Genomic DNA, 144,179 nt, shown 5'->3' on the forward strand with positions numbered 1-144,179 from the left:
ATGCAGGAGACTTGGATAAGAGGAGATCTACATCAGGCTATGTCTTTACATTGGCTGGAGGTGCCATATCATGGTGATCTCAATTACAAGATTGTATTACACAGTCTACTACAGAAGCTGAGTATGTTGCAACAAATGAGGCATGCAAAGAATCTATTTGGCTTGGTAGATTGGTAGCAGACTTGGGAATCAAAGTAGATATGCCAGAGTTATATTGTGATAGTCAAAGTGCTATACAATTGGCAAAGAATCCAGTGTTCCATTCGAAGACTAAGCATATTGATGTGAAATATCACTTCATTAGGGAAGTACTTAAAGACAAGCAGATACAACTACTGAAGATCCACACCAAGGACAATCCTGCTGATCTACTCACAAAGGGACTTCTAGGAGAGGGCTTTGTGCATAGTCGTGAGTTATTGGGCATTGGATAGATGGCAGCCATGTAAATCTTTGTACATTTATGTTCATAGATTTACAGTTACTTAAAGTGCCACATTGGACTTTAAGTGGGAGGTTGTTGGGATTAAAGCCCAAGTGGCCTCTTATACAGATATGGCCAGCCGTCCGCCTAACTCACTTATCACTAACTCTTTGTATATACTCACTTATACTTGTGTGAACAATAAGATTTGGGAGATAACACTTCAACGAATTCTCTGCATACTAGCTCTCTATCTGTGTATCTGTGTGTGTGTGTGTGTGTGTGTGTGTGTGTGTGTGTGTGTGTGTGTGCGCGTGTGTGTGTGAGTCGATCTAAGCTCCGCTCTGCGACTTCACTTTCAGAATAACGGAATTAGGGGAATTAAAGAGAGCATTTTTGTGAGACTACTTTGAGAACATAGAGGGTGAACTTAATTGATGGTAGCAACATAATCCTAGTACTTGATTAAATTGGCATGAACAATACTTTTGCAAGAGAGAAAGTTTAGAGAACTTGACAACAATTGAGGACCGGATTTATGTGGAACCGGTCCCCCCTCCAATAGGCTTTTGTATTATAGATTCTCCCATCAAGAGAGACTTGCAATGAAGATGGAAAGCTTCATGCATCATGAGCATAACATAGACTTTGTGAAAAGCATTAACTATCCCCAAACTCATTCCCAAGGCCTTGAACACCTTCAAGGTGGAGAGAGCTAACGGGGAATGAGGGTAGGGAAGAGGAAGAAGAAACATTCATAGGAGAAAGAAATAGTTCCTCAGTTATCATCACTCTTCTTGCTAGCATACATAATAGCATAGCAATGAAGATGGATAAGATGGAAAGCTTAAATATTGAAGCATGGCTCTTGGTTGGATTTGCATTCCATAGCCAAGAGTGTTGGTGTAGGCTCTCAACTTCCCTACTAGCTTGGAGTGATAGGTATATGAAGAGCTATGATGGATGGATTTGAAGACCCATGTACTGCAGTAGCGTGTACAGGAAAGATGGAGGAAGAGAGAGCAGGTCGACACAACAAGAAAAGAAAAAAAATATGTTATGATATTGATTACTTATGTGAAGCTTTACATATATAGAAGGCTTGAGATAGCCATGCTGTGCGCTCCTTGCCGCACTGTCGAAGCAAGGGACTTGCCAATACACCGTGTGCGAGCCACAAAAGGCTCCAAGCACACAACAAGCCTAAACTAGCAAGCTCAAGAGAGCAAAGGGTGTGTCACTCACCGCTCTACGCTCGCCTTCGTGGTGGATTCCTCGCCGCGATGAAGAAGAAGCTGCAGTCGTGCCGCGCTCAACCGCCTCGCCGCCGTCGTGCCTTCGTAATGCTCGATCGCACACACACTCTCCCTCTCTCTCTCTCTCTCACACACACACACACACACACAAGGAGGTGAAGAAGAAGAAGATGGAGATGGAGATATAGCAAGAGCACTCTTCTATTGCACAAATGAGAGAATGAGTAAAAATTAGGTTTAGTTGGCTTTTATAAGAGCTCACCCCATTCACACTTGGGCGCCCATGCTTAGCCAACTAATCCCTTGAATGTCCCAGTTAGAGTGCGCCTCTCATCGGCGATCACTCTACCTTTCCCTATTGGTCCGACAAGCCCGGTACCTGGCTCTAAATAATACAATGTTTATAGATCATAGGGTGTCCGTGTGCCGTGAGGGTTAACATGCCCCCCTTCCTGATGTAGATTCCGTCCTTGGAAGCTATTGAGTTGAAGCTTGGTATGTCCATGTTGTAGAGCATCTAGATTTGAATCTGCAAGGCAAAGTCACTGTTTTAGCAAGCGGAATTATATTGCCATAAATCATGAGGGGAATGTAAAGTACATGTGGAAATGAGTAATTGCAAGACTTATGAAATGTTAGACTGCCATTAAGGACAAATAAATTGCACTTTGAGTAGATTAATTAATCAAGAGTTTTGAGCTTCTGGGTGAGTCTATCAATTAGTTAGCTATGACTAAGGTTAAAACAACTACTCTAGTACTAGCTAAGCTAAGAAGATTATCTAAATGCAAGATTCCCTAATTATGCTTTTCAGCTTTGATTAGCCAACTCGCTCTCACAACTGCAAACAAAAGCTTGAAATGTTAACTGTAAGCTCAATGGAAGTCTTTTAATTTTTCTTTATCTTTTTTTAATACTTTTTTACTTTGGGTCACAATCATGTGACGTGTGTGCTTATTTTGTATGTTCGGGGTTTTTTGCTTCTCAAGGAAAAGCGCCCACACTGGGAACCTCTAGGGCTCTAGTACCATAGACAATACATGTGAGTGAAGTACCAATTCAAGCCAGGATTTCTCTTCCAGCATAAGATTTTTCATTTGTGGCACTTATGTTTTTTTTTTTTTTACTTCCATTTCCTTGGTATTCGCACTAGTGTTTTTTGTTGTTTGAGTGAGCAAGCCTTTCTCTGCCTAAAACATTCCTAAGGTCTCAAATACTCGGATAATTTTATTAGCTAGGCCTAGTGGTCAAGTAAATGAGTTAACCTAAAGTCACGGTCTCCTAATCTCCAGGCTCATCCATAAGATTAAACTGGAGTTCAATCAACTTAAGCAAAGACAAATTTATACATCTATAATGGCAGATAACAATCATAACTATTGCACTCAAACAAAGAATGAAAAATCATTATTAGCAATTACACATATCCACCAACATGAATCGTGGAAAGTAGTACACCTGGAGGTATGGAGTGGCTCATTTCGTTGAAGTAGATGTCCTCAACCATGTGGATGGAGATCCATATAAGTCCTACCTAACACATCCAAAAACAGGCACTATACCTCTAGGAGGCATGTCAGTGTGAAAAATTAAAACTCCTAAAAAACAAACTCAAAACACAATCTAGACCCCTAACCTACCTATCTGTCACCCCTTTTAGAATCAAGGAAAGAGGATATTATATAAACCGGGTGGCCACCCTAAGGCTAGGCCTCTATCCTCATCATCTAGATAAATAAAATCGTTGTCCGTGAGGCCATAGTCTTCCTCGGTCTCTATTAGTTCCTCTTCATCATCCTCTTGTGCAAGCATGCTAATCAAGAACCTCGTGATGCGTGGATACTCATCTTGTGCAAAAGAATAAGCATGTGCCATTGGAGACACATTCGCTACTGGGTAGGGATCACTAGTTAGCCATAGACATATCAGCCATTCTAACTCCTCAAAATTTCTCTCACATGCAAGGCTCTCTATCAAATCCCATTTGCAAGAAAGTATAGGGTAGCATACGTAGAACACTTGAGGAAAAGACAAAGGGTACCTTTCATCAAAAATAGAAGTGCATGCCTCTGGTGAAGTAGCCATTTCTGACAAGACAGATAGGTTTGGTTAGGCCTTTAAAACATAAGAGTTGTTTTTGTGTGTTGCTTGAATTGACACGGTGAATTTGGACTTATATGTAAGATCTGATAGGGTGCTCTATCATTGCTAGGCGCTCTTGCTCTTTACTATTTTTGTTTTTTTGTGAGTATAAGGCTATATATATACATTCCCTAAGATTGGAATTGAGAGGTCAGGGAAAAAGGTTGAGAGGGAAACAAGTGAATGATGGATGTCCACAAACACTCCCCACTTCCTTGGGTAGATCATACCGTTTGAAATGAGCTTGTCACCCTTTGAAACCAATTGTTCCAGTTGGTAATAGGTGAGGATTTTTGCCAGTAGTTTTCTATTACCCTAGGTGCCTCGTCAAGTTGCAAGGGTGGTAAGGTACTCTCCCAGGATCGAACTTGAAGTGGTTCATCAGGTGATTCTTGAACACTGGGAGGTGTGGATTCTTTTGTAGCTTCATGGAGGTCCACTACTATAGATGGAGGCTGTGTAGAAGCTTTTACCTCTATGGATGTATTACATGAGGAGCTAGAATCTTCATGGGACTCCCCCCTTCCTGAGCTAGGTGGAACAAATCGTTCTTTCTTTGGTACCCAAACTAGCTCGAGAGCGGGTGTGTAGCATTCTGTGATTTTTTCCTTTCCACGATCATTGATTCCTTTTGGAGCTACGGGATTGGGCTCACTTGGGTCAGGTGATAGGTAAGAGCACAATCTACGTTTTGGCACCCAAATTTGATCATTTCCTTGATAGTAGCCTTGGGCTTCCAATAGTCGTTTAGGGATCCATCGCAACATTTTCTTACTTTTCTTGGAGCGAGTGGTACGTTTCTTACAAGGCTTCTGTTTTTTAGCACTAGCTATGGTCGCTAAGGAAGCTTTAGGGACCCACTTGTATGTTTTCTCTGTTATATTAGGATGGTTCTTGTGTGTCTCAAGCTTTCTTTCAACTACATCAGTTGAAGCTCTAGAGAGTTGGGCTATGGGGACGTATGGTTCAACCTCCTGGACATGCAATGTCTTGGGTTTTATTTCCTTGGGCAATATCTCAGGGACTATGGCTTGAGTGGTAGGGCTAAGAGTTGGTTTTTGCGTTGTAACACCCCCAGTCCCCCAATCAATAGTGCATTTGGTGGCTATCATCCACGTGCGGCCTAGGTTTATATTACCCTCCATAGTTCCAGTAAGCATGACCAAAAAGTCTTGAGCTACAACCCCATTGTCATAACTGACAAAAGTGTGCCAGATTCCAAAAACCGTAGTTTTTTTCTTGTTGACACCCTTGACTTGGATAATACTCTCAGATAGAGGTGGCTTCCCTAACTGACACCACACCCCATAGGATAGCAGATTATATTTAGCACCCGTGTCCAATAAGGCGTTATATAGCACTTTCCATAGGCACTATTTAACTCAATGGGGTATCGTAGAGGTGTGTCTGAGTCCAATCCATCCTCTTCGATTTCCACGTGGAATGCATTTGTGACCCCAAGGTTAGCCTCTCGTTTTTGTCTTATACATTGTTGTCTCTCCTTAGCCTCAGCTTGAGCTTGTATCTTGTTTAACTCGGTTTGTGCTTTGGCGGCCTTCTTTTGATGAATGGCCCGTAGTTCTTCTTGGCTTAAAGGATCATAATATCTTTTGAATTTACTCCCATTGAGGAATCCAATGGTTTCAACTCCATCAAGAGTTTCCACACGAAGGGTACCTTGTGGGGTAATTTCACATACTCTGTATGGTCCTTTACCAGCATATTTCAACTTTTTCTTCTCTTTACGTACTCCATACATAAGGACTTTATCACCAACTTTGATGTCCTTGTCCTTCACATGGCGATCAAACCACTTCTTTCTCCTATCCTTTTCCACAAGAGCATTTTGCACAGCCAACTGTCTCTCTTCGTCTAGTTTTTCTAAGATAAACAAATGCTCGGTTAAGGGGTTACCATTCCATCCTTCTTGCGAAGCTACCCTAAGACTAGGAATGACAAACTCCCAAGGCATAACCGCTTCTTGGCCGTATACCATTTTGAATGGCGTACAATTAATAGCCACTTTATAAGCAATACGATAAGCCCATAGAGCAGATGTCAACTTCAAATCCCAATCAGTGCGATGAGCTTCTACCGTCTTGGTTAAAATAGAGATTAGAGTCTTGTTGGTGCTCTCGGCTTGTCCATTAGCTTGCGGGTAATAAGGTGTAGACTTATGGTGGGATATCATAAAGGTCGTGGTAAGCTCTCTTATTACCTCATTCATAAAATGGGTACCATTATCACTAACAATTTCAAAAGGGCAACCAAATCTTGTGATAATGTTCTCAAAAAGAAACTTAGCTGTTGTCCTCGCGTCAGCTTTTTGTGAAGCCTTAGCTTCAGCCCACTTTGTTACATAGTCCGTAGCAACTAGAATATATCGAGATTGAGTGTTGCGAGCTGCGGGACTAATTGGACCTACAAAGTCTAAGCCCCATTTTTCAAATGGTTGGGTTACTTTAATAGGATGTAAAGGCATTCTGTCCTTGCGCTGTGTGGTCTTGTAACGTTGGCACTCATCACACCCTTTTGTAAAAAGTGATGCATCCTTAAATAAAGTTGGCCACCAATAGCCTGATTGCAGCACCTTTCTAGCAGTCAGGTCTCCTGAAAAATGTCCTCCTGCTATGCCCATATGTGCTTCTTGCAAGATATACAAATATTCATCCTCGCAGGCACAACGCCTAAGAATATCGTCCTTGCCTAATCTATACAGAGTTCCGGCAATCAAACAATAGGGTTCACATTCTTTTACTAGCCTTCGAGCGATATCCTTACGAAGTTCCTTGGGTGGAAAACCATTAACTAAAAAGTTAACAATGTTCTCACTCCATTCAGGCATAGTCTCAACTATGAATAGGGAAGTATCGGGTAATTCATCATCAACTCATGTAGGGGCTTCACCATTGGGTATGCAAGACAAATGATCAGCCATGACGTGCCTTTTACCGGGTCTCACTACAATCGTGAAATCAAACTCCAGAAGAATTAACAACCATCGTGTGATTCTTCCTGTGGAGCATGGCTTGTTTACCAGATACAACAACGCTTGATGATCCACATAAAATACAAACTTGTTTGCCAGAAGGTAGTAGCGAAATTTCTTTACTGCATAAACCATTGCCAAACCTTCTCGCTCTGTGGTGGTGTAGTTCCTTTCAGCATCGTTCAATTGACGGCTTGCAAAGCTAATGGGATAGTCCAATTTATGTTCTCCTGGTTGAGTGAGAACACACCCAATAGCAAAGTTTGATGCATCAATATGCACATGGAAAATGACATCCCAGTTAGGTGTCCTTAAAATCGGAGCACTTGCTAGTGTTTTCTTCAATTGTTCATAGGCCTGGTCACACTCTTCAGTCCATTTAAATTCAATGAGAAGCTTGTACAAAGGACGTGCTATCTCAACGAAAAATAAAATAAACCGTCGATAATAACCCACGTGTCCCATGAACCTTTGAACTCCCTTGTAATTGGTTGGTGGTGGTAACTCTAGAATCACTTTAATTTTGCTCTCATCGGTTGAGATACCATTCTTGGATACTATATGCCCTAAAATAACTCCATGCTTGACCCAAAATTGGCATTTGAACGGGTTCAATGAGATACGATATAACCTACATTTTTCAAACACCTTCCGCAAACATGATAGATGTTCTTTCCAAGAAGAGTAAACACAAAGGTCGTCTAAGAAAGCTTCACAAAAATCTCTCAAATATTCTTTAAAAGTAGTGTTTATTAATCGTTGGAATGTAGCAGGGGCATTTGTTAAGCCAAAAGCCATCACACGAAATGCAAACACGCCAAATTCTGTGATGAAGGCAGTTTTAGCTTGGTCCTATAGCGCTATCGTGATTTGGTTGTAGCCTGAGTACCCATCTAGAAAGCTATAAGCTTCCTTGCCTGCAACTCTTTCGAGTACATGTTCGGAATATGGTAGGGGGTAATGGTCTCTTCTAGTAGCTGCATTAACTTTTTTGAGGTCCACGCACACCCTGAGTTTCCCATTCTTTTTTGGCACGATAACTATTGGCGACACCCATTCAGAGTGTTCAATAGGATATATGAACCCACATTTGATAAGCTTTTCTAGTTCTTCTCGAATGATCTTTGCGTACTTAGGATTCATCGGGTAGGGTCTTTATTGTACGGGCTTCGCAGTGCTAATCATAGGGATTGTATGTTGGACCACAGAAGGCGGAACACCTTTCATATCATGGTATGTCCAAGCGAATACGTCCTCGAATTCCTTGAGAAGCTCTTTGAGGACCGCCTCTTCAACTTCTGTGAGGTCTTGGGCAATAAAAACAGGTTTTGATTCTTTACCGGGGTCAGCTAATTCTATTTCTTTAACTATTGCCGGACCATCATAGATTCCATTATTCCCATCGATAGGTATTCTTTGGGCTTTTGTGTACACAACCTTTGCTTCCCCTGTGGTGTAAGATTTGAAATGTTCTGGTTCAGGATGCAAGTCTGTGGATTCTGGTTGTGCTTTGGTTTGTGCTTCCATTTCTGCTTTCTTGTGTTGTCGAGCTAACTCTTGGTTTTGACGCCTCCTTGCAGTGCGGCTCAACTTTGGCTTGTCTATGATCTCTAATTGGGCTATGTCATGGGGTCGTGGTCTACACCACATAACATTTTGGAGATATTCACCCCAATTTTCTACCAATTTTCGATGAGCATCACATGCTCCTATATAACTGAGCCATTCTGCTGAGGATCTCTTCTTGTTTATCATAGCACGTACATTGGCTCGATAGCGATGCCTCTTAAGGTTTTTCTTTTTCTTATTTGAGACATGCTTTTGATTTGCATTTAGATCTGGCTCACTAAAGGAGTCCTCGTTGGTGTCCTCTTCACTCTCAGAGGAGCTATCATCGGTTGATGTGCTCGGTCCTTCCGAATGTTTTGACTCTGAACTTGCTCCACTCTCTAATTCATGAGATTCAGAATCCGTTTCACTATGGGAGTCAGTGTCCAAGTCGTGTTGGTCAAAGTCTTCTATTGAGCTATCGGTGTCACTGTCAGATTGGTCCACAATTGCCTTGCCCTTAGAAGATGCATGTATGGCACTTATCATGTTCAGAGGTGCAATTTGTGGTACCTCTTCCCCCTCTGGTGTGACCCAAGTGGTTCCTCTATTTCCCCAGGTATCTATGGTTGCAGCTAGGTGTACCCAGTCTACGTTGTCTGATTCCGTCATACCCGGTAACACATCCATGTAAGGAGAATCTTGGCCAATGTCTGTATCCTTCTTACAAGTGTAACAATATTGTAGTGGAGCCGAGTGAACTGTGGTGTCAGAGCGATGATCAATAATGGTTTTACTCCCTAAGGGGTGTACCTTACCAGTCACCAAATCCACTCTAAGGACAGAGTCTTGGAATTGCAAATAGACATGATTTTTAGACCAATCATGAACCATTTGTGCTTCCCTCATGAATGGTCGTCCTAAAATCATTTCATATGACATAAGGTGTTTAGAGAAATCCATTACAATGAACGTATGTCGTACCTTGTGTCCTAGAACTTTGATCTTAAGATCCTTGAGCATCCCCATAGGTTTGGCTATGGTACCATTTGCCATCTTTACCACAATGTTAGTAACACTGAGGCGGGGTTTTCCCATGGATTCCCAACAATCTTTTGTAACGATGCTAACTCCTGCACCACCATCAAGAATTCCCTTTATAGTTAATCCCTTGGTAGTGATGGGTAGGGTCGCATTAGACTCGTCGCCTTCAAAATACTGCCCTAATTCGTTAATGGGTACCTCAATCACAGACTTGTGTCCATCTAAGTCAAGTGATTGCACATGATTTTCCTCATCAATCATAATCGAGTCAGGCCTATTTGGTTGCGCAAACTGCGGTAATCCCGTTCGTAGCTCTCCGTTAAGGAATGCTCGAAGTGCAAGGAATAACTCAGGATCTCTATACAGCTTTGCTATGATCGTGGTTCGGACCTCAGAAGACATGAAGTCCACTAGTTTGGCAACATTCATTGGCGTTTTTAAGGGTGTAGGTCCTTGACTAAGAACTGGTGAGGATGGAATCTCATATTCCTCAATGGGATCAGGTATTCCTTCGTTAAACATCCTTTCCAACAAGAAAGGTGTATGCTCACTTTCTGATGTCCCGTCCTCACTCCCTTCTTGGATGATACTAGATATGGCTAACGGTCTATGGTTCATGTGGGGTGGATGAACTTGCGTGGGAAACACTGTGTCATGAATTTTGACATGCATGGGTTCTGGTTCTAGTTTCCTTTGAGTCTCCTCCACTAAACCTCTTAGATGTTTCACCTGCTTAATCTCGTCTACTGGGTTTGGGTACGTCCCAATCTTCTTTTTACGATTTTTCCCTTTTTGCCCCTGCGGTTTATCTTGGGGGTCTTGGATTGGATTTGGAAACACTTGTGGTGTTTTCAGAGGCTCTTTATGGTTTTCTCTTATTCGGTTTTCATTTGGTTCCATGTTACGGTTTTCTTTGTTGGTCTTTCCCTTTGTGGTATTGGTTCTAGTCTCCATTGTCTCGACTGAATCTGAATCATCCTCGAGGTCATTCATATACACGGGGTCATCTCCTGTTCCTATGTTTGTTTTGGAACTTGGCTTTGAATTTCCCGTATTCTGCGACTTCTTCCTTCGTGTCTTCTTTTTCTTTGCTTGGATAACTGAAATGGTATCCCTCTCTTCGAGGATATGGCCTGGCCCTTGAAGCATGGACCGTGTAATCGCATAAGCGGGTGCGACGGGTGGTATTGGCGATGTCACACTAGCAATTTCCACCAAATTTAGGGGTGTGATTTTAGGCGCATTTGGGTTATAGGGGCATTGGGCAATCAAGTGATCTATGCCACAACGATTACATGTGAGTATTGGCATTGCAGACGTGCTCCCTTGATTCATTTGCATCTGTGCAGCATTCTTTTGCAGCCTAATAGGGCACTCCGCTGCTCGATGTGGTCCACCACACTCGTAGCATTGAAGAGGTGGCCTCCTAGCCTGGGTGTTGATATTTTGACCTCTGGATGCGAGAGCAGCAGCTTGATAAACCGGCTTGACTTGCCCCCAACAATCTTCCATGTAGTATATAGGACACTCTTCCAATGTATCAAGTCCGTAGGCAATACTAGTGTCTATTTCCTCCTCACAGCCATCTGGATAAGCATTTGATGGCTCGCAACCCACTTGGTTCATAGGGGCGACTCTTGGATGCGGGGGCTGCGGTCCTAGCATAGGAGGTGGTAGCGGTGTAGCTTGTACAACATTTTGAGGTCTAGGGACCATGTGTTGCGGTAGTTTCTCAACAGGTGGAGCAGGCATCAATACAGGAGCTCGAGGTGCATCCGTCCAGGCTACAGGTGGTCTATTTGCCATCATACGTTTGATCATTAAACAATCCTTAGCTTGGTGACCATACCTACCACATGCGTTGCAAGTTCCATTAAATTTTACTCTAAACATAGGGCACTCACTAGTGCTATGTGGACCTAAGCAAATGGAACACCATTGTTGCTCCCTTCTTGGATACATGTGACTATTTTGAGGGGGTCGATTATCCTTAAGAGACTCTTGGATTGCCTTGGTGAGGTCTGTCAAGAATGTCTCAAATACCTTTGGCTCATTGGCAATGGGCTTTGCAGTCATGGGTTCATACTCAATGGCTTGTGAGCTAGTGGATCTCGTGTCAGTAGACACCCTCATGCCTGCTATCATCAAGTTGTCCTCTAATTGGATTGCATTGGCAGTGACATCTTCCCAGGTTGTGATACCTCTAATCACTAGTCCATTATAGATTCCTTCATTCCTCAACCCTCGAATGAATCGATCAAGCAGTTGGTTATTGTTGAAGCGCTCATTTACAAGGTAGCGAGAGTTTAAGTGCTTTAGACGACTAATGAAGTCCCTTACTGACTCTCCTTCCTTACGTTCGGCCTTCTGTAGCTGAGATGCTACACCCCAAAGCACACCTTCTCGTATGTACTCCTTTAGAAACAACCTTCGAAGGGTAGGGTAGATTGTTTTCTCGTCCACCCTTAGGGTTCTATACCAATCTCCAGCCTTCCCACTTAATGTCAAGCTTAAGGCATTGCACTTATGTAGTTCGTTGCGTTCCCTTAAGGAATCACATACTTGTTCAAATACTTCAATGTGTTTCCTAGCATCTTCATCCCCATTGAATTTTTGCGTGAGTTTGGCAATTTGTACTGCCTTACTTCTAGGCTCTCTATCAGATGCGTGACGCATATTTTCCGCGATAGATCGACCTATGGTTTGAGCAAACGCTGCCAAGTCACCTATGTGAGGAGGTAGGTCCGGTGGAGGTACTGTTGGAATCATATGTGGGAGAGGGACGGGCACCGGTCTTGGCATATGTGTGGATGATGCAGGATATGGAACATAACCGGGCATAGGTCCACTCGGATAAGAGCTAGGGAGCGGCACTCGAGGAGCATAAGCAAGTGGTACAATTGGAGGTGTGGGGGCCATGTGTGCATAAGGGGCTAGAGGCACATACGGTCGAGGCCCCATATTAGGTACTACGACACTAGGTAGTGGCACTGCACTAACCGTAGATGTCATCGGTACATTCTCTGTCAGGCTTATCCCTGGAGTGAGCACTGGGTTTTCCTTAATAGAGGGTTGAGCCAAGTTAGGGAAGCTAAAGTTTTCGCTCGGAGGCTCAGATTGCATAGAGACCCCAGGTGAAATGACGTAAGATTGGTCCATGGGACTCATTAGAGGAGTCTCCATTTGTGATAGAGTAGGCTGTTGAGCCTTACTCGTATCCAGAAATCTCATGGGGCCAGTTGAGAGTATATCTACCCCTCGGTTTTGCCTTTCTGATTGAATAATGCCATGGATAACATTACAGATCATTTTCTGTTGATCTTCGATGCTCGTGGCACTAGAGGTGGATTGTACAATCTCTATCCATCCTACATGGTAGGCGTGGCCAGAGTGTAGATCCGTCAACACCTCAGTGTGGAGGTCGTATGTCCAATGATCATTAATGAACAATCCTTCTAGAGTCGACGTGTTAAGGGTTTCTTGTGAGGTAGAAGCAATGTTGCTCCCCGTGGTTTTACTTGCCACCAACGGTACTCTAGAGGGAACTTTTGAAGGAGGCAGCTCAACAGGGCCTTCTTGGTAAGAAGTTGGTAGGATATCCACATGGACACTCTTTGGGGGTGTGGGGTCCACGTGCGATGTGAAAGGAGATTCCACTTCCCCACCCCCTTCGCGTGCTTCATCTGCATCAGGTTCCGAGCGAGTAGCTCTACCTAATGTTTCCATGAAACGGCTAAACATACTAGTACTAGGCTGTGGAGCTTCGGGAGGTGCATGGCCTTCTCTCTCAGTGTTTTGGGTAGGGTATGCTTCCATGATTTCTGAGTCGGAGGAGGAATCACTAGCGGCTATTTTAGGGTCTTGGGTGGTGCTACCTTGTGTCCCCGCTGAGGGTCTAGAGCTTATCGTGGATGGGTAATGGGTGTCCGTATGAACAGAGGCACTTTCAATATGCTCGTGTTCTAGCACCCGCCCAGAGCGTAAGTGCATGTGCTTTTGATACCCTAAGGTGTCAAAAAGCTGCTCTAGGAGGCCTTGTGACTAGTTTTTAGCGTGTTTTTTGTTTGTTTTTTTGCTAGATTTTTTAGAGCGTGTCGTGGAATGGGCCGTGTGATAGCTCGAAACGAGCGTATCGCTAGGAGGGACGCGCCGTGCTTTACAGCCCTCCGTTTGGTCACTCTTTGCCCTTGGAATTCCTAAAACTGTCAATTTCCAGTAGGGAACTAGGCCCAAACTAGAAAGTCTAAGGGTGCAAGTGGGAAGAGAAAGGAGGAGAGTGGAGGACTTGTCCCACATGCTCTCATTCTCTCTTGAGGGAGTAGGGTATATATATAAGAGTGAGTCTAGTATATATCATAAAACTGAGGACTGAGGCCTGGGCCTGGGCTTGGGCTTGGGCTTGGGCTTGGGCTTGGGCAAATGATCCCGATCTATCTTTTATACAAACCAGCCCGTCCGTTTTAAGAGTCACGTTTTTTATTTTATTTAAGAGTCACCGCCCGCTCACTCGCGTTTTTATTTTTCGATGCAAAAACGCAGAAATTGCAGAAAATTGAAAACGCACAGAAATTGCAGAAATTGAAATGCAGAAAACGCAGAAATTGCAGAAATTGAAATGCAAGAAATGCAGAAAATTGAAAACGCACAAAAATTGCAGAAATTGAAAAAACGCAAGAAATGCAGAAAATTGAAAAAACACAGAAAATGCAGAAATTGGAACTTGACAGAAAATGCAAAAAATGCAAAAACGCAAGAAATGCTAACTGTGCAGTGCAAACCAGAAAACGTAGAAAACGCAAAAAACAGAAATCTCCACACAACTACACACCCTCATTCCCTGCCTTTCCTATGATAGAGATTGCACCACAAAAAAGCGTAAAGTGCTAACCGAGCTTAGTGTAGGGCATATCCCCGGCAGCGGCGCCAAAAATGTGCGCTCCTTGCCGCACTGTCGAAGCAAGGGACTTGCCAATACACCGTGTGCGAGCCACAAAAGGCTCCAAGCACACAACAAGCCTAAACTAGCAAGCTCAAGAGAGCAAAGGGTGTGTCACTCACCGCTCTACGCTCGCCTTCGTGGTGGATTCCTCGCCGCGATGAAGAAGAAGCTGCAGTCATGCCGCGCTCAACCGCCTCACCGTCGTCGTGCCTTCGTAATGCTCGATCGCACACACACTCTCCCTCTCTCTCTCTCTCTCTCACACACACACACACAAGGAGGTGAAGAAGAAGAAGATGGAGATGGAGATGGAGATAGAGCAAGAGCACTCTTCTATTGCACAAATGAGAGAATGAGTAAAAATTAGGTTTAGTTGGCTTTTATAGGAGCTCACCCCATTCACACTTGGGCGCCCATGCTTAGCCAACTAATCCCTTGAATGTCCCAGTTAGAGTGCGCCTCTCATCGGCGATCACTCTACCTTTCCCTATTGGTCCGACAAGCCCGGTACCTGACTCTAAATAATACAACGTTTATAGATCATAGGGTGTCCGTGTGCCGTGAGGGTTAACACATGCAAAACAAAACACTCAACTTCTAACTAAACTTTCCCTTGCATGCTATAATAGTGTTTCCATGGGCTTGCAAAACCTCCCTCAAGCCTGAACTAGACAAACAACTCATGATACCTCGAGTTTTGGGTGTACTCGTCAACCGTGAGTTTTAGGTTCTCTCACAACCAAGGATTTCTGGTGTATCCATAACCTGGTGCTATGTCAGGAACCCCCCCTTGAACAGATAGGGTGTAGGCCAAATATTTAGCTACCAAAAAATGGAGTTTTTGGTTCACTGCCAAACCTTGGGTTTAAGGTGTACCCAATAACTTCACGAGAAGTGCAACAAAATAGGACTTGAGAACAAAAAGTGATAATTTGGGAGGTCTTAACACTCATGTGTGATAGATGATTTGTTTTACCACAATGAACACAAGGATTCTTCTTGAAACAATCTTTTGTCTGATGATTTTTACGCCCACAAATGGCAAAAGATCTGGGTCCATTGAATGGTCTAGATGAAGCTGAGGTAGCAACACAATTTGTGACTGCATAGGCACTGGAAGTATCAGAAGAATTAATGGGGGATACTGCATTGGAGACTGTATATGCACTGGGAAAAATAGTAGAATTGGCATTAGGTACCCTGCGTTCTTCTTCCTGCAATGAATTGATGATACCATCCAAGGAGGGCAGCGGATCTTTCTCCTTTAACACAGTAACAATCTAATGAAATTTGTCAGGCAAACTTTTTAACAAAACGGCTATGAGATCTTCTTCTGGTACTGGGGCTTCGACATAAACAAGTTGAGTTTTAATACTCTTTAGCCGGTTAACTGTAGATATAATGTTTTCATCAGCAGGCATAGCAAGAGAGTACAATTCCATCTTTAGATTCATCATTGAATACTTGGCTTTAGCACCAAAAACCTTCTCTAACTGTATCCAGGCAGCGTTGGCAGATTGCATGTCATCCAGATAATGAATAAAATCATCTTTGAGAGATGTCAGAATTATACCTAATGCTTGCTCATCCTTGTATTGTTGCTCGGCAGATAATGCTCTGGGAAGCGGATGTGCCAGATTCGTCGGTTGATAGCGGCTTGACGACGTTGCACAAATTTTTCCACATCAGATATCCCTTCACTTTAATTTTCCATGTATGAAAGCTGCATCCGTTGAACTTGTCGACTTTTGATGCCATATTTGATATGCAAAGGATAGCTTGGTCCTGTTTGCTATGCTTGCAAATAATGATCGTCGACCTTGGTTAATAGAACTTTCAAATTGCTTTTTAACACGACAGTGGATCCCGTAGCATATAAAACCGAGGAAATCGTGTTGTGACAATGTTGGTAGATACACAATTGCTAGCCACTATGGGAGATGATGCCCCAAAAAAATTGTCAATAGCTCATGCATCGGCTTCACAATTTTGGCCGATGGTGTGAGAATGTTCTTGGTTGAAATCTCAAGATCAAAATGGAGGAACCTTTGCTTAATTAAGTATGAAAAAAAGGCCAAATAAATAAATAAATAATAATAACCTGTATGCAATAAGAAATCTGCACGCTGTCTGTTGTGCTTAAACGCTACAGATGAAGGCGAGATTCCTTTAATGGTGGTGCCTCTTCTAGCACTATCTTGCATATGATTGGACCTCCTTAAGCTTGGCCAATCACAGGCTTAGTGCATATCAAGCAACAAGGGTAGTCTTGGGACAAGTGTCCCCTTTTCCCCTTTGAGAGAGAGGACTTGATAAATGGAAAAACAATTAATTAAATCAACTAAATTATCATTGGACCCCATGTAATGGAATCGATATTTTATTGTTTAGTGTAGCTGACAGGTGGAAAAGGCTAAGGGTTATGCGAAAGGATCTCAAAAGGGTATTATATTTTATGGAGTTTATTATTCAAGTGCTCTTTTATGAGCTTTAGCCATTTATGACCGGTCCGCCAGTTTGTACTCACATTGACCATTCAAGAAATCTATAAATCAAATACGTGCAAGAGGGAAATGGTCACTCTTGCACGGGGGGAGATTGCACCCAGTGCTTGTGTTGTTCTTCTCTCCTCTCCTCTCTTCTCTCTCGACGTAGCACTCTGCTCTAGGAGGTGCGCATGCACGTGGTATCTCGCTCTCTCACGCTCTCTATCTCTCTCTGTTTGTGTATGATTGGATGATATGCTCACAGGATTTGTCAGGTATGCATATTCGTGGTGTTTTATTTTTTCTATCAAGCTATTTGAGGTATTTTGCAGGGACGCCACACCTTTTATTTGTAGCACTGGTATCAGAGCATAGGCTACGCTCCAAGATTAAGGATTTCGACAAGCAGCAGCTAAGTATTTTCTTCTTTTATGCTTGTAAGTGTTGTTAGTTGCTTCAGCTTGCAGTAATTAGTGTTGATTGCATGATATAGTCAGTGTTGATAGTGCTATTAAGTATCTACTTATAGTGAGCTAGATTGTAGTATATGAGACATGTTTCATTTGAACAATTGCACAAGGGTGAAGATGAATTGGAGGATTTTTCATATGAGAGGAAGGGTAATACGAGAGATGCTTTTCATTGAAAATTATAAATTAGGTAGTGTAACATGCATAGTGGAGATCGGCAAGAGAAGTAGTGAAATTCTCATTGATGGCGGGAAACAACAAAACATCAACATAGAGGTCGTTTTGCATTGAATCGTTGAACCCAATATACTGCAAAATGTCGTCATCGCCAAGATCATCATCAACATTGCCAATATCTCTCCCACCCCCACTCGCAACCTCTATTCAACAACACACCACACCAACGGCACCATCTTTGGCAAGACAGTAGCCCGTTGACCGTTTACTTAGCTCTAGGGGGTCCGAAACTCCTTGACTGCCTGGCATCGCCTAACACCGTCACATAGTTTCTTATCAGCAGATGAACTGTCAGGTTGTATAGTGCATGCTTTGAGAAGAAATGCATGACGATGGCAAGGAGCTGTAGTAAGTAAAAAGATAAAAGATGACAAGGAATAGGCGACGAGTTCTGTTGATTACACTAGTCTCTGGGGGCAGCTCATTTTACACCAATAGAAGACTCATAACCATGTAAGTTAAAACGTTATCTATGGTGTTACAACATTGGCACCAACGGATGATGACAACTAATGATGTTTGTGAAAGCAGTAGCACAGACGATAGCTATCCATGAAGATAACTCAATGAACATGACTCTTCCTACTGATAGTTTGCACCCAACAGAAGCACCTGTAGACTCATGGAGCCTCCATGCATCCAACTCGCCAACCTGATAGGGCCTACACAATCTTATTCTTTGATTTTAATTTCCTTTTTTGCCAACATGCACCAGTCATCGCATTGATAATCACCCAGATCATGTGATGCAAACCACAACCGCGTTTTTTTTTTCTCTCTTTCTTTTTCACCTATCATGCATGCAAACCAGTGTAGCCGCATGCTGAAATTATCTTCGAGCCTCGTTTCTTTTGCGACTGCCACCCAATCCCATGGAGTGGATTTCTTACTCCCACTATAGCCACCCGCTTCTCTTGCTCTCCTTCTCATGCAACCTCGTACTCTCGATCGACTCTATGTCACCAACTACAGTCATCTTTTGATGTTGTTTACAGCCTCTCAAGCTCAGTGGCTCTCTGATCTCTCATCAAAGGTATTCGTTGCAAGAGATTATCGTCATCTCTCTCTTGGCTGGCAACCACACAAACAGGCTCTTGGAGTCAACCTCAGTCATCCCACCCTTCCTCTATCTCTTGCATGGTGGTGCCAAGGGCATCCTTTGGCTTTCTCGCGCTCGCCCTCGTCGCGACTGCATCTGCCTGCACCACAACTATGGCGCTCCCCCAAAATACCTGCAGACATGGACAATACTCACTCTGTGTGTGTGTGTGTGTGTGTGTGTGTGTGGAAATAGGGTGTAGCTTAGTAGATAATTGAGTAGATTACTTAATGGAGAAAAATAATTTTTACACACAAGGGATTATAGAGTAGAGAGGGAGAGAGAGAGTAAACACGATATACGTGGTTCACCCAATGTGGGCCACATCCATGGGAAAGCAGCCACTCAATGGCTTTAGTAGTTCAAAACAAGAAGTAGGTTACAAAGGGATTATACCCTTTTGGAGCTCTCGCCTTGCTTCACTCTCACCACCTCACATCAACTTCACAATGCACCACAATGCTTCAAAATTCCATTTTTGTGCGTAAAAGAGGCCTCCTTTTATAGGAAGGGCTGCCCTCTCTCATGATAGGCAGCCATGTGTAGCAACCCTTGTGTAGATAAGTCCAAATCGGACCCTCCAATCCGCCCATGTGTGGTTTCCCTTGAGAAGACAAGTCCGCTTTTGAATTCGGCCACCGGCCACTGGCCATTGACTACCGGCCACCGGCCAACCAACCGATTGTTTTTCGACCATTTTCCGGCCGCCATCCGGCCATAATATTCTAGCGAAAATGAATATTCCGGCAAAATTTTGGTTTTCGGCGAGTGTTTTTTCTTCACGCACGATGGCTTCTCCTCATAATGCGGGCCTTACAAATGCGCGTTTACCATAGAAAATTACAAGGGGTAAATCAGGCTCCATACTTAACAATCTCCCACTTGGAGATTGATCTCCAAACCAAACCTGTGATTGCTTTCCATCCTGGCTTCTTATCCTTGAATGCCGATTGAAGATGAACAAAAGCTCAACTTCTCCTTGTTGACCACCTTTGTAAACATGTCTGCAAGATTTTCGCTTGTATGCACCTTCCCTAGCTTTAGTTGTCCCTCTTCCAAAAGAGTGCGTATGAAGTGATATCTCACCTCAATGTGCTTTGTACTTGAATGAAATGCTGAGTTCTTTGCAAGATGGATAACGCTTTGGCTATCACTATACAAGACAAATTGTCTTGTTTGAATTCAAGCTCTTCTAAGAATATTTGAAGCCATATAATTTCTTTGCTTGCCTCTGTCATTGCTACATACTCTGCTTCCGTGGTAGAAAGTAAGACCACTATCTGCAGCTTTGAAGCCCAGACTCACTTCTACATCTCTGATGACAAGACACATGACACTTTGTTTGTGCAACACTAGTTTCTTTTGCACAACGAATGGCTGAAAAAACATGGCTATAGTGTCAAGCAACATTGGGTGTGGTCGGATGGTGCTGCATCACAATTTAAAGAAAGTTGGCTTTTCTATTTTGTTGCACGATTCTTCAATATGACAGGTGTCAAAATGACGCACAATTTCTTTGCTTTAGTCCATGGACAGGGTGAACACGACGGGGCTGGTTTAGTGGTCAAAAGAGCCCTCACACATGAGCAATTGAAATTTGATGGGTGGGTGTTGCATGACGCTTCAAGCGTTGTTGCATTCCTCAATGCAACTCTCAGAAATCAATGCCCACATACAGGCAAGAAAGTCGATTGTACTTTCTGGGAGGTCAAGCTTAGTGATGTGGATAGAGTTATAGCGTGGGATTGCAAGCGCATGACAGGGTCTCGATTTTGGCACTGTGTCAATGGCTATAGTCAGATGGATATGCATGGACTAAGGCACATACTTCTCTCTTGCTTTTGCAGTGTGTGCATCAAAGGTCAATAGAGAAGATGTACCAACAAATATCATGTGCAGAGGTGGGTATACTTGCAAATACAACCCACAGTTATGGATGAAAGCGATGGAGAAGCGTCGAGCGGGGATGAGGATGAAAACACCCCCATGTATGCTGGCCACCACGATGACCTGAGCGATGCCTTGATGGTTGGCCAGAACTTTGCAGCGACTGTAGAGGAGATAGGTACAGACGTCTACATCCTGAAATGCACCAACACAAAGAACTGGCCAAAGTTCATGTGTAATGGTGGGTATACTTGCAAATACAACCCACAGTTATGGATGAAAGAGATGGAGAAGCGTCGAGCAAGGATGAGGATGAAAACACCCCCATGTATGCTGGCCACCACGATGACTTGATGGTTGGCCAGAACTTTGTAGCAACTGTAGAGGAGGCAGGTACAGGCGTCTACATCCTGAAATGCACCAACACAAAGCACTGACCAAAACAGAGGAAAAGGATCAATGGCACAACATCATTAAGAAAAAATTGTATTTGGTTGAGGGCCTATTCTACGACAAGGTAAATGGCCGAGATGATACTTATGTCCTTTTGGACAACAAGCCCACTGCTCTAATCTACTCCCATATGGTGCGATGCATCAGGTTTTCCATGTCCCCGAGGGAAGGTGAGCATAATGTATATGATATGTCAAATGACATATTCGAGAAAATCTATAACACCATGCCTCCAAAGGAGAACTTGTAAGATTTATCTCTATAAATTTGACTTGAGGACTTGGCCAACACTTTTATCAATAGCTAGCACTTTTTTTTTAATGATAAAAAGGAGGCAATGAACTATATTAAAGAGAGTCAGGAAGGATTACATCAAAGTTGGGGGAGGGGGGGGGGGTCACCGACTACTTTCCTTTAAAATTACAGCTAATCACCCCTACTGAATAGCTAGCACTTTTCACAGTAGAGTGATAAAAGTCGTCTTTTAAAACACTTGAAAGCACTTCGGAGCAATTGACCAATTGACCAGCACTTTACTAGCCCCCTGAACCACTTTACCAGTCCTTGAAACACTTAAAAGCACTTCTGAGCATTTTACCAGCCCCTTGAATCACTTGACAGCTCTTTGGACCACTTAGGACCACCTGACCAACACTTTGGACCACCTATACATCACTTTTAAGAACTTTATACTACTTGACAAGCACTATGAGCCACTTGACCACCCCCTGAACCACTTGGCCAGCACTTTATACCACTTGACAAGCACTTTGAACCAGCTAACTAGCACTTTGAACCACTTGACCAACCCCTTGAACCACTTGGACAACACTTTGTTCCACTTGACCACCATTTACCAGCCCCCTGAACCACTTGACCAGCTCTTTGGACCACTTAGGACCACCTGACCAACACTTTTAAGCACTTTATACCACTTGACAAGCCCCTTGAACCACTTGACCACCCCCCTGAACCACTTGGCCAACACTTTATATCACTTGAAAAGCACTCTGAACCACCTGACCAGCACTTTGAACCACTTGACCAACCCCCTAAACCACTTGGACAACACTTTGTACTACTTGACCACCACTTAACAACCACCTGAACCACTTGACCAACTCTTTGGGCCACTTTCGACCACATGACTGGCACTTTTAAGCACTTTGTACCACTTGGATAGCACTTTGAACCACTTGACCACTTAACCAACACGTAACACCCAATCCAGTTGACAGCAACAAAAACAGTTGACTTGCAAAATTCTTCATAGTATATTCAGGTTTAGATACAAGAACAGTTAGCTTTACAGGGAGTTAGCTTTTCCAAGGAGTAAAGTCAATTAGTTAGAAGACTGCTCTGGCCACTCTTGCCGAGGTGGCCGCTTATACTTGGTTGTTGTTGGAGGTGGCAGTCTCGATGCAAGAATTTTCTGTTGTGTTTGTACGTATCTATGTGCCAGATCCCAATCCTATTGTGCAAGTTCATCCATCCTGGCATCAAATGGACATTCCTAACACTCTTGGCTATGTCAGGAGTCTTAACCCACTGTATTATAAATGAGGCAATATCCTCCTTGAGAAAATTTTCCCATTGCCTCTCATTTTTCTTTTCTATCCTAGGCAAAATGACAAAGTTACTGGGATCATTGAAGTACATCTTATAGAGGGAATCATCCACTAGTAAAGTTCTGTTGTATAAAATGACCAACCTACCTTTAAGCTCCTCATAAGAATTCCCAAGTGCCCAAGATCTTGCTATATGGGGTATCTCCCATTTACAGTCTAGAACAACACACTTGGGACTAGTCGCGCTGACCACTGAAAAGCAGAACAAATGGTAAAAGATGTTGAACAAGTTGTGGAAGCATCTGTCTCTGTAGTTGATAGTCATCCAAAGGTTGAATGCATTGACATTCTAGTTCCAATGAATCTAGAATTTCAACTATCTCGAGGAGCATATGCATTGGAGTGCATGTCTAGAAACAAAGCAATGTTTTCTCCAGGATGGAAGTTTGCAGAATGAAATCCAAATATCACAGCAGATCAACTTCAAAGCTCCATCATTGCCACACTACAATGAAAAAAGGTGAAAGCTTCACGACCACCATCCACAAACAAGCAAGCAAAAGTGCAAAAACTAGCAGATAAGTGAACTAGTTCCATTTTGGATGTAGACAAGGCATCTTTGGCATCCCCATCAACAGAGGGTTCAATGCCAAAGATGAGAATTGTGGATCCAGATGTTTTAGAAGCTGAGGCCATGAAAGGACAAGAAAAAGATACAGGTGGAATGAATAAGTACATAAACTATTTTCCTTTCCAATATAGGGAATTTGATATCCCTATTCAAAATTGTTGGCTTGCTCTTGATCACTATAATGCACGTATTATGGATTAAAAACACGCTAAAAGTGTGTTATTTGGATTTTCACAGAGTACGACCAAGCCTACAGCATGTGCATATTTGATGCCTGTTCGAAATGCAAAGTCAAAGAAGGGGACTCCTTTGGCAGTAGAAGAGGTAGAAGAGCAAAAAATTAAAGATTATCATTATTAGATTCTTGATGGGCAGCATTCAATCTATGCTACAAAAGTTTTGCTTCACAATGAACAAAACAACAAAGAGATATTTGAAAGACCGATTGGAGTGTATAAATTTAGAAAGGTTTGCATTGTTGTGAATGCTCCTCTATTTGTTGCAACTGCTATATCTACCATTGCAAATGAGGAGGCTCAGGCATTGTTTGTCAAGCAACCTTACAACCAAATATTGAGACATTTACGGAGTCAATGGATCTTCTCAGAACGACCACCAAAGGCAGCAAGTGAAATTGCAGAGGGACATGCATCTTGTGCCGGATGGGATGTAAGTTATTTTCTTTGTCTTTTTGATAGTGTTTAATTAATAAATCTTGCTCAATAGTTTAATTATTTCTCTATTTCTTTTTAGGCTTTTCTTCGATTGGCAAGAATGAATGCAGCAGCAAGTTGGATTGCTAAACAGGCACACATGGTCACGTACTCTGATCCAATTTATGATTGCTGGATAGAAATCATTGAAAGGCTAGAAGAGGAGAATAAGAAACCCCTAACAACTGTATTTAGATACCTTTGTGGCCTTGAGGAATCAGAGGTAAAGACTATTCAAGAAGAGATTACAGATGAGAAGATTTTACTGTCAAAGAGTGCAAAGGATGGTGATGCAACTGACATGTATGATCGAATCAAGCAGTTGAAGCAAGGCAAATTGATTCAAGATGCACTTCTTGAAGGCTTCAACAATTCGAATGAGTCTTCACCATGTAAAGACTGGGAGGAGGTGGTCAAAATGATGTTGTTTATAAAACACTTGTAATGCTATGCAAGGAATGGTTGAGATCTAGTTTGAAGCGTGGAACAAAGAAAATGGCTTTTCCAGATGGAGCAATAAAATACATGCAATGGGCAATTCACCTTCAAAAGGAGAAAATTGAGCCTAGAGATTTTCCATGGTCAATCTATGTGGTGAGCCTACAAATGGAAGGCAATCTCTACTTGATGCGCCACTTTAATAATAAAGTGCCTATTGGCTTATGTGTTTTAGATATGACAAAACACATTGGAGGCAGTTTGAAGTGGAGTGAGGAGACATTTAACAATTCTTTGGATGGGATCTTGGCTATTGTTGGAGGGTGAAAAGATCTTGGATTTGTCTTTCTTGCATTTGTGGATTTCACTAACTTCACAAAATTGCAATGTGCCTTTCACGCCATGGGAGATAATCTGAGCTACCATTGTTGTGGTGCATTGCATCACTTTCCATCAGCTCCTTGCAAAGGAGCAATTCAATTCCTAACGGTTATTGCCTTATTGGGACAAGGCAATGCCTTTGAAGACTTGAGAAGAATATAAGAGGAACATCCCATGCCAATTGATTGCTCTCTTCTTCAAGTAGCAGATAAAGATATGTCAAATTTGCAATATTTGGAGGCCAAAAAAAGAGCTTTGGTCAAGCACTACATTCGTACATATTTTTTTGAAGACCGCAAGCTTGTTGATGTTTTTGGTAATGGATCCTTGGTTGCACAAGAAGGAATGCAACAGAAAAAAGAAGTTATATGATTAGTTGACAGTGTGGAGGAGGCAAAAAACGTGGAGACCAGGCTGCTAGACTTTGTTAAGTCTCATGAAGATATAGAAAAATGGGTTGGACTTCAGCAATCCACTTTGCAATCAGATGACACTGTGCCTATTACAAAGGAGTGCTCTCCACGAAGAGAAGAAGAAGAAGAAGAACAACATCCTCTGTCAATGGAGGACTTTTTGGAAATGGAGACACGTATGTTTTGAGCTTCTTGTGCATGTTAGTGTTTCTAATTGTTGCTGATTTGATACTCTTAATGTTAAATTTTGCTTTACATAATATTGATTGAGTTTGTATTTTTTATCTCAAGCATTCAAGGTTTGAATGTAAATAGTAAATTACTTGAGTTTTTGAATGGTGGATCTTTAGACTAAAACTATAACATTTATTACTCACGAAGACTTAATTACTTAAGAGCTTGAACTCAATAAGTTTGGACCTTTTATCAATACCCCCTTGATATGCTACATTAGATCTTAGCATGGTTAAATGATGATGCTTCATAAATTGAACCTAGCTTAGACAGGTGTTGGAGCCTAAATTTAAACTAACCTTGCTAGAAGGGAGCTTATGTTTGGACTTTGAGAACTAGCATAAGTAATCAATTAGAGCATAGATTAGACATGTGGTGGTGGCCTTAGAGACCAAAATCTTAATGAGCTTGGAAAGGTATTTAAGTACTACAATTTACTTAGTTTTAGTACTCACTAAAGGCATAGCTTGACAAAAGGTGAACCTTACATGGATCCTAATTTCAAGAGGTGTGGTAGACCTTCAAACCAAGCTCATATAGCTTGGACATGTGGTGGACCTTGCATGGAGATTAGTTTAGACAAGTGTGGTATACCTTGTAACCAACACCCATTTGTTACATTAGCTTGGACAAGTGGTGGACCTTGCTTTTATGTTTCAATAGAGCATATTTTGGACAGGTGGTAGACCTTGTTTCTCTCCATGCTTCAATGGAGAGAAACATTAGCTTGGACAAGTGGTGGACCTTGCTTTTATGTTTCAAAGGAGCATATTTTGGACAAGTGGTAGACATTGTTTCTCTCCATGCTTCAATGGAACCCACCTTAGACAAGTGAAGTACCTTGAAACCAAACCCCCATAATACAACATATTAAATAGGTTGGAAAATTGGTGGGATATGAAACCATCCATGATAGAGCATAGTATAGGTGAAAACTTAGTGGTCCTTATATCAATTACCCATGCATAGCTTGGACAAGTGGTGGACCTTGATTCTCTCTATGTTTCAATGGATCCTATCTTGGACTAGAGATAAATCTTACTTATTTCCATGCTTCAATGGATTCTAGCTTGGATAAGGAGTGGACCTTCAAACAAAACTCCACAACATAGCATATATTAACAATTCATGGGTTTTATAGAGATTTTCTTGCCTATTTTGGAGAGTTGGTAGACCTTTCTTCTCCATGCTTCAATGGATCTGAGGTTGGACAAGCGGAGCTGGAGAAGTGATCAACCTTAAAATGAAACCTCCCATGCTACAACCCATCACACATCGTATATGTAGTGGACCTTGAAACTCTTTTATGTCCCTAGCTTAGAGAAGCATTGCAACCTTGATTATCTCCATACATGAAGGCAAGGTTGGACAAGTTGTGGACCTTCAAACCAAAATCTCTATGCAATAATAGACAAGTGGTGGAGCTTGTTTTCTCCATGTTCCAATGGAGCCTAGCTTAGACAAACAATGGAGCTTGCTTCTCTCCATGTTTCAATGGATCCTAGATTAGAAAAGTGGTGGAGCTTTGCTTCTCTCCATGTTCCAATGGACCATAGCTTAGACAAGTGGTGGACTTTGAAAAACACCCCCCGTATACAACATATTATGGGGTTTTCATGTTTCAATGTCACCTAGCTTGGATAAATGGTAGAGCTTGCTTCTCTTCATGTTTCAATGGATCCTATCTTAGCCAAGTGGTGGACCTTGAAACAAGAACACCCCCCCCCCCCCCCCCCCCCGCCCCCCCCATGTACAACATATCATGGGTTTTGAAAGCACTGGGAGAAAATAATAGCTTTGATAAGTGGTGGAGCTTGCTTCTCTCCATGCTTCAATGGAGCCGAGGTTGGACACATGTTGGAGAGAATATGGTTGCCCATGAAATAAGACCATGCATGCTATAATCAACCATATGTTGTACACATGGTGGACCTTGCAATTGTTTTATATGCCTAACTTGGACAAGTGGAGGACCCTTGATTACCTCCAGATATCAACAGCAAGCCAAGTTTGGACAAGTGAAGTACCACCAAACCAGAATCTCTATGCTACAATAGAGTATAGGTAGGACACGTGGTGAACCTTGATATCAAACCATCCATGCTACTAGAGATGATAGGTTTCACATGTGGTGGAACCTTGTATCAATGTTCTATGTGTAGTTTTTGACTAGTGATAGACCTTGAAACTAATCCCTCTAGGCTACAAGAAAAAAGAGATGGATGAGGAGGCTAGACTACTTTTGTTGCATCAACGCATCCCATGTTACCACATATACTATAGGGTTCTTGGATAAGTGTTGGACCTTGTGTCAATGCTCCATGTCTAGCGTGGACAAGTGGTGGACCTTGGTTCTCTCTATGCTTCAAATGGGCAATAGATTGGAGACACGGTGCCCTTTTTTTTAAATGATTTTATGTTTTGGAAACCTTGGAGGCACCATGTAAGAGGCACTCTAAGTCTTCCATACAATGGACCTATTGGACTATAAAATAATGATATCTTTCTTTGATCTTGTCATTATTTTATGCATAATATTTTCTTCTCTTTGCAAACACAAAGGAGTTAAGTGATATAAAACTAGATGTATTTCACACTATGATTGGCATGAAGATCCTTTTGGGACACCAACTTTTCCTATTCCCAAAGATGTAATTTTCCATATTAACGCTGTGGATTTTGAAGTGCGACTTTCATGTATTCAAGGAGCTGGTTATGGGCTATTTGTACATACTACCCTGGAAAGTGGTGTGACTATTCTAAACTATGGAGGGCATAAGTATAGATTTCAAGACTGAAAAAAGATATGCAAAATATTTCCAAGAGCTTCTAAATATTCTCTTCTAGAGGATCCAAACATAGAAGAAGAGGAAGATCAATCATACATTATTGGTTGTGTAGAAGAAGAAAACATGTCGGGCTATATAAATAGTTCTCACAGTACAAATGTCTGTCCCAACGTACGCTATACATTTGATCCAAATTTTCCACCTTGGCATAAATGCACCTCTGCACACATCAAGTCAGAAGAATATGGCCATGTATGCATTGAGACTATTTGTCAAGTTGAAGCAGGAGAAGAGTTGTTTGCCGACTATGACTTTACTTGACATTGTAAAGTATTGTACATGGATGGAAATCTCAAGTCCATGCATCATTTGCATTTTTCATGGATGAAATATCAAGTGAATGTAACATTTGATTATTGTTTAGTTTATGCTCAACGAGAATCTAGAGTGCTCTTATGCTTTGTGTGTTGTCTAATTTATTTGATTACCTTGAACATAGAATCTTGATTCTACTCTAGATTTGTGATAAATCTTACCAAAATTTAATCAATGTTTAGGTTGGACAAGTGGTGGAGCTTCAAACATTACTGTCTTAAACAAGTGGAGTTATCTTACTTGAATAAGTGGTGGCCTTTGAATCCAAATCTAAGCCAAATCTCTAATTGTTTGCTTGTAGTTTAGGTTGGACATTTGGTGGACCTTGTATCCATGTTTCCTCAACAAGTTGTGGCTTTTAGTTTTCACTTTAAGTACTCATCTTTAATAAAGTGTAGGATGGAAAATGTTGAGTTAGTAGATTGTATTTTAGACAAGTGGTGTTTTGTGTACGAATGATGAAAATGGTTGCAAGGATTCTAACAACGATTTTACCTTAAATAAATTTATTACTAGGAGTTCTACATGTAGATATGGTGAATAAAATTCTAGTGGTTTTGAGATACCATTTGTGTGTGTGTTTTTTTAGATTCACAAACTGGGATGGAAAATGCTCCTATGGTTCATTCAACAACTATAGAATCCATAGATTCTATGGTTTCTGAAGTGCCCAAGATGGATGATATTTATATACTAGAGTTTAGTGTTGTGCAACTTGAGCAAGCTTGCAATAATGAGAACCAAGAAATCGATGCTTCAAAAATGCAACATACATCAAAAGAGACTGAAAAGTCCACTCATGAGCTATTGCCAATTGCTACTAGTTCATGTAGTGTAGATGTTGAGAAATCCATGCTTACAATTATATTGGATTTAAATGGTCTATTGTTGAACGTTACCCTCAACCATCCGCACACCACAACTCAGTGCAAATGGATTAAAAAAGATATATTATACTTAGGCCATGTTGCATCCAATTCTTGAAGACTATTTTACAAAGGTTTAATGTTGCAATTTGGTCGATAGCTACTAGGAATAATGTGTATCAAATCCTTGGAGCACTAAACAACTTAGCTGAGGATACATTGCCTTTCTTTGCAATTTGGTCGCAAGATGTTTGCTACACCGCTCAAACTCAAAAATTGTTTAGACCCGGCAATCCAAACGTTGAGGCAATGTTCAAGCCTCTAGCCAAAATTGCCATGGGGTTTGAATGTGATCCACAAAGAACAGTGCTTATTGATGACTCTCCTTACAAGGGATGTATTTCACCAGCAAAACAATTGCATTTTTCTACCACAATTTGATGCTGAGAAGATAGTTGACAATATGCTCTTGGAGGAGCTACTGCCATACTTGTTTCAGCTTGATGAGAGAAGGGATGTGCGTGATTTAATTGCTTCTAATAGTTGTGGACAGCCTATAGTTACAAATGATAGTGAATACAAACAAATCATGGAGTATTGGAAGCAGAAAAATGATGTTTGGTCAGCTAAGGTGTTCTTTACAAGAAGAATACCACCTGCAAAAGGTGACAGAGATGAAACTATCATTGAAGACACAAGTGACACAAGCCACCGCAATGAAATGAGAAGAGCCCAAATACAAGAGATCTTGGCAAAGGAGCGTACACTCATTGAAAGCATGAAGGCATCACAATTGACCACTTTAGCTAGGCAATTGGGTTGTAACACAAAAGCAGTTTTGAAGGCAGCCACGGCAAAGGCTTATATAAATAAGATGAAAGCTGAGAACAATCTTCTAAGGCTAGATAGAAACCAACCCTAAGGTACTAGTGACATGTCATATATTCTTGATACACATGCTTGAACACTCATGTGCATGGTATCTAACAAATCTTTCTTTTTATTCCTTCTTGCAGGATCTTACAAAGGATATTACTAGATGGAGCTCAATCAATGAGATTTTGATATTTTTGCTCAAAATAATGAAGCAGTCACCTACATTTTTTGTTTATCAATTTCTTGAGAGATTTTCTTTTAATTTGTAATCATCAAATGAAATGAAAAGTATCCTTCTTATTAAGATTGCTGATCTTTTTCTTGTTCAAAACTTTCAATTGTGATTTATAGTTTTGTTAGCATTAGATTGTACTTTTTTAGTTTGAAAAAAACTGTCAAAGATCCAAGTCTTTTTGGCTTAAGTTATTAATTGTGAAATATCCAAGTCTTTTTGCTTTACTTAAGTTATTGATTGTCTGTGTAATAGTCCTTAAAACAATATTGGATGGCTTTTTTGCTCCCATGTCTCACATTGGTCTTTAGGTAAGACAAGTGGTGACCTTGAAAGTATGGTCTCATATCTCGATCAAGTGAAGAGACATGAAGCTTAAATATCACTACTATGTATCTAGTGTTAAACTCCATTGAGACAAAGATACTAGAGTGCCAAATTGCAGTGTAGTTTAAGTGAAAATCCATTTGAGCTAAGGTAAAACTTATAGTGCCTCATTTCTCTAGCATTTTACCCCATCAAGGAAGTTAGAATCTAGCACAAACCAATTAAGACTCTTTTGAAGCTTAGATAGGACAATTCGTGGAACTTAAGAAACTTATTATTAAGTTAGAGTCTAGTTCAGATAAGCAAAAGATCTGCAAATCAGCACTTGACTTTCTTACTATTCAATATTCAAAGTCCCTTGAGGCTAACAAATTACATACCTACTTGTAACCTAACTAATGAGTAAGTATATAGATCTAAGCAAGTATATATAATGATTCTTCAAACTAATAACCCAAGGGAAGAGAGTAGCAAGGTCCACTACTTGTCCAAGCTCAACTCTAGACAACATAGAAAGATGCTAGTTCTACTAATTGTCTAATGATAGGCATGGAGAAATGATAGAAAGTTGACCACTTGTCCAACCTATCATCTCTAGTAAGATGGGAGGTTTGGCCTTAAGATTCACCATGTAACCAACCTATACATCATTGTATTATGAAGAGTAGAAAAGCAAAGTTCCACCACTTGTCCAAGCTAGCTCTAAAATCCACATGGAGATAAGCAAGCTCCACCATTTGTCCAAGCTCTCTTCCATTAAAACATGCAAAAACTCAGCTACGTTGTACAGGGGGGACTTTTTTCCAAGTTCCACCACTTGTCCAAGCTAGGATCTATTAAAACATGGAAATAAACAAAGCTCCACCACTCGTCCAACCTTTAGAGTTGCAAAGTGTATGGGTTGTCTAAACTAGGTATGGGAAAGTAATTGAAGGTCCACCACTTGAAACATGGAGAGAAGCAAGCTCCACCATGTTTCCAATATGCTAGACTCCATTGAAACACCCTAAATCCATGATATTTTGTACATAGGAGATGTACATTCAAGGTCCACCACTTGTCCAACCTACTATCCCTAGTAGCTTGATAGGTTTGGTCTCAAGATTCACCACTTGTCCACTCTATGTCATTGTATTAAAAAGGATTGGGTGTTAAGGTCCACCACTTGTCTAACCTATAAGGTTATATTTTAGTATTTTTTCTCACAACTTGAACTACCCATGATATGTTTTACATGGGGGCTTTGTTTCAATGTCCACCACTTGTCCAAGCTAACTCTATTGAAACATAGAGAGAACCAAAGGTCCACCACTTGTCCAAGCTAAGCTATATTGAAACATGGAGAGAAGGATGCTCCACCATTTCTCCAAGATAGGCTTCATTGAAACATGGAGAGAAGCAAGCTCCACCATGTCTCCAAGCTAGGATCCATTTAAATACCCTAAACCCATTATATTTTGTACATGGGGGGTTTTATTTCAAGGCCCACCACTTGTCTAACCTATTATCCCTAGTAGCACGAGTGGTTTGGTCTCAAGATTCACCACTTATACACTCTATGTCATTATATTAAGAAGAACTATGTGTTAAGGTCCACCACTTGTCCAACCTATAAGGTTATATCTTAAATGGTATCCTTTCTCACCACTAGAAATGCCCATGATATGTTTTACATGGGGGTTTCATTCCAAGGTCCACCACTTGTCCAAGCCAGCTCTATTCAAACATAGAGAGAAGCAAAGGTCCACCACTTATCCAAGCTAACTCTATTCAAACATAGAGAGAAGCAAAAGTTCACCACTTGTCAAAGCTAGTCTCCGTTGAAACATGGAGAGAAGTAACCTCCATCATTTTTCTAAGATAGGTGCCATTCAAACATGGAGAGAATCAAGATCTACCATGTCTCCAAGATGCTAGGCTCCATTGAAACACCCTAAAACCATGATATTTTGTACATGGGGTGTTAAACACATTCAAGGTCCACCACTTGTCTAACCTATTATACCTAGTAGCATAAGTGGTTTGGTCTTAAGATTCACCACTTATCCACTCTATGTCATTATATTAAGAAGAACTGGGTGTTAAGGTCCACCACTTGTCCAACCTATAAGGTTATATCTTAAATGGTATCCTTCACCACTTGTCAAGGTCCATCACCACTTTTCCAACCTATAAGGTTATATCTTGAATGATATTTTTTCTCATCACTTGTAATGCCCATGCTATGTTTTACAAAGGGGTTTTGTTCCAAGATCCACCACTTGTCCAAGCTAACTCTATTGAAACATAGAGAGAAGCAAAGGTCCACTACTTGTCCAAGATAGGCTCCATTGAAACATGGAGACAAGGATGCTCCACCATTTCTCCAAGATAGGTTCCATTGAAACATTGAGATAAGCAATGTCCACCATGTCTCCAAGCTAGGCTCCATTGAAATACCCTAAACCCATAATATTTTGTACATGAGGGGTTTACACTCAAGGTCCACTACTTGTCCAACCTATTATCCCTAGTAGCACGAGTGGTTTGGTCTCAGGATTCACCACTTGTACACTCTATGTCATTATATTAAGAAGAACTATGTGTTAAGTTCCACCACTTGTCCAGCCTATAAGGTTATATCTTAAATGGTATCCTTTCTCACCACTTGAAATGCCCATGATATGTTTTACATGGGGGTTTCATTCCAAGGTCCACCACTTGTCCAAGCTAGGCTCATTGAAACATGGAGAGAAGGAACCTCCACCGTTTCTCCTAGATAGGCTCCATTAAAACATGGAGAGAAATAAGCTCCACCCAATACCCATTGAAATACCCAATACCCATGATATTTTGTACATGAGGGGTTTACATTCAAGGTCCACCACTTGTCCAACCTATTATCCCTTGTAGGTTTGGTCTCATGATTCACCACTTGTCCACTCTATGTCATTATATTAAGAGGAATTGGGTGTTAAGGTCTACCTCTTGTCCAACCTATAATGTTATATCTTGAATGGTATTTTTTCTCACCACTTGTAATGCCCATGACATGATTTACATGGGGGTTTTGTTCCAAGGTCCACCACTTGTCCAAGCTAACTCTATTGAAACATAGAGAGAAACAAAGGCCACCACTTTTCCAAGCTAGGCTCCATTGAAACATGGACCTTAATACCAAATTATTACTAGTAGCATGAGTGATATTTTGTACAAGGGGGGTTTACATTCAAGGTCCACCACTTGTCCAACCTATTTTCCCTCCCAAGGTTCACCACTTGTCCACTCTATGTCATTATATTAAGAATAATTGGGTGTTAAGGTCCACCGCTTGTCCAACCTATAAGGTTATATATTGAATGGTATTTTTTCTCACCACTTGTAATGCTCATGATATGTTTTACATGGGGGTTTTGTTCCAAGGTCCATCACTTTTCCAAGCTAACTCTATTCAAACATAGAGAGAAACAAAGGTCCACCACTTGTCCAAGCTATGCTCCATTGAAACATGGAGAGAATGATGCTCCACCATTTATCCAAGATAGGCTCCATTGAAACATGAAGAGAAGCAAACTTTATCATGTTTCCAAGCTAAGCTCCATTGAAACACTCTAGGGGGTTTTATTTCAAGGCCCACCACTTGTTTAACCTATTATCCCTAGTAGCATGAGTGGTTTGGTTTCAAGATTCACCACTTGTACACTCTATGTCATTATATTAAGAAGAACCATGTGTTAAGGTCCACCACTTGTCCTAACCTATAAGGTTATATTTTAAATGGTATCCTTTCTCGCCACTTGAAATGCCCATGATATGTTTTACATGGGAGTTTCATGCCAAGATCCACCACTTGTCCAAGCTAACCATATTCAAACATGGTCCACCACTTGTCCAATTATAAGGTTATATTTTAAATGGTATCCTTTCTCGCCACTTGAAATGCCCATGATATGTTTTACATGGGAGTTTCATGCCAAGATCCACGACTTGTCCAAGCTAGGCTCCATTGAAACATGGAGAGAAAGAACCGCCACCATTTCTCCTAGATAGACTCCATAAAAACATGGAGAGAAGTAAGTTCCACCATGTCTCCAAGATGCTAGGATCCATTGAAATACCCAAAACCCATGATATTTTGTACATGGGGGATTTACATTCAAGGTCAACCACTTGTCCAAACTATTATCCCTAATAGGTTTGGTCTCACGATTCACCACTTTTCCACTCTATGTCATTATATTAAGAGGAATTGGGTGTTAAGGTCCACCACTTGTCCAACCTATAAGGTTATATCTTGAATGGTATTTTTCTCACCACTTGTAATGCCCATGACATGCTTTACATGGGGGTTTTGTTCCAAGGTTCACCACTTGTCCAAGCTAATTGCATTGAAACATAGAGAGAAACAAAGGTCCACCACTTCTCCAAGCTAGGCTCCATTGAAACATGGACCTTAATACTAAATTATTCCTAGTAGCATGAGTTATATTTTGTACACGGGGGGTTTGTATTCAAGGTCCACCACTTGTCCAACCTACTTTTTCTAGTAGGTTTGGTCGCAAGATTCACCACTTGTCTACTCAATGTCATTATATTAAGAATAATTGGGTGTTAAGGTCCACCACTTGTCCAACCTATAAGGTTATATATTGAATGGTATTTTTTCTCACCACTTGTAATGTCCATGATATGTTTTACATAGGGGTTTTGTTCCAAGGTCCACCACTTGTCCAAGCTAACTCTATTCAAGCATAGAGAGAAACAAAGGTCCACCACTTGTCCAAGCTAGGCTCCATTGAAACATGGAGAGAATGATGCTCCACCATTTATCCAAGATAGGCTCCATTGCAACATGGAGAGAAGTAAGCTCCACCATGTTTTCAAGATGCTAGGCTCCATTGAAATACCCAAAACCCATGATACTTTGTACATGGGGGGTTTACATTCAAGGTCCACCACTTGTCCAACCTATTATCCCTAGTAGCATGAGTGGTTTGGTCTTGGTATTCACCACTTGTCCACTCTATATCATTATATTAAGAAAAATTGGGTTTCCATATCTAAATGGATCTTTGCTTGGATAAGTGGTAGACCTTGAGACCTAAATACCCATTCTACACTAGAGCATTGGTTAAGCCTTATGCACTTTAAGCATACCTTTAACAACAAGTAGTAGTTATTAGTTGACTTAAGTTTAGTTGAACTCCATGGTATTGAGACTAAGAGAGAGTGTAGCATAAAAAAGAGTCAGGATTTTAATTTGACTTTCTTTCTATTAATGAGTAGATCATAGACGGATTTTGGTATCTAATACAACCTTAGGGTAGACAATGTAAAACTCATGTCCATTGTTGTGTTTGCATTAAGTGTTCTTGTTCTTTAATTTTAGAATCATTACAGAAAAATGGATTAGCTATATGCTGGCATAAATTGAAGAAACTATTGAATTACCCATCCAATCTCATCCAAGACCTTGTCCAAGGAATCAACCACCTCCTTATCACCTATCACTTGCTTTCAAGGACATCAAAAGAATACTTATCTTGGATCTAGAGGGGTTACTTCTCAAGACAATTGAAATGAAACATGGAGATTCTATGCCAGCTTGGGCTCAACACATGCGACTTATGGAGGATAAAGATGAAGTTTATCATGTGGTGCGACCAAACGCACAAAGTTTTTTGGATTTTTGTGCTAAATACTTTGAGCTATGGATATGGAGTTGCTATAACTTAACAAGGGTGCAACGCATCATACAAAAATGTTTTCCTGAGCAGTATACCAAGTTCAAAGTGTTTATGAGTAACAAAAATTGCCAAAATCCAAATATCATGTTAGGATTTACAAAGGTTTATCACAAAAATTTGAGTGATATTTGGAAGATATTTGATGATTTGGATGCAAACAATACCTTAATTTTTTATGACACTCCATATAGGGTGATGTGGAACATGCCAGGGACATATCTTATATTTCCAAAGATGTGGAGGCAAACTTCCGAGCAACTTCAAAACTTCTTGCAGAGAACAATAATTCCATGGTTGGTAGGATGGTTGTATGCAAGAGATAAGAGAGTCTATACATACAACACAATTGTAAATCAGTACAGTGATTCTCAGACAAATTATGTCCTTGGTGTGTACTTGTCAACACGAAAGCATTGAATAAATATGGCCATAAGATGCTTTCTTTATTCTAGTGTGTATCTTTCAACATTTGTATAATTTGATCTAGTCATTTTTTTTTAAAACAAAGGTATGTCAATTTTATGAACACTTCAATGGAATGCACCCTACTCTAAGGGGACTTCAATGTACTATTGGAGTACATCCTATTGTAAGGGGACTCTGATGTATTGCTAGAGTGCACCCAAATCTTTGGGGACTCATTTTTTATTTGATTGGGGTCTATGTTGGATCATATAGTAAAAGAAATTCATTTTTTGTCAATTCATATCGAAGTTGCATTTATTTGTAACTAGGAGAGAATTGATGTTTGATATCAAAATAAAACTTGTAAGTGTGCATTAGAGAATTCATGAACTTTAAATATGTGAGAGGGATCTTTTTCTTGGGCACAAATGTTTGCTTCAAGAATTTTATCATTACATCTTTTATGTAAAAGAGTTTAGAACCTAAAAGACTTTGAAAAGAAAACTATGGAATCTAAGTGCATGTATTCTTGAATGGCTTGAAAGTTGATGTATACATGCATGTCGCCTTGATGAAGGTTTAGATCTAACAAGATGCACAGCTAGAATTCTTGGACGTTACTTTTGTCAATTTGGTATGAAATAACATATTTAACTTTCTTTTCTTATGGGTGAAAAATATATTATTATGTGCATTTGGAACCCAATTGCTTGACCTTCAAACCAAGATTCCTATGTTATTTTTTCATATACTTTTTTGTAATGGATTAAGATTGTGGATACAAGGTCCACCACTTGTTCAAGCTAGATCTAAGAAAGTATATATAATGAGTCTTCAAACTAGTAAACCAAGGGAAGAGAGAAGCAGGGTCCATCACTTGTCCAAGCTCATCTCTAGACAACATAGAGAGATGCTAGGACTACTAATTGTCTAATATGGTCATGGAGAAATGATAGAAGGTTGATCCACTTGTCCAACCTATCATCTCTAGTAAAATGGGAGGTTTGGCCTTAAGATTCACCATGTAACCAGCCTATACTTCATTGTATTATGAAGAGTAGAAAAGAAAAGCTTGACCACTTGTCTAAGGTAGTTCCAAAATCAACATGGAGAGAAGTAAGCTTCACCATTTATCCAAGATAGGTTCCATTAAAACATGGAAAACCTCATATATGTTATACATGGAAGCTTTTTTCCAAAGTCCACCACTTGTCCAAGCTAGGATCCATTAAAACATGGATAGAAACAAGGCTCCACCACTCGTCCAACCTTTAGAGCTGCAAAGTGTACCTGTTGTCTAAACTAGGCATGGGAAAATAACAGAAGGTCCACCACTTATCCAATATATTATCTCTAATAGCATGGGAGGTTTGGTCTCAAGATTTAGGAATTGGCTGACCTGTATTTCATTGTATTATGATGAATTTGGTTTTAAGGTCAACTACTTATCCAAGCTATAAGTTTATATCTTGAATGGTATTCCTTCCCATCACTTAGAAAACCAATGATATGTTGTACATGGGGGGGTTTGTTACAAGGTCCACCACTTGTCCAAGCTAGTTTCATTGAAACATGGATGAAGGCAAGCTCCATCATTTGTTAAAGCTAGACTCCATTGAAATCTAGAAAATCCATGCTATGTTGTATTTTGTTTTAAGGTCCAACACTTGTCCAAGCTAAGCTCCATTGAAACATGGAGAGGAGAAAGACTCCACCACTTGTCCAAGCTAGGAAACATTGATAGTAGTTGGTTTAGTTTGAAGATCCACCACGTGTCTAAGCTAACTCTATTGAAACATAGAGAGAAGTAAAGGTCCACCAATTGTCCAAGCTAAGCTCCATTGAAACATGGACAGAAGCAAGCTCCACCATTTCTCCAAGATAAGCTCCATTGAAACATGGAGAGAATCAAAGGTCCACCATTTCTCCAAGCTAGGCTCCAGTTGTCCAACCTATAAGGTTATATCTTAAATGGTGATCTTTCTAATCACTTGGAATACCCATGATATGTTTTACATGGGGGTTTTGTTCCAAGGTCACCACTTGTCCAATCTAACTCTATTGAAACATAGAGAGAAGCAAAGGTCCACCACTTATCCAAGCTAGTCTCCATTGAAACAAGGAGAGAAGCAAGCTCCATCATTTCTCCAAGATAGGCTAGCCTGGATAAGTGCACCTTGAAACCAACCTTCCTATGAGGCAATAGAGCATATGCTACATATTTTATGTATGCCCCATGCCTCAAATTAAGAAGTTCTAGATTAGAAGTGGACCTTGCTTGAATGTCACATGCAATAAAGTAAGGAAACATAGCCAAGTGGATTGTATTCCTCAATGGATCCTTGCTTTCACAAGTTGTGAACCTTAAGTCACTTTTACATTAACTTGGACAAGTGGTGGACCTAGAAACCAAGCTCTCCATGTTGAGATAAGTTGTAGGTAGGACAATCGAACATAGACAACGATAATGGATGCAATATACTCGTCTCCTAATAATCCAATTGATTGAAACCATGGAATTTTAGTTGTTTTCATTGTGTATTGTATGTGCATAAAGTGGAATGAGACCTTAAGAAAACTCAAATTTTTGACAAAATCTCTGTATTTTGTACATGATATATTGAAAGTTATCCAACCTGGGAATTGGGATTTTCCCACTTTACCTAATCTCGTCAAACCATGCATACAAGCATGTAGACGAAACAAATTACACGTAGGCTCATAGCCTTCTTCCCCTTGGGAACCCTTTGCATTCGCATTGCGGACCTTTGCATGCAAGTTGCAAATCTTGTTGTGCATGCATCGTATCTTGCATACGCCGTACAAGCATCGCAATCCGTATACATGCCATCATTCAAATTGATACTTTAAGAAAATCACAACTTGCAAACTTGAAATCATACCAGAGTGCATATAAGGGCACAAAATCGGACTCCAATACCCCCTTGCCCTTCAGCACTTGAGCTCGAAGGCGATGTCCTTAAACTTGTTGCATGCAATAGTTGCAACGCCTTGGTGCTTGAATACTTTGTAAAATAAAGGAGCTGCCTTCGTAGGATCGGACCGGTTAAATATATGGCTTCACCTTGAAGCGTACTTGCAATAATTGGGAGAACTCGTGCAATGGAAAACTTCTCACAAAACAACTTTGACCTTTTGTTTGACAAGGCTTTGAAAAATCTTGATGTTAAACTTGCTTGCGGCTTGTAGTCAACATATCAAGAACGGCTTAAGGAGCTTTGGGTGCAATTAGGGCCCAAAGTGTATGGCAATGTGAAATGTAAAGAAAAAACACAACAACAACGTGCATGGTTGGGAGGAAGAAGATGGCGAGCTCGTAACTCAAGCTAGAGAAGGATTTGAGAGCAACTACAGAGTCAAAAAATTTTCAACAACCCATGGCGCTCCTTCCAAGTCCAACAAGGAAGCATTTCATGCTGGTCGAGAATCCGGGTGTGTGTGTGTGTGTGTGTGTGTGTGTGTGTGTGTGTGTGTAAGTGGCTCTGCACACACGGAATAGCCCGACCCCTAGCTTTCCATGAAAGCTCGCTTGAGAGGACGGCTTTCCACCCAAGACATTCACGATCTCTTTCCTTGCACTCCCTCATGCAAGGAAAGCAACCTTTGACTTGTTCGATTTTTCTTTACATGCAACGACTCATGCAGAAAGCTACAGCTATCTTTAGCTCCCTTTCTCTCCCTCATTCCCTCTTGCATGCACACGAAGCTTTCCATGAGAGCTATAACCTTGTATGCACACAAAGCTTTCCATGAGAGCTTGGCTTCTTCTTCATCCTTTCGAAGAGCTCGTCTTGCATGCATGACCTTTCATGCATGAGAAAAAGAGAGAGAAGACCTTGGAGCCTTGCTCCTTGCGTCAGTGAAAGAGATAAGAAACCATGTGTGTGCCTTGAACATGAAGAGGGAGGAGGAAGCCATGCTCCACCTCCATAGCCATGACCTCCCCTAAGCTCTGATACCAATGTAAGACGCAGGAGAAAGGCAAGGTCATGGATGCATGGCCGTAGATGGTCTCTCTCTCTTTCCTACTTCTATGCGGCGAGCTTGGGTCGCGTAGATGCTCTCTAGCAAGCAACGGGGAAGGGTCGTGGGCATGGCCCTTGATTATGTAGAACCAAAGAGGCTGAGGCCCGCGGGAAGCAACCCTTGTGCGCAGGGAGTCAGGACAGCGAGCGGCACGTTGAAGGCGAGAGTGGTACCTAAACGGATCCCCTGTCCACATGTTAAGTCTCCCCTCGGCCTTTCAGGACCAGTGAGAGAAAGAAGAAGAAGAAGAAGAAGAGAGTTTTAACGTCGTAGAAAACTATCCCGAGAGAGAGAGAGAGAGAGAGAGAGAGAGAGAGAGAGAGAGAGAGAGAGAGAGAGAGAGAGAGAGAGAGAGAGAGAGAGGTGGACTACCAACTACAGTCCAAACTCCAACTCTATGCATGGAGAGATAGATATAGAAGAGAGAGAATCTTCAACGATTCTCTTCCATGATTTTTTTTAAATTGTGGATACATACATCTTCCTAACATACTGGTTCTACCTCCATCAAATGAAAAGATTCCTCACCTCGATGCCCTCATGAGTCGCCACCTTTGCTACCCTCATTGCCCCCAACTCCTCCCTTTCCCTCTTCTCCATTATTAACAAGCCTAATTGGCAATCTCCTAGTGAATTCTCTCACCAATGTCAGTGAGGCCACAAACCTTACGACACCTTTCTCCAATAGGCCTAACGAGCAATCTCTTGGTGAATTCTCTCACTAATGTCAATGTCTTGCATGAGGCCACAAGCCCTGTGAAAGCATAGGTGGTGAAAGGCCTTCATCAGGTGAAAACAACGTTCCTTAGTCTTCTACACTTTCGCCCCATACATATCGATCAAAGCACTGCAACTTCGTGGACACAAAACTGGTGGCGCTTACAAGATACTCATCAACCACAAACATCAAGAAAACTTGTAATTGAATTGGACTGATAACATTGAGAGTAGCGGAATTAAAGCAATAGCGGTAGCATTTAGACAAGTGTCCTCCTTTCCCCTTTGAGAGAGAGAGCTTGAATAATTAATTAATTAAACTAAATTCTCATTGGACCTCTCTCAAGGCCATCCAATAGGCTTTAGGCACACTATGAGAGCAACCTTGTTAGGGGCTTGACATGTGTCCTATATGCCTCTTGTGGAAGGGGTGTCCCTTGGGTGAGTGGTAGGGTATTTTCTCTCATCCCCTGCTCTTGGGGTTCGCCCCCTCTTTTGTAGGCTTCCTTTGACTTCAAGCACCTCAAGCACCTTGGCCTTCAAGCATGACAAGCACCTTAGTCAGCTCAAGCATGACAAGCACCTCAAGCACATGCTTAGCTTACCCTAAGGTCTAAGGACTTTTAACACTAACCTTGGAGGACTTTAATGAAGCTAACCCTAAGGTCTTTTAAGCTCCATTATTTGCACATTGTTCTTCAATAGACCATTTCCTTTTGAGCCCGTGTCAAGATGTAACCATCTCCTTTTTGGCCCCATGTTGAGTTAGGTCTAGCAACACATATCCATGTTCTAGCTCTTGTTTTCCCTTTTACCTTCCCATGTTAAATGATCAATTTAATATGAGAAAATCATTTAGGTAAAGCTAGATATTAGATTTTATGACAAAACTTATTGTGTGTGTAGCACATGGAGTGCTACCATGCATGAGAGAACGAGAAAGAGGGAAGAACTTTGTCAATTAGAGGAGAATCTTCATAGATTCTTCTCTTTCAAGCTCTTTCAAAATCGTGCACACATACCTACTCCAAAAAGAGTATTTTTGGCTTCAAATCATAGATTAGAGGAGAGTCTCCGTAGATTCTCCTCTTTTGACCTCTTTCAAAATCGTGCACACATACCTACTCCAAAAAGAGAAATCTCTATGATTGTATTTTTGGCTTCAAATCATTGTTTTTTCTTTAATTCTAAATCTTGAGATTGAGAAAACCAAAACCATTCTCTTTGCTTTTGCACTCAAATCTTTCTTCCCCCCCCCCCCCTCTTTCTCATTAGGACTCCTATTCTTTATTATTAAACCTATTTTTTTCTCTTTTAAAGCAGACCATGTTCAATTTTATAACATTTCTTATGCTTGAAGTAATGTAAACGGAAAGCCAATTTAATCTTTTGTTAACTTGCTTACCATAGCATTTTGTCACAATTATGCACAACCCCAATAAGTATTATGCACTTACATATATAGCGCACTAGGTGGGCGATTCTGAGAAGTCCGCGGAACTCGAAGATGGCTGCAGCAGTGAAGGATTTACGCAGCAAAGCGGAGCTGGATGAGGTATTGCAGCAGAAGGGCTCGGCTGCTCTTCATTTCTGGGCCTCATGGTGTCCCGCCTCTGCGCAGATGGATGCTGTCTTTTCTCACCTATGCTCCGACAATCCCACCGTTCACTTCTTCAGGGTCTCTCTCTTCATCTATGGAAAGGGATGTTCCTTCATGTATTGAAGAAACGTGTCTGACCCCTATTCCTTCTTTGCAGGTTGAAGCAGAAGAGACACCGGATGTCTCAGAGGCTTACAATGTCTCAGCTGTTCCCTTCTTTGTTTTTTTCAAGGTGAGATAACCTTTTTTCTTTGTCTCATTGCTTCCCTTTTCAATGGTTTTGAATGTTTTAAGACGTATTGGTCTTTAATTTACATTCTTGTCTTTTGCGACTCATCTGCCTTGCCATGGGGTTCATTGGTTTAGTAGCTCTCAGAATTTTTACAGAAGCCTTGTGTTGACTCATGGTGTTTTTTATGATATTCTGCGTGCAGCTTACTGTCACTTATATTTCTGACGTTCACATAATCAATCCCAATTGGCTTGTACAACAGCTGCTATTAAATGCTTCTTGACCTTGGGTTTAGAACCGTGAAGTCGACATTCATAGTTAAGCTATTGAAGAGTTAGAGAAGGTTGAGTGATAGACAAATCAGTGAGTAGGATTTTGTGACTTGTTATGAGAATCCAATTGGTCAATGCGAGAATTTTTAATGTACGTCAGCATGTACAATGTGCTCTCTCTCTCTCTCTCTCTCTCTCTCTCTTTCTCTCTCTCTCTCTCTCTCTCTCTCTCTCTCTCTCTCTCTCTCTCTCTAGACTCAATGCTCATACACCTCACATAGTGAGAGCAACCGGATCATCGTACGGGACGCTTGGCAATTAGACATTCGAGAGAAGAATTACACCAAGATAGCCTCTTCCATTGAAGATGATGTAATATAGAGAGCACTTCATGACTATTCTAGAGGATGGCTTCATCCAACGGCGATACGCCACATAGCACTAGGGTGGGGATTGAGAGTCTCATCTTAGAGATTAGAGATTGAGGTTGGGTGTAACAAACTTGGACACCCCAAGTCAAGATTCTACCGCGACACAGCAGAGATTCTGTTCAAAACACTTCACAAATCAAAAGAGAGTCGACATGGCCCGGCGTAGTTCTGTGCCAAGAGGTATTGGCCCCAAAGACTAGCGCCCCTTTCGGTATTTCTTTTACATTAATCTTTGAGCAAAGGACAACCGACCTGCGGGTGCTAGCTCTCAGACTCTGCGTCCAGATGCTCTGCAGAGTGAGTCCCTTGGGTCACTTATAAAGATTTACAAGGGTTGCTAAAAGCAGAGCCCCAAAAGCATTAAACTTAAAAGCAATGGCTTCAAAAGCCTTATTGGCTAAAATCTGCCAACAAAAAGCAATCAGTGTAAACTGCGGAAATTTGTATAGCCAGCCAACGTAAAAAGCGAAATTCCTTACGCATTGCCACGTCAGCAACCGGTCAACGCTTTTTCCGGCTATTCGTACTGTCAGTGCGAACTACGGGATTCCGTACAGCTGTGACGTTAGTCCAAGTCCATGTTAGCGTGTGTCTGTCCGGGCACTGCCACGTCATCAATTTGTGACGAATTGTAATCGCCCTTGATTACGCTTGCAAAACAGACAGAGGCCATAAACTGTCTTAGTAGACACGGACTGTTAGTACCGACGCACTAGACACGACACATCTAACACTTGTACAAAACATTAGTCACATCACTAGACATCACTCGACATTACAGGACGATTCACATAAAAATTCATTCCAAATCTCAGACCATGACTGCCAACAACGTACTTAGTAATCGCATCTAGATCCATTCTGGACCTCATTGATCCGCGATTAACTAATCCTTATTGCGATCATGTCTATAGAGATTTATGAGACCGAAATGCTACAGTCATTTTGTCTTTCAATTCCTGCACTCAAACAAATTAAATGAGAGAGTAGAAATCAATCCTATCGTTTTTCGGGAATTCCAAGTCATAAAGTCATACAACAGAATACTGGTAAGTCCATTAGTATTCCTAAAACCCAAAGGGGACATCAATGGCCTTATTAAAAAATCGGGGTAATCTGTTGACGAAGGAGCGGAGTAACGCTAGGTCCTTCTTCATCCACTTCGCATCCAATGTAGGATAGTTCTTGAATTTAACCAAGAACCGCCGAATCACTTTACCTTTCATCTTTCTTTCCTTGTGTGCCAAAATCTGTCCTGGAACGAGTATCTCCTCGCTTTCCTCCACTTTAGGTTGCTCATCAGGCTCCCCATCAACGGGCACATCACCTTTAAAAGGCTTCAATAGACTCACATGGAATGCATTGTGAATTCCAAGTATCGGGCAGCTTGAGTCGAAAGGAGACATCATTTATCTGGAAAGGGCCATAATACCTCATGCTAAGCTTTGGAAAAAGCCGCTCCTTTCCCTTCCGTTTTCTTAGGCGTACCTTCTCAAAACGTAAGAGCACCCAATCGTCTTCCTTTAATTTCAAATCTCGTCGATGTCTATCTACTGCCTTCTTATGTCGTTCTTGAGATTTCGCTAAAGCCTCCCGGACCTTGGCAAAAGTAGTGTCCAAGTCCCTCGTGTACTTGTCGGCTTCAAAAATCTTGTCCTTAGTGCTGAGAAAGGGTGGAACCTTCGGAGCACCTTCAATTATCTCAATGGTGCCTTCCTTGTCGAAGAGTGGACCGTGTTATTGTAGGCAAATTCCACCATGGTGCCTTCCCCGTCGAAGAGTCGATCGTGTTGTTATTGTAGGCAAATTCCACCAAATGCAAATATTTTTCCCATTGAGTCTTCTGATCCGAGATGTAAGACTTCAATAAATCCAGAACAATTGAATTTGCAATCTCAGATTGCCCATCTGTCTGCGCGTAGATTGATGACGAGAACTGTAACCGTATGCCGATGTTCTTCGAAATAGCCCTCCAAAACAAACTCGTGAATCGGGGATCTCTGTCGAAGACTATTGTCTCAGGCATGCCATGTAATAAAAAATTGAGTGCGATGAACAGTCTCGCTAAATGATCCGGCTTGACTGTTTTCTTCATTGGAATGAAGTAAGCTTGCTTGCTAAATCTATCGATGACAGTCCAAATGCCATCGTGTCCACTTTGAGTCTTTGGGAGATCAAAAATGAAATCCATTGCAGTACTTTCCTAGGGGCGGGTGGGAATGGGTAAAGGTTGTAGTAATCCCTATGCCTTATGCCTGTCAAACTTGACCTTCTGGCATACTAAACAATTGCGAACAAAGTCGTCCACATCCTTCTTGAATCTCGGCTAAAAGAAATAACTCTCCACACCTCTCAAGGTGATGTCGATGCCGCGGTGACCCGTAAAAGGTGGACAATGGCACTCGGTCAAAACCTTTTCCCCCAACGGCTGTGTGATGCACATCATCTTTTTTTTCATCATGTAGCCATCCGGTATGGAATATCCCGCTACTACCTCTCCATTCTGTATTCAAATAAATACATCGGAAATATCCGGATTGGTGGCGTACTGATCAACCATATCCTCGAAGCTTCTATGATGTATCGCAGAAATAGCCAAGACTAAGGGCTTCCGAGACAATGCATCTGCCACCAAGTTTTCTTTCCTTGTACATGAACAATCTGGAAGTGAAACTGTGTCAAGATATTAGCCCACCGCATCTACGTTTTTGAAAGCTGCTTCTGTGACAAGAAGTAGCGTAAACTTTGATGATCAATGAAGATCGTGAAATCGGCTCTAATTAGGTAATGTCGCCACTGAGTAAGAGCATGGATCACTGTCAATAGCTCTTTCTCATAAATTTGTGCTGTCAATTCTGGCCTTGAAAACAATCGGCTTTCATAGGCAATTACATGGGCTTCTTGTATTAAGAACGCTCCCAAACTACGACCACAAGCATCACAATATACTTCGAATGACTTTTGCAAGTCTGGCAAAGCCAACACTGGTCTAGTAGTCAGTTTTTCTTGAAGTGTCTGGAAGGCTGTCACCTCTGTGGGTCTCCTCGAGAAAGGACGCCTTTTTGAGTCAATATGTGCAAAGGGGAAGCTACCTCTACAAACTTTCGAATGAACCGCCTATAATAAGAACACAAGCCCAAGAAGCTTCTAACTTTATGAACATTCTTCAAATCTGGCCAATCGCGGATAGTCTCAATCTTGGCCGGGTCCATCTGTACTCGTGTTGCTGAGATGATGTGTCCTAGAAAGTGTATCTCCGGCAAGAAAAATTCACTCTTTTTGGCATTGATAACCAATCTGTGATCACGCAATGCTTGAACGACCTGTAGCAAACGGTGTCGATGTTCTACTTCATCCTTGGAGAAAACTATAATATCATGAAAGAAAGTGCCCACAAAAGATCGATGCTCTCAGAAAATCCTATCGATCATTCGGTTGAAAGTCGCTGGAGTATTGGTAAGTCCCAATGGTATCACCAAAAATTCATATAAACCGATACTTGTCCGAAAGGCTATCTTCTTGTAGACATCTCCCGGGGGCGATTTTGATCTGATGATATCCGCTTTTCAAATCAATCCTGTTGAAACAAGAGGATCCCTGAAGTCGGTCCAGAATATCATCAATCCTTGGAATCGAAAGTCTCTTCTTGATAGTGATTTTATTGAGAGCTCTATAGTCAATGCACATTCTCCAAGATCCGTCTTTCTTTAATACCAACAAAACTGGAGAGCAGTAGGGTGAAGTACTCGGTTGGATAAGACCTTTTTCTAGGAGGCCTTTCACTTGGTTCATGATCTCTTCATTGTGGGCTTGGCTAACACGGTAAGGTGGCCGGTTCGGTGGTGTGCTTCCAAGAATCATATCAATAATATGATCATCAGGACAAGATGGCGGTAACTCGCTTGGCAAGCCCTCAGAGAAACGATCAGCATGTGTGTGGAGAAATTCTCGGCGTTCTTTGTAAATTTCAAACATGTTCGTTTTGTGTTCATCATTCAACTCTTTCAAATAGATCGAGTAAACAAAAAGACTGGATTTAGTTAATTTGGAAATGGCTGAAGTCGATACAATAGGGATGAACTTGCCCTTCAGTTTTACATCAAGTACAATTTTTTTGCCCTTTTCATTTGTCAAAGTTGGTTTGTCACAAAGTGATGACGTGGCGGACAGCAGAAACCCTAATTTTTGCTAGAAACCCTAATTTCCGAAAATCGCGGAGGCTTTTTTTTTTTTGAAAATGATGAGCGACGCGAATTTTGCTTTTTTTTTTTTTATATAAAAAAAGTGAAAAGACTCTCTAAGAGAGAGAGAGAACTGATCCTTTTTATTCTAAAAGCTTTTGGGGCTTTGCTTTTGGGCATCCCTTGTACCTTTAAATAAGTAGGGCTTCACTTCTCAGAGTATCTGGACGCAGAGTCTGAGAGTGAAACCCTAACCGCTCTCTTGTACTTTGATTATTGATTAATACAAAAAGAAATACCGAAAGGGGCGCCAATCTTTGGGGCCAATATCTCTAGGCACGAACTCCGTCGGGCCAGTGCAAATCTATTGTGATCTGTGAATTGTTTTGAAGTGGTTATTTGGTGCTGTCGCGGTTGATTCTTGACTTGGAGTGTCCAAGTCTGTTACAGTGGTATTAGAGCACGACCGATTTCTCTTCTACGGGAAATCCGATCCCCGATTTTTTTTTTTCCGCGGCACCTATGGCTTCACGCAAGGATCAGTCGACTCCCTCTGCATCTGGAGATGCGAGCAGGGATCACAGCGAAGATTCCGGCAGAGAGTATGGCCCACCTTGGCCTACTCAGGCGGAGCGGCGAGAAATGGAGCGTCGCCAGTTGATCGGCGATGCAACAAAGATGATGCTCAATTTTGCCAAGGACCTGAAGATGGCAAAATATATGAACTAGACCTCTTTGGAAGAGGTACAGATGGAGTGGCAAAGAACCACAACACCACTCCCGAAACCCGCTCTCAAGAAACCTTCTGCCTCCAAGAAAATATACGGAGAAGGAACTGGAGAACGTGGTTGATGCACGGATTGCTCAGCTTTTTGACGCGCAAAAGAAAGGCAAAAAGCACGGCAAAAAGCAGAAGAAAGGCACTGACTTTTCGGGATATTTGGGTCGTCGGTCGACTTTTTGACAAGGCAAAAAAAAAGAAGAAGAAGCGTGTTCGATTTGAAGGAGTACCCAGTAGTTCTTCTTCTTCTTCTTCTTCTTTTGATTGTTCTTCTAGCTTCTTGGATTCGAGCGAAGAAGACAGAAAAGGAAAAAAGCGAAGCAAGAAGCAACGCTTTAGAAAGGGCAAGAGAAAGGCAAAGAAGGCTAAATCTCGCCCAGAGACTGACAGTTCTACTGAGGACTCGTCTACAGACAGCTCAGATTCCGATGACGGAAAGTTTTATGCGAACAAGAAGAATTTTTACAAAGCCAACGAGTATGACTTTCTCAAAGATAAAAGCAAGAAAGTCCGAGAGTTTGAGGAAGGTGGCCACTCGATCAAGTTTGATACTTTTTCAGGATACTCAGATGCTTCGAAGGCTTGGTCTTTTATACAGCAGTTTGACATCGCTTTCGCGGGAGGACGCTATTCAGAGCACTCCAAGATTCGGAGAGCTACCTCTTACCTTAAGGGGAATGCTCGTACTTGGTGGTCCACGCTTCTTTTAAACAAGACTGCGCCAGTTAAATGGCTGAAATTTAAAAAGCTTTTTATTTCTTCTTGGTTGACGCAAGAATATGAACGAGATATACGAGCTGCTTGGAACCATCTTCGGATGACCAAGAAAGACACAATCAATGCTTATTGTGAAAGATTCTGGAGCTCTTTTCTACCCGCCTCTTCATTCAAAAAGATCTCGTTCAGAGAACAGATTGAGCGGTTTACCTTGGGTCTACCTATAGAGATCTGAGATCACTGCTTGGAACAGAAGTCAACTTCTATTCAAGAGTTGATGAGTCATGCAAAGCGGGGCTTTGCCATTCACTCTGGCAGTCTGACCTACCCCACAGATGAGGCCATGACTCAACGAGCCGAACAGACTTCTGGGAATGAAAGTAGAAAGAAAAAGAGCAACCAAGAGAAAAATGATGCACGACCCAAGCTTACTCTTGAGGAGAGAGCTCGCTTCATCAGAGAGGGGAAGTGCTTTGGATGCGGGGAACCGGGACATATTTCCGCGAAGTGCCCTAAGAAGGCACAAAAAGAACAGAATGATAAAGACGATGACAGGCATAGTAGTCTCGTACGGTCCCGTACGTTTTGTACGCGTACGATGATGTGCGGTACTAAACGAACTAAAAATTTTTATGATGTACGATGACGTTATGTACGTTCAAATTTAAAAAAACAAATAATTCTCAAGTCTAAGGGCCTAAGGCTTAGGCCTTAATACTTACTTATAGAAACTTGACATTTGTATAGATTACAAGTTAGTAGTTACAATACTACATAGTACATAGTACAATGTAAAGAGTCAAGACTCAAAGACTAAAGAGAATGAGCATTACATAAACCAAAATGATCATTGAAATTTGATAAGTAGAGACCAAGTGGCAAGGGCTACAAAGTACTCAAAAAGTGGCAAGGGATACAAAAAAGTGGGGGGACCAAGTGGCAAGGGCTACAAAGTACTCAAAAAGTGGCACACCATAATAGAGAGACTAAATAGTAAAGTCACTAGTCAGTAGTGCTCTCATCATCTTCCTCATCTTCCTCTTCTGAGCCTTGCTCATCAACATCATCCTCTTCCTCACAAGAGTGGAAGGATGACGGCTCATAATCTCCATCACTAATGAGGTTGCCTTCATCATCATACTCTGGCTCTCGAGGCTCTCTATCCTCGGAAGTGATGGCCGCCGCACAAGAGCCGCTTCCGGAGCCTCGCCGCACATAGGTCCTAGGAGCCTCCGTGGGTGTTGTTGATGCTTTGCCTCTACCTCTTGTAGCCCTGGCACCTCTGCCTCTTGTAGCCGATGTAACTCCATGGATGACGACCTTCTTGCGTGATCGTGTGCGAGAAACTCGGCGATCAATCTCCTCAAGCTCCAAGTAGAGCTCACGAAAAATCATTTGCTCCTCAGGGTCTTGCTCTTTATTGACACTCTTTAGAGTGTCAATCGTAAGTGTGAGCTCATCCACGTTGACCTATTTGACATTTACAACATTGGACAATGAAAACATAATTAGTATATTCAAACTAATTAAAGACTAGACTCTAGAGTATAGAAAATGGAGAGTAGTGATTATAATTTATAATTTATACCCGTCGAGCCATAGGCATCTCATGCATAGAGCGCAACATGCGTAAATTGGAGCGACAATAGATAAGTCGCTCTAATTGCTTCGTTGAGAGCTTGTTTCGGATTTTGGTGTGGATGAGGGAGTATGCGGACCAATTACGCTCACATGCTCCCGATGAGCAATCCTAAAACACATCAAGAGAGGCATAAGCTATAAGAGACTATAGTTGAAGAGATTAAGCATAAAATGTAAAAGGTTGAGGCTTGTCGCTTACTTGGCCAAGAACCCTCAAAGCAAGTCGTTTGAGAGTAGGCAATTGATAGCCAAAGCTCTCCCACCAAAATAAAGGCTTCACCAAGGATTGCCGCTTCCAACACAAGTTGGAAGTAAATGCGGTGCCTCGTTGGTCGCTATAGTTGATTACCTCTTGGAGAAATGCTCCAATGTCCTCTTCTTTTAGCACCTTAAAGAGGTAATTGTTGCGCTCCTCAATAAGCTCTTGATTTGCAAAGAGTTCGGGCTTCTTGTAAGCCGGATGCAAGAGAGCCGCAAAGTAATGGATAGGTCTCTTCATCCAATCCCACCGCTTTGTGATTAGGAGGAGAATGTCGTCTCTCTTGGGAGAGTCCTCGAGGTAATCACTACAAGAAGAGAGAGGAAATGTACTAAGTAGAGAAACAAGCATGTAGAATTTAAATATATAGAGAATGACATATGTAATAATAAATATGTAGTTATACCGTGTTCCATCGGGAGCCCCATCTAGGATTGTAGACTTCTCAATCTCCTTGGAAGCTTCCTCCATGAAGTGCCATAGAAGCCCAATAGTTGCCCCTTCCATGTCGGTCATGCGGAGAGCCTTGTACAAGGGCAAGATCGCAACGACAAGACCCTTAATTTCTTGCCAAAACTCCTCCCGCAAGCAAAGCCGCTGGATGGCTTTTGCATCTTGTTGGGAAGCGGCGGACTCTCCATTCATCCACTCCTTAAACTCATCGGAGACCATGGTCTTTTGTATTTTGTTTTGCACATCATAGAGCCGCTCTAGAAGTAGCCACATGGCGGCAAAGCGAGTGGCCGATGGCTTCTTCAACTCAAGGTCGGAGTAGGTGCGGTAAATGGCAAGCACCCTCACTTTGCCGTTGATGAAATTGATGATGGAGAGTGCTTGGTTGAGGATATCTTTCACCCAACCTAGCTCCCCTATGTCTTCAAAGAGAAGGTCAAGGCAATGAGAGGCACATGGAGTCCATACTATGGATGAAAATTCCTTCTCTAGCCTCTTACTCATTGCCTTGCAATTTGAAGCATTGTCGGTAATCACTTGCACGACATGCTCCGCACCAACCTACACAAGAGGCATTTGTGACAAGAAGAGTTAAAACTTAAAAATTAAAACATAGGACTCATTGGCAATTGCTCAAGACATAAAGGCTCGATTTACGGTTTTACCTCAAGAATGGCTTGGCGGATGTGCTTCCAAATGAATGCCCCGGTCACTTTCTTCCCTCTCGAACCCGCATCCACCGCCCGTAATAAGTACGTGCCAAGAGGACAAGAAACAAGAATGTTGATGATGCCCCTCTTCTTGTGGTCGCTCCATCCGTCGGAGAGGATAGAGCATCCATACTTTGCCCAACCTGCACGTACGGGCTCAAGTGACTTGTCAATCCTTGCCCTCTCTTCATCAAGCTTCTTTGTTCTCATGTCATGGTATGACACACCCGTCCACCTTTCGCATGGACCAACCGTCGCAATTGCTATGATCATCCTCTTCCATCGCTCCAACCGAAGAATGTTGAAGGAGAGATTGCATTCAATCACCGTGCGGGCAATCTCTATTTCCGCGATTCTTTGTCTCTCCTTGAGGAAAGACAAGGGGCCGGAGCATCCACCCACCGATTTCGCAAGAGAAGTTTGCTTTGCCATCTTCGGAGGCCGGCCACCATCACTTGAAGACCCCTTGAACTTCTTGGACTTCTTGGAGGAGGCACTACCATCACATGAGGCCGCGGTGGCACCGGTAGCCATGGACATAGTTGGAGAGGCCTCTCGTTCCGAATCGGAGCTATCAACATCCGGCGACACGAACTCATCCGAGGTGACTCTACCGTTGTGTGTCTTCAATGGAAGATACTTTCTCTTGCATTCCGCAAGGATATCTTCGGGGATATTAGGACATGGCCCCGCTTGTCCTCCCATCTTTGTCAAGTGGATGATGAGACGGGTGACGGAAGAGGTCATAGCTTTTGGGCAATATTTGCACCACCACTTGCAAGAGTTTTGCTTGCCCCCCACCCGCTCAAAATATCGGCAATGCTTCTCAAAGGCTTCATGAGGAGGAGGCGGCATTATGTAGTATGTAGCTAGTAGCTACTAGTATGATGTATGATGTATCAATAGATTAGAGAGAGAGAGAGAGAGAGAGAGAGAGAGAGAGAGAGAGAGAGAGAGAGAGAGAGAGAGAGAGAGAGAGAGAGAGAGAGAGAGAGAGAGAGAGAGAGAGGAAGCTTGAAGGAGAGACCCGTCACGGTGTCACCCAAGGGAGCTTGAAGGAGAGAGATGGTAGACCCAATGGAGACTCGAGAGCTTGAGAGCTTGAAGCTTCAATGGAAGCACATGGAGAATCGAGATGAGAGGGTAGAGCATTGAGAGGCTTAGGGCTAAAGCTTGTAGCTTGTAGTTGTAGGTTGTGTTGGATAACAAAGGGGAAGGGTTGCTTAAATAGGAGAGGAAGAGCATGTGAGGCTTGACATTTAAGCAATGGGCATTGGCCCTTGGGCAATAAGCATGGCAATGTGCCAATGGCCCATGGGCAATAAGCATGGCATTTGGCTTCAAAAACTGCCCGCAAACGGCTCCAAAAGGCCTACAAACTGGACGTTGCAAAACGGTCAAAAAGCTGCCAACCGTCATAAACTGCCGAAAAAAGTCACCGGACGGAACGAACGGAACGCACGGGACGGGACGAGTCCGGCCGGACGGAACGAGACGTTCCGTTTGACGTACGAAAACTACCCTGATGACAGGTCTGAGAGTTCGAGAGCAGCTGAGGAATGTGGCAGAAAATGCAGATAGAAAAGTAGAACTGGTACCACATGGCGTGGGACCTGCACCGAATCTAATGAATGAAAGTACGAACTTTGCCGCTTTTGGGGCAAAGTGAAGGATCAGGAAGCCCTTTTGAAGGAGCCAAGGCCAACTTCTTTTCACTTGGAATTGGCGGCTCGATTTGGAATTACGCCCGACAGATTGACGCCACAGGCAGAGGTAATTCGACTCGCACCCGGATGAGATGTTGCCATTACACCGAGCATTGACAAACTTTGTTTGCAATGATAGGGGTGTTCAGGGCACGCGAGTGACGTTCTACTCAAGATCCCTTGGTACCACAAGAACTACGCCGTGGATGACCACCGGGCCGAGAAAGCGACTTTGATAAATGAAGGGCTTAGAGATTGTACTTGATAAACTTCAGTTTCTTACTCATTCTTTTGGGAGAGAACTGAACGCTGGATAAAGGTTGAATATGTTTTGACTTGATCAAAAGAACGCCAAGATTTTTCTCCACACTCATGCCGATTGCTTTTCAGAGGGCCTGAAGATCAAACCATTGATTCTGATACCTGGAAGCACGCCACTGAATCGGCCACCTTACCGTGTGAGCCGAGTACAGAATGAAAAGATTATGAACCTACTGAAAGACCTCTTGGAAAAGGGTCTTGTCCAGCCTAGTACTTCACTGTATTGCTCTCCAGTGTTGTTGGTTTTTGAAGAAAGACGGATCTTGGAGAATGTACATCGATTATAGCACTCTCAACAAAATCACCATCAAGAACAGATTTCCGATTCCTAGGATCAATGATATACTTGACAGGTTACAGGGATTCTCGTGCTTTAGCAGGATTGACTTGAAGAGTGGATATCATCAGATCAGGATAGCACCAGGAGATGTCTACAAGACACCTTTTTGGACGACTTTTGGGTTATTTGAGTTTTTGGTGATGCCTTTTGGCGTAACCAATGCTCCTGCGACATTTAACCAAATGACGGACAGGATTTTTCGAGAGTACAGGCTATTTGTTGGCACTTTCTTTGACGACATCATTGTTTTCTCCGAGAATGAGGCAGAACACAGAGATCATCTGCTTCAAGTCTTTCAGGCATTACGATATCACACGTTAGTGATTAATGCAAAGAAAAGTGAATTTTTCCTACCAGAGATAAACTTTTTGGGACACATTGTGTCAGCACAGCAGGAGTGCAAATGGACCCGGCCAATATAGAGACTATCCGTGATTGGCCCAGGAGTGCAAATGGACTCGGCCAAGATAGAGACTATCCGTGATTGGCCCGATTTGAGGAATGTCCATGAAGTTAGAAGCTTCTTGGGACTGTGTTCGTACTACAGGCGGTTCATACGAAAGTTTGCGGAGGTTGCTTCCCCTTTGCATACCTTGACACAGAAAGGAGTACCTTTTTCGTGGGGACCCACAGAGGTGACTGCCTTTCGGACACTGAAAGAGAAATTGACTACGGGACCTATTTTGACTTTGCCGGACTTGCAAAAGTCATTTGAAGTATATTGTGATGCTTGTGGTCGTAGTCTGGGTGCGGTCTTGATGCAAGAAGGCCATGTCATAGCTTACGAGAGTCGTTTGTTCTCTAGGCCGGAGATGACAACACAGATCTATGAGAAGGAGCTTTTGGCGGTTATCCATGCTCTTACTCAGTGGTGGCACTACCTACTTGGAGCGGATTTTACTGTCTTTACAGAGCATCAGAGTTTGCGCTACTTCTTGTCACAGAAGCAACTTTCGGAAAAGCAGATGCGGTGGGCGAACATCTTGTCACAGTTCCACTTCCAGATTGTCCATGTGCTGGGACAGAAGAATGTGGTGGCAGATGCTTTGTCTCGGAAACCGTTTGTCTGGCTGTTTCCGCGATACATCATAGGAGCTTTGAGGATATGGTCGATTAGTGTAACAAACTGCTGACGTGTCAAAGCCTAAAGAATGGAGCCAACTTACAGATGCCGGCCGAGGGGCCTAAACCCTAAGAAGAACAAGCAGTAGAAGAAGTGTCACAGAGTGAGGACGTGGTTGCCCGAGTGCAGAAAACCCTAACCCTAATTTCTACCAGAAACCCTAATTCTGAAAACCCTAATTGTAGAAACCCTAATTGCTGAAACCCTAATTCTGGAAACCCTAACCCTAAAACCTGCAAACCCTAATTTCTGCCAGAAACCCTAACTGCTGAAACCCTAATTCTGGAAACCCTAACCCTAAAACCTGCAACCCTAATTTCTGCCAAAACCCTAACCCTAACCCTAAGGCAGCAGACAAATTCCGACAATTGCGCTGACATGATGACGTGGTAGGTTGTACGGATTCCCGTGATTTACACTGGCAGCTTTTGGCATTGTTTTTTGGACCATAAGCTTTTGAGTTTGAAAGTTTTTCATGTAAACTGCTTTTTGGACCAGAAGCTTTTGAGTTTTAAAGGCTTTTTACTATAATTGCTTTTCAGGCCAAGGGCCTTTAAATATGAGGCTAGGGCTCATTCTCTGGCATGCTTCAGTACGAAGGTGCAGAGTCTGGAGTACCAGCTTGTACTTTGATGATGCAATATAAAGAAATACCGAAAGGGGCTCCAAGGTTTGGGGCCAATACTCTCTGGGGTGGAATTCCGCCACTGCTGTCGAGTGTCGTCTCTCTCTCTCTCTCTCTCAATTCAGTTGTTATTGAAGTGCGAAGAGTTTGTTCAGTCTGTTCTTTTCTATTGGCACGTGGTGCCCGCCTTGTGACAGTGGTATCAGAGCATCAGGCGTGTGCTTTTCTGAAAGCATACCGGTCCTACAAAAGAGCAGACAGAGCTTTATTCGAGGATATCTTCGCCCTCCAACCCGGACTTATTAGCCACTCCCACCCTTACTTCATCGCGCATCGGGCGCGCTCCCGTCTTCACCGCAGTGTCTTACAGGGCATAAGCCAATTAAGAACCCAATACTTGGAATTCATGGATTCAGCAGAATATTTGCAGTTCCTGCTCAACGAACTCCACGACATTCTTTTGCGGCATCCTCAGCAGAATCTTCCAATGCTGCAAAGTTTTCAACAATTTTTGAACTTCATGTTACCTCCTTTGTTGCCCCAGGTGGTACCTCCTCCTCCGGCACCAGAAAGTACGAGAGCTTCTAACCGGCAACCTTCTCAGCCGTCTGTTCCAATCGGGGGAGTCTTCAGGAATATGGTGCAGCCATCTGACCCTGATCCAGTGCAACCGCCTTTGCCACCGCCATTGCCCCCACCTCCACCACCACCGCCACCAGGGTACAATGGTTGGAGCCCATATGGATACCCTTATTATCCATACTCGGCATATGCGCCTAACCAACCCAAAGATTTCAAGGATGGTGGCACGACAATCAAATTTTTCACTTTTTCTGGGGTGAAAGATCGCAAGAAAGCATTGCAGTTTCTACAGCAACTCGACAACATCTATGCTTTAAGGAACTATACAGAAGAATCCAAGATTTCTCGAGCAGCGGGATTTCTTAAAGATAATGCTATGCAATGGTGGAGTTCAATCGCGACACAACCGCATGCTCCAAGGACCTGGCAAGCTTTCAAGACAGTTTTTGCACGTAGTTACATGACTTCTATGTTTGAAGTGCGGATTTTGGCAGAATGGGGCAACTTGAAAATGCTTGCCACTGAAACCATGGACGAATATAACCAAAGGTTTCTCGATGTGTACCTTCCGGTGTCCTTCTTTAGATCTGTTCCCTTGGAGGCCCAATGCGAGCGATACACCATTGGACTACCATCACCATTGCAGGAATATTGTCTATCCAAGCAAGTCTCTACCATGCAAGAACTTATGGACCATGCCATGGTCGGCTACAAACTGATGAAGGGAAAGCTAGAGTTTACCACAGAAGAATCTCCGGCCACTAACCACAACTCTCGGCAACAACGAACAAATTCTCGAGCGTTTCGTGAAAATCAACCACAAAGGCTTCGTTTGACGCCTCAACAACGAGACACCTTACTACAAGAAGGCCGATGCTTTGGATGCTTTCAAACAGGGCACAATCATTCTAATTGTCCCAAACGCACTGATAGACCAGAGGGGCTGACGCCCGCACCATCGGTCGACAGAACCCCGGCGCCACCTCCTGCTAAGAGAGCTAGACCCGCTATTGGACTAGTTCCTGATATTTATGGCATACGCCTTGAGAGTACAAACGAATTGTGTCGAGCATATGGCAAAGTCAATGGTTTCAAAGCCCTTATTTTCTTTGACCCCGGAGCTACAGAGAACTTTATCCATCCAGAATTCTTAAAGCAGATGCACTTTGATTATGATGCAGAGGGTGGAGAAATTGAAGCTGAGCTAGCCACAGGGCAAACTCAGAAAGTAGTACCGCTCATTGGTTCTCTTCCAATGACTATTCAAGATTATCATGGAAAAGCTGATTTCCACATCATGAAGTTGGGCAATTGTGACGTTCTATTAGGCATGCCTTGGCATGACAAGAATGATGCGACTCTCCAAGTCCGGAACTGAACCATCACCGTGATGCAGAAGGACAAGCAAGTCGTCCTCAAAGTTCGGTTGTCCGAACAAAAGCCTGAATGAACTCTCTAGTTGTTTTATAGTTAGATACTTTTGAACTTTGTTTAAGAAAGTATTGTTTGAAACTTTGTTTGAAATGGATGGTATCTGTTTTGAGCCTGTTTCGGTGCCGATTTGAATTGTTTGACTCTGGTTTGATACTGGTTTCAATGATTGGTGATTTTACTCCCGGGTGGAGAAGTGGTAAATACTGTTTTGGTATTGTTTAAACCTCCGTACGATGCAGGCCGATGCTTGGGGAGCGTTTGGTTGTATGCTTGTAAAATAATTGTTGTTGTGACTCCCGGCCCAGACCTGGATGGTTATGCGGGAGGAGTATTAAGAAGTCTGAGCAGTGGTTACTCTCAGCACCTCCAAACGACGCAGGCTGCGGTCTGGGGGGCGTTTGGTTGTAAAAGGCCTCTATATCTCCCGGCCCGGACCTTTTTAGGTTATGCGGGAGGAGTGATGAGGGAGTCGTTGAATATCTCCCGGCCCGGACCTTGTTAGGTTATGCGGGAGGAGTGTTCATCGACGGCTTTATGTTTCTATGTCTTGTAACATGCATATGTGAGCATTTGTGTTGCATTGTGATGTGCCAACCACTGAATATTCCTAATTGGATGAGATTGCCTGGGTATGTAATTTTAGTGCATCAAGACACCCGAGGAAGATCAGTACGGTCTGGGTGTGATGGCTAATTTTACTACACCAGAATATCAAGAGTTCCGATCTGGACGAAAGGAGAAGCTAACTCCTTGATCAAAACAGCCGATAGGAGCAGCTAACTCCTTGATCAAAAGAGCAGAAAGGAGAAGCTAACTCCTTAATAAAAAGAGCAAACTGATTGTCCCTCGGAATGTCCCTCGGAAATTTTTGAGCTAACTTACAGATATGCTGTAATCGCGGACGATTACTCTCTTTCAAGAAGGGGAGATGTAACAAACTGCTGACGTGTCAAAGCCTAAAGAATGGAGCCAACTTCCATGCTCGAATCCTCGAAATGTCTTTCCACCCTCTTTTTTACATAGCATTTTCCATCTGCGCACCTATAATAGCTCCTGCATATACATCATTTTTATTCCTAATCATCATACAAATTCAGAAATCTCTATGATCTACTTCAAATTATTATAAGTTAATTAGAATCCTATGATCATTTGATTAACGTAAGCTGCAAAATTTCAAGATTAGCACTACCCGAAATGCCTCCTCGATTTTGCTCGAAAGTATGCCACGTCGACGCGGCATGGTTTCGAGCAAAATCTCATGCGTGGTTTGGTAAAATGTTCACAACTATTATCCAATCCCCCCTTTGGCTAAAAATGTTCACAACTATTATCTAGCTGCGAACATTTTTAGCATGCAAAAAATCGCTTAATCACCTTCATGACAACTGTCGAAAAGCCTCCTCGATTTTGCTCAAAAGTATGCCGCATTGATGCGGCATGGTTTAGAGCAAAATCTCATGCGTGGTTTGGTCCGCAAAATGCAGAGATGCAAAGATGCATGGTTTGGTCCGCTCTTTTGCTAAAAGGCCTAAACCCTAAGAAGAACAAGCAGTAGAAGAAGTGTCACAGAGTGAGGACGTGGTTGCCCGAGTGCAGAAAACCCTAACCCTAATTTCTGCCAGAAACCCTAATTGCTGAAACCCTAATTGCTGAAACCCTAATTCTGGAAACCCTAACCCTAAAACCTGCAAACCCTAATTTCTGCCAGAAACCCTAATTGCTGAAACCCTAATTCTGGAAACCCTAACCCTAAAACCTGCAACCCTAATTTCTGCCAAAAACCCTAACCCTAACCCTAAGGCAGCAGACAAATTCCGACAATAGCGTTGACATGATGACGTGGCAGGCTGTACGGATTCCCGTGATTTACGCTGGCAGCTTTTGGCATTGCTTTTTGGACCATAAGCTTTTGAGTTTGAAAGTTTTTCATGTAAACTGCTTTTTGGACCAAAAGCTTTTGAGTTTTAAAGGCTTTTTACTATAACTGCTTTTCAGGCCAAGGGCCTTTAAATATGAGGCTAGGGCTCATTCTTTGGCATGCTTCAGTACGAAGGTGCAGAGTCTGGAGTACCAGCTTGTACTTTGATGATGCAATATAAAGAAATACCGAAAGGGGCGCCAAGGTTTGGGGCCAATACTCTCTGGGGTGGAATTCCGCCACTCCGTGTCGCGTGTCGTCTCTCTCTCTCTCTCTCTCAATTCAGTTGTTATTGAAGTGCGAAAGTTTGTTCAGTCTGTTCTTTTCTATTGGCACGTGGTGCTCGCCTTGTGACAATCAGTATGCCACATATACAGATTTTGCAGATATTTTCACACGGATACGGGATGGGGAGACAGTAGCTGGATACTCCCTTCGGGAAGGCTACTTGATGAAAAAGACTATGTTGTGCGTTACACAGCCGTTCAGGGATAAGGTTATGACTGAATGCCACTGTCCACCTTTTACGGGTCACCGCGGCATTGCTACCACCATGAAAGGGGTAGAGAGATATTGCTTTTGGTGGAGACTCAAGAAGGATGTGGAAGAGTTTGTGCGCAGTTGCTTGGTATGCCAGAAGGTCAAGTTTGACAGGCATAAGGCACAGGGATTGTTACAGCCTTTACCCATACCCACCGCCCCTTGGAAAATATTGAAATGGATTTCAGTTTTTTGATCTCCCGAGAACACAGAATGATCACGATGATTTTTCCGATTACATGGCACGTCTGAGACGATTGTCTCCGACAGAGACCCCAGATTTTGAGTTTGTTTTGGAAGGCAATTTGGGAGAACATTGGCACGCAGTTGCAGTTCTCGTCATCGTTCCACTTGCAGACTGACGGGCAATTTGAGATTGCCAATTCAGTGATTTTAGATTTATTGAAGTCTTGTATCTCGGATTAGAAGACTCAATGGGAAAAGAACTTACCTTTGGTGGAATTTACCTACAATAACACGATACACTCTTCGACGGGGAAGACGCCATGTGAGATTGTTGAAAGTGCTGCGAAGGTTCCATCCTTCCTGAGCACGAAAGATTAGATATTTGAAGCGGATGAATATTCGCGAGATTTGGATACGGCTTTTGCCAAGGTTCGCGAGACTTTGCAGGAGTCTCAAGAACGACAGAAAAAGGCAGGGGATCGCCATCTTCGCGACTTGAAATTGAAGGAGAATGATTGGGTGCTCTTACTTTTGAGAAGGTACGCCTAAGAAAGAAAAAGGGAAAGGAGAGGCTTTTTCCAAAGCTTAGTATGCGATACTACGGACCTTTCCAGATAACTGAAAAGATAAATGATGTCTCCTTCCGATTGAAACTGCCAGATACTTGGAGGATTCATAATGCATTGCATGTGAGTCTCTTGAAACCTGTTAAGGGTGATGTGCCTGATGATGGGGAGCCTGATGAGCAACCCGAAGTGGAAGAAAACGAGGAGCTCCTTGTTCCTGAAGAGATTTTGGCACATAACGATACGAAGAAAGGTAAAGTCCGAAGGCGGTTCTTGGTTTAGTTCAAGAACTTTCCTGCATTTGATGCGAAGTGGATGGAGGAGGAGGACCTAGCAGATACTCCTCGGATTGTGAAACTTTACCTCGATGTTTTGCTTTAGCATAGTCTACTTCAAACAGAACCCAGAAACTCAGCTTGGCCGAAGATCTGGTGCGGTGGGATGCACAAGAGGGGAGTTACTCCGCTCCTTTGTCAACAGATGCCTCGATTTTGATACTAAAGTCACTGATGTCTCTTTGAGCTTCAGGGATACTGAGAGCTGACAGTATTCTGCTGGATGACTTTATGAAATGGAATTCCTGATAATGATACTGATTTGTTCTTGACTTCTTGTGAGTGCAGGAACTGATAGACGAAATGACTGCAGCATTTTGGTCTCATTGATCTCGAATAGACATGGTTGCAATAGGGGTTAGTCAATCGGATATCGATGAGGTCCCGATTGGACCTAGATGTGATTGCTAGCTACATTGCCGATAAATCATGGTCTAAGATCCGAATGAATGTTGAATGTCATGTGGTTTCCTGTGATGTCTGGTGATGTCCTGTGATGTGACTGTCGATTTTGTACATGTGCTAGATGTGTGTTCCTAGTACGTAGGTACTAACAGTCAGTGTCTGCTAAGACGGTTTATGGCTTTTGTCGGTTTTGCAGGCGTAATCGCGGTCGACTACAATGCTTTCAAGAGGGGGGTATATCACAAAGTGATGACGTGGCGGACAACAGAAACCCTAATTTCTGCCAAAAACCCTAATTTCCGGAAATCGCGAAGGCTTTTTTTTTTTTTTTTTGGAAAATGATGATCGATGCGAATTTTGCTTTAAAAAAAAAAAGAAGAGAAAAGACTCTATAAGAGAGAGAGAGAACTGATGCTTTTTTTTCTAAAAGCTTTTGGGGCTCTGCTTTTGGGCATCCCTTGTACCTTTAAATAAGTGGTGAGGGCTTCACTTCTCAGAGCATCTAGACGCAGAGTCTGAGAGTGAAACCCTAACTGCTCTCTTGTACTTTGATGATTGATTAATACAAAAAGAAATACCGAAAGGGGCGCCCGTCTTTGGGGCCAATATCTCTAGGCACGGAACTCCGCCGGGCCAGTGCAAATCTATTGTGATCTGTGAATTGTTTTGAAGTGGTTATTTGGTGCTGTCGTGGTTGATTCTTGACTTGGAGTGTCCAAGTCTGTTACATGCTTTCTTGGCCTCATAATCGACCACGACGTTGTTCTTATGGTACCAATGGACTCTTAGGAGGACGTCACACCTTTCCAAAGGCATGATGTAAAAGTCCTCGTGCCCTAAATACCCCTGACAATGCAAACAAAGTTTGCCAATGACAGGCGTAATGGCTATATCCATGTAGGGTGCAGCGGAATGAATGTTGTATTTCCTCAAGATTAGTGATTTATATTTGCTCAAGGTTCTTTTTAGTTCTTATCTTCCGTCTTTATGGAGAGTGCTATGATCACGAACAAAGTGAGTGGATATTGTGCGTGCAAGTGTATGAGACTGAGAGAAAGAGAGAAGAGAGATACGACACCAGAGACGTTGTAAAACCCTCCTCCGAAGGCCCCACTCTCGTTGGCGAGAGTGGTCTACTTTTGATTGCACAAAGGTGTACAATGATGTGCATGGACTGATGCAATTCGTGACTATGTGGTGACGACGATGATGACTTTAGGGCTGAATTCGATGCTCTTCTATCTGCTGTCCACAAAGGGGTAATGGCTGAGAATCTGGACCACTTTGGGGTGCTGAAGATGATTGGTTTGCTGCTGTTTTTATGGCTGAAAATCCCTGATTTGTCGAGGCTCTTATGGCTGGTAAAAACGCTGAAGCTTTAGCAAGATCAGGCTGCGTTTTTGTGGCTGTCGTCGAAGGCTGAAAACGCTGGTTTGTAGCAGGTCTAGGGCTGCGTTTTATGGCTGAAAACGCGGCCACTTGCAGGCTTTGTTGGCGATAGCAAAAAACGCTAGGGTTTGGTGCTGCCGGTCATGGGGAAAAATGCCAAGAAGGGGGCCTTGTTGGCGATGACTAATGGTGGGATAAACGCCAAGGGGGGAGATGGTATGGCGCTAGCAAACGCTAGGGGCTGATGGGGGTGGACTCACCAAGGCAAGCTTGAAGAGGGTCTTGTTGAGAGGGAGGGAGTACCTGTTGCTTGGAAGCCTCTTGTGCTCCTTGCTCATCTGCCCAATTGTGCTAACTTGGGTTTGCTTATATATTAACTTACCCAATTTGCCCTACTTAGTTCCCAACAAAAGTCACTTAATAAATAAGTGAAAAATGTCAAAAATAGGGAAAAATAGGATAAAGTCACTTGAAAAATAGGATAAAGTGCCAGATCACTTCTTATCTAGACCGATTGGACTGACGGGAACCCTGCTATGGTGTAGCTTGTCCACGGACACATAGGGTTGGATGTGTCACGTGACATCCCCTCCTTTTTAAAGTGAGGTACTGGTACCGAGCTGCATGGCTTCCTTGTAGTCTGCCAACAACTCTTGATAATCCTTGAAGAACTCTTCGTCTACCTATACTGCTTCATGGGTTCCTCGATCTTTGAACTTCAAAAAATATTGTCGTACTTGCTTCTTCGAACCATGGCGAAACCGATGCAACAACACTTGCTCCGGCTCCATGACTTCAGCTTCATCTATGATCTCCGGTTCTTCTTCTTCCGAAATGTCCTTTGGAGGTGTTCCTTGAAACACTTTCAACCAAGAAACATGGAAAACGTTGTGCATTGACCATGAGTTAGGTAACTGCAATTTCATTGAAACCTCATTAATCTTTTTGATGACTGGAAATGGACCATACATACGAAAAGACAACTTAAGACATTTCTTTCCAACTTGCTTAAGACGTTGTTTCATGATTCTTAGATATACCCAATCTCCTTCTTTGATCGAGACCTCCTGACGATGCTTGTTAGCTTGTCGAGAATAAGATTCCTGAGCCTTGCTTAGCCGAAGCTTCATACTCTCAGAAATCTCATCCAATGACTGACTCCAGCATTGGCATCAGGCATTTGATTGATCGATTTAGTCAAAAGTGATTGGAACGGATGGCCAAAAGCTGCCTCATACGGAGTTCGACCAATAGCAGAAGAAAAGGAGTCATTTAAAATAGCCTGAACCAATGGAAGATAGAGCTTCCACTGAGACTGCTGATCATGAACATAAGATTTTAACACATCAAAAGCCAGTGATTGTAAATTTTTGTTTGACCATCTGACTGTGGATGAAAAGCCGATGAAAAATTCAACTTTGTGCCAAAATTTTCAAAGAGTGCGCGCCAAAAGCTGGACATGAACTTAACATCCCTATCTGAAACAATGTACTTTGGCAAACCACAGAGGGGGTACCAATGCTTAATGGACAATCGTGCTACATCTTGGGAAGTAACTGTGGCTTTGCAAGGAATCAACACGTAGAATTTGCTGAAGCGATCAACAATTGTTAAACATTGAGTGTTCCTTGAATGCAAACTTGGTGGTAAGTTAGTCACAAAATCCATAGAGATATCCTGAAAAGGTCTCTCGAGAATAGGCAGCGGAAGCAAGAGGCCTTGCTGCTTACCTCGAGGAGCTTTTACTTTTTGACATATAGTGCACTGTGTGACATAACTAAACACATCTTTTCGCATTTTAGGCCAATAAAAAAATCGTTCAATCTTTTCCAATGTGTTGCTCATACCCCTGTGCCCACCCGTGAGAGAATCATGTGCATCATGCAATATGGTTGGCCTGAGAGAGGGCAACACACATAAACGCTGACGAAAAAATAACAATCCATCACGAATGAGATAGTTGTTGGGCCCTTGGGAAGCAAGAGCCTGCAACCAATACTTACCAAACTCCGAATCTGCATATTGATTCTTCATGCTGTCAAAAGACTCACCCTGTATAGAAAATGTGGTTCTTGACTCAAGAGCCAAAATCTGTCCTTTGCGACTCAACGCATTTGCAACAGGGTTAGCTTTTCCAGGCACATACTGAATCAAACCTCCAAATTGCTCAAAAAATTGTGACCACCGTGCTTGGCGATCACTCCAATGTGCTCTAGGCATAGACTGGAGCCACTTGAGGGCTTGATGATCTTTGCGCACTGTAAACTCTCTACCATACAGAAAATGCTTCCAATGCTTAAGAGAGTGAATGACAGACAAAAGTTCTTTATCATAAACTGAATAATTTTTTCCCGCACTATTGAGCTTCCGGCTAAGGAAAGCTACAGGACAACCATGTTGCTGAAGCACAACGCCTATGGCGACATTGCTCGCATCCGTCCATACCTCAAAGGGATCATCCCAAGAGGCAAGGATAAGACACGGTGCTTCTGTCACACCGCAACCTTGAGAGCTGCGAAAGCCTCAATGGATGCCTCGGGCAAGTCTACGCGCTGACGGCGAGTCTTTACCCCTTTCAAAACATCAGTCATAGGTGCAACAATGCGTGCAAAATTCTCTATGTGTGAACCCTATGCTTGACATAAACCAAGAAAGAACGCACATCATATGCAGTTTTGGGCAAATCCCAATTACGAACCTGTTCCACCTTCGCGGGATCTAGCTTGACGCCTTCTGTAGAAATGATATAACCCAGATAAGTGACTTCAGTAAGAAAAAATTCAGACTTCTTAGCTGCAATGTACAACTGACACTCATCCAAACGTGTTAGGTGCAACGGAATGAGTGTTTGCGCTTTGCTCAAGATGAGTGCTCCGAACTGTGCTCAAGGTTCCTTTTAGTTCTTATGGAAGGGAGAGCCTTCCGTTCTTAAGGGAAAGTGCTATGATCACAACAAAGTGAATGGACACTGTGCGTGCAAGTGTATGAGACTGAGAGATAGAGAGAGAAGAGAGATACGACTACAGAGACGTAAAATCCTCCTCCGAAGGCCCCACTGTCGTCGGCGAGAGTGGTTTACTTATGATTGCGCAAAGTGGTACAATGACGATGCAATGGACTGATGCAATCTGGGACTATGCCGGTGACGACGACGACGACTTTAGGGCTGAAATCTGTGGTCTCCTATCTGCTGAATTTCGGGGCTGTTTCGGTAGCTGAAAATCTCTGTTTTCTCTGCGTTTTTATGGGCTGAAAATGGGGGATCTTCTGGAATGGATCTAGGCTGAATTTGCTACTGTGTCAAATGCTGAAAACGCTGTTGTTTTGCTGCAAATTGGGCTGAAAACCAAAAGCGCTGCTGCTTCTATAGCGTTAGTAGAAAACGCTGCCCTGTCTAGTACTGCTGGCGATCATGGGAAAAACGCCACGGCTGAGTATGCAATGCCAAGCAAGAAACGCTAGGCTTGACTGTGGATGGCGAGGATGCAAGGGCTGAAAAACGCCAAGTGCTGGAAATGCCCGGCGAGGAAGGAACTCCAAAACGTTGGGGTACTGCTGGGGTTCTGCTGAGAAGGTGCCTGTTGAGCATGTGCTCCTGCTGCCTCTTCTGCTAGAAAGTGCTAACTTGGGTTTGCTTATATATTAACTTAGCAAAATTTCCCTACCTACTTTTGTTGGGAAGTCACTTAAAAATAATAAGTGAAAAATACCAAAAATAGGGAAAATAGGCTAAATGCACTGGAAAATTCCCGTGACTGAATCTAATGGATTCTGAAGGGAATACTGATGATCATGCTGTGTACAACCAGAGGATATGCATCTATGCTAAGTGACTGGGCATGCACGGTCTACAAATAGACTCACAAAAGTGCGAGATCATTGCTAATCTAGACTTGACTGGATTGACTGAACCCTGATCATGTTGTAGCTTGTCCACGGACACATAGGGTTGGATATGTCACGTGACAAAACGAGTTAGTACCCTTTCAACATCTCTTTCATGTTGTTCCCACGATGCAGAAAAAATGAGAATATCATCTAAAAAGATGAACACACATACACCGACCATATCGCCGAAACGACCTACCATGAGACGATTGAACGTACTCACGATACCTGTCAATCCAAAAGGCATAACAATATACTCCCATTGCCCTCGTTCGGTGCGAAAAGCGGTCTTGAAAATGTCGCCTTTGAATACCCATACCTGATGTATCCACTTTTGAGATCGACCTTGCTGAAAACCTTTGCCCCATTGAGCCTATCAAGGATATACTCAATGCGAAGCATCGAAAACTTGTTCTTGACGGTCATCTTGTTTAATGCCCTGTAATAATCAACACACAAACGAGACGAACCATCGTTCTTGCGAACAAACAAAATAGGAGCAGCAAAAGGACTTACACTAGGACGTATGAATCCTCTAGCCACCAGCTTCGTGAGTTGTCGCTCTAACTCTTCCTCCTGTGACTTGTTCAAACGGTAGGGAGCCTTACTGATCGGCTGCACTCCCTCTATAAGCTCGATGCGATGGTCCTCCGGCCGCTCCGGTGGGAGACGAGGTGGAAGATCATCCTGCAAAAAGAGATATTTAAACTTCGTAAATACTTAGCTGGAGCCTGAATGTTCTTGGAAATTGGAGCAGCATAGATGAATGCCGCTCGTGCTCCTCTTCGTAATTCACGCTTTACCTGCACATGAGAGATGAGAGGCAAATAATGCAAGTCCTCCTCAGCACGAATGATGAGGGGGGAATCAGTTTTGGCATGTAAAGTGAGAGTGTTAGTCTCAAAATCAATGAGAGGGTTGAGTTCACGAAACCATTTAATGCCCAAAATCATATCACATCTTGCGAGAGGAGACACAAAAAATTTCCTACGAAAAGGAGCTTGTTGAACGGTAAACATCACATCAAGGCACTCCTTCGTGATGAGAGAGTCCATACCAGGAGCGAAGCCAGAAATTTCGAGAGGAGATTTTTGGCTAACCTCTAGGCGGGCTCTCTCAACAAGAGGGGGACTAATCACATCATGTATACTGCTTGGATCAAACAATTTGATAAAATGCTGCCCCTTTACATGACCATAACACTTCATGAGAGACTCATCAATGTGTGTGTCAGAGTCATGAGAAGATGCAGGTTGGTTTGTGATAGTGCTTGTGGTTGCTGTGGGTGCCTTTTGTTCTTTAGGTGGGACTGCCTTAGGACATGCCTTCTTAATGTGGCCCTTGACGTGACATTGAAAACATCTACCTTCTTTAGCATAGATCACTTGTTCTTCAGCCGTGATGTATCCTCCTATAATGCCTTGTGAAGCTTTTTCATCAGGGGTTAGCTTAGGTTTTGCAGGTGCTTTAGCTTTACCCTTAGATTCATTGTTAGAGTTCTTTTCCGAGGAAGTAGAGGAAGATGGGCTAGAAGAATTTCCATTCTTACCATTCTTACCGTTCTTACCATTCTGTGTGTTCTGAGAATTTTGAGATGTCCCTTGAGACGATTTGTTCTCCTTAGGCTTTCCCTTGTTGTGCTTCATCTCTTGGGAGAGAGCGATTGCTACTGCCTTGTTAAGATCCGCAGGGTCAAAGACTTCGACATCAAACTTGATGTATTCGTCTAACCCAAAGAGAAAAGCCTCTTTGCGCTCATCATCCGATTTGCGTAATTGAGTGCCTAGCTGCAAAACACGGTTAGAAAAAGACATGATTGGCGTACCATGTTGCTTGAGATTGCGCCAATCCTCTTTCAATCGTGCGAGGTACTGAGGTGGCATAAACCGCGCCTTGTCTTGGAAATCAGCCCAACTAAAAGAGTGCGTAATTCTCGTTGAGCTTCTCTCTTGACCTCCATGGCCGCGCTTCGTGCTGCCGCTTCCTCCTTTCTTAATTCTTTTCTTTCTTTTCTTGCGTCGCGTTCGCGTTCTAAAGCAAGGCGATTGTCTTCTTGTTGTGCGGCAAGTCTGGCGTTTCTGTCGTCGCGCTCGCGGTCCTTAGCTGCTTGCTCACGGTCCTTAGCTCCTTCTTCACGGTCCTTAGCTGCTTGTTTTGTGGCAAGTCTTGCAATTCTTTCGTCGAGCTCACGGTCCCTAGCTTCTTGTTGTTCTACTTTGCTTGCGAGTTGTGCCAGCGCAACTCGATTCGTTTCTTGTTGTTGTGCCATCATGTCCAACATCGACTTGACCATCACCTCCATAGACGTGGGTCCAACTCGTGGCGTAGATGGCGAAGGGGGAGGATTGGAAAAATCTCCTGGTGGGGAGAATCCTTCATCACCTCTCTCATGCTCATCACCTGAATGCGAAGTATCCATTCCGCTTCGGGTGACGACCATGCACTATGATCTGGTTCTTAAGTTCACGAGTAACTTGGGTTCTTGAGGGTCTTGAGGTTCTTGAGATTCTTGAGGTTCTTGAGGTTTTCTTTTGCTTGCAAATCGCGTTTGAGAAGGATCTTCTCTTCACCTGAATTCTACTCTTTTCCTCGGGCGTACCCCTTGGCGGCCTTGCGCTCACACCAAGGTTGCTTTTTCTCACCTCACGTCGATTGGCCGGCCGCTAAGTGCAGGGTCCGCTCTCAATGAGTGAAAAGAGACTCAAGGGGAGGCTGGACAAGCCCTTCTTTCTTGGGATTCTTGTCACTCTTCAACAAAACACGATTAGGAATCGACACGCCCAAGCGAACTTGGGTTCGTGCGACCGCAACAAGCAAAAAAAGTTCTTGTGATTCTTGTGGTTCTTTCCTTGAGTGATACAGAACACTTCCAAAGCTCTGACACCAATGTAAGGTGCAGTGGAATGAATGTTGTATTTCCTCAAGATTAGTGATCAACGTCACCATGAAACGCGTTTTGGCAGGTAAGGATAGGTGAAACGTTTCGGGGCTTGAAACGTTTCGCTCACCAAGTGAAACACAAGCCGTTTCACTAACAAGTTACCATAGTTTTAGTTTCAAAGTCGCTAAATGCACGTCTCGGTCTCACGATTCACTGTGCTCTCATTTTGGACTGAAACGTTTCGGTGTGAAACACCGCGTTTCAGGGTGAAACGTTTCGGCCTTGAAACGTTTCGCGGTTACGCTGTTAGTGATCTATATTTGCTCAAGGTTCTTTTTATTAGTTCTTATGGAAGGGAGAGCCTTCCGTCTTTATGGAGAGTGCTATGATCACGAAAAAAGTGAGTGGATATTGTGCCTGCAAGTGTATGAGACTGAGAGAAAGAGAGAAGAGAGATACGACACCAGAGACGTTGTAAAACCCTCCTCCGAAGGCCCCACTCTCGTTGGCGAGAGTGGTCTACTTTTGATTGCACAAAGGTGTACAATGATGATGCATGGACTGATGCAATTCGTGATTGTGTTGGTGACGACGATGATTACTTTAGGGTTGAATTTGATGCTCTTCTATCTGCTGTCCACAAAGGGGTAATGGCTGAGAATCTGGACCACTGGGGTGTTGAAGATGATTGGTTTGCTGCTGTTTTTATGGCTGAAAATCCCTGATTTGTCGAGGCTCTTATGGTTGGTAAAAACGTTGAAGCTTTAGCAAGATCAGGCTGCGTTTTTGTGGCTGTTGTCGAAGGCTGAAAACGCTGGTTTGTAGCAGGTCTAGGGCTGCGTTTTATTGCTGAAAACGCTGCCACTTGCAGGCTTTGTTGGCGATAGCAAACGCTAGGGTTTGGTGATGCCGGTCATGGGGAAAAATGCCAAGAAGGGGGCCTTGTTGGCGATGGCTGATGGTGGGAAAAACGCCAAGGGGGGAGATGGTATGGCGCTAGCAAACGCTAGGGGCTGATGGGGGTGGACTCACCAAGGCAAGCTTGAAGAGGGTCTTGTTGAGAGAGGGAGGGAGTACCTGTTGCTTGGAAGCCTCTTGTGCTCCTTGCTCATCTGCCCAATTGTGCTAACTTGGGTTTGCTTATATATTAACTTACCCAATTTGCCCTACTTAGTTCCCAACAAAAGTCACTTAATAAATAAGTGAAAAATGTCAAAAATAGGGAAAAATAGGATAAAGTCACTTGAAAAATCCCCAGTCTGACTCTGATGGAATTTGATGGAAATGCTTATGCTTATGCGGTGTGCAACCAGAGGATATGCATCTACACTAAGTGACTGAGCATGCACGGTCTACGAATAGACTCACAAAAATGCCAGATCACTTCTAATCTAGACCGACTGGACTGACGGGAACCTTGCTATGGTGTAGCTTGTCCACGGACACATAGGGTTGGATGTGTCACGTGACAATCCCGTCCAGGTGCCGCTAGAACTGCCTCTGCTGGTGGTCCTAAAACCGGCCCGTAGGGCGGTAGGCGCTGGCCTTCACCCGAAATTCTTTACTTTAGACACACACACAGAGCACTTTGCAAAGGAGACCTGTAACGGGAATTAACACTTAATCACACACACGGCTCGGAATCTAGAATGCTCCGAGCAGGCACCGACAACCTGTAGGCCCCAAAATTGGCGCCCCTTTCGGTATTTCTTTATTCTTTAGGAGGGTAAAGTACAAAGAAGAGTCCTGGGAATCCTTTGACTGTATCCCACTAGATACCACCTGTTTGGCCAAATTTCGGCAGCATAACAACCCCTAAACTTGCGCGAAACCAATTCCCCTGCTGGAACTCGCTTCTATTGGCGTATACTGTAACAGACTTGGACACTCCAAGTCAAAAATCAATCGCGACAGCACCAAATAACCACTTCAAAACAATTCACAGATCATAATAGATTTGCACTGGCACGGCGGAGTTCCGTGCCTAGAGATATTGGCCCCAAAGACTGGCGGCCCTTTTGGTATTTCTTTTTGTATTAATCAATCATCAAAGTGCAAGAGAGTGGCTCAGGGTTGACTCTCAGACTCTGCGTCGAGATGCTCTGAGAAGTGAGGCCCTCACCACTAATTTAAAGGTTACAAGGGATGCCGAAAAGCAGAGCCCCAAAAGCTTTTAAAATAAAAAGCATAAGAGTTCAAAAGCTCTTCTCTCTCAAGTTCTCCTTTTTTTTTTGTTAAAAAAAAGCGTTCTCTTCAAAAGCGAAATTCGCGTCGCTCATCATTATTATTATTTTTTTTTCAACCTCCGCGATTTTCAAAAATAAGGGTTTCTGGCAAAAATTAGGGGTTGCAGGAATTTTAGGGTTTCTGGCAGAAATTAGGGTTTTTGCTGTCCGCCACGTCATCACTTTGTGACATACCCCCTTCTTGAAAGCATTGTAATCGACCGCGATTATGCCTGCAAAACCGACAAAAGCCATAAACCGTCTTAGCAGACACTGACTGTTAATACCTACGTACTAGGAGCACACATCTAGCACATGTACAAAATCGACAGTCACATCACACTACATCACTGGACATCACTAGAAATCACAGGATATCACATGACATTCAACATTCATTCGGATCTTAGACCATGATTTATCGGCAATGTAGCTAGCAATCACATCTAGGTCCAATCGGGACCTCAACGATGTCCGATTGACTAACCCCTATTGCAACCATGTCTATTCGAGATCAATCAGACCAAAATGACGCAGTCATTTCGGCTATCAGTTCTTGCACTCACAAGAAGTCAAGAACAAATCAGTATCATTATCAGGAATTCCATTTCATAAAGTCATCCAGCAGAATACAATCAGCTCTCAGTATCCTTGAAGCTCAAAGTGACATCAGTGACTTCAGTATCAAAATCGAGGCATCTGTTGACAAAGGAGCGGAGTAACTCCCCTCTTGTGCATCCCACTGCACCATATCTTCGGCCAAGCTGAGTTTCTGGGTTTCGTTTGGAGTAGACTATGCTAAAGCAAAACATCGAGGTAAAGTTTCACAATCCGAGGAGTATCTGCTAGGTCCTCCTCCTCCATCCACTTCGCATCAAATGCAGGAAAGTTCTTGAACTAAACCAAGAACCGCCTTTGGACTTTACCTTTCTTCGTATCGTTATGTGCCAAAATCTCTTCAGGAACAAGGATCTCCTCGTTTCCTTCCACTTCGGGTTGCTCATCAGGTTCCCCATCATCAGGCACATCACCCTTAACAGGGTTCAAGAGACTCACATGCAATGCATTATGAATCCTCCAAGTATCTGGCAGTTTCAATCGGAAGGAGACATCATTTATCTTGTCAGTGATGTGGAAAGGTCCGTAGTATCGCATACTAAGCTTTGGAAAAAGCCTCTCCTTTTCCTTTTTCTTTCGTAAGCGTGCCTTCTCAAAAGTAAGAGCACCCAATCATTCTCCTTCAATTTCAAGTCGCGACGATGGCGATTCGTTGCCTTTTTCTGTCGTTCTTGAGACTCGTGCAAAGTCTCGCGAACCTCGGCAAAAGCAGTATCCAAATCTCGCGAATATTCATCCGCTTCAAATATCTAGTTTTTCGTACTCAGGAAGGATGGAACCTTCGCAACACTTTCAACAATCTCACATGGCGTCTTCCCCGGCGAAGAGTGTATCGTGTTATTGTAGGCAAATTCCACCAAAGGTAAGTTCTTTTCCCATTGAGTCTTCCGATCCGAGATACAAGACTTCAATAAATCTAAAATCACTGAATTGGCAATCTCAAATTGCCCGTCAGTCTGCAAGTGGAACGATGACAAGAACTGCAACCGCATGCCAATGTTCTCCCAAATTGCCTTCCAAAACAAACTCATAAATCTGGGGTCTATGTTGGAGACAATCGTCTCAGACGTGCCATGTAATCTGAAAATCATCGCGATCATTCTGTATTCTTGGGAGATCAAAAATGAAATCCATTGCAATACTTTCCTAGGGGTGGATGGGTATGGGTAAAGGCTGTAACAATCCCTTTGCCTTATGCCTGTCAAACTTGACCTTCTGGCATACCAAGCAAGTGCGCACAACTCTTCCACGTCCTTTTTGAGTCACGACCAAAAGAAGTATCTCTCTACCCCTTTCATGGTGGTAGCAAGGCCTCGGTGACTCATAAAAGGTGGACAGTGGCATTCAGTCATAACCTTTTCCTTCAACGACTGTGTAACGCACAACATAGTCTTTTTCATCAAGTAGCCTTCCGAAAGGGAGTATCCAGCTACTGTCTCCCCATCCCGTATCCGTGTGAAAATATCTGCAAAATCTGTATCTGTGGCATACTGATCGACCATATCCTCAAAGCTCCTATGATGTATCGCGGAAACAGCCAGACAAACGGTTTCCGAGACAAAGCATCTGCCACCACATTCTTCTGTCCCTGCACATGGTGTCATGGACAATCTGGAAGTGGAACTGTGACAAGATGTTCGCCCACCGCATTTGCTTTTCCGAAAGCTGCTTCTGTGACAAGAAGTAGCGCAAGCTCTGATGGTCTGTAAAGACAGTAAAATCCGCTCCGAGTAGGTAGTGCCGCCACTGAGTAAGAGCATGGATAACTGCCAAAAGCTCCTTCTCATAGATCTGTGCTGTCATCTCCGGCCTAGAGAACAATCGACTCTCGTAAGCTATGACATGGCCTTCTTGCATCAAGACCGCACCCAGACTACGACCACAAGCATCACAATATACTTCAAATGACTTTTGCAAGTCCGGCAAAGTCAAAATAGGTCCCGTAGTCAATTTCTCTTTCAGTGTCCGAAAGGCAGTCACCTCTGTGGGTCCCCACGAAAAAGGTACTCCTTTCTGTGTCAAGGTATGCAAAGGGGAAGCAACCTCCGCAAACTTTCGTATGAACCGCCTGTAGTACGAACACAGTCCCAAGAAGCTTCTAACTTCATGGACATTCCTCAAATCGGGCCAATCACGGATAGTCTCTATCTTGGCCGGGTCCATTTGCACTCCTGCTGTGCTGACACAATGTGTCCCAAAAAGTTTATCTCTGGTAGGAAAAATTCACTTTTCTCAGCATTAATCACTAACGTGTGATATCGTAATGCCTGAAAGACTTGAAGCAGATGATCTCTGTGTTCTGCCTCATTCTCGGAGAAAGCAATGATGTCGTCAAAGAAAGTGCCAACAAATAGCCTGTACTCTCGAAAAATCCTGTCCGTCATCCGGTTAAATGTCCCAGGAGCATTGGTTATGCCAAAAGGCATCAGCAAAAACTCAAATAACCCAAAAGTCGTCCGAAAAGGTGTCTTGTAGACATCTCCTGGTGCTATCCTGATCTGATGATATCCACTCTTCAAGTCAATCCTGCTAAAGCACGAGAATCCCTGTAACCTGTCGAGTATATCATCGATCTTAGGAATCGGAAATCTGTTCTTGATGGTGATTTCGTTGAGAGTGCTATAATCGATGCACATTCTCCAAGATCCGTCTTTCTTCAAAAACCAACAACACTGGAGAGCAATACGGTGAAGTACTAGGCTGGACAAGACCCTTTTCCAAGAGGTCTTTCACTAGGTTCATAATCTTTTCATTATGTACGCGGCTCACACGGTAAGGTGGCCGATTCGGTGGCGTGCTTCCAGGTATCAGAATCAATGGTTTGATCTTCAGGCCCTCTGAAAAGCAATCGGCATGAGTGTGGAGAAAAATCTTGGCGTTCTTTTGATCAAGTCAAAACATATTCAACCTTTATCCAGCATTCAGTTCTCTCCCAAAAGAATGAGTAAGAAATTGAAGTTCATCAAGTACAATCTCTAAGCCCTTCATTTATCAAAGTCGCTTTCTCGACCCGGTGGTCATCCACGGCGTAGTTGTTGTGGTACCAAGGGATCCTGAGTAGAACGTCACTCGCGTGCCCTGAACACCCCTATCATTGCAAACAAAGTTTGTCAATGCTCGGTGTAATGGAAACATCTCATCCGGGTGCCAGTCGAACTACCTCTGCCTGTGGCGTCGGCGTAATTCCAAATCGAGCCGCCAATTCCAAGTGAAAAGAAGTTGGCCTTGGATCCTTCAAAAGAGCTTCCTGATCCTTCACTTTGTCCCAAAAGCGGCAAAGTTTGTACTTTCATTCATTAGATTCGGTGTAGGTCCCACGCCATGTGGTACCAGTTCTGCTTTTCTGTCTGCCTTTTCTCAGCTGCTCTCGAACTCTCAGGCCTGTCGTCGTCTTTATCATTCTGTTCTTTCTGTGCCTTTTTAGGGCACTTCGCGGAGATATGTCCATGTTCCCCGCATCCGAAGCACTTCCCCTCTCTGATGAAGCGAGCTCTCTCCTCAAGAGTAAGCTTGGGTCGTGCTTCCTTTTTCTCTGGGTTGCTCTTTTTCTTTCTACTTTCATTCCCAGAAGTCTGTTCGGCTCGTTGTGTCATGGCCTTATCTGTGGGGTAGGTCAAACTGCTAGAGTGAATGGCAAAGCCCCGCTTCGCATGACTCATCAACTCCTAAATAGAAGCTGACTTCTGTTCCACGCAGTGATCTCGGATCTCTGTAGGTAGACCCAAGGTAAACCGCTGAATCTGTTCTCTGAACGAGATCTTCTTGAATGAAGAGGCGGGTAGAAAAGAGTTCGAGAATCTTTCACAGTAAGAATTCACTGTATCGCTCTTGGTCATCTTGAGATGGTTCCAAGCAGCTCGTATATCTCGCTCAAACTCTTGAGTCAACCAAGAAGAAATAAAAAGCCTCTTGAATTTCAGCCTTGTAACTGGCACAGTCTTGCTTAATAGAAGCGTGGACCACCAAGTACGAGCATTCCCCTTAAAATAAGAGGCAACTCTCCGAATCTTGGAGTGCACTGAATAGCGTCCTCCCGCGAAAGCGATGTCAAACTGCTGTATAAAAGACAAAGCCTTCGAAGCATCTGAGTATCCTGAAAAAGTATCAAACTTGATCGAGTGGCCACCTTCAAACTCTCGGACTTTCTTGCTTTTATCTTCGAGAAAGTCATATTGGTTGGCTTTGTAAAAATTCTTCTTGTTCGCATAAAACTTTCCGTCATCGGAATCTGAGCTGTCTGTAGACGAGGCCTCAGTAGAACTGTCAGTCTCTGGGCGAGATGTAGCCGTCTTTTCCTTTTTCTTGCCCTTTCCGAAGCTTTGTTTCTTGCTTCGCTTTTTACCTTTTTTGTCTTCTTCGCTCGAATCCGAGGAGCTAGAAGAACTATCATAAGAAGAAGAAGAAGAACTACTGGGTACTCCTTCAAATCGAACACGCTTCTTCTTCTTTTTTTTTGCCTTGTCAAAAAGTCGACCGACGACCCAAATATCCCGAAAAGTCAGTGCCTTTCTTCTGCTTTTTGCCGTGCTTTTTGCCTTTCTTTTGCGCGTCAAAAAGCTGAGCAATCCGTGCATCAACCACGTTCTCCAGTTCCTTCTCCGTATATTTTCTTGGAGGCAGAAGGTTTCTTGAGAGCGGGTTTCGGGAGTGGTGTTGTGGTTCTTTGCCACTCCATCTGTACCTCTTCCAAAGAGGTCTGGTTCATATATTTTGCCATCTTCGGGTCCTTGGCAAACTTGAGCATCATCTTTGTTGCATCACCAATCAATTGACGACGCTCCATCTCTCTTTGCTCCGCCTAAGTAGGCCGAGGCGGGCCATACTCCTTGTCTGAATCTTCGTTGTGATCCCAGCCCGCATCTCCAGATGCAGAGGGAGTCGACTGATCATTGCCTGAAGCCATAGGTGCTGCGGAAAAAAAAAAATTCGCGGATCGGATTTCTTGTAGAAGAGAAATCGGCCGTGCTCTGATACCACTGTAACAGACTTGGACACTCCAAGTCAAAAATCAATCGCGACAGCACCAAATAACCACTTCAAAACAATTCACAGATCACAATAGATTTGCACTGGGCCGGCGGAGTTCCGTGCCTAGAGATATTGGCCCCAAAGACTGTCGCCCCTTTCGGTATTTCTTTTTGTATTAATCAATCATCAAAGTACAAGAGAGTGGCTCGGGGTTCACTCTCAGACTCTGCGTCCAGATGCTCTGACAAGTGAGGCCCTCACCACTAATTTAAAGGTTACAAGGGATGCCCAAAAGCAGAGTCCCAAAATCTTTTAAAATAAAAAGCATAAGAGTTTAAAAGCTCTTCTCTCTCAAGTTCTCCTTTTTATTTTGTTTAAAAAAAGCATTCTCTTCAAAAGCGAAATTCGCGTCGCTCATCATTATTATTATTATTATTTTTTGAACCTCCGCGATTTCCGGAAATTAGGGTTTCTGGCAAAAATTAGGGTTTGCAGGAATTTTAGGATTTCTGGCAAAATTTAGGGTTTTTGCTGTCCGTCATCACTTTGTGACATATACCCTCTGATTTCTGCCCAAAAACAGTAAATTCAGCACGCTGTATTTACTGGTTTTTGCCCTGTTTTCACCCGCAGACGGGAAGTGGTCGGCACTGGATTTCGTATGGTAAGAGGATGTCTAGGCTCAGAGCAAGATCATATAGGTCCCCCCGTCGCACTTAGCAAGTTGGTGGATACTAGGAAGTGAACTCAATTAAGGCGTAAAGTCAAGGTGGGAGTACCAACAAAAAGTATCCGACGGTTGGGCTACATTGCACTTTTGGATGCGGTCCTAATGAGGATAGATGGTCAGAAGACCAGTGGGAGCCCAATGGAAGCATCTCCTAAAATTTAGGGAACTGCTATTTTGGGCCGAGAAATGTGTTCGCGTCATTACCTGCGGTATGACTAGGGGAACATTTTACAACTTTGCCGCGAAGTCAACTGGGCAACCGGTCAGGATATTTTTAAGCGGCGAACCCGAAACGGGAAAATGCTTGAAAATGCGCCAAGTGGCAAATTCTCATGCACTTGCCTCTTGCAGAAAAATGGGCGCTGATTTTTAAGCTGGGAGAGGCCTCATTATGCAATTTGTCACAGGTTAAGAGCTATGGAGTGCTTCCTTTCCCCCTCATGTATAGTGTGGTGCTAGGAGTGATGCCCTGCACACTACACACTGCTCTCTCTCCCCTACGTGCAGTTATGTGATGCCCCACAAGAGGGCTCCTCATTTGATTGATGTGCAGCTGTGTGGGTCCATGCTTTTGTGCTGAGGCAAGAGCCTCCTTGAGCAGGAACAGGGGTAGCTAGCTGCTACTCCAAAGCAGGCACTAGTGAGGGTCATAACCTCACCATACAGGTGCAAAATCAGCGCTGTGTATGCGCTGTAATTTTACTGTTTTCCAGCCATACGAACGCCAGAACCTTTGGGAATCGTGCCCCATTGGCAGAGGACAGTTAGGGGCTGTTTGGGGCTGAAAACAGGGCTAAAACCAGTAAATACAGCGTGGTGAATTTACTGTTTTTGGGCAGGAATCAGAGGGTATACGCTAGTGCAAGTGAGTTCTAGCAGGGGAATTGGTTTCGCGCAAGTTTTGGGGCTGTTATGTTACCGAAATTTGGCCAAAGCAGATGGTATCTAGGTGGATACACGTGAAGGATTCCCAGGACCTTACCTTGTAAGTTACCTACCTAAAGAATAAAGAAATACCGAAAGGGGTGCCAATTTTGGGGCCTACAGGTTGTCGGTGTTTGCTCGGAGCATTCTAGTTTCTGAGCCGTGTGTGTGATTAAGTGTTAATCCCCTTTACAGGTCTCCTTTGCAAAGTGCTCTGTGTGTGTGTCTAAAGTAAAGAATTTCGGGTGAAAGCCAACGCCTACCGCCCTACGGGCCGGTTTCAGAAACTACCGTTCACATTGGCCATGCAATGTCCGGCTGTTTGCTACTTCGAGAAGAGGGTCCCAAAAACAAAACAAAACCCCTTGGAAAGAAACCAACAACTAAAGTTAGCAGTTGCCACGTCCTCGTGACATAGTTAACAGTTGCCACGTCTCCGTGACATACCCCCCTCTTGAAATCGCAAACGTCCTCGATTGCATATCATAAATACACGCCAGTGATGATCTTGTGCTATTAACACTCTTTTATCATCGCATGTATCCACAAGAAAGGTCATAACATATAGATACAAATGACTTAATGAGGCCTTCATACTTTTGTCATTTCCATCTATTACACTGAATTCATATGTACATTTGATGTACTAGCTCTATCATTACCCCTCCTTTGCACACGTTGGGTTGGGGCATAAGTAGGCTGTAACCCAAAGGCTTCAAGGTAAAGCTGCAATACATTTGGTGACTCTGACAATTCATGCTCTTCCATCCACTTTGCATCCATAGGCGGATAGTTCTTGAACCTCACCAAATAGCGTCTTGCAACTTGTCCTTTAACTTTTCTGTCCTTATGTGCCAAAACTTGCTCAGGTACCAGGATCTCATCAAGTTCTTCAACTTCTGGCTGATTCTCATCTGGCATATCTTCTAGCACATCACCCACGAAGGGTCTTAGAAGACTCACATGAAACGCATTATGAATCTTCCACGCATCACGCAATTTCAGCCTGTAAGCCACATCGCTGATCTTGTCAAGCACTTGAAAAGACCCATAGTAACACATGCTGAGCTTAGGAAACAGCCGTTCCTTGCCCTTCATCTTCTTTAACCTTGCCTTTTCGAATCTTAATAGAACCCAATCACCAGGTGATAGTAGCAATTCACGACGGTGACGATCAGCAGCCTTTTTCTGCTTTGCTTGAGTCTTCTCCAAGGCAACTTTAATCTTCTTATACATCTCATCCATGTTCTCAACATATCGATCTGCCTCAAAGATCTTGACCTTTGTATGCAAAATGGGAGTAACCTTTTTGCCGCCTTCAACAATCTCAAAAGGTGCTTTGCCAGTAGACGAATGAACCGTATTATTGTACGCATACTCAAGCATAGGCAAATACTGTTCCCACTTGCCCTTATTATCTGACACATAGCATTTCAGCAGATCTAAGACGGTAGAATTAGTCTCTTCTGACTGTCCATCAGTTTGTGGATGAAACGAAGACGAAAACTTGAGCGTAGTGCCCATGTTCTCAAACAATCCTCTCCAGAACAAACTGGTCATGCGAGGATCACGATCACCGATAATCGATTGTGGCATACCATGGTACTTTAACACATTGTACATGAACAAGCGTGCCAGCTGATCAGATTTTATCTTCTTCCTGACATGGATAAAATGGGGCTGCTTGCTGAACCTGCAGATAATGGTCCATATACCATCACTCCCTGTTGGCGTCCTTGGAAGATCAAAGATAAAGTCCATAGCAATGCTTTCCCATGGCTTATCCAGAATCGGCAGTGGTTGTAACAACCCTGGTGCCTTTTGCCTGTCAAACTTGACCTTTTGGGAAACTATGCATGCTCGCACAAAGGCATCCACATCTCTCCTCAAGGTAGGCGAATAGAAGAATGTCTTTACCGCTTTAACTGTTGCATCAATGCCACGATGCCCTGCATACGGTGGGACATGACTCTCTTCCATGACCTTATGTCGCAGTGGCCTAGTGACACAAAGTCTGCCATGCATCATCATAAAACCATCTCTGAGGAGGTAGTGCTCGTGATGTTGCCCCTCTTGTAATTGTTCAAAGATCCTTGCAAAATCTTCATTAGCAGTATACTGTTCCTTCATGTCATCTAACTCATGATGATAAGGATTTGACACAGCTGAAATTTGTGGCTTTCTTGATAACGCATCAGCCACAACATTCTTCTTGCCTTCCACATGCATAATCTGGAAGTGGAACATGGAAAGAATGTTTGCCCATCGCATATGCTTTTCGGATAACTTTGACTGTGTCAAGAAGTATCGCAAGGTCTGATGATCTGTTTGGACAACAAAATCAGCACCTAAGAGGTAGTGCTTCCAGCTAGAAAGCGCATGAATCACGGCCAAGAGCTCTTTCTCATAGACTTGCATAGTCCTCTCTGGCCCTTGCAAAATTCGGCTTTCATAAGCTTCTACCCGTCCATCTTGCATTAGCGCTGCTCCGATGCTACTGCCACACGCGTCACACTGGACCACAAATGACTTCCTGAGATCTGGCAAAACAATAACTGGATCTGAAATTTTCCTTTAAGAGACTAAAAGCTGAAATCTCTTTTTGGGTCTATCTGAAAGTGACATCTTTCTTTTGCAATGCGTGAAGAGGCGATGCTATCTCTGCAAAATTTCTGATAAACCTTCTATAGTAGGAACACAATCCCAAGAAAATTCTGACATCGTGCACAGTCTTCAAGTCTGGCCATGTCTTGATAGCTTCGACTTTTGCGGGATCCATTCTAACACCATCCTTTGAGACTATGTGGCCCAGAAAGTGGATCTCTTCAAGGAAGAATTCACTTTTCTTAGGATTGACAACTAACTTGTGACTGCGCAGCTCTTCGAACACAATGGTCAAGTGACGCCTATGCTCCTCTTCATTCTTCGAATACACTATCATGTCATCGAAGAACGTTCCAACAAACTGTTGATGAGAGCGGAAAATTCGGTCCATCATTTTGTTGAACGTGGCAGGAGCATTTGTTAGCCCAAACGGCATCACTAGAAACTCATAAAGACCAATGTCGTTCTAAACGCAGTCTTGTGCACATCCTCTGGCCTTAAACGAATCTGATGGTACCCACTCTTAAGGTCTATGGTGCTGAAAATTGCAGCATCCTCTAAATGATCGAGGCTTGTGACAAATGTTCTAAACGCAGTCTTGTGCACATCCTCTGGCCTTAAACAAATCTGATGGTGCCCACTCTTAATGTCTATCGTGCTGAAAATTGCAGCATCCTCTAAATGATCGAGGCCTGTGACAAATTGCATAATGAGGCCTCTCCCAGCTTAAAAATCAGCGCCCATTTCTCTACAGGGGGAAAGTTCATGAGAAAATGACACTTGGTGCATTTACAAGCATTTTCCCGTTTCGGGGTCGCCGCTTAAAAATATCCTGACCGGTTGCCCAGTTGACTTCGTGGCAGAGTTGTAAAATGTTCGCCTAGCCATACCGGAGGTAATGATGCGAACACATTTCACGGCCCAGAATAGCAGTTCCCTAAATTTTAGGAGATGCTTCCGTTGGGCTCCCACTGGTCATCTGAACATCTATCCTCATTGGGACCGCATCCAAAAGTGCAATGTGGCCCAAATGTCGGATACTTTTTGTTGGTAGTCCCACCTTGACTTTACGCCTTAATTGAGTTCACTTCCTAGTATCCACCAACTTGCTAAGTGCGACGGGGGGACCTATATGATCTTACTCTGAGCCTAGACATCCTCTTACCATACGAATTCCAGTGCCGACCACTACCCATCTGCGGGTGAAACTACCGTTCACATTGGCCATGCAATGTCTTGCTGTTTGCTACTTCGAGAAGAGGGTCTCAAAAACAGAACAAAACCCCTTGGAAAGAAACCAACAACTAAAGTTAGCAGTTGCCACGTCCTCGTGACATAGTTAATAGTTGCCACGTCCCCGTGACAGGTCCCATCCTGTAAGGTGTTGTGGAAGTGAATGTCGAACTTTGCTCAAGATGAGTGCTCCGAACTATGCTCAAGGGTTCCTTTTACTTATGGAAGGGAGAGCCTTCCGTTCCTTTAGTGAGAGAGTGCAAAATGATCACAAACAAAGTGGTAAACAAGGTGAATGAAGGTGCTGAGACTGAGAGATAGAGAGAGAAGAATACGACACCAGAAAAGTTGTCAAACCCTCCTCCGAAGGCCCCACTCTCTATAGTGAGAGTGGTCTAATATTGATTGCACAAATATCTACAATGCAATGGACTTGCCGATGATATTGATGACGATGAGGGCGGTGATGAGATGGGTTGAGAACTGAAAACGCTAATGGCTGAAATTTGCAAATCTTGATTCTGCTGAATTCTGACTCTATGTCGGTGACGACGGCGATGACGACGATGCAACGACGATGCAACGACGACGCACTGAAAACGCAGATTCTGAAATATGCGAATAGCGGGCTGAATCTGCAAATGTTGGCGGATCTAACGGTGCGGCGAGGATCTGCTACGGGAAGGTGAGATCTGCGAGGTTTGGGGGCTGTTCTGCAGTGTCTATATGCTGAAATCTGAAAACGCTGATGCACCAAATGGTTCTCTCACTGAGAATCTGCAAAACGTTGATGGTATTTGCAATTGCAAAAACGTTGGGCTGATCTGCTGCTTGATGCAAAAATGCTAGGGAGTCTGTTGTGAATCTGCTACCGCCGGCTGATCTGCAACTGCAAAACGCTGGACTGATCTTGATGAAAAACGCTAGCTATGTTGCTACAGAAAACGCTAGGGCCATCTGTTGCAAAAATGCTAGGTGGTGTTGTTGGGGTCTTGCTGAGAAGGTGCACTGTTGAACACTCGGCTCCTGTTGCCTCTTCTGCCAGAAAGTGTTGAACACTCGGTTCCTGTTGCCTCTTCTGCCAGAAAGTCCTAGCGCTAGCTTTTCTATACATGCTTGGTCAACTTGCCCTACCCAGTTTTCCAACAAAGTCACTTATTAATAATAAGTGAAAAATGGCTAAAATAGAAAAAATTGTCACAAACTAGTGACGTGGCTGCTCAGTACACACACATACTCTCCCTTGGTAATGGACCCCCGGAAATGTAGGCTCTGTGTTGACGTGGCACTGTTGTATGGACTTCCAGAATCTGCGGTGGGAAAAGCGTGCAAGCAGCCACGTGGCAGCACGTACGGACGGCAGCTTTTGGGCTACGCAATTGCTTGCTTTAATTTAAGAGAGAGAGAGAGAGAGAGAGAGAGAGAGAGAGAGAGAGAGAGAGAGAGAGAGAGAGAGAGAGAGAGAGAGAGAGAGCCTTGATGCTTTATTTTTACAAAGCTTTTATTCACAGCTCTTGGGGCTCTGCTCCGATCTGGATGAAAGGAGAAGCTAACTCCTTGATCAAAAGAGCCGAAAGGAGAAGCTAACTCTTTAACAAAAAGAGCAAACTGATTGACCTTCGGAATGACCCTCGGAAATTTTTGAGCTAACTTGAGTTGTTTTGCAAATATGTTGTGATCGCGGACGATTACTCTCTTTCAAGAAGGGGAGATGTCACAAACTGCCAACGTGTCAAAGCCCTGAAGAATGGAGCCAACTTGTAGATGTCGGCCGAGGGGCTTAAACCCTAAGAAGAACTAGTAACAGAAGAAGAAGTCCTACCAACTTATGGGGACCCCGTCCGATGGGGCCCCACGTAACATAAAGGATTAAAATAAAGCAGGACCCGCACACACGCAAACTGATGACGTGGCAGATTTTTGAAAATTGTGCTGACATGATGACGTAGTAGGTTGTACGAGTTTCCGCGTTTTGCGCTGACTGTTGTACGGAATTCTGTGATTTACTTTGGTAGCTTTTTGGCATTGCTTTTGGACCAGAAGCTTTTGAGTTTGAAGGCTTTTCATAGGCCAAGGGCCTCTAAATATGAGGTTAGGGCTCATTCTCTGGCATGCTTCTTGAAGAAGGTGCAGAGTCTGGAGTATCGGTTTGTACTGTGTTGATGCAATATAAAGAAATACCGAAAGGGGCGCCAAGGTTTGGGGCCAATACTCTTTTGGGCGGAATTCTGCCACTCCGTGTCGCGTGTCGTCTCTCTCTTTTAGTTCAGTTGTTATTGAAGTGTTAAAAGTCAGTTCAGTCTATTCTTGTCTATTGGCACGTGGTGCCCGTCTTGTGACAATGCAAACATTTCATCTTTTCATGAATCATCCGCATACATCCGTGCACATTCATGAGTGAATCGTGCCCATCGTGTAATATGTCATGCCTATGAAAAGGGATCACATAAGGAAGGTGACTAAAATATAGGAAAGCATCATGAATGAAACACTTGAACAATGCGTGCTGACTAATCATTCGAACACTTTGTACTTCCTGTGGGGGCTCTTGGGACCTAGGCTCGAGAGCCAAGATCGGTTCTTCGGGATCTATCGAATCTTCTTGTGGGGGCTCTTTGGACCTCGACTTGAAAGCCAAGATCGATTCTTCGTGATTGATCGAATCCGCAATGAGGTTAGCTTAACTAGAAAAAGCATCAACTAAACCATCATCCTTGTGAACGATCACATCTTTATCCTGCAGATCATCATGCTCGTGAATAATCACATCTTGATCATGCAAATTATCATGCTTATCATTATCATGCAAATCATGTAATTCCTGTGTGTCGTGCTTTGAAGAAGACGAGACTGAGAGTCTCCTTCTCCTAATCCTTTACAAATTGCGCCTGCACATTAGAAAAAAGTCGCAAAAACTCTTTCATGTGTTGGTTTTCTTTTCTTTTCTTGCTTTGTTCTCGCGATCAAATTTTGCTAGTCTTTCTGTGGACTTGCGATCCAATTCTGTGTTTCTTTTTGTGGCCGCCAAGCGTGCTTGCTCGCACTCACGACGCGCTATGGCTGCCATTCTTTCTTCGCGTTCACGTGCTATGGTTGCCATTCGTTCTTCGTATTTACGCTCTATGGCTGCCATTCCTTCGTCGCTTTCTAGCTTCTTGTCCATTATCATCTTGTCGAAAGCCTCCATAGGAGTTAGTGCAATCCTTGGCGTAGATGGGGAAGGAGGAGGGTCGGAAAAACCTTTTGGTGGGGAAAACTCTTCTTCGCCACTCCCATGCTCACCACCTCCATGTGAAGTATTCATTCCGCTTCGGGTGATGACCATCCACTGAAGTCTTGGGTTCTTAAGTTCACGAGGAACTTGGGTTCTTGTGGGTCTTGGTTCTTGAGTTCTTGAGGTTCTTGAGAGTCTTGAGGTTTCTGAGGGTCTTGAGGTTCTTGAGGTTCTTCTTTAGCTTGCAATCTGTGTTAGAGAAGGATCTTCTCTTCACCCGAGTTTTACTCTTTTCTGCGGGCGTATCCCTTGGCAGCCTTGCGCTCACACCAAGGTTGCTTTTTCCCACCTCACGTCGATTGGCCGGCCGCTAAGTGTACGGTCCGCTCTCAATGAGTGAAAAGAGAAACAAGGGGAGGCTGGACAAGCCCTTCTTTCTTGGGTTTCTTGTCACTCTTCAAAAACACGATTAGGAATTGACACGCCCAAGAGAACTTGGGTTACGTGCGACCGCAAGAAGCAATTTTTTTGTGTGGTTCTTGTGCTTCTTTCCTTGAGTGATACAGAACACTGCCAAAGCTCTGATACCAATGTAAGATGCAGCGGAAGTGAATGTTGAACTGTGCTCAAGATGAGTGCTCCGAACTGTGCTCAAGGTTCCTTTTTACTTACGGAAGGGAGAGCCTTCTGTTCCTTTAGTGAGAAAGTGCAATGGACACAAACAAAGTGGATGAGCCCTGTGAATGAAGGTGCTGAGACCGAGAGATAGAGAGAGAAGAATACGACACCATACAAGTTGTCAAACCCTCCTCCGAAGGCCCCACTCTCTATGGCGAGAGCGGTCTACTATTGATTGCACAAATCTCTACAATGCTTGGACTTGCCGACAATGTCGACGACGACGAGACGGCTGAAATCTGAAAATGCTAATGGCTGAAATCTGCAAATCTTTATCTGCTGAATTCTGACTCTATGTTGATGACGACGATGCAATGACGACGCACTGAAAACGCAGATTTCAGCATCTGCGTTTTCTAGGCTGAATCTGCAAACTATGCTGGATTTGACTGTGCGGCGAGGATCTGCTGTGGGAAGGTGAGATTTGCGAGTTTGGGGGTTCTACTGCGGAGTCTGACTGCTGAAAACTGAAAACGCTGGTCCTTCTTGGGTCTTGTCGCGACGGAACTGCAAAACGCTGGCTGTTATGCTGCTCCAAAAACGCTAGGGCTGATCTGTCTCTTTGTGGAAAACTGCTAACGCTAGGGTTGGTCTGTGGTGTCTTGTTGTCGCCGAGGCTGATTTTCCATGCAAAAATGCCAGGGCTGATCTGTTGTGTGAAAAATGCTAGGCCTTTGCTGTGATGCAAAAACGCTAGGGCATCTTTGGGGGGTCTTGCTGAGAAGGTGCCTGTTGAACGTGAAGTTCCTGCTGCCTCTTCTGCCAGAAAGTGCTAGCGCTAGGTTTCTTATATACAAGCTCATCAAATTTGCCCTACCTAGTTCCCAACAAAAGTCACTTAAAAATAATAAGTGAAAAATGTCAAAAATAGGGAAAATAGGTCTATGCTCTGTAAAAATGCTCCTGATGGGTTCTGATGGAAATCTGATGATCATGCTGTGTGCAACCAGAGGATATGCATCTAATCTAAGTGTTTGGACATGCACGGTCTATGAACAGACTCACAAAAGTGCCAGAACACTTCTTAATTTAGGCTTTTAGGCTGTCTGAACTGAATTGAACCCATGTCATGAAGTAGCTTGTCCACGTACACATAGGGTTAGATGTGCACTCGACAACATTGTGAATGTAGGTGCTGAGACTGAGAGATAGAGAGAGAAGAATACAACACCAGAATGTTGTCAAACCCTCCTTCGAAGGCCCCACTCTCTATGGCAAGAGCGGTCTACTATTGATTGCACAAATCTCTACAATGCTTTGGACTTGCCGACGATGTCGACGACGATGAGGACGGCGATGAGACGGGCTGAAATCTGAAAACGCTAATGGCTGAAATCTGCAAATCTTTATCTGCTGAGTTTGACTCTATGTTGGGCGGTGACGACGATGTAGCAATGACGCGCTGAAAACGCAGAAGCTGAAATCTGCGTTTTCCGGGCTGAATTTGCAAACTACGCTAGATCTGACCGTGCGGCGAGGATCTGTTGCGGGAAGGTGAGATCTGCGATGTTTGAGACTTGCTTTGCTGTGTCTAAGTGCTGAAAACTGAAAACATTAGTACTTGTGTGTTGGTTCCGTCGCGGTGAATCTGCAAAACGTTGAAATGCCAGGCTGATGCAAAAATGCTAGGCTGAATTCTGTGCTTGCGGTGGAAATCTGCTAACGCTAGGGCTGATCTGATGTAAAAACGCTAGGCTTACAGATGGCTGAAAACGCTAGGTGTCTGTAGCAGACAACGCTAGGTATCTGCTTCAAAAACGCTAGGTGTCTTGTGGGGGTCCTGTTGAGAAGGTGCCTGTTGAACACGCGGTTCCTCTGCCTCTTTTGCCAGAAAGTGCTAGTGCTAGGTTTTCTTATATACATCCTGACTCAATTTGCCCTACCCAGTTTCTCAACAAAAGTACTTAAAAATAATAAGTGAAAATTGGCTAAAATAGGGATAATAGGTCTATGCAGTTAAAAAATGCTCTTGATGATAATCTGATAATCATGTTGTGTGCAACCAGAGGATATGCATCTAATTTAAGTGTCTGTACATGCACGGTCTGCGAACAGACTCACAAAAGTGCCATATATCACTTCATAATCTAATTGAAGTGAACCCATGTCATGAAGTAGCTTGTCCACGTACACATAGGGTTAGATGTGCACGTGACACGCGGTAGAATCTTGACTTGGAGTGTCCAAGTTTATTACAATAGAGCCAGAGCGCGGCCGATTTCTCTTCTATCGGGAAATCCGATCCTTTTTACGCGGTACTTATGGATTTAGACAGAGATCAATCGACTTCTACTGCATCTGGAGATGCGGGAAGAGATCCCGAAGAGGATTCATGTGAGGAGTATGGCCCGCCTCGGCGTACTCCAGCGGAGCTTGAAGAGATGGAGCGTCGACGATTGATCAACGATGCAGGAAAGATGATGTTAAATTTTGCGAAGGACTCGAAATTTGCAAAATTTATGACCCAAACCTCCTTCGACGAGGTGTATGCACAGTGGCAACAAACCACAGAACCACCCCGCAAACCGGTACTCAAGAAACCTCCTACTCCAAGGATGTTTACTGAGCAAGAATTAGAAGAGATGGTTGATGCACGGATTTCTCAGCTTTTTGACGCGCAGAACAAAACTGAAAAGCACAACAAAAAGCAGAAGAAAGGAATTGACTTCCCGGGTTATTTGGGTCGTCAATCTACTTTTGCCTCGGCAAGAAAGCAGAAGAAGCATGTGCGGTTTGAAGGATTACCTAGTTCTTCTTCTTCTTCTTCTTCTTCGAGTTCTTCTAGCTCTTCCAATTCGAGCAAAGAGGACAGAAAAGGCAAAAAGCGAAGCAAAAAAGCAAAGCTTTGGAAAGGGCAAGAAAAAGGCAAAGAAGTCTAACTCTCGCCCAATTTCGGACAGTTCTACAGAGGACTCGTCTTCGGATAGTTCGGACTCCAATGACCGCAGATTTTATGCAAGGAAGAAGAATTTTTACAAAGCCAAGCAGTATGACTTTTTGGAAGATAAAAGCAAGAAAGTCCGAGAGTTCAAGAAGGTGGACAATCAATTAAATTTGACACGTTTTCGGGATTTCGAGATGCTTCGAAGGCTTTGGCCTTCATACAACAGTTTGACATAGCTTTCTCTGGAGGGCGTTACTCAGAGCTCTCCAAGATTTGGAGGGCTACCTCTTACTTAAGGGGAAATGATCAAACTTGGTGGTCCACGCTTCTATTGAACGAGAAAGCGCCAGTTAAATGGCTGAAATTTAAAAGGCTTTTTATTTCTTCTTGGGTGACTCATGAGTACGAACGTGACATAAGAATTGCTTGGAACCATCTTCGGATGAGCAAGATAGATTTATTGGACGCATATTGCGAGAGATTCTGGAGCTCTTTTAACCAGTCTCTTCATTTAAGAAGATCTCGTTCAAAGAACAGATTGAGCGGTTTACCTTGGGACTTCCTACAGAGATCCGAGATCACTGCTTAGAGCAAAAGTCAAATTCCATTCAGGAATTGATGAGTTATGCGAAACGGGGTTTTGCCATTCACTCAAGCAGTTTGACCTACCCTACAGATGAAATCATGAGGCAAAGGAACGAACAGACTTCGAATAATGAAAGTAGAAAGAAGAAGAGCAACCCAGAAAAGAAAGAAAAGGATGCACGACCCAAGCTTACTCTTCGGGAGAGAGCTCTCTACATGAAAGAGGGGAAGTGCTTTGGATGCGGAGAAACTGGGCATATCTCCGCGAAGTGCCCTAAAAAGGCACCGAAAGAACAAAACAACAAGGATGAAGAGAGGCCTGAGGGTTCGAAAGCAGCTAAGGAACGTGGACGAAAAGGCAAGATGAAAGCAGATTGGTTCGAGATTGCATGGGTACTGACCCAAGCACGATTGATAAGAGTACAGAACTTTGCCGAGCTTGGGACAAAGTGAAAGACCAAGAAGCCCTGGTTTTCTTTGTTGGAGAAGCCAAGGTCAACTTCATTTCACCTGAATTGGCGGCGCGGCTCGAGATCACACCCGATCGGATGGGACCACTAGCAGAGGCAGTTCTAGTGGCACCTGGTAGTGTGAGGTCCTTGTCCCTTTTTGAGAGGAGCGGAGTACCTTTGATAGGTCTCCAATCCTGAGAAAGAAAAACCAACGGACATTACCTTAGCTACTACGTAGCCACGTGCATGAACCGTTAGTGAAGGATTGATCCTATCTCGTTATGGCGGAGCATGACCACCATAACCCTATCTAAAAACTATCTATAATAAATTATACCTAAAAGTATAAATCTTGGAGTGACCAACCTCTGCGCTTTTTTCTCCATGTTTCAGAAGCACAGCCGCCAAGGTTTGTCTCTTTTAAGATTTATGACTTTAAAAAAACAATTTCTAGCGTTGGAAAGTTACCGACTCATCGGGTCCACCCGTCCATAATTTGATACCGTCAGGGTATCATTCTTCCACTTTCCACACCACACTCACCCTTCTTTTGTTATCTAATTACTACCACACTACTACCACACTGTTTAAACATACATGTTCCTTTACTTTATTTATGATACTGATTCGTTAAGACAGCCTTTCAAACAGTATTACAAACAATAGTCAAACAAGAAGTCGTCCAATTTTAAACCAACAATCCTTGGATTAGGTTCACTCAAGAATCTCTACTGGCGCTATTATGTCCGATCGGTATATACATTATTTATAAAAGCCCTTGTTCTCATGAGCGTCCCATACCGCTCGACAAGTACTCGTTGTGCTAATCTGGACGTACTCCTGTCACAACAACAATGGTGCCAATCTGGGCGTCATCCTCACGCCACGGCAAAACAAAACTGCAGTATCCAGCTAGGCTAATCTGGGTGTACTCCCACTACAGCATCAGCGTTGCCATCCTGGGCGTCATCTCACGCCTCGGCAACTGTCACATAATACCAGCGCTAATAAGTAGAGAGACTTGAGAGAAACCATACCGAAGGTTTTAGACAAACATTCTTTCCTATAGCAACCAGTTTAACCAGACATTCTTTCCTACTTGTCAAACATATGCCGAGTTAAGCCCCTTGGTTTCGGTCCGTGTTTTCTTTTCATAAGGTAAATAATATATTTCTATGGTCTCGCATATGCAATGATGCATAACTTGAACTGCAATACTAACCTGTACCATAGCTTCGATTGGTGGAGACATAATATGTTCCGCAGGAGTTCCACCGTTACTTGTACCAGCTTCATGATCATTAGCGCCTTGGGTTCGAGCACGCTTTGGAGCCATTTTTTTGTACTACACTTATGTTATACACTTAGAACTTTAAATTGGTCAATTTCTTTAGTAATCTCTTGTTTCCAAAGAGAGTCTGTAATTTGAACCCTCACCAACTCGGATTCACACTTGATGTTGTTGTTCTATATCTAATTTCTATACATCAAATATTTGCTAATCGTAATTAATAAAAAATTAAGGGTGTAAACTACGAGTGAAAGTTTAGGACTGCATTATTTTTATGCATGACATTTCTAATCCAATTCTAACTTCCATTTCTATACTTCAACTGAATCAATTTTTAGTATTATTCAAAGTTCTACTTAATCTAATTGACAATAAAATTGTTGAATAATGATTTCATCATGTATAATAAGAATATGATGAGTTCTCTTATGTATTAACTTTCAATTAACTATGCATAAGTTAATGGTGAAGATGTACTAACTAGAGAGAGTAGGTATACTTAGAGAGATTTAGAGTAAGAGAAAACATACACACGTATCTTTTTTAAAGTTAATTGAATCTTACTAATCCATTAGAAATATTAGAGTAAAAGAGAACACACATATCCTTTTCTAAGAGAAAGCATACACACACATCTTTTCTAAAGTTAATTGAATCTTACTAATCTATTAGAGAGATTAGAGTAAGAGATAGCGCACACACACACACATATCCTTCCTAAAACTAATTGAATCTTACTAATCTTTTAGAGAAATTAGAGTAAGAGATAGCAAACACACATCATTCTTGAAGTTAATTGAATCTTACTAATCTATTAGAGAAATTAGAGTAAGAGATAGCACGTACACACACATAGCTAATTGAATCTTACTAATCTGTTAGAGAAATTAGAGTAGGAGATAATACACATATATAATTCCTAAAGTTAAATGAATGCTTAATTAATACGCACCTTATTAGTCCATTAGAGTTTTTGCTCTCTTAGTGGTGGCAGTACTTCGTGAGCGCTATAGAGGCAATCTCTATGTCTAAAGTGTGAGCATGGATGCTCTATTTATAGCAGAAAAGAAAACGTCCAACTTTTTTTTTAAAAAAAAATAAATAATTTTTTTAATAAAAAAATTTAATTTTTAATTTTTAATTTTTCCAAAAATCATACCCGCGTTTTTGGTACCTTTGTGGTACCCATCAACTTGACCACTTTGTCATTATCATCAAAAGATAAGGCCACACAGTCCCCTCTCATTATGATTGGTCAAGACTAGTCTCTCCTTTTCATGTGACAGTGTGTCCCACTTTATCCCCTCCTATGTGAGTCCATGTGCCTTCATTTGTCATCACTATGTATTCTTTTGTCTTCATAATTATTTTATTTATTTCTTTAATGATAATTTACTTTACATTTTTAAGTTAAACTTTACAGTCTTTTATTAACTTTACAGCCGTAAAAGAAAATTCTACAATCAGTAAATAAGTCTTGCAATAAGGTAGTTAGTGATTCATATAGCTACACATGTCAGAATTTTGTAGCGTAAATTTTAAATTCTAGGTTTTCTCAGCCTACGATTCATAATTTTAACTCGAATATCTTAAATAATGAGTGATGGTTAAAAAAAATTCAAATGCGTAATAGAACTTGTGTGAAATTCGAAAGTAGAGATCTTACAGGTAGGGACATAGCCATTACACCTGTCATTGCCAAACTTCGGTCGGATTGTCAGGGGTATTTGGGCATGAGGACTTCTACATAATGCCCTTGGAAGGTTGTGATGTCCTCTTGGGAATTCCCTGGTATCATAAGAACAACGCCGTGGTCGACTATCGGGCGAGAAAAGCGACTTTGACTACAGAGAAGGGCCGAACTAATGTACTTGATGTGAAACTTAAGGGCGAGTCTGTCCCTATTGTATCGGCTTCTTCCGTTTCAAAATCAATGAAATCCGATTTGTTTGTTTACTCGATCTTTTTGAGAGAGTTGAGTGATGAGAATAAGACAAATATGTCAGAACTTGATAAAGAACGCCAGGATTTTCTCCACACTCATGTCAATTGCTTTTCAGAGGGCCTGTCAGGCGAGTTACCACCCGGTCATCCTGAGGATCATACCACTGATCTGATACCTAGAAGCACACCATCGAACCGGCCACCTTACTGTGTGAGCTGAGCCCAGAACGAAGAAATTATGAACCAACTGAAAGACCTCTTGGAAAAGGGTCTTGTCCAGCCTAGTACTTCACCGTACCAGTATTGTTGGTTTTCAAGAAAGACGGATCTTGGAGAATCTGCATCGATTATAGAGCTCTCAACAAAATCGCCATCAATAACAGATTTCCGATTCCTAGGATTGATGATATTCTTGACCGACTACAGGGATCCTCGTGCTTTAGCAGGATCGATTTGAAGAGCGGATATCATCAAATCTGAATCGTGTCGGGAGATGTTTATAAGACAGCTTTTCGGACGACTTTTGGGTTATTTGAGTTTTTGGTGATGCCTTTTGGCCTAACCAATGCTCCTCCAACATTAAACCGGATGATGGACAGGATTTTTCGAGAGTACAGACTATTTGTTGGCACTTTCTTTGACGACATCATTGTTTTCTCTAAGGATGAGGTAGAACATAGAGAACATCTGCTACAGGTCTTTCATGCATTACGAGATCACAAGTTGGTGATTAATGCGAAGAAAAGTGATTTTTTCTTACCAGAGATACACTTTTTGGGACACATTGTGTTAGCAGTAGGAGTGCAGATGGACCCGACCAAGATAGAGACTATCCGTGATTGGCCCGATTTGAAGAATGTTCATGAAGTTAGAAGCTTCTTGGACTTGTGTTCGTACTACAGGCGGTTCATTAGAAAGTTTGCAGAGGTTGCTTTCCCTTTGCATATTTTGACACAAAAAGAAGTCTCTTTCTCGTGGGGACCCACAGAAGTGATTGACTGCCTTTCAGACATTGAAAGAGGAATTGACTATAGGACCAGTTTTGACTTTGCCGGACTTGCAAAAGTCATTTGAAGTATATTGTGATGCTTGTGGTCGTAGTCTGGGTGCGGTCTTATTTCAAGAAGGCCATGTCATTGCCTACGAGAGCCGATTGTTCTCAGGCCAGAATTGACAACACAGATTTATAGAGCTTTTGGCGGTTATCCATGCTATTACTTACTGGCGGCATTATCTACTTGGAGCGGATTTTATTGTCTTTATAGACTATCAGAGTTTACGCTACTTGTCACAGAAGCAACTATCGAAAAAGCAGATGCGGTGGGCGAACATCTTGTCATAGTTTCACTTCCAGATTGTCCATGTGTATGGACAAAAGCATTTGGTGGCAGATGCTTTGTCTCGGAAGCCGTAGGTTCTGGCTATTTCTGCGATACATCATAGGAGCTTCGAGGATATGGTCGATCAATATGCCATAGATACAGATTTTGCAGATATTTTCACTCGGATACAGAATGGGGAGATAGTAGCGGGATATTCCATTCGGGATGGCTACTTGATGAGGAAAACCATGTTGTGCGTTACACAGCCGTTGAGGGAAAAAGGTTATGATCGAATGCCACTGTCCACCTTTTACGGGTCACTGCGGCATTGCTACCCCCTTGAAAGGGGTAGAGAGATACTCCTTTTGGCCGAGACTCAAGAAGGATGTGAACGAGTTTGTGCGCAGTTGCTTGGTATGCCAGAAGGTCAAGTTTGACAGGCATAAAGCACAGGGATTGCTACAGCCTTTACCCATACCCATGTGCCCTTGGGAAAGTATAGCAATGGATTTCATTTTTCATCTTCCAAGAACACAGAGTGGTCACGATGGTATCTAGACTATTATTGACAAATTTAGCAAGCAAGCTCATTTCATTCCAGTAAGAAAATAGTCAAGCCGCATCACTTAGCGAGATTGTTTGTGGCTCAGATCTTCAGATTACATGGCATGCCCGAGACGATTGTCTCCGACAGGGACCCCAAATTTACGAGTTTGTTTTGGAAGGATATTTGGGAGAATGTTGGCACGTGGTTGTAGTTCTCGTCATCTTTCCACCCGTAGACTGACGGGCAATCTGAGATTGCCAATTTAGTGGTACTAGATTTATTGAAGTCTTACATCTCGGATCAGAAGACTCAATGGAAAAAGTATTTACCTTTGGTGGAATTTGCCTACAATAACATGATACACTCTTCGACGGGGAAGACGCTATTTGAGATTATTGAAGGTGCTATGAAGGTTCCACCCTTCCTAAGCACGAAAGATAAGATTTTTGAAGCCGATGAGTACACGCGTGACTTGGACACGGCTTTTGCCAAGGTCCGCAAGGCTTTGCAGAAATCTCAAGAAAGACAGAAAAAGGTAGCAGATCGCCATCGTCGCGATTTGAAATTGAAGGAGAACGATTGGGTGCTCTTACGTTTTGAGAAGGCACGCCTGAGAAAGAAAAAGGGAAAGGAGAGGCTTTTTTCAAAGCTTAGTATGCGATACTACGGACCTTCCAGATCTCCAAAAAGATAAATGATGTCTCCCTTAGACTGAAGCTGCCCAAAACTTGGAGGATTCACAATGCTTTTTGCCTTTTAAAGGCGATGTGTCCGAAAATAGGGAGCCTGATCAGCAACCCGAAGTGCAAGAAAACGAGGAGATCCTTGTTCCAGAACATATATTGGCACATAAAGACAGAAAGATTAAGGGTAAAGCCATAAGGCGTTTCTTGGTTATTTTCAAGAACTATCCTGCATTGGATGCTAAGTGATTGGAGGAGGAGGACCTAGCAGATACTCCTCAGATTGTGAATCTTTATCTCGAAGCATTTGGATTAGCATAGTCTATTCTAAATGAAACCCTGAATTCAGCTTGGGCAGAATCTTGTGTAGCGGGTATGCACAAGAGGTGAGTCGCTCCACTCTTTTGTCAACGGATTGCCTCAATTTTTGATACTAAAGTCACTGATGTCTCTTTGAGTTTCAGGGATATTGTGAGCTGACAGTATTCTGCTGTAATGACTTTATGAACTGGAATTTCCGATAATATGATACTGATTTGTTCTTGCTTGTTTAATTGCATGAACTGATAGACGAAATGATTGCAGCAGTTTGGTATGAAGGATCTCGATAGACATGGTTGCAATAGGTATTAGTCAATGAGGCGTCTATGAGGTCTTGAGTGGATCTAGATGTGATTGCTAATTGCATTGCCGATAAATCATGGTCTGAGATCCGAATGAATGTTGAATGTGATTTGTCATGTGATGTCTTGTGATGTGACTATCGATTTGGTACATGTGCTAGATGTGTGTTCCTAGTGCGTCGGTACTAACAGTCAGTGTCTGCTAAGACAGTTTATGGCTTCTGTTTGTTTTGCAGGCCGAGGGCGATTACGATGCTTTCAAGAGGGGGGTATGTCACAAACTGGTGACATGGCTGCCCAGTACACACATACATACTCTCCCTTGGCAATGGACCCCCCGGAAATGTAGGCTCTAGTCTACATTACCGAGAGGGGCGCCAGTCTTTGGGGCCAACATCTCTAGGCACGGAACGCTGCGGGGCCAGTGTCGAATCAATTGTGAGCCGTGAACTATTTTTAAGTGAATCTCTACTGTGTCGCGATAGAATCTTGACTTGGGAGTGTCCAAGTTTGTTACAAAAATAGGTCTGTGCTCTATAAAATGCTCCTGATGGGTTCTGATGGTAATCTAATGATTATGGTGTGTGCAACCAGAGGATATGCATCTACTCTAAGTGCCTGGACATGCACGGTCTGCGACAGACTCCCAAAAGTGCCATAACACTTCCTAAGCTAACTGAACTGAACCCTAGTCATGAAGTAGCTTGTCCACGTACACATAGGGTTAGATTTGCACGTGACATCTCCTCCTTTTCAAAGTGAGGTACTGATACCGAACTGTATGGCGTCGAGGGAGATCGCCAATAGCGTCTGGAATCCTAGGAAGGACTCTTCAGCGGCCCACTCTAATGCGTGGGTCATGCGATACTTGAACTTCATAAAGGTCTGTAATGCTTGCTTCTTTGGGCCGCGCCGAAAGCGATACAAAGTCATTTGTGGCTTCTTCAATGCTTCAACTTCGTCTATAGTCATGCGTCTACCTTCTTCAAGAATCTCCGAGGAGGAAAATTCCTGAAACCACTTCCAACACAAAAACATGAACATACCCATTCCATGTCAAGTGACTTGGAAAAATTCTGGTCTTCTTTAAAGACTATGCATGCAATATAGATGAACATAGAAACGGAGTGCCAAACTGTTTATCAAACATACGCAAACAATGGAATCGAAACTTGTCTTTTTGATCTAAATCTATCAACTGTGGCAAATCATAATGGAAATGCCGATGCTTGATGCTCAATCCTTCTTGTGCTCTTTCTGATACTGTGTCATGCCAAGGAAGAAACATGGAATGTGAATTCTTTGAATGCAAACAACTCATCTTTTCATGAGTAATCCGCATACATCCGCGCTCATTCATGAGGGAATCGTGTTCATCGTACAATATGGCATGCCTATGAAAAGGGATCACATAAGGATGGTGACTAAAATACAGGAAACCATCACGAATGAAACAGTCGAACAATGCGTGCTGACTAATAATTTGAACATATAATACTTCTTGTGGGGGTTCTTGGGACCTCGACTTGAGAGCCAAGATCGGTTCTTTGTGATTGATCAAATCTGCAATGCGGTTAGCTTCACTAGAAAAAGTATCAACTAAACCATCATCCTTGTGAACAATCATATCTTTATCTTGCAAATCATCATGCTCGTGAATAATCACATCTTGATTATGCAAATCATCATGCTTATCATTATCATGCAATTCATGTGTGTCGTGCTTTGGAGAAGACAAGATTGAGAGAGTCTCGTTCTCCTGATTCTTTTCAATCTGCGCTTGCACATTAGAAAATAGTAGGGCCAACTGTTGCATGCGTTGGTCTCTCTACGCTTCACGTTCTTTGCGCTCGCGATCCAATTCGGCTTTTCGTTCTTTGTGCTTGCGCTCTATGGCTGCCATTCTTTCTTTTGTGTCTTTCTTTCTTCGCGCTCGCGCTCCAAGGCAGCGCGTTGCACTTCTTGTCGTAACTTCATATCCATCATCATCTTGACCAAAGCCTCCATGGGATTTGGTGCAATCCTTGGCGTAGATGGGGAGGGGGAAGAGTCAAAAAAACCTCCTGGTGGGGAAAATTCTTCTTCACCACTTCCATGCTCATCACCTCCATGTGAAGTATCTATTCCGCTACGGGTGATGACCATATACTGAAGTTGTGGGTTCTTAATGTTCACGAGGAACTTGGCTTCTTGTGGTTCTTGGGTTCTTGAGTCTTTGAGGGTCTTGAGTTCTTGAGGTTCTTGACGTTCTTCTTTAGCTTGCAATCTATGTAAGTGTCACAGGACGGGCACCACGTGCCAATAGAAAAGAACAGAATGAACAGACTTTTAGCACTTCAAATAACAACTGAACTGAAATAGAGAGAGATGACACGCGACACGGAGTGGCTGAATTCCACCCCAAAGAGTATTGGCCCTAAATTTTGGCGCCCCTTTCGGTATTTCTTTATATTGCGTCAACACAGTACAAGCCGGTACTTCAGACTCTGCACCTTCTCCAGGAAGCATCTGGTCCAAAAAGCAATGCCAAAAAGCTGCCAGTGTAAATCATAGAAATCCGTACAGCTGCCACGTCATCAGTCAGCGCAAAACGCGGAAATCCGTACATCCTGCCACGTCATCATGCCAACGCAATTTTTGGAAATCTGCCACATCATCAGTATTTGTGTGTCTGCGGGTCCTGCTTTATTTTAATCCTTTATGTCACTTGGGGCCCCATCGGACGGGTCCCCATAAGCTGGTAGGACTTCTTTTATTACTTGCTCTTCTTAGTGTTTAGGCCCCTTGGCCGGCATCTGTAAGTTGGCTCTCTTCTTTAGGCTTTGACACGTCAGCAGTTTGTTACAATAAGAGAAGGATCTTCTCTTACTCGAGCTCCTCTCTTTCCCACGAGCGCACCCCTTGGCGGCCTTGCGCTCACACCAAGGTTGCTTTTTCCCACCTCAGGTCGATTGGCCGGCCGCTAAGTGCATGATCCGCTCTCAATGAGTGAAAAGAGAAACAAGAGGAGGCTGGACAAGCCCTTCTTTCTTGGGTTTCCTGTCACTCTTCAAAAACACGATTAGGAGTCGACACGCCCAAGTGGACTTGGGTTACATGCCATTGCAACAAGCAAAAAAAATTATGTGGTTCTTTCCTTGAGTGATACAGAACACTGTCAAATCTCTGAACCAATGTAAGGTGCAGTGGGAGAATGTTGAACTTTGCTCAAGATGAGTGCTCCGAACTGTGCTCAAGGGTTCCTTTTACTTACGGAAGGGAGAGCCTTCCGTTCCTTTAGTGAGAGAGTGCAAATGATCACAAACAAAGTGGTAAACACTGTGAATGAAGGTGCTGAGACTGAGAGATAGAGAGAAGAATATGACACCAGAAAAGTTTTCAAACCCTTCTCCGAAGGCCTCACTCTCTATGACGAGAGCGGTCTACTATTGATTGCACAAATCTCTACTATGCAATGGACTTGCCGACGATGTCGACGATGATGAGGATGCCGACGAGACGGGCTGAAAACTGAAAACGCTAATGGCTGGAATCTACAGATCTTGAATCTGCTGAATTCCGACTCTATGTCGGTGACGACGGCGATGCCGACGCTGCAACGACGACGTGGTGAAAACGCAGATGCTGAAATCTGTGAATAGCGGGCTGAATCTGCAAACGTTGGCAGATCTAACCGTGCGGCGAGGATCTGCTGCGGGAAGGCGAGATCTGCGAGGTTTGGGGACTGCTCTGCGGTGTCTATTTACGGAAATTTGAAAACGCTGATGCACTTAATGGTTTTGTCGTCGTCGAGGATCTGCAAAACGCTGATAACATTGGGCTGCTCTGTTGCTTGATGCAAAAACGCTAGGGAGTCTGCTGTGAATCTGCTACCGCCGGCTGATCAGCAACTGCAAAACGCTAGACTGATCTTGATGAAAAACGGCCATCCGTTGCAAAAACGCTAGGTGGTCTTGTTGGGGTCTTGCTGAGAAGGTGCACTGTTGAACACCTGGTTCCTGCTGTCTCTTCTAAAGTGCTAGTGCTAGCTTTTCTTATATACATGCTTGGTCAAATTGCCCTACCCAGTTTCCCAACAAAATCACTTTTTAATAATAAGTGAAAATGGCTAAAATAGGAAAAATAGGTCTGTGCACTGTAAAAATGCTCATGATGTGTTTGGATGGTAATCTAATGATTATGCTGTGTGCAACCAGAGGATATGCATCTACTCTAAGTGCTTGGACATGCACGGTCTGCAAACAGCCTCACAAAAGTGCCAGAATACTCCCTAAGCTAACTGAACTGAACCCTAGCGCCCCTTTCGGTATTTCTTTATTCTTCTTACACTTCAGAAAAACCTGTAAACTTCTACAAGTTGTCCCACTATTATCGGGCTAAAATTCCCCCTACTCTAACCCGATTTCGGCAGCATCAGCACAATAGAAGTCTCCATGGGCAAAATCCCAAGTAAACAACGACTTTCCACGCACTTTAGAGCACGTTAAAAGACCTGGTGAGAAATTACAGCACGTTGAAATCTATGTTTTTGGCCTCCAATTTGCACCAAAACACATGCTTGGTGATTCCCTAGCTTCTAGCTTCCTCGAAGCTCCTAGGACGTGTAGGCATCAATACTTGCCAAAACCCCTAAACCTCCAAAAAATTACAGCAAGCTGTAATTCTTTGTTTTGCGCTCCGATTCTTGTGCCGATCACTTCTGTGGGTAGCCGTCGAGCTCTCGCACATGTAGGGTCACTTGCCCCTTGAATTAGACAAGATGCCTTGCGGGAAAGTTCTCTAAATTGTCCTGTACAAGTACCCAAGGCTTTCTTAACACAGTAGGCTGTAATTTTTTGTTTTGCATCATTTTGAGCGGAGCAAACATGTCTACGCGTGTGTCAAAGGCTCCTGCACGCAATGGGACAGTTCCCTATAAATTGGATGAGTTGTCACGCAAGAAAACTCCGTTTTTGCATTTCTTCGCGATGGAACTGTGCGTATTTGTAGGGGATTAGCAATTAGCTAATCTGGTTCCTGTACAGAACGTGCATAAAACCTCCAGAGTTTGTACAGTCATCTGAGAAGCCCAACTAGAGGGGCATTACCATATGTGCAAAGGGAGGGGAGAGATGCTCGAGAGCAAATCATCGCTCTACATAGAGCAAGGGAGAAGCCAAGCTTTCCAATAAAGTTGTTATCACCTGCACCCGCTACTCACCCACACTGTGTAGCACACTTATGAAGTCCAAAAATCAGCCCCCACTAAAATATGGGCGTCCCTTCTTAGATGAGGCTTCTGGAAAGTGTGTTGGCCTGCATGCAGCTTCTCTACTGCCAAGTGTCCATTTCACTCCTTTTGGTTTAATTTCCTAGTACCCACCAACTTAGAAGTCCTGCCGAGGGGCCTAAATGACTTTGAACTGAGCCTATCCAACCTTTTACTGCTCGGATGTCAGTGCCGACTGGCCCGACCATCTCGTGGCGACCTGCCCTTCCCGACGCGGGTGAAACTCTCGGCCAACGACTGTTTCACACTGGCCATGCAATGTCCGGGCATTTATGATTTTAACAAGAGGGTCTTCAAAATTAAATAAAAATCAAGGGAAAGAAACCAACAAATATATATAGTGGTTGTCACAATCTCGTGACGATTTGTTTGTAGGTGTACTCCCTCTAAACGAGGAAGTAGGAGCAAAGGAAGGCATGGGCCTCTGTAGGAGGAGCCCTCTGAGGAACTAGAGCCAGATCAGCCCAAGGGTTTCGTGCCCGAGTTTGGGAGTAGATCCACGGATTTGAGAGTGGTGGACTCGCAAATTGGAATTAGGAACTTGAGATTCCCAAGAAAGGACCTCGTGTCCAGGAAAGTAGAGTTGCTTCTAGGATTTCTATAGAAGAGGATTCTGGGAACACAATCGGAAAAGAGTTGTAGGGATGGCATGCGATGAGTCGGGAAGGTGAGATCCAGAGGCAAGAACCTTGGTTCTCGAGGATTCAATATAAGGAAAGAAAGGTAGGGTCTTGCCCTAGGAATAGGAAGTTGAGACTTCCGAGTACCATCAAGTCTGATTTTAAAACGAACGTGGGAATACGTTCGATTCAAGTGCTTGTATAGACTTCTCCCTGGTAATAAACATACTTTTACGAGGGCGAACCAGCCCATCTTCTCATTCCAGTGTTCTCTCTCTCTCTCTCTCTCTCTCTCTCTCTCTCTCTATATATATATATATATATATATATATATATATATATATATATATATATATATATATATATATATATATATATATATATATCGTCGGGCTTCAGTATTAAGTGATAAATTCTATTTACCCGAGTACATTTTATATTGTTATGCGCTCTTGATTGTGACAGAGATGATCTTTGAGCACTGCTTTTGCTGCCCATGAAAAACGCTGGGCTGACCCCCCTTTGCAAGCTGCTGGCTGCCCCAAAAACGCTGGTGTGGGTGCTGCCCAAAAACGCTGGGCTGCCACCCCTCCTGACCACTGGTGTTTGAATCAAAGGGCTGTCCCCTTGGGACACCCAAGAAAAGGTGCCCCAAACTGGGGCTGAATTCCCCCCTGGCTGCCTATATAGGCCTATACTCATTCTGCCTGACCCACACCTCCAGCCCCACGACTTATGTAAATGGGGGAAAATAGGAAGAGAATGGATAGGGGGGCACTGGACGCACGTGGGGCACAAGGGATAAATATGCCAAGCTTGGGGATTAATATTCCGAGCCTGCAGGACCACAGGAGACTATGGAACCAAGCCTAAACCTGAGCTAAAAATGGCTAGACACAACCCGACATGAGAGAACAACCTCACACTGGCTGAGCACAGCCACAAAACAGCCCTCACTCCCTAACACCTGTCCCTGCGAGAAACTGGGACCGACTACATGAATTTAGAGAGATGCTTGAACTCCAACAGTAGTATGTAGACATCAAAGATGGGGTGTCAAAAGCCTTTTGAAGAATATGCTTGGGTTTGTCTCAGCTGGGTCAAGTGCTTTGCAGGTCTTGCTGGAATTGGTCTCTAATCTCTTCCAGTTCTTGCTGGTAGCGACGAGGTATCCAAATTCTAGGTGCTCTCTCTCCCTGTTGGCTCTGAGTATGTCTGCCCTTTGGAGAGGAACTCCTTGCCGCATGAGTGCAGGAAGTGGGGTGGATCTCTGAAAGAATGTGGTGATCTGTGCTTGATGCCTCCCCCCCCCGGTACTGTTTGGGCTTGTAAAGAGATCTCTCTCTGGCTGAATCTCCAGTATAAACTGTCTAGCATGCTCTGGTCTGCTGTAAGAGACGAAGGAAAGAGCGCTGTTCAGAGAGAGAGAGAGAGAGAGAGAGAGAGAAGAAGAAGAAGAAGAGGAGTACATTAGCTTTTCTCATAAACACACCCACCCACCCACATACCCAAGAAGAAGAAGAAGAAGAAGAAGAGAGAGAGAGAGAGAGAGAGAGAGAGAGAGAGAGAGAGAGAGAGAGAGCCTCGCAGTACAGAATCAGCGGCAGATGCATGACAGAGACTGCACGTGAGTGGCGAGCGATAGCAGCAGTGTCTGGGATTTGAGCGACTGTCGGATAGGCAGTGATCAGCATAAGTGAATAGCCGTAAGTAAACCTTAGGAAAATTAACGTCAGCAAACGTTAGCGGCACGCAATACTTGGCCCAGTACGTTAGCAAATATTAACACGAAGCAGATGCCGTGGGCGCACACAACAGCGGCAACAGCGCAGGAGAAAGAGCTAGTGGACAGAGGTCTCTCTCTCTCTCTCTCTCTCTCTCTCTCTCTCTCTCTCTCTCTCTCTCTCTCTCTCGCATTCAACTCTCCTCGTTGGATAGATCGTTAAGGTCTCTTGGGATAGTTTCCTACGATGTTAAAAAATCTCTTCTTCTTATAGTATTTGTTGGCAAGTTTGTGTGCTCGAGACATGGGGTTCTTGTCAATGCTTGGCTATCTTTTTGTTTGCATAGTTGCATATTAATGTTCCTTTGTTAACGATACTGTCAGAATGGCGTCTTGGTAAATAAATTGGAGGGCGCCAACCCAGCTGAATTGGCTCAAAAGGTATCTGAGCTTACAGGCCCTGGAGGTGGTCAGAAGAAGACATCAGAAATAGAGGAAATTCCAGATGCAAGTAAGATGAATGGTTCTGCCTTGTCTGCCAATGACTCAGAGGCAGGCAAGGGTGAGCTTTTGCAGGAAAAGTTGAAGAGTCTTGTTGCCTCCAAGCCAGTGATGCTGTTCATGAAGGGCTCACCCAATGAGCCGAAATGTGGATTCAGTCGCAAGGTTGTAGAGATTCTGAACGATCTTGGCGTCGAAATTGGAAGCTTTGATATTCTAGCGAATGAGGCGGTCAGGCAAGGTCTCAAATCTTTCTCGAACTGGCCAACATACCCTCAGCTGTATATTGCTGGTGAATTCATCGGTGGCTGTGATATTATCACTGAGATGTATAAGAGCGGGGAACTGAAGGAATTACTGATGGAGAAAGGCGTGGTCCATAAAGAAAGTCTTGAAAGTAGACTGAAGAGTTTGATAAATTCATTGCCCACTATGCTTTTCATGAAAGGTTCTCCTGAAGCGCCGCGTTGTGGCTTCAGCTCCAAGGTGGTGAGCATACTACAAGAGGAGGGTATATCTTTTGGTACCTTTGATATTCTTAGTGACAATGAAGTTCGAGAAGGTCTGAAGAAGTATGCCAACTGGCCGACTTATCCGCAGCTTTATCACAATGGTGAACTAATAGGAGGGTGCGACATCATTCTGGAGCTAAAAGCAAGCGGTGAGCTGAAGGCAGAGCTCTCATAATTGGTAAAACCTTCATGAGTTTTGTGCAGAATTTACACATTAAAGTACCCAGAATATTATAGAATGCTTGCAGTTCACTGGACCTTGTAACTGTGGCTTTTTCTCATATGTTTATAGTGCAATATTTGAGAACTGTGGTCTCTCAAGCGTTTTGTGCAGAATTTACACATTAAAGTACCCAGAATATTATAGAATGCTTGCAGTTCACTGGACCTTGTAACTGTGGCTTTTTCTCATATGTTTATAGTGCAATATTTGAGAACTGTGGTCTCTCAAGCGTTTGAGTCGTCCAATCTTGCCTTTATTTAGGCAGCTTGATACTCGCTGGTTGTGGATTTTTGTCCAAGGTAATACAGTTGAACTTTTTAGCCCATTTCAATTCATGCAAGAAATTGGCACGCCCCGATTTTCTTGCGGAGGGGAGTCTGATTGCTAGAAATAGTGGCACGCTGTCAGAGGTATATGCTTCAGAGAATATGACTCTCAACAATCCATTGTCCCCAGGTTGCATTTTGAAAGCGTTCGAAGAAAATAAAAATGTTTTTCGAAGAGAGAACAAAAAAGATTCGTATGTTTCTAACAAAAATCTCAAGCTTTTTTTACGATTTTTGGAGACATTCTCTTTCGTATTTCTATGGATTTTCTTCGCATTGTAGTATTCTTTTTATGGGAGGTGATGTATTTCATTGTCATGTCTTTGTCGATGTGAACCTAGACTTTCAATTCCTTTTTTTTTCTAATTATAGAAGAACTCCAAGTTGGAAGGGATATGATGTTAGATCTGCGCATTTCTATAAAAAAAGTCACAAGTCAATTGTTGCAACTTAGTGAGATGTCTGACAAAAATATACAATGTGTTTGGCAACCAATATTAGTAGAATTTCTATTTACAAGCGTTTGTGTAGGTCAAAACAGCTTCTGCTAAAGTTTTGGAGATACATGAAGACTACACAAGATTCCTATTTTACATACTACTTTTCTAGTTTCAATGCTGGAGGTTGTCTGTGTTTACTAGTAGATGGGCATCTCAACATACTACTTTTCCATTGGTAGGTGCCCTATTTTATTACCCATTGCTAGAAGGGAACTTTTAAAACAAGCCCTTCTAATGATAGGGCTCGTCAAAGTTTTGACCTTCTTAGGACGGAGAAAATTACTAAAGGGTAATGCGTGTCAAATTGCTTAGAGACCTTTTTAGAAGGAGAGAAGGTGCACACATGTTGAGGCTGACATACATCGACTTTGCAAGCAGGCAACCAACTGTATGTAAAATAGATGCCGCATGCGGCATGCAAAGCTTTGTAATCATTTGAAGACTTCCCAGGGCGTTATGAGTGGCTTGCATCATTGCCATGTTTCCTCAATTTTCTCTCTAATATAAATTATACTGCTAGTAAAGTAGTGCTCACTGGTCTCCCTTAAGAGACTTCAGGCATGTGCACGGATGTGGTCTCCTCCTTTTGTGGAAAGAAGCAGAATATACGATGCTCTATTTGAGAAGGATACGTTCTTCTACTCTCTCACTTTCTCATTATCCCTGTCCTTTTGTTTACACACCCTCAACATGGACACACATTATTGCATGCTTTGTGTTGATCACTTGTTTTATTGGCTGAGGTTAGTGCGTGGTCTTGTTATGGAGTATGCAAGAAGTGGTAGTATGTTTCAAAATTATGCTATGCAAAACATTACCAAAAGATGTTATAGAGAATATTGAAAATAAAAGCTTCTATTAAGGAAGTTTTGCTGTGGAAGAAGTTCATACTATTTCGAAGAATAAGAAGGGAAATTCAAGTTTTTGAACACGGAAGTTGTAGAGTGGAATTTCAAACAAGACACCGCAGCACAGGCAATTTCCCCATTGTATCTTTGTATAATTTTTTAGGATTTAGATGCTAATTTTTGAATTGCTGAAGGGTTGCACAACACCCCCCTTTGACAAGAAAAGGCAAAGGGTTCATTGGTCATTTCATCTTTTGCATGCCACTTATGTTGATTTATTGGTTAACTTCTTTGTGTTTAAATCAGATGGAAAAAACTACTCGGATGTGGCATTTCGTTGTTTCAAAACTACATACGAATCATGAAATAGAGTAGTAGTGTATGGGATGTATGCTTTTATGCCCAAAACATCCAAGGAGAAGATTATAAGCAAAAAAGCAAGTGCAATATCGCAAGAAAATTGGACTTAACATTCCAAAATGTCTAAAGTTGGAGAAATTACAGCAAAAGAAAATTGACCCATGACTTTTGCCTACAAATATAACAAGTTTGGTTTAGGATGTAGAATGGGATTTTAGTGTCTAGTGTCATTATGTCCCGTCAGTACACACAATGTCAATTGATTTTTAACATGTTATTTCTCATCTCTCGAGTGTAACGGGTTTGTTGAGCTCCATGGATGAATTTGGAAAGAAGATAGAGGAGAAAGAATTGAAGATTATAGAGAGAAGCCTAAGACATAATTTTGGAAAGGTTGAGAAATAAGTTATGAAAACTTCGATTGAATGTGTTGAGTCATAGAGCCATCTTTTGAAAAAACAAAAACAGCAATGGGGAGTCCAACCACTAGGGGAAGGGTGTGTGGGAGAGAAGTAATGGGGTTGTTAAAGGCAATGCATGGCACATGGAAAAAGCTTGAGAACCAGGATTACAAAATCCAAATTATCCCAAGCTAGACAAGCTATTTGCAACTTCTTTTATGAAATGGGTAGAGGATTTTTGTAATAGGTGATAATCTTGCAATACGAGGGGAGACATTTGCTTGAACTTTCAAATACAAGGCTCTCTCTCTCTCTCTCTCTAAAGTTTATGTATCTCAAGGTAATGCCCAATATTTTATTATTTTCTCTCATTTTAGGTGTTTAAATTACTTATTTGACATGATAGTGGGTTTTGCCTCTGGCTGATGCGTTTTGTAAAATGCTATATACAAATTTCCGGCCTCTTCTAGGGCCTCCTTGGAGAGTATTTTGTCAGGATTTTGTGGGGGTCTCCACTTGCAAAAAGTTTGGCCTCTAATGATTCCAATGATCAACATGCTCAACACAGCTAAGGAAAGTGCATTGTCTGGTATTCAATTAGCTACATTGGTATTTGCAAGGTTGCAATGAAGAGTGGGAAATGGGCACATGGTGCAAATCACGAATAAAAGCTAGATTTCAATGGTCTTATCCGTTTTATCAATGAAGTCTTAGTCTCGTAAAGCAAGGTTTGAGTTTTGAAAAGTGATTGAGGCAAAGGCAAACGTGATGAGGATAGGAGTGACACTGGTTTCGCCCAATACAACAACATGGCTCACATGGTGGTGCTCGAATTGAGTTTTAGCTTTCTTGCCTAGTGGTGGTTAGTGCAACATGCTTCAGCTAGAGAAAGACACATGAGTGGCAGAGAAGGACAATAGGAGCTCTCTATACTTGATTTAGACTTGTGTGTCAAGTCATTGGTGTTTGAACCAGAGTGTCGGAGTTCAAGGCACATTGCATCTGGGAAGGAACCAACATGAAATATACATTGGTGTTTGAACCGGAGTGTCGGAGTTCAAGGCACATTGCATCTGGGAAGGAACCAACATGAAATATACAAAATATTATGGATGTGCTATAGAAAATCCATTCTTGTTGGATAGATTATGTATAGAGTGTGTTCCAAAGCTCATTATCTTGTAAAATCTTGGACGTCATGTGTTCACAATTCACAAATGGGATTGTTGGACATAGTGTAGTCTACATGTCAACTCTCTATGAGGCAATTGGTTCTCAAGATGCCATTCTTTTTGGTGACAAGTTGGTGGTTGCAAATCCAAGGTGTATCCAGTAGTACGCATCACTAATGGGGTGTCCATGATAGCTTCTATATTGACTAGGTCTTCCTACATATATTCACCATGTGCTGCAGAGAGGATGTTAAAGTTTATGCATCTCAAGCGAATGTCCAATGAGATTCTATGTATTTTGTCCTTTTAGCTATGTATTTAACTTATGTGACATAATAGTGGGTCCGAAAAATGCATTGAGGGGGCTACTTAAGGACCCCCAAGTTAGTACATAAGAGTACCTCAATCCCCATTGTATGATCAACTATTCATTGCCAAGTTGGTTGGTTCGAGAAAATCTCTCTTTCTCATTCGTTGCCAAGTTGGTTGGTTCGAGAAAATTTCTCTTTCTCTCTCATGCATTCTCTCTCTAACCCTATACTCTTGCATCGTCAACTTTGACATCTCTCTCTCTCTCTCTCTCTCTCACGCACGCACGCACACACACACACACACACACTCTCTCTCTCTCTCTCTCTCTCTCTCTCTCACACACACACACACACACACACACACACACACACACACACACACACACACACACACACACACACACACACACATGCTCTCTCTCTCTCTCGCACACGCACACGCACACGCACACGCACACGCACACGCACACGCACACACACACACACACACACACACACACACACACACACACACACACACACACACACAATGGTATTGACATTTTGAAGACTTACGATAAAAAGATATCCACTTACACTAGATAGTGGCAATTTTATAAGGCCTTCAAAATAAGAAAATATAGTCTCATGCACCTTTCACAATGCATTAAATGTGACACACATCTTAGAAGCACCTTCAATATAGAGGGCCTTTGAGCCACCCTCTAGAAGGCCTTCCAAATATGGTCTCATACACCTTTCATAGTGCATTAAATAGTCACACACAATCTTAGAAGCACCTCCAATGTAGAGGGCCTTTGAGCCACCCTCTAGATTTTAGAAGACCTTCCAAATATGGTCTCAAACATCTTTCACAGTGCATTAAATGTCACACACATCTTAGAAGCACCTCCAATGTAGAGGGCCTTTGAGCCATCTGAATTTTAGAAGGCCTTCCAAATAAGGAGTGGATGCTACTGCAAGTCAGTTATACATTTTCACCTACAATCACAAGTTTACTTTTTGTCCTTATTTGGAATTTAAATATTTGGCCACCCTCCAGCTCGTTAGAGGTTGGCCTATGTGATTGCTCTACTTTTGAATAGAGGTCTTTCATTTTAAATTGCCCTCCATTTTGGAAGGCCTATGTGCAACCTATCTAAACACACTATAAATTCCGAAGTATTAGCAATACCTCATCCCATTGTTCAATTTCAAGGTTTGTATGTGGAGTTTTTGTGCTGACTTCCACTCTCCTATGCTTTGCTGCTCTTTCCAGCTTTCCCTTGATCTTGAGCTCAGTATACAATTGTTGCACAAGTTGTATGCAAGTAGCTACGCTTGGCAAAGTATTCATTTCATGATTTTTTAGATCCTAAAAAATCTTCGCAATCTATCCAATAGACTTCTTGACCATGTTCAATAATGAACCTGAAGTCATTAGAGATATGTCAAAAGCAGCGGGTGTAAATGCATGTTAAAGCTTCTCAAAGAGAGACTTTGCTAAGGCCTCTATGAACTGTTAATACTGTTACGGAGCAGAGGGGTTTAGGCAACGACAAAGCTCATGCTCTGACATGTGATGAAATTGATGTATTATCACTTTGAAGACGAATTTTTGTTGATGTTTTGCCAGCTTAATATCCTCCAAATCTGCAAGATATAATTTTATAACATAAATGTTGTCAAAGAAGAGGGGAAACTATCGAATTTGTGTCATATTTGTTAATCTATATTCCATACACAATTTGACTTAATTCATAGCAAACAATTCATACATTGTACAATAGAGAGGATAATACACAAAGAGAGAGATGGAGAGAGGCGAATAGCAGGCCAGGAGTGTGAGGTACGCTCATCACAAGAATTGGACCTTGTTATGTGCATTACATAATACACGTAAACGATCACAGCATGAATGTGAACAACTCAGCTGGTATGAGGTATGCTCAACACAAATCCTGGACGTTGTTGTAATGTTGATTGATAGTTTAATCAATCTAATCCGTGATAAAGTGTGTGGAACACACAACACAACCAACAACGGACAATTTAAAAATCTTGGATTGTGTTCAAACATTGTACATATTGACATCCAAGATAACACCAAATCATCTATTGATGAGTGGCATATCTACGGATCAAAAAGTACAAGGCGTGTCATGCTAAGATGAAGAGGGCATAGGTATGCATCTCTCCACTCTTAGGTAGATAAACATATCCCTCATATTTCTATGTAGTAAGAACAATGATGTGACTTAATTCAACCCCTGATGAAGTGTGTGGAACTCACAACACAAACACCAGTGGATAACTTAACAATCTCAAATGCAGGCCAAATATCATATGTATCTACATCCAAGACAGCACCAAGTCATCTAGTGATGAACAATGACAATGACGTGTCTTTGGATTTCAAAACACAAGAGTATCCAGTGCATCACAGAAAGATGAAGAGGGCATAAACTATGCATCTCTCCACTCTCTGTTTGACAAACAGAACTCTTGTGTGTAGTGAAACAAACAATAATTTGAGTTGATCTAAAATTGAGTAACCTATAGGTCACTCTAGAGTGAGAGGTATAGCATCATGCCTACTACACACCACAAGCGACGGTTTCTTATATAAGATTAAAAAAGAAATAAAACAAAAATACGATGATTATACAAGATTTTGGCATATAATGGCGTTTTATATGTATATATTTTTTGGTACAGGCATATAAATGCAACACAGGTGTAGAACAGATCCAAATTCCACTTGTGGGGGTACAAAGATAGGACCAGGAAATGTATCTATACTAGTGGAGGAATGTTTGAAGCGTGTGGTTCTACCTTTTCCTACAATGGATACTACATCTCTCCACAATTCATTATGGAGTGCCATTCGATGGCCTAAGCTTCTCTTGCAGTCTTTCATAAATAATAAATGGTAATTCAATAGTTATAGTGGTAATGAACAAGGGAATTATTCCGATCCTCTAGTTACGTATGTAATAGCTATAACAAGCTCAAAATTTGAAACATTGATTCGAGAATTTTGGAGAAATCAAAGGGTCCTATTAAAGGATGACACAATGATGCAGACTGTGAATGAAGGGGCCATACTATATGTATTTCCACATGATTATGTCATCTTTCAAGAACTTGGTAATGATTTTGTGGTTGTGGGTATTGAAAGGGAAAATGCAATCACTGAGAATATAGTTGAAGTGGGTAGCATTACTTTGGTAAAGTGGCCCATCAAGCAGACAACAATGTTGAATGCGAGCCCATTACAATGCGTTGTTTCTATTGATGGTATGCATGATAGATTTGACGATGTATCCGACGATGATAATGTTGGAAAAAATCTTGATGGGAGTAACTTTGTCTCTTTGTCAAGGAAGAGACAATACACTTTCATCAACAGGACTCAAAAAGGAAAAGTAGCACCAGCTGCTGCCTCTTATCTCTATCAACCGAGTGAATTCAAAGGTTTTCATGCATTGATTGTTGTGGACAAAAATTTTGTCAATTTGCAAATCGTGATATGATGACAGGGTTACACAAAGAATTTTGGGGATATTCTCACAAAGCACGCACTAGCTATGTTTATGATGTTCTTTCTATTTGCTACTATCAGAAAAATGAGAAGATGTGATATCAACTTAGGCTAAATGGCTCTATTGTTTGTTGCAAATCATGGTATGAGCTACATGGAATACCAAAGACATCATTTTACCGCTACAAGGAAAATTTTGAAAATGGTGTGTGCAATATGTGCATGGGAACACATGTACATTGAGAAGAGGACTTCAACATACTAGTTTAGAAAGAGCATTGCTAAACAAGTTTGTGGATAACAACTCTGAGAAGATGCCACATAAAGTAGAACACTTCTAGATGGTTCAAGAGAGACGCAATTAGTGATTCCATCAACGTACAAACAAGTACATATTTTAAGAGAAATCAACATGACACTCGACCAAATGGGTTGTGAGAAGAAGTTATCCCAGTCTTCTTTTGGTAGAATCTGGAACAAAGAATACCCACACGTCACTTTAACAAAGACGAGTGAGTTCTGTAGTTCAATCAAAGAAATATTAGAAGCTAAACCTTCTCTTGAAGAGAGAGATCTTCTCTTCAAAGAGAGAGAATCTCACATGGCACAACACGGAAGAGCTGTAGGAGCTTATATTATGCATGGTGCACCATATTCAGAAACTCAATCTTTGAAATATGTGCGTATAATTCATGATAAGATGGATCAAAATAAGATTTTCATTCCTTAATTAAGTGTCGTTCCAAGGGTGTGGATTCAAGATACAATTTGGAGGTGACATTGATAGGTATGATAACTCATGACATGGAGAAGGTCATTATGGACACTTTGTCTTGAGTGGTTTCTAGCCAGCTGATCCAAATTACAATTGTCTCAATTGTTAATTGTTTACATAACCTAGAGAGGATAGATAAGCATACTCTTGGTACAAATGGACTTCCAAGGAGCAATGTTTACTATTGCATGCTTTGAACTCAAGGGATGCTTTGGACTACCACAATGTGTGTGATGGAAAAGAGCCCATTGTGCAACCATCATAAACTGCAAAAGAGGAATTAAGGTCAACATTTCAAAAGCTACCAAAGAACTTTCTATGACAACTAGATAATTGTGCAGGGGAAAACAAAAATCAATATCTATTTGCCTATTTGTCAATGCTTGTTGCAAGAGGGGTTTTCAAAACCATCCAAGTAGGATTTTTGAGTGTCAGGCATACACATGAGGACATAGATGCCATGTCCAGTAGGTTTTCAAAAAAGTTGAGAGTAACCCAAACATATAGTTTTCCACATTTAATGGATACATTATGAAATAGCTCATCTTCATCTCCAAGTCCATTTCTGCTTACAAAGGTCCCTAATTTCAAGAATTATTGTGATGCTTATCTTTGTGATGGACAAGACATACTTGTTGGCCATTCCAAACCACTTCAATTTAGGTTTTTTATGTAAGATGAGACAACAGTGATGCAATATAAAGCACATGTAGGTGTCTCAAGTTGGAGTGGAATTATTCACCTTTGGAAAATAGATACAAAAGCCAATGTTAGCACATGGAGATCCACCTTTGGTACCAATGGCAGAGTATGTCAAGGCTCATGAAGAATTGATTTCAGGGCTGAAGAATTATATGAGGTTTTGGAAAAATTTAGGGAACGGTTCAAGTGTGCCACGATATTATAGACCTGTGATAGATTATTGGAGTATGGTAGTTGATGAGACTAGAAAAACAATTATATCAGAGGGAGTCTCGTATGAAAATTTTTGGCCAAAAACTCAAGAATCTTGTCTCCTACAAGGCACTAGAATGAATTTACAACAAGAAAAAGAAAGATTCCTTGGCCTTGAATGATCATTTTTGTGGTCCTCAATGAGATAGACCAAGGGAAGAGTTTGACCCTATGACTGATGTGCACCAAGGTGACTTTGTTATGCTAGTTCCAAGTGGCACAGAAATCTATCCGGTTTGTCTTGCAATGGCTTTATTTGACATTGATAATGATCCTACATCACCAAACTACAAAAAAAATTTGATTCAATATTGGGCACCTTGTGCGAAAAAGAGTGGAATGACAGACTAAGTTGCATTTATATGCTCATATGATAGAAACTGTACGTATATAATTTCAGTACTATATGGTGTATATCCGTATTATATGCGTGTCTCCCCATAAACCACATTTTGATCGAACGATATTTTGATCAAAATATTGTTTTCTTTATTAAAAAAAAGGCACTACAACAGTTCGAACGAACTGTCGCGACATTGACATCGCTGATAGAGACAGAGAGCAGAGAGAGAGAGAGAGAGAGAGAGAGAGAGAGAGAGAGAGAGAGAGAGAGAGAGAGAGAGAGAGAGAGAGAGAGAGAGAGAGAGAGAGAGAGAGAGAGAGTACCCATGCCGATAGCAATAGTTCCATCATGGTAGTTAGGTAATCTCTTCTTCTATTTTTTTATGGTTTTTTTCGTGAAGATGTATTTTCTAGCATTGTTGTTGTGGAGCTTTGATCACACCTCAGTGTTAGTTTGCAGATTGTATTTGCTAGCACTACTGTTGTGGAGCTTTGCTCACACCTTAGCGTTAGTTTGTAGGTTTGTCACTCTCCTTGGTTGTGTTGACCCCCGTGTCACACTGCAAAGAGAGAGAGTTTAGACACCCGTCCTTGGTTGTGTTGATCCTCGTGACACACTGCAAGGGGGGTTAGACTTTAGACGCTTCATCCTTGGCTACTGTTGACCTCCGTGTCACACTGCAAGGAGTAGCTTAGGATGTGCAATTAGATTTTCCTTCTCTGGTTTTTGCTGACCACCGAGTCGCACTACAGAGGGAGGGATTGGCTATCTTACATCCTTTCTTCCTGGTTGTTGGTGACCATTCCATCGCACTACTGAAAGATTGTACTTAATAGATTCTTCATGTTTGTCTGTTGTTGACCACTGTGTTGCACTGCAAGGAGGGGTTTAGGATTTTTAAATCCTTCGTTCTTGGATGTTGCTAACCATTGCATCGCATCGCAAGAAGATTGGATTTAATAGATTCTTCGTCTCTGTCTGTTGCTGACCATTTGTCGCACTGCAAGGAGGGGTTTAGGGTTGTCAAATCTTTTGTTCTTGACTGTTGCTGACCATCATATCGCACCGCAAGAAGATTGGATTTAATAGATTCCTTGTCTCTGGTTGTTGATGACCACTGTGTCACATTGCAGGGAGGGGTTTAGGGTTTTTAAATCCTTCATTCTTGGTTGTTGCTGACAATCACGTCGCATTGCAGGAAGATTGGATTTAATAGATTCTCCATCTCTAGTTGTTGTTGACCACCGTGTCGATTGCAGGGAGGGGATAGATATCTTACATTCTTCAATCTTGATTGTTGTTGACCATCGCGTCACACTATTGGTTCATTGGATTTAATAAATTTCTTGTCTCTAGCTATTGCTCACCATCGTGTTGCACTATAGAGAGGGGCTAGGTATTTTAAATCTTTTGTCCTTCACAGGTGCTAACTTCCACGTCGCGCTGCAGGGAGATTGGTATTAAACGCATTTTTTTCTCTGACTGTTTGCTGAGGAAGACCACCACGTCCCACTACAGGGAGGAAATATATATGTTTAGTTTTTTCATTTCTGGTTATTATTATTTTCCATGAATTTTTTTTTTAGAACTATTTACAATCATATATATCAATTTTTATATCTATTCTAGATCTACCTTACTTATATTTGCTTCATGTATTTTTAGGCTTCAGTCATGGTAGAGACAAAGTTAGCACGTCAGCATCGCAAAATCATTTGTGATGCTCTAGTCTTATCTCTGTATGGAGCTTCAGACAATCATTTGTGTCTGATTTTGCGATGCTCTAGTCTTATCTCTGTATGGAGCTTCAGACAATCATTTGTGTCGGGCATTTGATCCACTATAGGAAAAGTTTGATGATTTTGTGATTGAACTTGTGGAATAGTGTTGACTGGAACTGTGCAGTGCATTTCCTGTTTCATTTGACCCAGCTTTGCGCACTAACGGAGTAATGCAAAACATAGGAAAACAATTATTGGGCCAAGTCACTAGAAGCTTTGAGAGTATGGTTCATCCAAAAATCAAAGCCAAACTTGGAATCTCGAGCGTGGAATCAAAGTATTCAGAATTGAAGAGCAAGGATAAGGTCAAAGGCTCTTCAAAACATCCTAGGATAGAAGAGGATGTGCCTCCTCCTTCATGTGCCAAGCCCTTAGCTATACACTTGGATGATACTACATGTCCTCCTCTCCTACACTTACTTGGAAAGCATTCTATCTTTCACTTGCAAGGACCCCAATTAGGTGAAGAACGTTTTGCAAATGTGAAACAAGTTTTAGTGGCCCATCCTCTCTTCAAATGTCCTATGTATGCGGCAAAGATCTACAAGGACCAGATATGAATCAAGAAGACATTACAAATAGTGCTAGAGGAGGCAACTATTGCTACTATTCAGCATCATGGCATGATATTGCCTCGTGCTCTTGTTTGTTATAGAAAAAGGGGATTTAATACTTTGTTTGAATGGAGCCCATAATGTTGTCTATCATGTTGTAACTGAATCTGGACTGAGGCATGTTGATGATTAGACCAGTACCAATATTTTTTGTCATTAATGGGTGTGCAATGTGTGGTGATATTTCAAACTAGATCTTTAATCGTATTTTTAGTTAGGTCTTTAAAGGTCTTCAGGTTAGGGTTTTAAATTATATCAAGTTGGATCGCCAAAATCCTCTGAACCATCTCTCTTAGGCAATGTAGGTCCAAGTGATTCATTTGGCGATCCAAGTTATCAAAGAAGAGATAGGCAATGCGGGTCCAAGTGATTCATTTGGTAATTCAAAATTTTACGTATCTAATCTTTTAAGGGATCAGCCCATGATTTAAATTCAATCTCCCAAACAATAATAAGCTCTTTTTCTATCTGAAATCTCAAGATATGTAACTAAAACCTCTTTTTGATATGTAAATCTCTATTTGTTGGAACAAATGAACTTGCCGGATGTTGTTGCAATTGTGTAAGTTTCATTCTCTTTCCCTCCCTCTTTTCGACAATGATAGAAAGAAGATGGAGATAAAGAGAGACAATGAGAAAGGGAGAGGCAGAGAGAGAGACAGAGAGAGAGAGGGGGGAGAGAGAGAGAGAGAGAGAAGCTAAACTCCACACAAATTTTTCATTACAAAATTAATTGAGAATATATTACAAACTTTATAGCTCATCCATCCCCTCAATCACAGGCACCATGTCATCAATTTCTTCGACATCTGAACATTCCAGATCAATATATTCCGGGTTCCATTCCATTTCATCATCGGAGTTGAGCTCATTTGCAATTTCTTTGTGTGTTTGAAAGTGCCCGAAGCTTTCTTCTGTGGCACGTTGTAGACAAATGTGCGGTCTTGCCGGGAAAGCACCGGGCTTATGGCTGTGAGAGTTTGTGAGAGAACTCAAAAAAAAAACTATATGAAGGAGTTAAACCATAGATGCCATGAAGACTAGGATTTGGAAAGCAGTGCAATCAAAGAAGCCCCACTCTTTCTCTCTTGCACTCACACACACATAGAAAGAACACAAAAGAGAATGTCAAAATAACACAAAGATGAAAACATCAAGGCTATGGTCATATCGTATCATGGGTAATATGAAAGGGTTAATGGATGAGTTAATGGCATTCAATCTTGGCTGACCAAATAGGCTACGAATTGTTCTTTGGAATTGTAGTTTTGTGCTTACCATAATATATATATTTTGTCTAGTGATTGGGATTAATTGTGTGTACAAATCCTCTTGGTTCATAGCAAGATAACTACGCTTACATCAAAAGAAAAATTAGAGTCTATGAGAGGTAGTATGATGGGATCCAGTGATAGAAGTATTTCATTGAGCCTTTCAGGGCCGAAGAGAAACACTATACGTTGTTGAAAGTGTATTTTACGGCTAATCCATACGTTAATTCTAATAGATCGTACAGAGTGAAAGCGATAGAAATGATCATCATGTGGGTTATTCATCTGGAATAGTATGTGAGAAATGTAGATATGAGAGAAGTGAAGAGATGAGAAGTTTCCCTCCCAAGCCCTATTCTTGTCCGTAGGCAATAAGGATACTGCGGGGAGAGATATACCTGTAGCAAAGAGAACCTAAAATTTGTAGAGAGGATGAATTACTAAGAGTGAGAGAGATAGATTTGGTTAAGGAGATAATATTATATATATATATATATATATATATATATATATATATATATATATATATGTTGGATTAGAGATGAAAAAGAAAACAACAACAAATCAAGAAAACATCAATGTAGAACACATCTTACTTGACAAACCCTTTGGCCCCATTATTGATGGAGAGAGAAGAAGAGGGGAGAACTCCACTTTGATTGATACGCCAAGTGCAAGACCTTCTTTGATTAGAGTTGATCTTCCAAGGTTAGCTTGTTGCAAGAATGGCTAGTCTCCCTCTAGGAAAAAGTGTAGGCTTGGGCTTATGTTAATGGCTAAGTACAATTAGGCATTACTACTCACTCCCTCAAGAATTCCTCTCATCAATGGCTTGAATGCTTGAGTTCTTTCCAAGGAAGAAGAGGTCCCCTTTTATAGGTGAAGGGAACCCCCAAGGGTTTACACAAGAAGAGAGGAGCCAGTGTGAACAGGAATTGGAAAAGTTGAAAATGAGCTGCCCCTGCATTATGTGGGCAGACTGGGGTCCAGTATTTTGATCATATCTCCTCAACTGTGGCTCCAAATAAAAAAGTAAAAATATGGGCAAAAACTTCAGCTCATTAGCTACGATTTTCATTTTAAAATTGTTTTCCAATTCAAATTGGAACCTTGTGTAAAAAATTCATCAAAATAGAGTCCATTTATGGCAGCAAAAGTCTTCATGTGGTCTCCTTAGCCTAGACTTTCATTTAATTCCAAAGGACACCTCATGCCATATGAAAGCATGACATTGCTCCTTGACAAAGTTTTGTAATCATGCTTGCAATAATGCATTAAAATAAGTGTATCTTTGAAATCATGCCACCTAGTGTCCCACTAGGATTTGATTCTCTCCTTGTAGCTATTTAAAAAGAAATATAAGAAAAGTATAAAAAATACATAGAATATATATATATATTGGAGTTTACCCTAGATATAGGATCTAGCTAGGGTGTGAGATGATAATGAAATAGTAGAAATAAAAAATCAATGCTTTTTGCCCCAAGTTAAAAAGGCGAAGCTATTGATGCTTTTCCCATAGTATTTTCTGATGGTAAAGTAAGGATAGGTTACCCTTGAGAAAAATAATAGGATGAGATAGAAGGCTTATTATTATACTTAAATATGCATATGTACACTATAGGAAATATAATTATGTATCTAAAAAAATACAAGATAACTCTTGTAGCATGCGTTCCCACTATGTACGTGTCACAGCACGACAACGTGTGGCTAACTTTGCTGGCTTATGCATAGTTGTATGTTACCAAATACATATACCAATTCTGTAGCTCATTTAGGACTTAATTGATTTTGTTTTTTAGTATGCATGAAATAAAATGAAGACCAATTTCTTTCACAGCTACGACTTGAGGCAGCAATAGACAATACTCTCATAGCCACAGGTTGAACTTCCACTTTTCCTCCATCGTACTCTTTCCACCAAACTAATGTGCTCATTGTCTTGATAGCATCTATATGCCAACGATACCCAGATATTCCTTCTCTGCTAGTATATGATGTCTTCTGTGTGTATTCCACCTATCCATCCATATTGCCTAATAGTTGGGCACACACTTCTTGAAATCATTGATCACTTCATTGTTTGAAGATTGATTGTGCAAGACAAACCCTGCTCCATGTAAAGGAGTATGCAGTTGCTCCCATCATCTTTTGACAAATGAAATCATCATGGATTTCTCGTTTCCTGCATAAGATGTACATTCTATTTAACTTGCAAGAGGCTTCATGCATGTACCAGCAACCCCGTCCAAAGATAGAGGCTTCTTTGTCCACTACTTATATCAGATAAGTGAAGGGTTCTGTGACAATAAAAATTTTGTCTATATTTCTCCAAAAAACGAGAGAGTTTACAAGATGATAGCATTTGGAAGCAATGAACTTGGGATATTTATCAAGCCAAATGTCCCATCTTCTATTTGCCACTGTTTCAACAAGGGCTACTTTAACCTGTTGTAGTGTAGAGAGAATGTAATATGCTGTCGCAAAATGGGTCACACAAAAAATTTGTAAATTTTTTGTTGGGAACTTTATTATAAATAAAGCCTAAGAAAATGAATGCTCTCTATAAACTTCACCAAGTGGTTTGCATCTAGAAGATTTTGCTTAATAGAAGGAACTTTTCCAAAGTCCTTTAAGAGCAGATTCAAAATGTGAGTAGCACATGCAACCCATGTAATGTCTGGATACTTTTCTTCAACTATTTTTCCAGGTGCTTTGTAGTTAGATGCATTATCTGTGACAGCATCTGCTGTCACATTTTTAGATCCCCTTTCTCTTTTGATCGAACGCTCATATACATCAGCAAGATATCCACTAGTTTTCTCTTTCAAGGATGTATCGATCGCTTCAAGAAAGATGGAACCTCTTGGACAAATCAACATCACATTAATCAATGGTTTCTTCTGATAATCTGACCAACCATCTAGAGCAACTGTGCATCCATATTGTGGCACATAATCAATATTTGTGGCACATAATCAAGATTTTTGCGCTTTAAAATCTTTGATGTAGTTTTCACTTTATCTAAATATTTTGTACGCATCTTATTATAATCAGGTATGACAAAAACCCTTCTTTGTTGTGCTCATTAAAGCATCTTTGAAGATAGGATTTCAAATGACACTAAAAGAAATTCCCACATGCAAAAAAATTGTGCGTCCACTTAAGATGGAGTTCAAGTAGCCATTGTTTATCAAATGCCTAATGCAAAGTAGAACCACTTGGTGCAGGTTCTCCTCCACTCCATGATTCACTTCGGCTTATGTTAGTAGAGCTTGTGGTAGGATTAGAGCTACAAGCCCCAGCAAAGGATGAATGACACCCTCCTTGACCTTGAGCAGGGGTCGAGGGAGAGTTTTGATCATTCTGGAGTGTCATCTCCACATCCCTAGCCATAGATGGAGCCATCATTTTGGGACCTCCCATTTTTTTTCCCTCAAGATATGCTCTCTTTGCCCTCAACGCCCACTTGGGAATTTTTTCTTCAATAAGCTGACACGTTTTCAGAAATTTTGAACACATGTTCTTTTATCCTGTGAGCATTTCCGCTAAAATTATGGCCACAGGTCTTACATCTCAACTTTGATGTAGTCTTTCCACTGACCAATTCATTTACGTAGTTCCATTCATATCCTTTCACCATCTTCTTAAGAGTTGCAAACTCAAACAGGACTAATTGCTAAATACATATCTAAAATTGAACTCTAATACCATTAACATTACTTTATTCGCCATGTTTTTTTTAAAAAAACATAAATTTTTAACCTCTTTAAATTATAAATACCATTTTTTCTGAGGTTGATTTTTCACTCTATACCTAAATCATAATAAATAAATTGCTTTATCTATCTCAATACTTCCAAGTGTGAGTAAACTCTACACAAAGCAAGATATCTTTAAAAAACCTTCCTAAATATTACCTCCAAGTGTGTGTGTAACTCCACACATGGCAAGCAATCAAAATTCACTACTTATCTAGATCTCTTCTAGGTGTGAGATTACCTCTACACAAAGCAAGATATTACTATTTTAATTTACTTAAATTGTGTGTAGTGTGAGTATTACTCTACACATGACAGACAATCATTAGATAGATCTAACCTAAGTTAGTTCCAAGTGTGAACATAGTTCAACACACAACAAGTAACTCCTAACTTTAACTATATCTAACTTAAGTTACTTGTAAGTGTGAACAGAGTTCAACACAAAGCAAATAATTGCTAACTTTAACTATCTTAAATCACTTCCAAGTGTGAGGTTCCTTTACACAAGAAAAGTAATCACAAACCATTTGATTGCGTTGTCTGTGAAGCGCACCATTGTTCCTCACATCCGTTCAGCAAAATCTGCAAAACAGGCTTGGGATATTTTAGTAGGTCTTTATGCAAGCCACAATGAGGCTAAAATTGCTTTGCTGCATAAAGAGCTGGAGTCGAAGATTATGCATGAGGAAGATGATATGGACACTTTTCTTGCTCGTGTCAAGGATATCAATGAGCAGCTTATTTCTGCAGGTGAAGTCATTTCAAACAGTTCCCTTGTGCAGACTATTCTTGATGCCTTACCAGATTCCTACCAGACTTTTGCTAGTACATGGAGACTTATGACCCAAGGAAATCCTGAAGTTGTCAAGTTTGATGCATTATGCACATTGCTGTTGCAAGAGTCACTTTCCAGAAAAAACAGGACTAGGCAACGTGTAGTTGAACAGAATTTTATTGCTTCTCAAAGAAAGGGTGGTAACAGTAATGCAGCCACTTCTTTTTGTTCTGTTGCAAGTGGCAAAAATTCTGTTCATAATGCTTCTGCTGGCAGCACTTCGTCTGGCAATTCTGGTGATAAGAGAAAAAAGAAGATGCGTTGCCATTATTGTAAAGCCAATGATCACTTGATCAAGTTGTGTCCTAAGTTGAAGGCCAAAGAGGCTAAGAAGAAAGAGGGTGGTTCCACTGCAAATGCTGGTTCCACTACAAATGCAGCCATTGTTGAGTCTTCTATGAAAGGAGATTGTGTTGCTGATGTTGATGTAGAATGGGCATTTAGCGCAGAGTGCACTTACAATCCTGCTGTCCATGATGCATGCTTGTCAGTTGTTGCAGATTCACATGTGTGGTATTTCGATAGTGGTGCTACAAAGCACATTACCTCACATCGTGAATTGTTTACTCTCTTGAGTCTGTCCCTCATGGGAATTCAGTCACTTGTGCCAACAACGCCTCTTATCTAGTTCAGGGAGTTGGAAAGATTGTGCTCACTGCTGCTAATGGCAGTTCCTTTAGACTTGTTGATGCACTTTATGTACCTGGGATCAAGAAGGATCTCTTGTCTGTATCCGCACTTGCTAGACTTGGACTTGTAGTCAAATTTGTGGATGACAGATATATAGTTCATGATCTCAGTTTTGGTGATGAAATTGTTGCATCTGGGCTTTTGTGCCATGGAATGTATAAGCTCACTTTGTATGACAAGTGTGGACAAAATTTTGCAAATGCTGTTGTAGATTCAAGGGCTATTTCAGATGCAAAACTTTGGCATGCACGTTTTGGTCATCTGAATTTTGCCAGTTTGTTGCGTTTGCAGAAATCTGATATGGTTGCTTCTTTGCCGCCTCTTGAAGCACCTGTCAAACATGTTTGTGAAGGCTGTATTTTGGGTAAAATGCAGCGTTCTAAATTTCCAAAGGATGGTTCAGTTCGGGCCACATGCAGGTTGCAGCTTGTGCATAGTGTTGTTTGTGGGCCCATGCAAACACCGTCCTTGGGAAATTACCTGTACTTCGTGACTTTCATTGATGATTACTCCAGGCATGCATGGGTATTTCCGCTTAAAGTGAAGTCCGAAGTTTTTATGTGCTTCAAACATTTTCTGGCTATGGCTGAAAATGTCTCGAAATGTACTATGGGCACCCTCTGTTTCGATCGAGGGGGGGAGTATATGTCTCATGAATTTAATGCATTTCTAGCTAGTCGTGGGATAAAACACCAATGTACAGTGCCTTATACACCTCAGCAAAATGGTGTTGCTGAGAGGAAAAACAGGTCACTGACGGAAATGGCACGATGTATGGTCAAAAGTCAAGCTTTACTGCATTCTTTTTGGCTTGAGGCCATCATGTGTGCCACTTATGTACTTAATAGGTGTCCTACGAAAGCTTTGCAGTCTATTACTCCATATGAAGCATGGCATGATAGAAAGCCTTCTATTGAGCACATGCGTGTTTTTGGCTGTTTGGCATATGCTTTGGTGCCACAAGTGTAGCGCAGAAAATTGGATGATAAGGCTGTCAAATGTATTTTTGTTGGTTATAGTGCTGAAAGCAAAGGTTACAGGTTGTATCATCCGCAAACAAAACGTATTCTGGTTTCACGGGATGTAGTGTTTGTGGAAGATTCTGTTGAGCCCTTGCTGTCATGTACTAGAGACAGTAATGTAAGCTCACAGGACATTTATGACACTTTGTTGCCTCTTTTCAGTGGTGGAAATACGAATGTAAGTTCCAATGAGGCAAATGTACAGCCTATGGGGATTTTTGAAAATGTTCCAGATCAGCCTATTACTGATGCAGATGTACATGATGTACTTGATGAGGAAAGGGCTGAAAATGATCAGGCTAGAGGTATGCCAAAATGGCTGGTGCACACTTTGCGTGACAGTAAATTGGATGCACCTTTGTCTAGTCATACTCATTCAGGCTCTCGCCATGCATCTTATGCATCAGATTGTTATGCTTTGGCTGTGTCTAGCTTACATGATGTTGAGGAGCCTCTGACTTTTGATGAAGCACAAAATTCAAAAAATTGGAGGGCTGCCATGCAATCAGAATATGATGCACTTATAGAAAATGACACATGGACTTTATGTGATTTGCCTCCTAGCAAAAAGGCCATTGGTACGAAGTGGGTTTACAAGTTGAAACGCAAGCCGGATGGTGAGATCGATCGCCATAAGGCTCGACTTGTTGCAAAGGGTTATGCACAGCAAAAAGGCATAGATTATGAAGAGACTTTTGCTCCCACTTGTCGTATGACTACTGTACGTTTTCTATGTGCATTGGTAGCTCATTTTGGTTGGGATGTACATCAATCAGACATTGTTACTGCTTTCTTGAATGGTGACATATTTGAGGAAGTATATGTAACGCAGCCTCGCGGTTTTGTCATAAAAGGAAAAGAGGACAAAGTGTGCAGATGTAAGAAGGCTTTGTATGGGTTGAAGCAATCTCCTCGCGCTTGGTATGAGAAAGCTGACACTCATTTGGTTAAATGAGGCTTTCATAACAGTCCAACAGAAAGCACATTGTATGTAAAGCGTGAGGGTGATGCACTTCTCATTGTGGTTCTTTATGTTGATGATTTGCTGATCACTGGACCAAATGAGAGACATATTGCTGAATTTAAGGCTGATTTGAATGCTACTTTCAAGATGAAAGATTTGGGGGTGTTGCATCATTATTTGGGCATACAGTTTAAGCAGTGTGATGGTGGTATTGCCTTGTGTCAGAAAAGTTACATAGAGACATTGTTATGTAAATTTGGACTTGAGGATTGCAAACCTATTGCCACTCCCATGGAAATAGGTTTGAAATTGAGTCTACATGATGTTGGCGATCCTGCTGATGTCACTCTTTACCAAACTGCTATTGGTTGCCTCATTTATGTATGCAACACGAGGTTGGATATTCAGTTTGCAGTCTCACAGGTCAGCAGATTTATGCATAGCCTAGGGTTTAAGCATTGGCAGGCTGTCAAGAGGATTTTCCGCTACCTTAGTGGAACTTTACATCTTGGCTTGTTTTATCCCAAGGGGGGATCATTGCCGCTAGACTTACATGCTTTTTCGAACGCAGATTGGGCTGGTTGTTTTGACATGCGAGTGTCCACAAGTGGTTTTTGTTTCATGCTTGGCAGTTCATGTATATCATGGTTGAGCAAGAAGCAACCTACTGTGGCCACTTCGAGTTGTGAGGCTGAGTACAGGGCAGTCTTCACAGCTATGGTTGAGTGTGTATGGCTCAGACGCCTTATGGCTGATTTGGGTGTTGGACAGGACACTGCCAACACTATCTACACTGACAGTCAGAGCTCATTGGCAGTTGTGAGGAACCCAGTTTTTCATGCTCGCACAAAGCACATTGAGGTGCATTACCACTATGTCAGGGAGAGGCTCTCAGCAAGAGAGATCAGCTTGGCTTATGTGCCAACACAGGACAACCTTGCAGATCTTTTCACAAAGGCATTGTCTCGTGAGAAGCTTGAAGCTTTCCGCAAAGCTTTGGGCTTACTCCCCTTTGTGTACTGATCCTGTCCTCAGGGCATGGCACTTCCCTTTACTCATGTGCCAGCTCTCGTTCACCGCATCACTCCAGGGGGGATTTGTTACCATATACATGTGGTAGTGATGTGTGTGAACACACTAGGACTGCCGGGGCATTTTTTCCCTCTTTAGGAGGTTTTTTTCCCCCGTGCATTGTATATACGCCCATCACTCTAGGGCTACCTATCTTTCCATTGCACACTAAGTAACACACTCTCTATTGTGTTCCTTGAGCTTCCTTCGTCTTCTCCAAGCTGTGTGTGTTTCTCTGCAACCCTAATTCCAACAAATTTTTACTAAAAAATTTTATATAATTAAATTTAAAATGGTTTTTTTATAGTTTTTTTATGTTGTAAAGCTCACCTATAGGTGAGATAAGTGGGAAGAGAGATCAATAGAATGAGGAAAGAATCCGTTTTCACGATATATAGAGGGCTGTATTTTGATCAATATTCTAAGAAATTATATGATACGGTGTTTTTGTTGATGTGGCACCATATAATACGGCTGAAAGAAGATAGGGGTCGTATAATATGCCCGTTTAAAGCGTATTATACATACATCATATAACATACAATGCAATTGAGATGACATATGCTCAAGCTTACACTAACTGTTGCAAAGGTTTTTGGGTTGTCAACTATAAGGACCCACAAGTGTGGGAAATTGCAGATGCAATTGTTTGGTCCTAGAGACCCAACAAAGAAGGACCATTTTCTAGATGTAAGATCCCAGAAAGGCATGCTGAAAAGCCAAAGCAGGCCTCAATTGTGCACATCAATCACGCTTGGATCAAATTTTGGATATGGTATCAAATTTTCAGTAGATTATGTGCAGCTTTTATTGTGACTATAATAGTCAAGTTTGAAAATAGGGTCTTTAGTTGTACCTTTCTTTGTTTTATTTAATCAATATTATTTCTTCAAATTCATGTGTTTTGCATACTCTTAACTTTTGGTGTTTATCAACACCACAATACTACAATATTTTCACTCTTTTTACCACCATACATCAAAAACTTATCTCATTTTTTCCCACTTTAAGTAGGAAATTCCCAAATTACACGAATTTCGTCGATTTGGAGATTCCCATAATGCGAGGCATGATGCTTCACTTGACTCCCAAGTGAATTAATCTTTTCTACAATGCCAATGTATTATGGCTTGGGAGAAATCTGGTGGGTCATGCTTCATACATTACACCGCCCATATTGCCCCAAACTACAAAACCATGTTCTTCGCTGAAAGAAGAAACCGTACTCATACTTACATGCTTGATCCTATCCCCTTATCGGTGATATGCACTATTGTAGCCATTTGGCTTAGCTCCCATTCCCTTCAATGCGAGACAGGGCATTGGGGCAATGGATAAGTGTCAAATCGATTATGCACACTATGCTCACTACAAGTTTGAGAATTTGAGTACCACACACTACTAGAGTGCTCAGCTTTTGGTCACATTCAAACTTGCTTTTTTCACATTTTCAGCCATGACTTAGACCTACACACTTTTCTCTCCCAGCCACAATGTGGGCCCTCCATTGCGACTGTCCATTTTCTCTCCCAGTGTAAGGTTTCCAATTTACGAAACCTTCAAAACTATACTAAGCTTGAAAAACTTAATGGAAAATACTATTGCAGGACTCCAAACACTATTAATTTTGGTATTTTTGGAATTATAAGCAGAGCTTTACTATGTCTAGAAATTTTCAGAATCTGATTCCGATAAAAACGGGAACAGTTACAGGACCTGGAAAATTACCATAGAAATTTAATTAATAACAAAAATTGGATGGGTTCATTTTAATCATTAGCAAAGACTTCTTTACACTAAGGTTCTAGAGTTAAATAGGAAATTCCAAATTTCATCATGGAAAATCTGCAAAAATCAAACAGGCAAATTCTGGAAGGTATGGGGTGAGTGTGGAAGCTGTGGAAACTTGCCAGGGGCAGTGATGGCAAAAAAATGCGCAAATTTCAGCCTGGGGGGTTGCTTGGACTAGGGGAAAGCTGCCAGATGCCCAGGAAAAGCAATAAATAGGACCATTCTCTTCATATTTTGTTAGACTCGGAGCCTTGAGAATTTCTCTCTCATCTAGGGAGAAACACTATGCATAAATCATTAGAGTTAAGTCTCTTATTGATTAGCCTAACAAGTAATTAACCTAATCCCTCTCAATTAGTAAGGTTAGATTAAGATAAATGATTAATTAATCAAAGATTAGGCCTATATACTCTTCTAAAACCTCTTCAAATTAATAAATCTCTGCTGATTATTATAATTAAGCTTAGAAATACTAAGTTAATTATTTACCCTCTCATATTAGGACTGGAATTAGCCAATTTAGCCATGAATTAATGGTAAAAATATTAATTAGGATTATATTAAGTTGAATTATTTATCAGAGATATATTAAACAGTTATTAATCTAGGAAAATTATCCTATAATTTTCTGAGAAGTTTTCTTAATTAATTAGGCCTAAATACTCTGTTTTTTGAGCAATTTTAATAGGGGAAATTAGTAAATGGAATTCAAATGATTCCATATAATTATCAGCGGTTAATTATGTGTTCAATAACCCGTGATAACTAGGAGAAGTTCAGAAAATTAATTTAACTAATATTTTAGATAAAATACCCTATTGTTTGAGTAATTTTAATAGGGGAAATTAGTAAATGGAATTCAAATGCTTCTATATAATTTTCCATGGTTAATCAGGTGTTCAATAACCCGTGATAATTAGGATAAGTTCAGAAAGTTAATTTAGCTAAGTATTTTAGCTAAAATACCCTGTTTTTTGAGAAATTTTAATAGGGGAAATTAGTAAATGGAATTAAAATGCTTCCATATAATTATCAGTGGTTAATTAGGTGTTCAATAACCAGTGATAGTTAGGATAAGTTTAGAAAATTAATTTAGCTAATTATCTTAGCTAAAATACCCTGTTCTTTGAGAAATTTTAATAGAGGAAATTAGTAAATGGAATCCAAATGCTTCCATATAATTATCAGTGATTAATTGAGTGTTCAAGTACCTGTGATAATTAGGAGAATTTCAGAAAGTTAAGTTAGCTAATTACTTTAGCTAAATTACTCTGTTTTTTGAACAATTTTAATAGGGGAAATTAGTAAATAGAATTCAAATGCTTTCATATAATTATCAATCGTTCATTAGGTGTTCAATGATCCTTGATAATTAGTAGAAGTTCAGAAAGTTAATTTAGCTAATTATTTTAGCTAAAATACCCTATTTTTTGAGTAATTTTAATAGGGGAAATTAGTAAATGGAATTCAAATGCTTCCATATAATTACTAGTGGTTAATTAAGTGTTGAATAACCCATGATAATTAGGACAAGTTCAGAAAGTTAATTTATCTAATTATCTTAGCTAAAATACCTTGTCTTTTGAGAAATTTTAATAGGGGAAATTAGTAAATGGAATTAAAATCCTTCCGTATAATTATCAGGGGTAAATCAAGTGTTCAAGAACCCGTGATAATTAGGAGAAAGCCAGAAAAGTAATCTAGCTAATTACTCTAGCTAAAATACCCTCTTTTTTGAGGAATTTAAATAGGGGAAATTAGTAAATAGACTTAAATTGAATTGAGATCTTTATCAAAGGTTTATTAGACCTAAGGGAACCTGTGGTAATTATTCTACCACTAGAAAATTAGTTTAACTATATATCCCAGTAAAATTACTACAATTTTTGGGAAAAATAAAAAAGGGAATATAGTAAAGTAAATAGAAACCCTTTGATATCATTACCAGAGAAGGAATATACTTTGGGGAATATATTATAATTATATTAACCTTAGATAAATAGTTTAGGGACGTACTTTGGTCAAAAGTAACCAATTTTTGTATATAATGGATAAGACAAAATAAGAAATAAAATTATCTAAATACCAAAGAATTAACCAAGGTCCAAAACCCTTATTTTTGGGTAACAAGGAAAAATAAATGTTATACAATAAATCCTCTAATGGATTAAGTCTTTTTATAAGGCTGCCGAAATGGTCCCCAAGAGAACCAGGGGAAACCCTTTGACGGAAGATGAAGATGCTAGTAACAAACGCAACAAAGCAACTAATGACCATGAAGCAGGGCCTAGCCATAGGCCAACAGAGGAGAGTTTACGGGCACCTGCCCCACAACAGATGGACGACCAGTCCCAAGTGGTTTTCAATTATGCCATTAATAAGTTTTTAGATTTCATTTTAAGTTAAGCATTGCATACGAAGGGTTAGGAAGGAAAACACTGGCTGAAAAAGGAAGGTAGCTTCCACGAAACCCACGATCAATGATTGTAATTAAGAAAGAAGTGATTGGGTTATTACTGGTTGAAATAGGAAGGAAATGTTTGACCATCCTTAAGACAACTTCTCTCAAGACACCTCTGATTCCTTGGAAATATTTTTACTCCAGGTAATGAGTAACGATGGAGATACCATAATGGAGGAGTCGGTTACCTCTGCACGTGTGGAGTCTTTACCCCGTGCTTGTTTATGTTTATGGATAGTACTTTTAAGTTTATCCTAGAGGAACCGCCCGGTTGTATGGGCAACTGGTTTTGGCGTATGGGCGCCCGGACTTTGGGTGAAGACTTTTTCCACCCCGGTTATATAAATAAGGAATGGATGCCGTTTTTCACCCTTGTATAGGTGGTCTTGAGACAAGTTAGTACTGGTCAGTGATACCTTAAAATGACAGTACCTTGTCTTAAGTTTAAAGATGTCTGTTTTCTGAAAGAATGTCTTCAATGCTGTTTTAAAAGGTTGCTTTAAGGAAATGCAGCTGAAAAATTAAAAAGGAACCGTTATTTAAATTGTGGAAAGAATGTGGTAGTAATTAAACAACAATAAAATCATGTGTGAGTGCGGGGTGGTAAGTGGGGATTGACGAAGGTTGTCAATCATGGACGGGTGGACCTGATTAGTCAGGTAACTATCCATTCCCGCGCACTAAAACGTTTAGAAACTTCACTTGGACAAGGGATCCACCAGCGGCTGTGCCCTCATATATGTTAGAGGGAAAAAAGCGTTGGCTAAGGAAACCTTAATCTAAAGGATGAAGATTTAGGGCCGGAATTTTTTTTTAAGGATCCCGTTTTCACTGCGAGACAGGACTAGGTCTCTTCTAGGGCTATGAACCTAAACCATTGCCAATGGTAAGGGTGAATTTCCTAGAATTTTTCTTGTTTAAAGGCTTTGACTTTAGTAGGCCTAGAGACCTGTCAAAGGTTCCATCCCGCTTTTGGTGTCGACGGGATTGGAGTCGTTACACCCAGCCACAGTGTGGGCTCTCATCACCACAATTTGAGGGATTGAGAGTCACTCATTAGCCATACACATACTAAGTCACATGTAACTTTGGTCCCATAGGTCATATTTGACCTCCGAGGACGATAATAAAATCTCTCTCTCTCTCTCTCTCTCTCTCTCTCTCTCTCTCTCTCTCTCTCTCTCTCTCCAACAAAAAACACAGTCGTTTTTTAACCTACTAGACAGTAGTTCACTCGTTTGATCATAACTTCTTCATCCAAACTCCAATTTGGGTGATCTATAGCCTCAATCAAAGAGCAAACATCCCTCTAGGTATTGATGTAAAGATAGAAATTTTCAGAGTTATGGAAGGTGTTTCTGTAGTAGCATTTCTGAAGTGAAGAAGTTTAGGAAAATTGACACTCATCTCTTATTTTACATACAATGTCTTCTGGCACTCGCAAGGGTTATTCTTCTTCAACAAGGTCCAGAACCATTGTGTAAAATGATCCAAAATCTCCTAAGTGTGGAGATAGCAACACAACCACTCAACCAACGACATTGGAAACCATGATCATGGCATACTTGGTATCATTGCAAGTGACCGTAAACAAACAAGGTGAAGACTTACGAGCACTTGTAGTGGAGAATGGCACACTAAGGGTACTTGTGGTTGAAAATGAGAATCTCAAAAGGACACTTGAGATGCAAACAACATTTTTGATGCAGCTTGAAGAGGAAGTCAAGGAATGTAAACGTTCTCTTGTGGACTTGAATTCTTTGAAGGAGCGGATGAGCAAAGTAGAGCATGACCATGTATTGAAAGAGGAGAAATTTGACACCATGAGCAGGGATGTATGTGAAATGAAAAATGTATGCACAAACAAGTCTTGGGCTAGTGTATATGGTAGCAATGTGGTTTCTAATTCCTCACTCATGCAAGCTATGGTTCAAACAAAGAATGTTGAGAATGTGGATATATGTGGAGGAGTTGAATGAGAGCGACGTTCCAAGAACATTGTTATTCATGGAATTTCCAAAGAGAAGTTAGAGACACCTCCTTCTCTTGCCATTGTTATCCAAGATTTCTCCAAAACCCACTTTGGTATGTCCAAAGTTATGGTCTATAGAGCACATAGAGTGGGGAATCAAGGAGCTCCTCGCTCGGGAGAACGGCCAATTGTATGCACCATGCCGGATGAGACCAAGGAAAAGATTATCCTTCATAATAGTTGGATCTATTTTCAAGGGATACAAAATGTTTTGTATGTGAAGATCACACTATTAAGCAACAGAATATGCGTCGCAAGGCATCTGAGGAAAAGAATAATAAACACAAGGAGATCTTTCATGAAGAAAATGTGCCCAAGGAGGAGACAAGTTCCTCGAGCAAATAGGGATGCGTGACCTATGAGACCGAGTTACAACTGAAAATATGCTTTTGGAATTGTAATGGATACTCATGGAATGTGGGGGTTGGCATTGATGAACTAACAAGAAAATCCGATGTTGTACTTCTTGTTGAAACTTGAGAGCATGATACACAAAGAATCAATGGCTTGGAGGATTACAATGTACATTCATTGATATGGTCAAAGAATCTCAAGCAACAAAGAGGACAAGGAGGGGTAGCATGTATGGTTAAGAAAGGATTGGAAGATTTCGTATCAATTGTGAAAGATGACAAGTACAAACATTATGTATGGCTAAAAATTATGTACAAACATTATGTATGGCTGAAAATTATGACACCAAAAAGAGCACCCATTTTTAAAGCTGGTTGCTACATTCCTCATCATGATTCCCCCTTTTATGCTTGCATGTATAGAGATCATACATTTTTTGATTTAGAAGAGGAAATTGCTTATTTCAACAGTGAGCGTGATGTTATTGTATTTGGGGATATGAATGCTCGCACAAAAATATTGCAACATGATACTCAACAATTTGACATGCCATACATTTCAAGGGAGTTGTAGGAAGTTCACTTGTATGATTATACTTCAATGGATCAGAAAGAGCCAGATCACTATGGAAAGTTACTTTTACACATGTGTAATAGCACAGGTATGCTCATTGCCAACGGTGTATCTTTGTGGAGACAAGTGGGGACAGTGTGATTGACAATATGCTACTCTCCGAAGCCATCATGTATCTCATAAAGAGTTTTATGCTTGGCCAATGGATCGTGAAATCCAAACACCGCACCTTATGTAATGACCTTTCATGTGGAGAAGCAACTAAGCATGATAATCTCAGCCAAAGGAAAGAGAAATTATGACTATGTATGGATTTCAAACGGCCACCAATGTACATTGAAATGGTTGAGCAAAAGTTATGGATGACAAAGCTTCAATACGATGCACCATTGGAAACTAAATGGGAAGCTTTCAAGAAATCTATTTGTTCTTGTGCTGAAGAATAATTTGCCATAAAGCATGGAAATCTAGACAACCCACCAGGTGACATGGATGACACTTTAACTACTGCACGGTTTTATGATTGTCCATATTAAAGACCCAAGAACCAATGTCACCGCTACAAGGCTAAAGTGCATCAGAAATGGATTCCAAAATCCTCCAGGGTTATGCAACCGCAACAAGCATCCTCATGCGTGGCTCCTATATAGGAAGAAAAGACTCAGCCAAGAAGAACACATCCATGTCAACGAGCTAACAATGCTCAAATCAATTGGCTTAAAATTCATTCCAAAAACAACAATCCAAGAGCAAACAAATTAACTTTCCATAACCAATCGGACCACCAAGGGAAAGTGCTAGATATCAACTTTTTTTATGACAATAGCAACTCAGCAAAAAGTGAGAGAGGGGAATCTTATGGGTTCCCTTATCAACGACTTGTGCCATCACTGTCAAAATTCAACCTTTTTAAGAATATTAGTGACAATGATGACTCTTATGACATCCCCTACCAGGAACTCAGGTCATCACTATCACTAGCAGCTTCAGTAACAACAATAGAAGGCCAAAAGATAAGACCAAGTCATAGCCAGTTAATGCTCTTGGTACATTATTAAGAATCTCCTTATATAATGTGCACAACATCTATAGATTTCCATTGACAATCAACTTTGTATGTATAGACATATAAGAGCTTGTGATCCGTCAACTCTTCTGGGTATGGCTCTTAGAACCTATAAAGATTGACCTCATTGTTGCCAATGTATTTATATAGTCCTTCACTCTCATGATTTATCATCCAAACTCTCTCAAAAAAATTGGTCTTTATCAACTGCAAGTTTGGAAGATCCATTATGGGTGGATGCTCCTGTATCGCTGGGACCCCGAAGCTTGTGTAAGTTGAGTTTGAATCTAAAGTAGACATGATTTTTGGGCTCAACAACTCTAGCTTGATGCAAGAAGATTTATTCCAATTTGTTCAAGTGATTTGGTTAGGAAAAAGTTAAAACTATGTCCAAAACCTCAACCATTTCCTCACAATTTTGTCAAATTATCACTTTTAAACACCCCTAACTTCCAGATGCATTTTGAGGCCTTAGACGACGTTTTTTGAGCGTTAACCAACAATGACTGATCCAAAGGGTCTTTGATTGTTGTTCAAAGGTGACACTAAATCTTGTAGAGCTACTTTGTAGCTTCGATTTGATAAAAAAAGTTTTTGAATCTGATACCGAGAGCTCAAGTTATGGTCAAAACAATTTTCTATCGCATTCAATCTTCTTGTAAGTCAATTCTAGAAATTTTAGGGTGTCAACACTAGGTACATGCTTTGGTCCACTTACAGGTGTTCAAATTTTGTTTGGAGTGATATTTGGGATTCTTAGGTCAAAAGAAAGTCCTTTGACTAGTCAAAGGACTTTATCTGGCCTCAACCTATGCCTGGAGTCTTCATATGTGTATGATGTCTCCTGACTCAAAATTGCTCCAAAATTTAACTATAGACTCTCCATCATGTAGTACCCTAACCACTCCAAGTCTCAGTTTGTGATTATGCCACTTTTAGTAAGGTCTATCGTACCTTTTTATTTTTGGTTGCTTGCAACTTCCCTGGGTGGTTAACTAAGCCAAAAGTGATTCAAATTGAATGAAACTTGTCCTCTAGGACTATTTTGTGATGGAAAACACTTTTGTAAGTTCATATGTATGTTTTGACCTCTAATTTGGGACTTGAGACATCATACGCATATGATGTCTTTTGTGCCAAAATGAAGTGAATTTTATCCCAAAGACTCCTTATCACTCAAGCAACACACAACAACATTTAGAATTCCATTTCAACACTTTTTGTGAAAGTTATGGTCAATACAAGCATGAACCTTGCCCAATTTTTTTCTTTTGGTATCTTTTAGCCCAAATGTGCTCCAAATGTAATGGATATTTGGCTAGGGACTTCTTTTATACCTTAGGAAACTATGGGATACTCGAATGTTTAATTTGACCCAGATTTGGCCTAAAAGTCTTCATACGTGTATGATGTCTTTTGGCTGAGATTTCACTCCTCCTTCTACCCAATGTGCTCCTTGATGAATATAGCAAGAATATGTGCTCACAAAAAAATTTGGGTGTCAAAAATGCACAAATCAATACTTTTTCTCCTTACCTTCTTGGATTTGAAAAAATCTTCTTAAATTCAAAGATATGTTTCCAAATGAGATAAAACCTTGCAAACAAGCTTAAATCATCATTTCCCAACCTCCTATGTGTCAAAAATGCAATTGGACCTTTAGATCCTGACTTGAGACATCATACGCGTGCTCCAAATTGAATGAAATTTGGTCTCTAAGCTTGTTTTGTGGTGCTAAACACCGTGATAAGCTCTGATGTCAACTTTGGTGCCTAAAATTGCCCTTTAGACATCATACGTCCTGTATGATGTCTAACTGGTCAGAATGAAGTGAAACTCGTTCCAGAGGTCTCTCACCTCACAAGCAACTCATAGCACTTTTTAAAACTCAATTCCAACACTTTTTGTGCTAGATATGATTAATTCAAGCATTCACTTTGCCTAGGTCCGTCGTCTCGTGGCCTTAACAAGCCCAAACATGCTTCAAATTCAATGAGACTTTGACTATTTTCTTCTAAATACTCTAGATCACAAGGATGCACTCAGATGTATCTTTTGACCTCACAATCTATCCTCTAGGACATCATACGTGCCTGATGTCTATTTGGTCAGAATGGACCTTTGTTTCTACCCAAGGTGCTCCTTGATGCATACAACATGCACATGTGCTCACATAAAATTTTGGAAATCAAAATTGCACAAAATCAACACTGTTTGACAAGGAAATTCCCAAAAATAATAAAATCCCCTCAATACTCAATCTATGTGTCTAAACAAAATGACACATGCATAATAGGGGTGTAACGTCAAAAAGTCAATTTTGCTACCAAATTTATCCTTCATACATCATACGCGTATGATGTCTGTTGATGATGGATTTTTGTCCAGAATTTAACCACAAGCATCTTCAAGTCTCCAACACTAGTTCTCATCAAGAAGTTTTACCAATTTTCATGCAAAAATATGCTCAAAAACACAATTTTTTGTTTTTGACACTCTGTCTTTTGTCTTTTGGGTACCACGGGTCGGTCAAAACCCTACTCTCAAGGTGTACTCAGGGTAAAACACCCCTTCTGAACACTTTGGTTATCAAATTCGGTCTCCAGATGCCTCTTGAGACATCATACGCGTATGATATCCAAGTTTGTAGAATTTCATTTTTTCTACACAGAACTCTTGCACATGCCCTCTTATATGCACACCATCAATCAATCATGAAAAAATATCAACATAAATCTGTTTATTGCATTTCTACCCTCAAAATAAAACTTTTTCGTCATTTTAAATGCAAACAAGCACTTCAGCAAATAAACTAGTGGTGAATAGCTCTAGATCAGAATCAGATCACTTACCTAAAGCTACACCTACTTATCATATGGGATTTTGCATTTATGAGTAGAAAAATGCTTCACTGCAACACATAGACTAGCAACATTTTTATCGCCTCACAAATCACTTGACCACCAAAAACTACTCTAATCTGCAACTAATACTACAAATCCTAACTAAATCTATCCGGTCATAGACACTCGGCAAGACACACGCTTCCTGGCTGTCCACTTGATCTTGGAGTATCCTCTTCCAGATCCACTTAAGAAAAGTGTTTTCTTTAGTCAAAACTAAAGTAAGCAACCATCACATAAGTTTTAGTAGGATTACCTACTTAAGTCCTTGTGTCCCTGGCAAGCGCCAATGTTGAAGGAGCAAATCACACCACTTATAGGGTGAAAGCATGTTAACCTGTCGCGCTTTTTGTGCTAGTTAGCAGTTTCAAGTTAGCACAGCTTCGAAAAGTTGGGCGTCCGGTAAATTTTTTACAAATGATATCAAAATTTGTCGGAGTTTGTACATTTGGGTTCCTTGTTTCAAGTGCTTTCTATTGATATATCATATGTCATAGATCTTGGAGATGTAGCTCAAGTTATTGTACTAGTTAGCATATGTCAAAATTGTGCTAGTTAGCATTGTCCGGGACATGAAAAAGCATGACAAGTTAACATGCTTTCACCTTATAAAGTGCATGCAATACTACCTAGATCAACATAATATCAATTGAGGACACAGATGACACGATAGGCGCACATAGGCAATCTCTAAAGCTTGTTAGGTTGAGACCATCCCACACATACAACACTCTCTGGAAGGCCAGCTAAACCACAATCAAGAATCTCAATGCTCTCAACTACACCACCCAATCCGCATACACACAAACGGAAAGAAACTCACCAAACCATACCAGAATCATACAAAACTTAAGGAACACCATCCCCTCACTAGGATACACCTATCCCAAAGGCTCTACACTCAAAACCCTCACTCCAAACCCATATGTGCAAAACGTGTATGAAGACAGAGCAAAATTTTAGAAGTGTCCAAAATTTATGCGTAGATTTTGTTGCCACAATTCTAATGACTACTTGCACACGGAAAATAGACATTGTTTGATACACTTACGACCACAAATAACTCGTAGATGTGTTAGTATGCATGCTCCATTTTGTGGAGAATGCTTGGCATAGCTGCGTAGCTCTCTTCTTCGAGCCTATCACAACGGTGCAGCCAGATCTCCAATGCGATAAGCGAGTAGGAAGTAGCGTCTGTATGAAGCTCACACTCTCTCTCTTTCTCTCACACAGTCGACGGCAAATCAATGCTTTGAGTAAGATAAAGTTCTCTTTTCAAAATGACCTAGGTACCTTATATACTAAGGCTACCATAGGTTATACCAAAAACAGAGTTCAATGGATCAAATGGCTTTGTATTTACAATCCAAGTGTCCTCGCACCCGGCTTCTACAACTAGACTAGCTGCTCATTATAAATGATGTTTTTAACCATAATTTGGATCATTTCATAACTCTCAAAAAATAATACTTTGGTACAAAAATTGAGTTATGCCGTACTATTGACTCATGGGTCAACACACGTCTACCTTGGGGATCACATGATTTTGATCCTAGCAAGGTGTAAAGACCAGGGATGGGGCACCAATTATGGATAGGGCTAGAAAGGTCATGCATCAGAGGGTTTGTCAGCTTTGTTCAATGTATTTTGGACACGCTGTGATGGAGCATTGGAAAAATTAAGATGGTGAAGAGAAAGAATTACATCATTGATGCCATTCACAGAGAGTATAGGCCCGCAGAGGGATACAACCTATTTTGTAATGATTGGATCACGATAGTGGTTGTTGCGATGATGTCACATTGTTGATCTGAAGCAGGAGGAAAATGAACTATCAGCTCTTCTGTAACTTCAGGATGAGGGAGAGGATGTTGACAGGGAGGCCATACCTTGATCAGTCTGGTCGATGTATATATTTTCATTTATACATGTTGATATATAGCTACTTATGTTTTGGTTCATATATACTTTTAAACAATATAGTCGTTATGTTTATGGTTATGTCCGCTTTGATTATGGTTCTATTTAAGGTTATGGTTATGGTTTTAAAAGTTTCTTATGGTTATGGTTTGAGGTTATGGTTATGGTTTCAAAATTTGGTTATGGTTATGGTTATGGTTTTGAATTTTGGTTATGGTTATTGTTTTAGAATTCGGTCCTGGTAATGGTTTTGAATTTTGGTTATGGTTATTGTTTTAGAATTCGGTCCTGGTAATGGTTTTAGGTTATGCTTATGGTTATGGTTTCAAGTTATGGTTATGCTTATGGTTATGGTTATGGTTTCAAAATTTGTTTATGTCTATGGTTTCAAATTTGGTTAGAAATATGGTTTGATGTTCTGGTTATGGTTTCATAATTCGTCTAGAAATATGATTTGAGTTTATAGTCATGATTTTAGAATTCAATTATGGTTTAGGTATGCAATTATGGTTACGGTTATGCTTAAGGTTATTGTTATGGTTTTAAATTTCAATTATGGTTATATTTTGCAATTTACACGATGGTTATGGTTTGTGAGTATTCTTATGGTTATGGTTTGTGGATCTCGTCATGGTCAGTATATGTTAGGGTAAACCTCCTCCTGGGAACCATCTCTTTCCTATGCCACATAATGTATGAGCCATACATGCATGCATGCATCCATGACCCATGAAGACCCCACTAAAATGAAGTCTACAAAGATTGCATTTAAGGAGGTCCATGATCTCTATCCTTCAACAGCCTAGCTTTTATCTATAAAGCGTTTATGTACATTATTCATATTGTATGAATTTAATGCATTGCTATCACCTTTGGCATACACACTGAGTCTACTCTTTTGATTAGTTTGTGATTAATTCCATTACGCTAATCATCCAATGAACGCCACTAATGCTCGTCCACCTTGCCTAACAACCCAACATCTAGTATCATAGCCTATCCTAGGCTAGTTTTCATTCTCTAACCTATCGTTAGAATCCTAGGCATTCCTCTCTTCGCTAGTTCAAACGGTGTGCTCTTCTCTCTTACCATTTTGTCGAAATTACAATTTTCTTAAGATAATGCCGCCTCATTTTCTATGGACGTTCTTGGTGTGGCCTTTTATAGTTGTATGATGGAGGCTCTTATTTATCCTAAAAGGTGTGGTCTCAATTGAGCCATACCTCAATCATTGGTCAAGAAGCATGTAGCTCTTATCTCATATTGGCATGCCAAAATTGAATATCACCATTGAGCTTCTCACCATATCTTGCATAAGGTAGATCATCGTCCTTTCAATTTGAGAAGAGCTTCAACTAACTATAGTAGCTCTTCTAGATGCCTCTACTACACTCCATCCAACTTTGCAGCGTCTTCTCTTCAGTGCCTCTATGTATTATTCAATGCTCACTATCCCATATTAATCCCTCTTTGTGCTACTATCGTAGATTAATCCTCGTCAGTGTTGCCTTCCCTATCTCAACCTCACATTTTCAAGTCTCCCTTTTCACGAGTAAGCTGGCTGCTAAGCCAAAACTTTTCACTACTATACCAAGGCTCCACTACTGCTGCCCAATTCTATGCTTGTCCTACAACATTGCCTCAAGATGCTCGTGTTGTGCATATGTATGATCTTGATTTTTCTTTGGTATCCAATTGCTCTTGATGACCCTCAGACCACCTTGCAAGCCCATTAACCTATCAACTCCGCTTGTCCTCTTCATTTGGTTGCCTTACATCACCAATAGTCTTGGCTACAGTCATAATCAACCTTAGGAGTTTGGTACATAAACCCCAACCAAAATTTGATCAACTTCACCACGTCTTGAGTTGCTCCATCCACCCTCACTACTATCAAGAATTCATCAAGTGTGTTGTCACACATTGCTCGTGGGGAATTCTACCCAA

At 41.8% G+C, this 144,179-nt stretch overlaps 2 protein-coding genes across 2 annotated transcripts; one reads left to right on the forward strand and one right to left on the reverse strand.

Annotated features, from left to right (window-relative positions):
* Positions 1–43,126: 43,126 nt before the first annotated feature.
* LOC147422765 (monothiol glutaredoxin-S17-like) lies at positions 43,127–107,768 on the forward strand. The gene is made up of 3 exons (XM_086502661.1): positions 43,127–43,390; positions 43,470–43,544; positions 106,753–107,768. Exons 1-3 carry the CDS (start codon positions 43,220–43,222, stop codon positions 107,554–107,556), a joined length of 1,050 nt encoding a protein of 349 aa, XP_086358787.1. The 5' UTR covers positions 43,127–43,219; the 3' UTR covers positions 107,557–107,768.
* LOC147422766 (uncharacterized) lies at positions 50,741–53,023 on the reverse strand. Its single transcript, XM_086502662.1, has 3 exons — positions 51,767–53,023; positions 51,515–51,676; positions 50,741–51,396 (listed from the first exon to the last, which is right to left on the reverse strand). Exons 1-3 carry the CDS (start codon positions 52,781–52,783, stop codon positions 50,929–50,931), a joined length of 1,647 nt encoding a protein of 548 aa, XP_086358788.1. The 5' UTR covers positions 52,784–53,023; the 3' UTR covers positions 50,741–50,928.
* Positions 107,769–144,179: the final 36,411 nt, after the last annotated feature.

This window comes from Adiantum capillus-veneris, chromosome 27 (genome assembly GCF_014529385.1).
Source record: "Adiantum capillus-veneris isolate H3 chromosome 27, ASM1452938v2, whole genome shotgun sequence".
NCBI lineage: Eukaryota > Viridiplantae > Streptophyta > Polypodiopsida > Polypodiales > Pteridaceae > Adiantum > Adiantum capillus-veneris.

Bases quoted from the DNA above. Each gene is read 5' to 3' on its own strand.
- LOC147422765 (XM_086502661.1), top strand. From the start codon at position 43,220: ATGGCTGCAGCAGTGAAGGATTTACGCAGCAAAGCGGAGCTGGATGAG. The intron at 43,391-43,469 runs GTCTCTCTCTTC...CCTTCTTTGCAG, and splicing joins CCACCGTTCACTTCTTCAGG to GTTGAAGCAGAAGAGACACC. The intron at 43,545-106,752 runs GTGAGATAACCT...CGATACTGTCAG, and splicing joins CCTTCTTTGTTTTTTTCAAG to AATGGCGTCTTGGTAAATAA.
- LOC147422766 (XM_086502662.1), bottom strand. From the start codon at position 52,783: ATGAGTAAGAGGCTAGAGAAGGAATTTTCATCCATAGTATGGACTCCA. The intron at 51,677-51,766 runs GTAAGCGACAAG...GATGTGTTTTAG, and splicing joins CTTTGAGGGTTCTTGGCCAA to GATTGCTCATCGGGAGCATG. The intron at 51,397-51,514 runs GTATAAATTATA...AATGTCAAATAG, and splicing joins AGATGCCTATGGCTCGACGG to GTCAACGTGGATGAGCTCAC.